General features: G+C 47.1%; 1 protein-coding gene across 1 annotated transcript; it reads left to right on the top strand.

The window, feature by feature from the left end:
• Window positions 1-22,215: 22,215 nt before the first annotated feature.
• On the top strand, window positions 22,216-97,401 carry LOC308624458 (uncharacterized protein). The gene is made up of 4 exons (XM_081247673.1): window positions 22,216-22,527; window positions 22,763-22,902; window positions 67,740-67,803; window positions 97,376-97,401. The coding sequence occupies exons 1-3, from the start codon at window positions 22,356-22,358 to the stop codon at window positions 67,776-67,778; spliced, it is 351 nt and encodes a 116-aa protein (XP_081103799.1). The 5' UTR covers window positions 22,216-22,355; the 3' UTR covers window positions 67,779-67,803; window positions 97,376-97,401.
• The last annotated feature ends 46,384 nt before the right edge of the window (window positions 97,402-143,785 follow it).

The following is a 143,785-nucleotide window of genomic DNA, read 5'->3' on the forward strand; positions in this document are numbered from 1 at the left end:
GCTATATGTTCAGCTTAAACTTGGTGTGTGTGTGAAAATTATATTTTTATAGAATTAGGGAAGGGCTGATATTAGGGGACAGTGAGAAGCCTTTGCCACAGTAAAGGAAGGGTGTGGAAAAAAGGCTGGGATTCAAACCTCAGGCAGGACCTACCTGAGGAAGATTCTTTTTTCTCACAAGAATGAAGAAAGCCTGGCTTTCCTCTCTTTATTTTGCACTGTTCAGTCATGAAAACTTAATAGGAGAAAGCTTTCAAAAACCTTAACAGAAGATTTGCCCAAACCCAAACCTCGAAAAAGTCAGTTATAATGAGAAAGAAGTAAACACAGTAAACACCCACGAGACACAAGGTATTTTCACATATGTGGTCTCATATAATCTTCACAATTATCCTATGAAGTAGGTATTATTATTCCCCCATTTTTCAGAAGAAAAACTGAGGATAAGACAAACAGGTTGACACTCAAGCTCTGTAACTCGGGTCAGGGCACGGGCACCGGCCAATCAGAGCTGCCATACAGGTTTGTCCCATCAGAGAAGTGAAGGACCTCGGCCAGGATTTGAAATGAGGCCCATGTGACTGCAAAGCTTACATGCTTTTCACTGCAGTCTGATTTCCTTACGCGCCAGCTGCTTCTGCAGAGACAGTGACACCAAATCTACTGGGTTGTTGAGACGGTAAACAAACCGTGATGGATGAATCTCCTCTCCTCATATGGATGCCTTATTGTTGTTATTCTTCATGCCCTGACAGAGCATTTACAGCCTCTCCTGTGGCTCTGCTTCTATCTGGTGGAGTAAGGAAGGTCAGAACTCCCAGACCTAGCAGAAAGTTACAGCTGGGATTTGAGTCAATGAAGACTCGAAGACTCAGCAAGTGGCCCTTGGCATTACTGTTAACCGGGTCAAGGCCATTAACGCTCCTGTCATTAATTGGCTAGTTCTGTGATATACTGTTGTCCCAGAAATACCCATATGGGTGTACCCCATATATAAGCCTACTCTATGAAAACTGAGACTCGAAAAGATAAATGGGAGATAATTATTTAACCACAAGAGACTTTGTTTTGCAGAATGGCATTTCGGTATAGCTCATCTCGAAATAACCCTGGAAATTTGATTCTGGAAGAAAGGGAGGGATAGATACAAAGATGTGTGGATTCCCTCCTCGTCCATTTGGGAATGTTCTGGAATAGATTAGATTTCAAGAACTCTGTAATGATGTGTCAGAGAGAACTTGTGAAATCTGAATTGGGTTGGGGTGGTTTGTGGTGGATCCATTTGGGGTGCCTGCCAAGCCCTGTCTCTCCTCTGAGAATCTAGTCACCCACAACCCCACGGGAAGAAAGAGGGGGGTCTAAGCAGCCATGCCTATGCCAAGGGACCCGCACACCACACCCCTTACCACTAACCAGATCAAAGGTAAGCTCCTGACCCAGGTATCAATCCATGAGCCAACCAGCCTCTGCCTTTCAGACAGGGCCTGGCTACCTTGATTTCCTATTGTTGGGTGTCCATGGGTTTGCCTGCTGCATCCTTAGAATAAGCATGGTCAAAGCTCCCACTCAGTGGGGATTCCAAACTGGTCCCAGCTTATCGAGCATGGTCAGGAGTGAGATCTTCTACCGTCTGCTCTCAGTGGGTCCAGTGGTCTCCATGGGCCCTTCTGTCCTGGGAGGCTTTTGTCCTGGCCATTGGATGGGGAAAGGGTGTTATCCATGGGACACATCACTGCAAACTGGATGACTGATGGGATTTGGTGGGCCTTGCCAGATAAGAGAGTAGCCTTGATGTCAACTCAAGGAACTCCCAGCTCCTTGGTGCAACGCTGGGGGAGGCTGTGATCTTTATCCTCCCACTGTGATGCCCTGAGTGTAAGCTGTCTTTGCTTTGTTTCCCCATGGAGTAACCTCACTTCTTGCTGAGTTACACTGGGGGTGGAGATGGGGAATGAAGTCCTCTGGATGCAGAAGAGAAATTTGATGAGTATGAAAGGGCTGGGTGAACCCACTGTTCATGCCTCACATGTTACCCCACCCCTCTAGCTTGGGTGAATTTCTATTCCTTGCAACCAAACGTGTCATGCAACATACCGACACCATAATCTGCCCCTTGCTTGTCCCTCCCTTCCCTTCTGAATTTCTACAGGAAGTAGAAACCCTATCTGGCTACCCAGGAGTCTTGGAAACGTCATATCCAGATTTACTGCATTGCCCAATCAAAATCCATCAGGCCTTGAAGTTTAGCAACTGTCCCTATATATTCAAAGGAAGGTCTTTATAGAAACAACAAACTTGCATTCCAATATCATGGGAGTTTCTTGTAAAGGAAGTGGGCCATCCCCTTGACCGCTTTGCCTGATCCTTTCCTCCTTTTTAATCCCATCTGGATGAACTGTGCCAGTTCTTTCTCCTTCCGTTAATTGTATGCATCGTGCGGGCTTTGTCTGTATTTTCTATATTCCAGTCACTGTGCTAAATGATTTACAGATGCCATGCTGCTTAACTGTCACAAGCCCAGTGCGGTAGCTACTAATGATTATCCCCATTTTATGGATGGGGAAATTGAGAGGCTAAGTTACCCATCTGACTCCATTGCCCTGGAGTTTTACCACCCTGCTTTACTATCCCTCCTGCTTCCCTGGAGTGACAGTAAAATTTCCTCCTGTAGTTTTCAGTGGCTGCAGGGGAGAAGGCCCAGGTGTCCTGCCTGGCGGCGAGGCCCCCGGAACTTGGCTTTCCTCCTTCCGCCTTCCCTGCCAGCCCAGCTGCCAACCTGGAACACAGCCCTTTCCAAGAAAGCCCAGGAGAGAAGCCAAATGTTGACTCACCTGCCAGACACAGGGATGCTGCAGCCAAGACGCCTCAGGGCCCGTGTGGGAGGAGTGGCACGCAGGCCCGTTGTGAGGCCCGGAGGCATGGCTCCGTGGGGCAGCTTCAAAGGGCTGGGCCTTCTTCCCTGAGTGCTCCAGGTCCAGAGGCTAAATAGATCCAGATGGGCTTCTCCCCTGCCCCTCCCACTCCATCCTTGAGCCCTGGAAGTTTCCGAAGGACACTGTTTCCGCCACACTTCCCCTTGGGTGGTGGGCAGGATTCTAAGAAAGCCCCCAGGATTTTCTGCCCCTTCCTGCTCCCCAGGGTGCACTCCCTGTACACTCCCCGAGACTGAGAATGCGATGGATTTTACTTCCATGAGTAGGTTATGTTACAAGATACCCTTGACCTTAAGAAAGGGAGATGATCCACCTGGGCCTGATCTAATCACAAGCACCCTTGAAAGGCAGAGTTTTCTCTGGCTGGTGGCAAGTGAGAGGTGCAAAGTGGGAGGATTTGACCCAGCCTTTGTGGCTTGAAGATGAAGGAAGCCCCACGGCAAGGAATATGGGCAGCTTCTAGAAGCTCAGAGTGGCCCTCAGCTGGCAGCCAGAAAGGAAACAGGGACCTCAGGCCTACAACTGTATGGAATTGAATCCCCCCAATGAGGAAGTGACCTTGGAATTCGATTCTTCCTTAGAGCCCCAGACAAGAACCCAGACCAGCAAGCACCTGGACCTCAGCTTCCTGGTACCCTGAGCAGACAACCCACTAGGCTTGCGACCTACAGAACTGGGCTCACGGGTGTTGCTTCAGGCTGCTTGGTTTGTGGAAATTTGTTACGTGGCAGTTGAAAACTACTACACCTTGGATACCTAGTGCATCTTTTTTTTTTTTTTTCTTTTGGCCGTGCTGTGTGGCACGTGGGATCTTAGTCCACAGAGCAGGGATCGAACCCGTGCCCCCTGCAGTGGAAGCACGGAGTCTTAACCTCTGGACCGCCAGGGAAGTCCCCTAATAGCATCTTAACCCTAACGTGTTCAGCTGTTCCCTCAAACGTATTCCTCGTACTCTACCCCATCTGGTTCATTACAAACTCGCTTCTTATTGGCTCGGGTCCAAAATGTTAAAGTCAGCCTTGACTCCTGTCTTTCTTGTGGACCCTCCATTGGATCCATCAGCACATTCTTTCCACTCTCCCTTCTTAATGTATCCAGATTTTGACCACGTTTCACCACCCGCATTGCCCTGTCCCTTCTCCTTTCATTAACTCCCTGACAGCTCTGTAGTTTATTACAGGGGCGCTGGGGTCCTTGTACTTCCCAGACAGGAGAGGGAGGGTGCTCCCGGGCTGTGATTGGCTGCCCTCTTCTTTGGCTTCTGTATGGACCTGTCGGGGTGGCTGATAACTTCAGATACAGACACAAAGCAGAGGATGGCAGAAGAGGGGCATCCACACAGAGACCTAACAGGGAGCCGACAACGTTCAAACTCTGGCCACCCTTGGCCTTGGGGTCTCTCAGAGCCGGCTGCCCTGCATGGGTGCACGTAGAACACAGTTGCCTTCTGAGAGGAGTTCCCAAGCCTGCTTCAGGACTGCTTATGCTCAGGAGTCACGCTGTGGAATACTTTTCGGAGATGGGGGTTTTATTTATTGTTCAAAGTTTCGAGCCAACAGTGAAAACTTATAGTTGATGATGACTGGGGAATTCCTGGGAGGCCCAGAAGAACTCACTGGCAACCAGTCTCCCGGTTGAGATTTAGAGCTTTCAAGTCAGCCAACGTGTGAGTCCAGTTCATCCTTCCTAACTGGGTTTCCTGGGGCCACCGTTTCCTCAGTGAAGATGAAATGAGATCAGTTTTCTTTCTGGTCAAACATTTAGCACAGCACCTGGCATCCAGTAAGTTCTCACTGCATGGTGGCGGTTATGCTATGTTGTCTGTAATTTACTTCTGAAGCTAAAGCATAGATAATATGCTGCGTGTGCCTATGTGTGTGTGTGCACGCGCGTGCGCCTGCGTGCTTTCATCCACATTGTAGGGGCAGTTATCTAACATTTGAAAGATCACGGCCCCACACTCCAGAGGAAGTTTCCCTGAGCGCTTCAATTATCTGGCTTAGCTCGGCGCCCACCGGTGTGTTAATTAGCATAATGGATTTCTAAAATGGTTTTTCATTGATGAAAATAATGGTGTTTGAGAAAGGTAGATGACTAGAGATATTTCATGATGCACCACCCTTGTCTGAACTCTGCAAATGAATTGAGTGAGACCAGTTGCTCATTCTCTTGGAAAGGCCCTGAGCTCTGAAGTCCAATCAGTCCTGAGTCTAGATATTAAAGGGTTGATTTTATCACCTACCTGACTGGGTTAGCTAAATTCTGCACTGACGGTATTGTCATCCGCCTCAAATGTACTTTTCATGAAAGAGGCTGTCCAAGTATCTAAAAGGGCAGATCGCTGAGGGGTCCCCAGGCTCACGGGACGGGTTGAGTGGCTGTGGATATGCCTTCTCGCTAATAACTGTTTCCTTGCTGGTGGAATTCAGGCTGAGATGGGCTCTCTCTGTATCATACCATCCGGTTTGGAGGTAGGGGAGGAAACCTGTAGCCTTCATAGCCTTCTAACTTTGGGGGGATGGGGAAGCTATAATCAAACACCTTATAATTTGAATAGTCAAATTGCTTAGGACAGTTTGCAACAATTGCTTTCAAATAAGTAAGAGAATTACAGTGGAATCAAGGAATAACTGGTTTCCTCTAGCTTAGGAAAGACATGTTATGACAGGAAGTCAGAAAGTTGTGAGAATAACACTCTGTATAGCATGTCCTGGGGTGGAGTTCTAGTGCTATTTTTTTAGACGCAGGTCAAACTTAGAAGGGGTGTGTGTGTGTGTGTGTGTGTGTGTGTGTGTGTGTGGTGTGTGTAGATGAACAGAGGAGCAGGTAGAAGGTAAGAGGTGAGGAAGGTGAGTGGAGAAGTCTGGTACCACTTTTCTCCCAGGAAAAGAAAGGAAATGTCATGGAACTTTCTAGAAGTGACATGGCTGAATGGGATGGCCTAGAGTTTGGCCCTCAGATCAGGATTTGAATGCAGGCTCTCTTTCTTCCTAAGTGATCTTGGGCAAATTTCTTAGTCTCTCTGAATCTGCTTCATCATCTACAAAATGGATATAAGAATACTTTCCTCCGAGTTGTAATTAAGGCAAAGGGACTTGAAACCACTTAGCAAAACGTCAGGCACAGAGTGGGCCTTCGGTAAAGAGTTGCCTCCCTGAATATTTACAGGGTATCGGGGGCTGTGCCGACGGTATCCAGGTTACAGCCACCAACAGGCATATAGGTTTCCCAGAGTTTACAACCCAGCAATGAGGATGAACTTCACGAAGTCATCTCGTGAGAATCCCCCAGCGTGACTGTTAAAAATGCAGGAAGGGGCTTCCCTGGTGGCGCAGTGGTTGAGAGTCCGCCTGCCAATGCAGGGGACACGGGTTCGTGCCCCTATCCCGGAAGATCCCACATGCCGCGGAGCGGCTGGGCCCGCGAGCCATGGCCGCGGAGCCTGTGTGTCCGGAGCCTGTGCTCCGCAACGGGAGAGGCCACAGCAGTGAGAGGCCCGTGTACAGCAAAAAAAAAAAAATGCAGGAAGGGCTTCCCTGGTGGCGCAGTGGTTGAGAGCCTGCCTGCCGATGCAGGGGACACGGGTTCGTGCCCCGGTCCGGGAAGATCCCACATGCCGCGGAGCGGCTGGGCCCGTGAGCCATGGCCGCTGAGCCTGCGCGTCCGGAGCCTGTGCTCCACAATGGGAGAGGCCACAACAGTGAGAGGCCCGCGTACCACAAAAAAAAAAAAAAAAAAAAAATGCAGGTGATGATGAGTGCTGTCCAGGCCTCCTGAACCAGAGGATCAGTGGGTGGGGCTGGGAACCCATTTTTAAGAAACTCCCCAGGTAATTCTGATGGGCTGCCAGGTTGGGGAACCGCTGAATTAAACACTCCAATTCTCTAGGGTAGCTTCCGGTTTGGCAAAGCTTCCATCTCCCTTCAAAGGCTCCCTGGCTGAGAGTCTGACCCGAGTGCACCCATATTTGTGGGAGGCACCATCCACTTCACAGCCTGAACCACTCCACGGCAATGGAGGCGGGAGCAAAACCCGTTGTTTTGCTTGTTTTGTGGACAGTACTCATATATCATCATCAGAAACATCAAAGGCTTGGCTGAGCATGGAATTGACAGGCTATAACTTGAGCTATGCAGCCTTCGGTGTCTAAACCCTGTTAACCTGAGGAAGGCCCTGCTTTTCAGATCGGTACCTAGAAACAATGAAAGTCTGGTCTCGATGCTGCTACTGTCTGCATGTGACTTTGGGATCTTTTTTTTTTTTTTTTCGGTATGCGGGCCTCTCACTGTTGTGGCCTCTCCCGTCGCGGAGCACAGGCTCCGGACGCGCAGGCCCAGCGGCCATGGCTCACGGGCCCAGCCGCTCCACGGCATGTGGGATCCTCCCGGACCGGGGCACGAACCCGTGTCCCCTGCATCGGCAGGCGGACTCCCAACCACTGCGCCACCAGAGAAGCCCTGGGATCATTTTTCCTACTCTCTCACCTCCTTAAAATCATGTGCTGTGCTTTAATTATAAAATTATTTTTTGCTAAAAAATAATTCATATTCACTGTAGAAAATGAAGGAGATATAGCATTGACACAGAAACCAGACTAAAAAAAATACTGGGGATCCAGCCCCCACAAGGTAACTGCCATGAATATCTTTGGTATATTTCCTTCTAGTCTTTTTACAATGTACATGAAAACAGGGTTTTTTTTCTCCACAAAAATCAAGATAGCACTGTTCGTGCTGTTTTTGACCTGCTCTTTTCATTTCAGAATGCATTTTAAAGTAAAAAGCTAATGATAATTTTTTATGCCATTAAATAATCTATAACAGTGGTTTTCACACTGGGTCCAACAAAAACCTCAAGGTTCTTAGGAAGTACCTAGTGGTTACCTAAGGTAGGGGAAGAGAATGGGGAGCTGGCGAGGGAGGCCCCAGCACCCTGTTTTAGTCACAGCAGCGCCACTTGCATCTGGTGGTAACTGGAGGAGCCAGGTAGGGATTCCATCACAAAAAGATTTGGAGGCTTAAAAAAAATAAAAAACTTTTGCCCTAAGTCATTATAAAATTTTTTTTAAACCCTAGTTTGTTTCTTTTCCTCTTTTAAAAAAATTTAAATGGAAATGACCCTTTAAAAATTATAAAACACATATCTGCTACTAGTTTTTAAAAACCCAGGTTTTTATTGTGTATTTAAAAAATAGACAAATGCTATATGTTTTTCGTAAAAAATCAAATACAGATTTGGGGAAAAACCCATCCTCATTCACTCCCACCCCCAAACACCCAAGGAGCCCAGGACTACCCACTGCCCTACTTCAGAGCGCTCTGTTCCCAAAGGATACCCAGTTAAGATGCATGTCTCATTCCAGACTCTTCTCTGCATATGCATTGCCTTGGATTGAGGACCACAGAAGCCAAGCCTGAGACTAGGATTTGAGCACAGGTGATTTATTTGAGGGGTAAGGTGATCAACTCTCCGGTTTTGTCTGGGGCTGGGAGGTTTCCCAGTGATGTCACCCTGTAATGGGAGGGATGCCAGGAAGCACTGATAGAGGGGTGAGGCCATGACACAGGAAGGGAGGGCAGCTGACAAGGAACAGGTTAGCCCTGGGGACAGCTGGGGCTCCGGAAGGTTTGGGACTTCTGGGCAGTGCTGTAGAACGCCCCTCATGTTGACCCCGCTTGCAGAGCTTTTATGCACCAACAGGGGTCCCTCACTGGTGGATACTGAGGGTACCGCCTCTCTGACTCCAGGCCTGACCACCTCCTGCAGCCCAGTAAAAGCCCAGGGCAGAGAGACACAGCAGCAGGAAGGCCAAGGAGCAGGGGCAGAGCGCCAGAGCATCGGCTCTGGGAATACTGCTGTACACACATTCTCTAAAGGTAAAAATAGGATCCATCCATTCTTGCTTTACCGGCACCTTGATTTATGTAAGGTGTCGAAAGGAAAGCCATTAGAAGGCCGCACCTCTAATACTGCAGGCACTTCAAGGAATCAGGGTTGGAACAGTCCTTCAGTTAAAGATATCACAGGGCTGGGCTTCCCTGGTGGCGCAGTGGTTGAGAGTCCGCCTGCCGATGCAGGGGACACGGGTTCGTGTCCCTGTCTGGGAAGATCCCACATGCCGCGGAGTGGCTGGGCCCGTGAGCCATGGCCGCTGAGCCTGCGCGTCCGGAGCCTGTGCTCCGCAACGGGAGAGGCCACGGCAGTGGGAGGTTCGCATACCGCAAAAAAATAAATAAATAAATAAATAAATAACCTTAAAAAAAGAAAAAGGTATCACAGGGCTTGTCATGTAAATGACCAGCAGTAGAACCAGATAAAATAATAAATAAATAAATCATAAATCAAAATACCTCAGATAAGTTCTCTGCTGGATTCAGCTCAAAACTGCTGCTGCTGAACCATTAGAAGAAAGTAACAAGGAACAAGGCGATTCCAATTTTTCCAGCGCTGAGGTCCGCCCAGTTCCGACAGCTGCTGCACCAGCCCTTGCTGGCCCTTCTGATGCGGCAGGGATGCTCCGGTGCACATCATGAGGTGTGTGCAGCCGCACGCAGCGTGTGCCTTCTCCCTCCGCGCTCAGCAGCTTTTTTTTTTTTTTTTTTTTTTTTGCTGTACGCGGGCCTCTCACTGCTGTGGCCTCTCCCGTTGCGGAGCACAGGCTCCGGACACACAGGCTCCGCGGCCATGGCTCGCGGGCCCAGCCGCTCCGCGGCATGTGGGATCTTCCGGGATAGGGGCACGAACCCGTGTCCCCTGCATCGGCAGGCGGACTCTCAACCACTGCGCCACCAGGGAAGCCCTCAGCAGCTTTTTGACTGCTCTTTCTAAACAACGGAGCAAGGAATAAGTTCCTTCTCTCACCGTGTCTCCATGGTTATTTGACACGTGGTTGTATTTTGGAGTTCTTGGCACCGCCAGCAGTGGGTCTGGCTATGACATTTCTGTCTGTGGAGGAAACAGAGGGATGGAATTATTCTCCTGGAGAGCCTCACACTGTTTCCTAAAACAATTTGCGAGGGGCAACCCCACTCCTGATGGATCATATTTTGGATGTTGCTAAAAATTTGAACGTTGGTTGGCTTTTTGATGATAAAGAATCATTGTTGGGTTTTTTGTTTTTTTTTTTTTAAGTTGTGATAACGGTAATGTGTTTTTTAAAAAAAGCGTTCCAAATCTTTAGAAGCACATGCTGATATTTACAAATGGAATATGATCCCTGAGATTTGCTTCAAAATACATGGGTAGGGATGGATGAAGCCGGATTGGCCATGAGTTGAGGATGGTGTATGCATGGGTGTTCTAAGTCCTGTTCCATCCACTTTTGTATATGTTTGAAATTGTTCACAGTTCAAAAATTTTTGTTTAAAAAAAAAAAAAAAGATGGCAGCTAAGAACCAAATCTGCTTTTCTTTATTTTCAAAGGTCATGATAAGGCTCCAAAGAATGGATGTGGCTGCAGGATAAACTGAGTTGTTGCAGGAAAGTTAGATGCCAGAGAATTCTAACCTGGAGAGAGGGATGCTGGATGGAGTGAGGGGTGTGTGTGTCGGGGGAAGAGCATTGCAGGGCAGCTCATAGGGTTTCAACCAGAACTGTCCACCTCTGACTGAGCAGGGTGGAATTTTGAAATACCACACCCAAACCCCAAACTCCCCAATTTGGGGGAAGCCAGATAATTTACCTATATTGCCTAAGGAAAGAAGGGATGCTACAGAATGCAGGGAATAATTTGCCAAGCTACTGTCCAAGCATTAAAAAAAAAAGACTTGATTAGTAAGAGTCATCGTTTTCCTCCCTACCCCCCCAAATAAGGACAGTTAACTTCAGTTAAGCATTTATGATGTGCCAGGCACTGTTCCCAAGTATTCTACAAGTATTCTTTCTCTTTTTAAAAATCCTGTATCGGGGCTTCCCTGGTGGTGCAATGGTTGAGAGTCTGCCTGCCGATGCAGGGGACATGGGTTCGTGCCCTGGTCCGGGAAGATCCCACATGCTGCGGAGCGGCTGGGCCCATAAGCCATGGCCGCTGAGCCTGCGCGTCCGGAGCCTGTGCTCCGCAACGGGGGAGGCCACAGCAGTGAGAGCCCCGTGTACTGCAAAAAAAAAAAAAAAAAATCCTGTATCAATCTTGTGAGACCATTGGTTTTACAGAAAAGGAAACTGAGGCACAAGCCAGTTAAGTAACTTTCCCAGAGTCACAAAACTAATCTGACTCCAGAGCTGGGTACCTAGCCATGCTATGGACAGATGAGGGGAGAGCCCAGGGTTCCTATGCCCAGCTTAGCGTGGGATCAATTGGCTGATGATGGTCAATCAGGCGTTTAGGTAGAAAGGGTCTGAGAAAGTCTCAGGGTGACAGGTGAAACACGAATAGGGTATGGAAGCCACAAGGAGACTGTGCCCACCTCTGCCTCTCACACCTTGGCACTCCTGAGGGCCCCAGAGCTTGGACTCAGCCTGGGAAAGAATCAGAGAAATTCCTACTTGAGAGTCATTTTGTTTCTGTCACTTCCAGGATCAGGGACCTGACAAAGAAATTAACTTTGGATGTCAAGAAAATGGAGAAATATTCCTCCATGGTTGAGCTTGCAGCCTGTAATTCTACATGCATTGCACTGTGGTCCGGTTCTGGCTATTGTGATTAAATGAGGCATTCTGAAGAAATCAGGGTCCCAGTTAAAATATTTGATTTTTAAGTCAACCCTAACCCTATCATTTAGTTGTTATGTGGCCTCAGTGTGAGCCTCAATTTCTTATCAGCAAAACACGCATAAGAATACGAACCATACGAACCATAGTAATCGTACTAACAGCACCCACCATGCAGGGTGTGTAAGGATGAGATGAGCCAAACATGCAAAATGCCTGGGCAGTGCCTGGCACAGGGTCGCTCCTCAGTCCATTGTAACCTATTTTTTCAAATGTCTCCATTCATAGGCGAGATAAATAAGAAATGGCTTTATTGTTTCTAATAACTGTCCCCAATCCAGCCATGTGACATTTTCCATCAGGAAACGCATCCTTAGAGGTCCAGCTGGATTCTACAATGTGCCAGTTCCCTTACTAAAGCCATCAGTTTTGCCTCTTTACGCTGTATCCTGTTCATTTTAAAACTTCAACCTGGTTTTGGATGGAAAGCCCGTTTCCTGCTCTTGCCCTGGGTCAGGCCTGAACTATGATTCTAAGGGTCTGGAGGGGGAAGGAGGATGTTCCCTCATACCCTTTGCTCTCCCGCCCCTCCTTGCCTTGGCTCTTGGCGGGGGAGGGGCAGCAGGAAGGAGAGGAGGCACCGCCAAGTCTCCTGCCTTTACTGATGAGCTCACAGACTTCTCTCCCATTGGCCAGCGCTGTTGGTGCCCCAGGGTTCTGTGGGCTGCCTGCCCCTGGCCTTACACGGGGCTTGTCTCCCAGCACCTCACTGAGTGCTGTGGCTTCCTTCCTGGATCTGGCCACAGCCCACTGCTGTCATCCTCTGCGTGTAGGGTCCTTGCTCATCCACCTTCTGTGGCCAACTTTAGGGCCCCTGGGCACATATGAAATCCAGCTCCTGTACCTCTCAAGAACTAGGGACTTAGAGTGGGATGCTCTGGGCCCTCTCTTACTCTTGGACTCCACCAGGCCATCCTACCCCAATTCTTTCATCCCCTTTCTGGTCACAAAAAGAAATGTCAGCAGGGCTTCCAATCAGCAAATGGAATTCCACTGTGTTATGCCTGCAGGTGCCCCCAGTCACAAGGGTGTAGACCCCCTGGACCTCCCTTTCCTGGCTTTGGATGTGGGAACACACTTCCTCACCAAGGGAGCAAAAGAAAAGAAAAGGGCCTCTCTTGAAAAATGCTGCACTGCCACTAAAGGTGACTTCCTCTCTCCACAGTCACGATGGTGGTGACGGTGATGGAAGTGATGGAGCAGACACAATGGTTTTGAGCTTTGTGTTCAAGTTTAACGCACTTTGTATCTCTTTTCCCCATTCCTAGGACTCATTTCTATGTATTCCCCTTTGAGCCTTCATTCTTCCTAATGACATCTGTGGGAAAACCCTTTCTTTTAAAGTTTAGACTCACCCAGTTCAGGATTCTTTTATTTCCTTTCCTCCTCTGTGTTGTTCAAAGACTGAGAGGTTTAAATACTATCCTGGCATTGATTAGGGACAAGTGGGAGCCAATCTCTGTCCTACGCCATCATCCTCTGAAACGTATAATCCTTCTGGATGGTTGCTTATGAATCACCAATGACTTCACGGATCACCAGTGATTTCCATTGGTTCTGTGAACCAGTGGTCATGTCTGTTCTTGTTTGACTTCATTTGACCCCATCCTTCCTTTAACAACTGTATTCTCCTGGCTTCTGTGATCCCAGAGACTCTCTGGGTTTTCCTTCCATCTCACTAGCTGTTCCTTCTTTGCCTGTGTGACTGAATCCCACCCTCCTCTCATCTCCAAATGTCGAGTGCCGTGAGGCTCAATCCAGAGCCCCCTTTTCTTATCCATTTAAACATTCTCTTTAGATCCGTGGCTTCAGATACCGTGCTTTTCCCAGGACTTCCAAAGGCCTCCTGGAGTGACCTCGCCTTAGAATGCCACACTCTTGTAGTCAACTGTCCATGTGACATTTCTACTTGCCATGGTTAAGAAAACTCTTGTTGTCTTTTCTCCAAACCTGCTCCTATACCCCAGTCTTCTCCATTCAGTGGACTGTGGACCATCAACTGAGTTCCCAAAGCCAAAGATCGAGCACTGATCCTCTGCAGTCCCAGTGCACTCCATCTAGCAACAGTTTTTGACTCTATCTCCAAAACACAGCATCAGTCAGTTCCCTGAATTTCCACTGCCCCCATCTTGGTCCAGTTTGCTATCATCTCTTCCCAGCCTTCCCACAGTGGCCACGTAACTGATACCTCCTTGCTTCTTCTCTTATTCTCCCCACCCCACTATTCATTCATCACACAACAGCCAGCATGAGCTTAAAAATATACATAAATCATCAGATCATGTCATGCCTCTTCTGTTGGTTTCTGATCACACTTTCAATGAAATCCCGACTGCTTACCTAGCTTACAGACCCTGCCTGATCTAGCCCTTGCTGGAGAATGACCTCCAGCTTTATTCTCTACCATCCCCTTTGCCCCACTTAACTGCAGTCACTTTGGCTGCTTTAATCATCTATTGCTGCAAATCCAACCACCCTGGAACTTAGTGTCTTGAAAACAGCAACCATGGGTTATTCTCACAATTCTGTGGATTAGCTGGGCTCGGCTGGGAGGCTCATCTCTGTTCGTCTGTGGTTTCAGCTGGGCTTACTCATGTGGCTGCATTTAGCTGGGATTCCTACTGGGGCTGGAACTCCACTCTCACATGACTGGCTCCTCAGCTAGGGGCCAGCCGAGCATCTGTTTTTCTCCACGTGGTCTCTCCAACAGTGTAGCTAGATCCCTATACATGTTGGCTCGGGGCTTCTTCAAGAGAGTGAAATAGGAAATTGCCAGAATCCTAGACCCAGAACCAAAACACAGCCACTTTGTTCACATTCTGCTGGTCAAAGCAAGTCACAAGATGCACCCAGATTGAAAGGGAGGGAAATTGACAAAGAATTTGTGGCCATCTTGAATCCACAGCCCTGACCCTCTTCCCGTTACTTGCACGTGACCAGCTCATTCATCCCTGGGGGCCTCTGTGCCTGCACTCCCCTCCATGTGGAGTGTCCTTCTCCCTGATCTCGGGACAGCTGGCACCTTCTTGTCATTCAAATCTCACCTCATGTGCCAGCTGTTAAAAGGTGACCATCCAGTGAAAGAAGCCACCAGTCACTATTACGTTACACTTTGAACATTCTCTGCAGAGAATTATCACTCCCTGACTTTGTCGGTTTGTTTAATGATTTACTTTCACTTGTGTCTTTGCACAGCAGTGAAAGCCCCGTGAGGGCAGGCTGATTGGTTCACTCTGTATCTTTAGTTGCTAGAACACAGAGGAGGCAAAAGCCCCCAGTCAATACATGTTGAATAAATGAATGCAAGTGGTCTCTCCACCCTTGGAGGAGAAGAATCCATCCTTTGGAATCACATGGGCCTGGATTTTGCCCCTTGCTCGCTGTGTGACCATCGGAGAAGTTACCTAACTTCTCTGTGCTTCAGTCTCTAAAATGGGATGAGAGTTAAGAGAACCCACCTCAGCTTCATGGCGAGTTGTAAAGACAGATGACAATGATCAGACTTATCAAGGGGCCTGGCACTCGGAAAGCCCTCGTTATTATTTTAATGTAAACTCTAATCCGCTCCCTCCTCCTTACTTCTTTTTCCTGAGCTTCAAAACCAGGAGAGAAAAATCCCATGTAACTGTAGAAGGTGGGAATCACATTTCATTGTGATCCTTAAAATGCTTTCACTTGGCTGCTCGCTGGCTCCAGCCAAGAGGAGGTTGTCATCCTGTGTCCGGTGGTGAAGGGCAGGCTGGTCAAGGTCAGGGAAGGGCTGGAAGGTCCACTCTCTGCTTTTTTTTTTTTTTTTTTTTTAATTTATTTATTTATTTTTGGCTGCGTTGGGTCTTTGTTGCTGCGCACAGCCTTTCTCTACTTGTGGCGAGTGGGGGCTACTCTTCGTTGCGGTGCGCAGGCTTCTCACTGCGGTGGCTTCTCTTGTTGCTGAGCACGGGCTCTAAGTGCGCCGGCTTCAGTAGTTGTGGCTCACGGGTTCCAGAGCGCAGGCTCAGTAGTTGTGGCACATAGGCTTAGTTGCTCTGCGGCACGTGGGATCTTCCCGGACCAGGGATCGAACCCATCTCCCTTGCATTGGCAGGCAGATTCTTAACCACTGTGCCACCAGGGAAGTCCCCGACTCTCTGATTTTTACTGGAACCTTGAGCTCCTGCTGCAAGGGCCACCAGACCTCTGAGGAGCTCCTTTCAGATCTGAACCCGCTGAAAGCTGCCCTGGACCCTGGCTTGCTAATTTTCATTTAACGGTTTGGTCCATCCCAATTAGAACCTTTTGAAACCACTGTACTCAATTTACTACCTAATTACTCTTACCTTGTTTGTTTAATGAAGCTTACATAATGATTCTGGTGATTTTTATGAAACCCTGGGTGGAGATTTTACTTTTCACTTTATAATTTGTGATTTTTATATTCATGTTTTATAACCTTGGGTTCTTAATCATAAAGTCATAAGGAGCTTAATTGATTTGAAACTAACCATGCCCTGAAGTGTGTACATGTCAAATTGATTCAAATCGATCCAGCGAGTTTAAATAAAGCTTAGGCCGAGAACATGATGGCACCTGATGGAAATTTTCCTAAAGCACTTGGGTGACTCAACTGTGCCGCCATCTCCGCACAGTAAATTATTGAATAAATACGTTTGGTTTTTTTGCATTTATCACAGTCTGAAAAGACAGGAGTTCTTTTTTTAAAAGCCTAGGAAAAGTTAGACAAGTGTAAAATGCTCTATTTTTGGTTCTTTCTGGGAAACTGGCGAGTTCACATTTTGAGGGCATGGTGGTTTGAAATATACAGATATTAACATGTTTTGTTTCAGAGCATGACAGTCAACATCACCCTCTCACGTTGAAAATGGTTGGAAATTCAGGACTGATGACAGAAGCAATGGAAAAACACAAGAGTCATTAAGATGAGTTTACTTTAAAAAAATTTTTTTTTCTTAAGGAATGATCCATACAGGCATCTTCCCATAGAGAACTTTCTCTGAGCAAATGAACTCACAGGAGAAATCCTCAGTTTTCTAGAACAGCGTGAGTTCCATGAGGCATTTCTGCCAAGTGACAGGTCAGTTTAGTTCTAATTGGCCCTAATTGGCACCTCTTCCCTCCCAGAGGCCACATTCTCTTACCTGCCACCCAGCAATCCTCACAAAGGTGTGAAATCCTTTGCTGGCTTTGAAAAATATGGGACATAATTTCCCACTGGGTCCCTGTAAACCCAATGAACCTGTTGGCTGGGCACAGGGAGATGAGCCTGGCTCCGGGAAAGATGCAATTCCCAGGGCTCCGCTTCCTGCGGTCACGGCAGTGAACAGTCACACCGAATTTTCCTGTCACTGATCTCTCTAAAAGCACTTTCCTCTGTAAGCAGTTCTGATGGCTCCTGACTTGCTTTCATATCTCTACTTCTTGTTTCTTGCAAGTCAGTCATTTTGCTTTACTCTCTCTTTTCAAGAATCTTTGGCAAAACGCTTCTTGGGCTCGGCTGTCTGCAGACAGTCTCTTATGCCGCGGGCTCCCTGCCACTACGGTGCTCAGCGGGGACATCGCATGGCTTCCTAATGGGCCTCCCTGCCCTGGTCTTGTGTTGCAGAACATGCTTCTTGCTGCATGCCCCTCGGGGCTAGCACCACTGTCTGCTTTAGTCGCCCCTCTGTGCCCAGGGCTGAGCGTTTGACAGAAAGCATTCCCTCAATAAGAGCTTCTTCATTTTTTCTACAAAATGCACAAAACCTACGTGATACCTCAAAAGATTTTTACCTGCTCAATCCCCACCCCCCCCATCAAGATACTGAACGTTTCCAGCCACCTCAGCAGGCTCCCTCATGCCCTCTGTCACACCCCTAGCCCTATTCATTCTGGCAGTAAACACACCATTGTGACTTTTATCACTGAACATTGATTTTTGCCTGCTCTTGACATTCATCTATGGAATTGTTCAATGTTGTGGTCATGAAAATACATCTCTCTGATCTCTGACTGTGGGGATTGACCTACAGCCGATTCTGCTGGGCTCTGAAATCCATCATCACCGCGTCCGTGGGAGGACACGCTTTCCACAGGCTGTTCCAGCCTTTAACTGGGTGTGGCAGGGACATGAGTGCAGGCCATTCCTGGAAGATAGGCAGCTCCACTGACCGGCAATTTTGGCTCAAGGACTCCCCATCAGTTGTGCTGAGCTTCTTTAGAACTGCATGGTGGTCTAAGATGTTTCCATCTAACCAGTATTCTTCCTTGAATCCCTTCCTTCATTCCCTCTCTCCTTCACAAGGGGCAGATCTGCATCATAGTCTGATGGTTCCCAGCCTCTCCAGGCTCCCTCCCCATTTTCCCAGAGGTGTTTCCCTTAATCATCTCTTGGACACTTAATCTTGGCACCTCCTTCTTGGATGACCCAGACACATGTCCACTCTTCTCTGTAGGCTTCTTTTCCTCATCACGAAGTCTGGATTTTCATCTATGTCGTTGCATGCAGCAGCAAGGTGTCCCTTTTCTTTATTGCTGTGTACTGTTCCATTGTATGAGGACACTCGCAAATTATTATGCTTTTCTAGACTTGATGGGCTTTTGGATTGCTACCTATTTTTGGCCATTATGAGTAAAACTGCTATGAGTATGCCTGGGCTTGTCTTTTGGAGGACACATGCAATTATTTCTCTCGGGTGTGTCACATGTCGTGAAATTGCTGGGTTTGTAGGGTAGCATATGTTTAGTCTTCGTAGACACTTCAAAACAGTTTTCCAAAGTGATTCTACAAGTTTACTTTCCCATGCTTATAAAGTATTTACTGAAGGAACGAACTCAGGCCAGAAGGGTCTTTTTAGAACTTAACTTTATCCCAGGCACTCCCCTGATTCAACACACACACACACACACACACACACACACACACACACACACACGGCTTTCCATGGTGTCCCCTTATTACAGATAATGTTCAAATCTAAAGTTACAAGCTGTGCAAGGCCCTGCGTGTTCTAGCCCTCGTGTGGTTCTCCAGTCTCATTGCTCACCACAGCCAGCAGCCAACACTCACCACCAGCATCAGCACCAGCAACATATACTTCATGTATACTGAATCTTTCATCTTCAGATTATGCTGCAGTCTTTCTCTCCTCCAGGTTTTTGCACATATTGGACCCTCTGTCTTGAACAGCTCATTTTTTCATAATTATTTTCCTGCTTTGCCTAGTGTATGCATTATAAGTGCTTTTGATTGCAAGCAATGAAAAAAAATGGATGCAGATGGGCTCAAATAGTGCCTCTTTTTTTTTTTCACATAACAAGAAATATGGAGGCGGGTAGCAGCTAGCATTGCTTCAGCAGCATGACAACAGGGCTGGTTCTGTGTTGCCTCATGGTCATAAGATGGATACCACAGCTCCAGGTGTTACATCCTTCCTTTTCCATAAGAAGAAAGGGAAAGGGCTAAACAAGCCATTTCTCTCTCTTTCATGAAGAAAGTACAACTTTTTCCCAGAAAAACCTCCAGCAGACTTATGTTGGTGTCACATTGGCCAAACTTGGTCTCATAGACCCCTCTAGCTTCAAGGGAGGCTGGGAAGCTTCTCATTCAAGCTTCCATAGTGGAGAACAATAAAAGGGAAAGGGTTTGGAAATGGCTATGGAGTGATCCAACCCTCAGTGTCCTTTTCATTAAGCCAAGTCTGACTCACCCTTCTGGCCTCAGTCCAGCAGTCGCTTCCTCTCAGAAGACTCCCTTGATGCCTCACCTTTTTAGGACTAATTAAATGTTTCACCATCGTATTGATCTTTTACATTTTCCCCAGTCTTGCATTTATTTGCTGAACCTCACCTTGAGGTATATATGAAATCAAGCTCTTCAAGAAAAAACATGAAATTATATACAAGCATGATAAAATACATATATATATGATCCCACCCAAAGCCTCCTCACCTCAGTCAGCGTTTTTCCTGTTTTATGATCAAGTTCATGTGCAACCACAAAGCCAACATGGCTTCCTGCGGGGGGAGCCCCCAACACTTCCTCCCGTTGAATAAACTCCCAGGAAAGTGTTAATAAACTTGTCTCAACATGTGTACCCACTAAATAGCTGCCAATCCTGGCTGGAGACTCTCAGCCTTTTGTTTCGTTGCTATTTGAAAGCTTTAAAATCCCCCCTTTTAGGGGTAATCTAGTTTAGCAGGGAAGACCTTGGACTCTGGACCCAGAACGTCAGGGCTCAAATCCTGACTCTGAACTTACCGAATACATATATGGTTTAGGGCAAGTCACTCAACTTCCCTGGGCCTCAGTTTCTTCATCTGTAAAATGGGAATAATAACAGCACATAGCTGCTAGGGTTGCTGTGAGGATGAAATGAATTAATCCTTGAAAACCCTGTCACACAACAGGCACTGAGGCCACAGTGGCTGCCCTTATTCCCTCTGAGCTGTGTTTCCATCTGCTGTCCCCACCGGCCCCCCTCCTCTCTCCTTTAAACTTAGCGAAATGCCTAATCCAATCACTGCCTAAATCAGTGACTATTACATTTCCTCAGAGCGTTTACAGTCAGGTGCAGGAGCTCAAACAAGCAGCCCAGGAACCAGAAGACAGCAGCCAAGGCGGAGGGCATGCTTGCTGTGTGCCTTGCGTGTATTAGCTGGCCTCTTGCTCACACTGGTCATCTCATTTTCCCCCTTCTGTAGATAAGGAATCTGAGTCTTGGAGTGGTTTGTAAATGTAGAGTGTCCCAGCAGGCGATTAAACGCAGGTGTGTCTCATTTAAAGCCAGGGCACAAATGGCTGGTTTTATGACGCAGGGTGGGCTGGGCAGCGCAGAGAGGCACCAGGTGCCCTGGAGTTCAGAGGTGGGAGAAGTCCCAACCAACCTGGGGGCTTCCAAAAAGCTTTGCTGGACACCTGAGACACACGTTGGAGGGTGGGGAAGATTCTTGTCAGGCAGCTGGGAGAAAGGTTAGGAGTAGCGAGAAAGCTTTTTAGATGAATGGCACAGCAAGAGCAAAGACACAAATTCCAGAAATGCAGGATATTTTGAGGGAAATAATGGTTGGGAGTACAGACTCTGGCGGTGGCAAAACCTTGGTTCAAATCCCAGCCCTGCTATTTCCTCACTGTTTGACCTTGGTTAAGTTGCTTAACCTCTCTGTACCTCAGTCACCTCATTTGTAAAATGAGAACAATAAGAGCACCTCCCCTGAAGTGGTTTGGGAGGATGAAATGAGAGGACGCTTGGGGTCTCCTACAGTGTAAACGTCCAGTCAGTGTTACCTGAGTTCAGTACCCCAGGCAGGCGGGTGGGCAGCAGTGTCACCTGCTCTCAGATTAGGGTGAGAAGAACAGAGGAAACGGCTTTTGAGGTTTCTCTGTGCTTCAGGTAAAAAGTTGGAAGCACTTGTTCCCCTTGATTTCCTCTCACAGCAAGTGACGGCGTCAATCATGCTGTGGATGTGGAGTCTCTTTCAGCAACTTGCCCGCATCAGCAAAATGCAGATAGAAACATGACCATGAAAGAAAGAAAGAGAGAGAGAGAGAGAGAAAGAAGGAAAGAAAGAAAGAAAAAAAGAAAGAAAGAAAGAAAGAAAGGAGCTCATCTAAGTACCTGATTGCAAATATTTAGCTTCAGCAGATATTTAAGGCCCTTTTCTCAGGGAGAAACTTGGAGGTTGCTTTCTGGGAGAAATTATACACACTTAATGTCCCAGTACCTTTTCTGAGTCACTAACAAGACCCCAAAGTCAGCCCCATAGAGGAGGGGAAATCAGAAGAAAAGAAACAGGGGTGATTGAAAAAAAAAACAAAAAAAAAAACCTTTCACATTTCCTTCTCTGATGAGTCAGCTGGCACGTGGTCAACAAACAGTTTTGAAGGACCTGAGACATCTCAGGCCATCCTTCATGGCCAGCTTTATGTTCGGAAAAGTCAGTGCTGAATTTCACCGCCTTCCCTGCCCTTCCCCTGCTCCCATTCCCATTTCCCCTTAAGAGATCTAAGGAGAATTTAATCCATATGGTTTTGATTCCCTCACTCATCAAAATGCAGTTTTCCAAGAGGCATTTGATCTCCAAGATATTATGTGACTATCTTTTTGTATTTTATTTTTTCCCTTAGAAAAAAAGAGCCGATGGTTTGCCAAGAGTAAATGAACTCCAAACCCTTGGGGTCTGAACTGGGTTCAAGAATAAGTTCCAGGGGAGCCAACGGGGATGTTGCTTCGTCAGAGACCTCAAATATTCTCTTCAGAAGCCAGGTGAATCCAAGCAAAGTGTGTGGGGGGGCTGTTTTTGCTTTTCTTTCTCCTGTGCTTGTGTGCTGCCCCCTATTCTATCCTAATCACTGAATACTAGTTGAGGTATTAAGTCGTTCCTGAGTGCCAGGCACTGTGCTGAGTGGTTTAGAACTCTCTTGAGAGTATATAATCATCCTTTGAGGGATGTGCTCCCCCCACTTCTTTCCTTCCTCCCTTCCTTCATTCTTTCAACCATCAAATATTTTTTGAGCGTTTATTATGTGTCAGGCACTCTTCTAGGGTCTGCAGACGCCAAATTACATCCTTACACTGGTGGAGCAGACATTCCAGTTTGGGTGCAATTAAGCAAACGAGTAAGACGGTTTCAAGCAGAGTCTGTGTGATGAAAAAAAATAAAACAGGCGGCAGAAGGACTCCTGTTGGACTTGCACGCGTGGTCGGGAAGGACTGAGCGGAGGTCGGAGGGACGGCAAGGATGCAGCTGCAAAGATCTGGGAAGCCCGGCTGCCCTGCAGAGGGCAGGACAAGGGCAAAGTCAAAGTCACAAAGTGGGAACGCGTTTGCACGTCCAGGATCACGTAGAAAGGCCGCACGCCGGAAGGCGGGCGGACTCGGCGGCGGGCGGACTAGGCGGTGGTGCGTGCGTGGTGCGTGATGCGTGGGGCGTGGCCGGGGTGGAACGTGCGTCAGGCGCGGAGGGATTCACGGGCCGTCGTGGAAGCTTCTGGAGTTCGGCCGGGGCAGGACGGAAACTGTTCTGCGTCTGCACCATTCCTCTGCGTGCTGGGTGGAGAAGGGATAGGAGGAGCGAAGACAGGGGAAAGGAAACGAGGAAGCTACGCTAACCAGGGGGTACAGGTGCCTCTCCCTTTCCAAACTCAGGAGCCGAGTGGACCAAACAGCTGTTTGCGATGGGGCACGCTGTGCTGGCTCCACCGCTCATTCAAGGCACCTCAGGAGCTGAAGAGCTCTGGACACCGAGGATGCTCGTCCCAGTCTACAGAGGCTCAGACCCACAGCAGGTAAGTGGGAGAGAGGCGGTTGGATTCCGGCACGTTTGTGCAGGTGAGCTCGATGGGGATGGCACATGCAGGACGAAGGGAGGGAGGTACCAACGCAGCCGGTTGAGGCTTGAACCACGCGGGCGGATCAGTGGGCAGTCATCTCTTCGTTTTACAGATGAGCAGACGAGGCCCAGAGCAGTTGAATCAGCCGCCTGAGATCCTCTAGTAAGGGGCAGAGTGAGAAGCAAGCCCAGGCCTTTCTGTCTCTCAGGTCGGATCTCTCAAGGGCGCTTTCACAACTCAACGGTTGGCCCTTAACCACCGGTTTGCACTCGTGGGGACAAACCGGGCACATTTCCCGGGATCTCACGGTGACTTCTTCGGCCCTTCTGGGTCTCCTTTCCCTACCTGATGGTGTAGCTCCCGCACGAGAATCCATAGACCAGGCACATTCTCTTTATTTCGGGTTTTTTCTATTTTAAAACAAGCAGAATAAGCATACCATTGCTTTTCCCTTTACCTATTTGATTTGATTTTTTGACAATTTGCTCATGCCTAGTCTATACTCAGTAGGAGTTTGCTAAACACTGCTTTTGGGGCATTTTTGGTATATGTTAATCCCAAACTCCTAATTTCTCTCCTCCACCCCTCTCCACTTTGGTAACCATAAATTTGTTTTCTATGTCTGTGGGTCTGTTTCTGTTTTGTATATAAACTCATTTGTATCAGGTTTTTTTTTTTTTTTTAGATTCCACATAGAAGCGATATCATATATTTGTCTTTGTCTGGCTTACTTCACTTAGTATAATGATCTCTAGGTCCATCCATGTTGCTGCAAATGGCATTATTTCATTCTTTACCAAGCACTGTTGATTGACTAAATGCCCAAATGAATGTTGCACGTTTTATCTGGTGGTCAAGAGCTGTAGAAAGCTTTCATTCACTCATTTATTCATTCATTCATTCACCCACCATTTCTGAACACCATTTCAGATGTTATGCTGCGTGTTAGGCGCTCAGAGTGAAGAAAAGCTGATCTCTGCTTTCCAACAGCTTCTAATCTGGTTAGGGGTGAGCGTGTGTGAGTGTAGAATAGGAGGGACTGGTGTGTAAATGAATCATTTTGATGCACGAAAAAAGAAGCACTCGAATGAAAATAATGCATGTACAAACTATTGTAAGTACCTGGAAGAGGGGAATGGTAGCTCTTGGGGAAGTTGGGGAGTCTTGTTAGCGATGGCTTCAGGGAGAAGGCAAGGTTCCAGCTCAGATCTGAGGGCCAGGGGGAGGAATTCTCCAGGAACTGAGTGGAAAGCTGAAGGTGGTTGTGTTGGGAGGCATGTATTCCACCTTGTGACCCCTTCCCCCAAGTTACGAAGAAGGCTGGGATGGGGGGACCACTGGGGGAAGGTGGGGAGAGGAGGCACCTTTCAGATGCATCCCTGAATCCCGCTGTGGCTTGGACATCTCTGGGACTTCCGCCGCCAGTTTCTGGGCTGCAGAAGTTCCCTGGTGCATCTTTCTCCTGATGGTATTGCTGACTGTGGTGGAGAGGGGTTGCTTTCCCCGCCCCTCATCCTTTCCCTTTTCTTTGATCAGCAGCCCTGATGCTTCTATGAGACCATCCTTTGCCTAGGCTCAGTCCACATGTTGTGGGAGAGGTCACCCCACCCTGGCTGATTGGAATACAACATTTCCTTGACCGTAGTGACCATAGGATCCATGCCATGCCAGTCGGGGCCAGAGAGACTCAGTTCTACTATTTTCATTTGAATTACTGAAGAAGTGGAATTTTGCTCTCCTGCTGGATTAGATGCTGGAAGAGGGTGGTCTGAGGAGCTGTTGGTAGCCACTTCGCAGCTCCGTGGAGCCAACACCAAGGAGCAGAATCAGACGCAGAGAAGGGAGCTAGTTCTTGGTGACATCCTTTGAGCCCTGAATCAGTCAATGCCTGAAGCCATGGTTATTCTAGGGCATGAGCCAATAGCTTTCCTTTTTAGCTTTAGCCAGTTTGAGCTGGATTTCCTGTCACTTGTACCCACAGAATCCCAAATAATACTATGGCCAATGACGCTATGATATGTCACGTCTCCAGAAAACCCTTTTCTTTCTTCCCAAGAAACTTTGGTCTTGGCATACAAAGGAGGAATAAAAGAAAGAATTTGGGGCATAATGGCCAGGAATGCACCTGGGAGGGGCAGAACAGGTTTGCCTCTGATTTTAGGTTGTCTGTGCTGTTTCCACTAATGTCACCCACTTTTGGGTCCCTGAATGGAAGGATTTACTGCAGTGGGTGTATTTCACTGGAAAGAGTTTTATAATTTCAGTACAAATTTTTGTTGGTTGTGGTGTGGACTTTTTGTGATCTTGTTTTTACAAATCACAAGCAGTGGTTTAAGTAGTTACAGAATTAGAGACAATTCTGATTTTAAAGGATTCTAGAAGTCACCTGGCTCAACATCCTTAAGTCTCTGCTTCTTCAACAGTAAAATAGAGGTAATCAGAGTGTGCATCTCACAGGGGCATGAGCTGTCGTGTCTGTTAAGCTCTGACATGGATGTGCATATATTTTAATAGGAATACTACCTTATTTTAAATAGCTTAAGTAACAAGAGTTCAACATCTCATCCTAGAGAATCCAAGTTGTACATCTTTACAAAATTAGTTGTTTCAGATGTGTACATGGTTTCTCTTTGGGCCTCAGTTTCCTCGTGTGTGTAAAGAAGGTAATAATAGTATTTACCTCATAGCATAGTTATTGAAGATTAAAAGAATAAGGCCCTGGGCCCCTCCAAGTTCACTCTTCACCCTCCTCTATGTCTAGAAGACTGACCTGAATGGCCTGTGGGCACAGGCTCCACTACTCTCTGGTTTCTGGAAGGTCCACCTCGTGGGAACCATGAGGTTGGAGTGGGAGGAGGGTAAGGTTCATGTTCACTCCTAGGGGGTCTGCGTGAGCTGGCCGTGACTCCTGCCGGGCAGCCCTGTCTACAGGATCTGGTAACCGCTCTGTGTGCTCAAGGCTACAGGCCCAGGGGGCTGGGGGAGGGGCTGACAGCCCACCCTTTACCCCCCTGGTGCTGCACTCTCCCTGCGGTTTCTCTATATCTTGCCCACATCTTTGGAAACGGTCTTTCTAATAAACTCTCCTCAAAGTTCCTAATTTGAGCATGCCATCTGCAGGCCCTGACTGATTGACTCTGAGGCCAGAGCCAGGACGGAGCCTGGCACACGGCAGATTCCCCTCATAGTGTGCTGCTGTTGTTGTTTTGCATCTGTGAAGCAAAGAATGAAACATAAGATGGATGTGTGGTCTGACCATGGATTTCATTGTTCGAGGTTTTCTTAATCAGATGATGTGGTTTTACTCTCATGAGTTAGGAGCAGCCTTGATGAATGACTGGTCCTCCCATCTAAGTGCTGCCAGGAAGCAAGGCATATGGACACAACCTCCAAACCCCAGTCATCACGTTGGACTTTCAGTCCTCCGGTATCCTGACCTCCCTTTATCGTAACCCTCACAATTCTCAAGTATAATCCAGGAGGTTTTCTATTTCTGCTAATCTAATTTAAGCAAACCAACTGTGTTTAAAACTTCCCGTAGGGTCTATGTATGTTATGGACTGATATGCAACAAATTCATATGCTGAAGCCCCAACCCCAGCCCTCCCCCCCGCCCACCCCGCCCCCCCGCCCTGTGTGATACTATTTGGAGGTAAGGCCTTTGGGAAATAATAAGTTTTAGATGAAGTCATGAGGGTGCGGGCCCATGATGAGATTAGTGCCCTTACAAGAAGAAAAGAGACCAGAGCTTTCCCTCTCTTGCTGTCATGTGAAGACACAGTGAGAAAGTGGCTGTAAGCCAGGAAGAGGACCCTCGAGGAATCAAATCAGCCAGCACCTTGATCTTGGACTTCCAGCCTCCAAAACTGTGAGAAATAAATTTCATTTATGTAAGGTTCCCAATCTGTGGTATTTTGCTCTAGTATCCTGAGCTAAGACAATGTAAATATTTCTATGAATAATGACAGTGTGAACTCTTCTGCCCTGAGAGCTCACTCACTGTGGGCCAGATACTGGGCTAAGCGTTCAGCGTGAATGACCTCATTCAATTTTCACAGTAACACTACGGCTACTTGTATTAGGAGTTGCCATGGGTGCCTTAAAGTAGACCAGAAATAATAGTGATTTTAAGAAATATTTAATTTTTCTCACACATAAAAGAAGCCTGAACCTTGTTGGCCATGGTCTTAATAGTAGCTCCTTGATCATCAGAATCTCAGGCTCCTTCTTTCTTAGTTCAAAATTCCATCTTCAAGGTTACCTCATGGCCCAATATGGCTGCTGTAGCTCCTGTCTTTATATCTACATCCCTGACAGTGAGGAAAAAGAGGAAAGCAAAAGATACTTTTTCAAGTTCCAGCTTGCTTTGTGAGCTTACTTTTCCAGAAATCCCACGCAACAACTGCCACTTACATCTCATGGGCCAGAGATTACTCCCATGGCCACACCTAGCTGCAGGGGAGGCTGGCCAAGGTAGTCTTTCAGCTGGGCTCACTGCACGCTTCAGCCATGCTATCCTCATTTTACTGGCAAGGTGAGGCTCTGAGAATCAGGGATCTTGCCTAAGACTTCACTGATGGTAAGACAGAGACAGCACTTGGGTGGAGGTCTGCCCAACTCCAATGCCCATGTTCTTTACCTCTTTACACTAATGATAGAGTTTGTCTAAGAAGCAAGGCAGGAGCCTGCACAGGCTGCTCCCTGTGTGCTCAAATGTCTCCACTGCTATTATATGGACACCTGCTGAATGGGTCCAGAGTTTTGAACAATTCTGGTTTTGTCCAAAACTGACTCACAGAAGGTTTTCCAAAGGGAGCCCTTACATAAATGGAGGACTGTCCTAACTTGTTTGCCCATCTCTCTTTCCTGGTAGACTGTAGGCTTCTGGGGGGCCGGTTCCCCAGCAGTATGCCCAGTGACCAAGACAGTGCCTTACCCACTGTAGGGGCTCAATAAGCATTTGTTGAATCAATGAAGAAGTGAGTAAGTGAACTAATGAATTCGTGCATAGCTAACAATCTTGAAAGGTAGTGAACTTCTTTTTCCTGGTTGGTATTTCCTACCAGCTGACCAACTGTGTTGAAACAACCCCTGTAAGAGTTAAAAGTCTCCCAGAGAAAACCACCCTTTGTCAACTGTGAGTCCCAGGAGTCTCCATCTGTGAAAATTAGCGTGTGTGGCCCCCATGAGACCTTTCTATCTGATAGGTTTCTGGGTATCCTTTTTTTTCCGATTGGCCTGTAAAGTGTACTAAGGAATTATGCTAATGCTGGTATCTCTCCAACCACATCCTATTGAGGATTGGATCTATTTTTCAAAGACAAAACTGAGTTTTAATTTAGTGTCCCCATGACATTTTCCCTTTCAAGCACATGAAGGATGCTTCTGCAAAGGAAGAGGTCTTGGGAAATCTTTCACGGATGGCTGCGCTTCACGCCTGGGTGGAGTAACCCTCAGCACGCCAGCTTTCAATTAGAAGTAAATAAATGGAGACAGCTTTGCAGTGTGCCCAGCAGTCTGAAAGATTAACCTGGGACCTTGGGCCTTGATTTCTCCCACTGCGGCTGAAACTTTTCATTTACATTTTTTTTGGCATTTTCTGAGCAGCTGTAACATACAAGGTTTAAACTTGAAGACCTTCTCTCCTTCTCTCTGCCACCTCTTTCCCCACCCCCAATCTTTAAGAATACCATGAGCCCGGAGGCATCTGTGGGGAACCCGGGAGGTGCCCTTTCTCTGCACATGTGGATTCTGAATGGAATTCTCTAGCTGGCCATTTGGTCCTCTTGGGGCTGAGTAAGAGAGTCTTTGTCCCCCTCTGTGATCGAAATTCTGTTTGAAGTTAGGGCAGAAAGGGACATGTCTGGCCTCTGCCCACCACATTCGGAAGCATAGGTGGATCGGGAAGGGCTTTGGTTAGGACTGGGGATAGGGTCTGCTCTGGGGTTGGACTCCTTGCTGTGCATTTCCTCGAATTTCGAGACCTGAGGGGAAGGTCATCGCATTATTTTGAGGTTCTGTCAGGGAACTATATCATTTAGTTGTTGCTGCATAACGAGCCACTCTGAAACTTAGTAGCTTAAGGTAACATCGTTTACTTCACTCATAATTTTGTAAATCAGCAATTTGGGCTGGTCTCAGCTGGGCAGTCCTTATGGTCTGGGCTGGAATTGGCTGATCTCAGATGGGCATGATCAGCTGGTGGCTTGGTTTATGATGTCTGGGGCCACTTGGGCTCTCATCATCCAGCAGGCTAGCCTAAACTTGCCTGCCTGGTGGCAGAAGGATTCCGAGAGCAAGCACAGAAGCTTCTTGAGGCCTAGACTCAGAATTGGCATGATGACACTTTCACGCCATTCTTTTGATCAAAGCAAGTCAGCACCCTAGCTCCAATGCTAGGAATGGAGGAGATGGACCCCACCTCTTGATGGGAAGGGCTACAAAGAATTTTGGCCATTTTTGTAATCTACAACAGGGAGTGATTTTCCAGATGTGCTTTTCAAGGCTAGTGCTTTCATGGGAGAGCCTCAGGGGCCACCATCGGCTCAAGGTTCGAGTTTGGGCTGCCCCCTCTCACCCTCAATCAGAGTAACTCACTTTTTAAATTTTAATTTTACTAGAGTATAGTTGATTTACAATGTTGTGTTAATTTCAGGTGTATAACAAAGTGATTCAGTTATACATATACATGCATTCGTTCTTTTTTAGATTCTTTTCTCATGTAAGTTATCACAGAATATTGAGTGGCGTTCCCTATGCTAGATCCTTGTTGGTTACCTGTCTTATATATATAGTAGTCTGTGTATGTTCATCCCAAGCTCCTGGTTTATCCCTCCCCGCCACATTTCCCCCCTTTGGTAACCATAAGTTTGTTTTCAATATCTGTAAGTCTGTTTCTGTTTTATAAATAAGCTCGTTTGTATCTTATTTATTTATTTATTTATTTTTGGCTGCGTTCGGTCTTCATTGCTGTGCGCAGGCTTTCTCTAGTTGCGGCGAGCGGGGACTACTCTTTGTTGCGGTGCGCGGGCTTCTCATTGCGGTGGCTTCTCTTGTGGAGCACGGGCTCTAGGCACGCGGGCTCAGTAGTTGTGGCATGCAGGCTCAGTAGTTGTGGCTCACGGGCTCTAGAGCACAGGCTCAGTAGTTGTGGTGCACGGGCTTAGTTGCTCCACGGCATGTGGAATCTTCCTGGACCCGGGATCCAACCCGTGTGCCCTGCATTGGCAGGCGGATTCTTAACCACTGCACCACCAGGGAAATCCCCATTTGTATCTTTTATTTTTTTAATTAGATTCCACATATGAGTGATATCATATGATATTTGTCTTTCTCTGTCTGACTTACTTCACTCAGTATGGTCATCTTTAGGTCCATCCATGTTACTGCAAATGGCATTATTTCATTCTTTTTTATGATGAGTAATATACCACTGTATACACGTACCACATCTTCTTTATCCATTCCTCTGTCGATAGACCTTTAGGTTGTTTCCATGTCTTGGCTATTGTAAATAGTGCTGCAATGAACATTGGGGTTTATCTGCAAGATATATTGGACTTCCAAGTAACTTCTCATTAGAACAGAAATTGTCTTTGTTAAAAGATATTTGAATACCAATTTGTTGGAAGTAATTGTCAGGATCTCTGCTGCCTCCTCTGTGACTCACAGAATTGCACTTCCTGCTTTCTGGTGAAAGAGAACTAATGCCAAGAAAGGAGGAAGATGCTGACCTTGGCCGTTCACTCATCATTCTCACCGCGCCCAGTAACCCATGCATTCTTGTTTTCCTAGTCTGTAAAAAGTAGGTGGAAGACACTCATGCAGTAGTAAAGTCCTGACCCTGAAGCCAGACTTTCAGGGTTCCAGCCCCAGATTCTTTAGCTGCACTGTAGCCTTAGGAGAACGACTTATCCTCTCCAAGCACAATTTCTTCATTTATAAAATGGGAATGAGAATAACACTGCCTACTTCATAAAGTTGTTGCATGGATCGAGTAAGATAAGATAATTTGTATAGCATAAGAATTACTCAATATATGTTTGCTATTATTATGATGTACTTTTCAAGTTCCCTTAAAATTTGAATAAATTATGCATCTCTGAAGTTCAGGTTGGCAGTGCTGTTTTTATATTCTGTTGAGAACCCAGTTCCTGGCTGCAAGGTGATCTGGTCTGGGATTTTTTTTCTAGGAAGGTATTAAACAGAGCAAAACAAACCTCTGCCTACTGGCCTGCCTCCAAATGGTAGAATTCAGCTGTTAGAGATTCATTCCTTTGGCTGAATACATTAAGGTGTCCTTATTCATTCATACTTTGTATGAATTGGTTGAGTAGATCCTTTTCTTCCATGAATATCAAGCTGAACCTTAAGCACTGAGAAAATGTGAACTTAGTTGGAAAGTTTTGAAGAGGAGGGAGTGATGATGCATATTATATGAAGAGGAGAGGGAGGATAGGTTTGGGCTGGCCACTGCAGGGAGAGGAAGGGGAGCAGGGAGCAAGGAGTTTACTGCCTAAATGAAGCAGGAGACCCTTACCCTTGGGGAGAAGAGTCAAGAGGCACTGGACCTGCTTTCCTGTGTGGAGCCAAGGGTCTTTGTACCTGGGGCACATTTCCATGTGCATGATAATGAGTCCTCTTGCTTCACTCATCATGATCCTTAAATGATTTGAGCTCCCCCGCCTCTCCACCAGGCTGTGCAATAATATTCAAAGCTTCTGTGGCCGCCATCCAACAGGAAGGAGCTCTTTGTATGCCCCTGGATGATGATGGAGCTGGGATTTCCCTCAGTTCCCCTGGGGCATGTAGCTTCAGTTTCTCAGGGAGAAGACTCTGCCCCCGCATTGACACCGAGCAGGTTGCCCGTCAGGTTGGTCCTGCCCAACAGGCTCTGCCCCCATTGCTCAGCCTGCAGCCTTCCACTCAGCCAGGCCTTGGCAAACAGGCCCCGACTTGACAGGCTGGACCCTGGACCATGGGCCTGATGGGAAAGTTAGGGCAATATGGCCCCAGACTCACTCTTCAGATACCATGCAGAGATGGGGTTCACTGGTGGTAGCTCATCATGGGATGACAACATTTGGCCAGGAGAGCTCCTTGGACCAGACGTGTGTGTCCCACAGAACCCAGCAAATCTCTGGCTGATTCAGGGAGCAGGTGGAGGTGGGCTCCAGCTCTGAGCCCACTGTCTGTGTGGAAGTACCCCTCTTCCCTTTAAAATTGTATTTTGGTACCAAAGATAAACTAGGGACTCATGCTGACCTTATTTGAGGGTGGGGGGCTTTGTTTTTCAGAAGGATTTGCCTTAGAATTTTTTTACCCACCAAATTTCCTATTATCTTTGGGAGTTGCACTTTTTCTTTCTTTCTTTTTTTGTTATTGGAACGTCTATCATTTTTTTTTTGGCCACACCTCGTGGCATATGGGATCTTAGTTCCCTGATCAGGGATCAAACCCGTGCCCTCTGCATTGGAAGCGCAAAGTCTTAACCACTGGACCACCAGGGAAGTCCCAGACTATCATTTTTATTAAACAAGTCATCTGTGTTCATTATGGAAAAATCTGAGAAAGAACAGATAAGTGAAAGTTTTGGTTGTTGTGAAAAGTTGCTTGCTTTGCTATTAAATTCTCTCCCTCCCTCCCTCTCTCTCTCTCCATAGCTCTCTGTTGAGAGCACAGCCCATGATTTATTGACATAATCTCGTATTGTCAGGCATTCAGGAGTGTTTTTCCAGGCTTCCAGCACCTGCAGAAATCCCTATGGGATGAAGCTTCAGTCACCTCCAGTGGTCGCTGACGGGTACCTTGCCCTTTATTAACTGCCTGCCCTCGCCCGTCTCACTTCTCCACTTCCCTACCTGTTTCTCTTTTGCCGCCGAAATAAACCACCTGCGCTTGAATCCTTGTCTGGGGCTGCTCCTCGGGGGCCCACACTAATGAAGTGATCACCAGCTTTGGGTTAGAAAGGCCTCCCTTTCCCAGTGATTGACTTGACACCACTTTTCAGGAGCTGAGTTTTCTTGCCTGATATCAGGTACCCAGAGGTCGGCTCTGCTGGCTCACTTAGGCCGCTTTGGCTGTGCCTTCTGGGTTTGGCATCTCAGTCTTTGGCCTCCAGGTTTCTCGTCCTTTTGCCACCAGGTTTATGCGAGCCTTTTGCCAAGGCCGGCTTGTCACTGATGGCTAGTCCTTGTTTTTCCTCTTGTCACTTTGTCCCTGAGTTAATCCACTCTCACAATTCAGCTGGCTCCTCTCTGGGCTTTCCTATCAATAAATCTTTACTCAGCCTCAGGCTGGAAGCAGGAGCCCCGGGCCACACTGTGAGGTAGGTGAAGGAATTCTCTTGACCCTGCTTTGAAAGCTCAGCTTTTTCTTGTAATCCTCTCTTTAAAGAATTTTTTGTTACTAGACTGTTACCTGAGGTGACATCTCATCCAAGTAGAGAAAGTTAAAAAAAAAAAAAATATATATATATATATATGTATTTGCAAACATGGCCCATATTCTTTAGTTTATACTTCCCCAGATTTGCCATTTTGAGGATCCAAAGTTTGAGAACCCTGCCAAAATACTCTAACATATACACTGATTTGATATAATACGTAAGTGCTTGCTAGGGTCATTTTTTTTTTTTTTTTTTTTGTGGTACGCGGGCCTCTCACTGTTGTAGCCTCTCCCGTTGCGGAGCACAGGCTCGGGATGCGCAGGCTCAGCAGCCATGGCTCACGGGCCCAGCCGCTCCGTGGCATGTGGGATCCTCCTGGACCGGGGCACGAACCCGTGTCCCCTGCATCGGCAGGCGGACTCTCAACCACTCTGCGCCACCAGGGAAGCCCCCTTGCTAGGGTCTTGAAGAAGAGTTCTTGCTGAAAGACATTTGTAATCTGGGGACCTTTATCCAAAGACGTGAATGTAAATTTGGGAATTTCAGGCACTGTGGTAGGAAGTTTTTAGTGACTCTCCAAATAGCATTCACATTTTGGCAGGGGGATACCTTGGCCTGGGGTAAAAAATTATAGTGCTTTTCCTTCCTCACTCCCTCCCTCCCTCCTTTCCTTCCTTCCTTCCTTCCTTCCTTCCTTCCTTCCTTCTTGTCAAGAAAGGTAGTACAATTGATTCTACCAGTTACTACCTTTGTGATTTTGGGCAAATTACTTATTCTTTCTGGGTTTGTTTTCCCGCCTGTAACATGGAGGTAATGACAGGATTACTGTTATCCTGCATTGTGGAGTTTTGAGGATGAAATGAGCTAATACCTGTAAAGCACTTAGGACAGTACCTGGCACAAATAACCCTTCACAACATATTTGCTCTTATTATCAATTCATTCGTAAAATCAATAAAGCACCTGTTTCATGGCGGGTCCTGAGGCAGCAAGGTGACTAAGTGAGCCCCGAAGCGTCTGGTGTAAGATAAGTTAGGGTATGGTTATTCAGACTGCCTCCAGGAAACCACCACTTTATGTTTTCTGTCTCTTCCCTGAATCAAAAGAATTCGGCCTATTTTAGGTAGGAGAGCGAGCTCTCCTCCAGGAAGCCGCTCAGGATTGAGTCCAGGCAAATATGTCATCTCAAGGCAAGGGTGGTTGACAGAAGGAAAGCATTGGCAGGTTTTCGATAACTAATGATTTGGGCATTGATTTTAATGGCTGCCAAGGCCTTTTGGGAAAGAAGAGAGAAGGATGAGCTTGTGGATAAAAGGTATGCTGAAATGGACCGGAGTGGGGTCTGGGGCCGTGGGATGGATGCGCGCTGGGCAGACACGAGAAGGAACCCTGGGAGGGGCGCTGGTCCCAGGCTCAGTGTTCTGTTGGCCTGCAGCCCTTGCCAGTGCTGCCTGGTTAAGAGCACGGACTCCGGAGCCTGACTGTGGATTCTGATCTCTGCTTTACCACTTACTGGCTGTGTCATGTTGTATCTTCCACAACGTGACTGGCATTCCTCCCACTGAGAGGGGGTTCTGCGCTCCCTCTCCTTGGATACAGAACAGGGCTTGTGACCCCCCCCCGACCAAGGAGTGGGCAGAGGGGATACTGTGTGACTTCTCAGGCTGAATCATAAAAAGGATCTAGTTCCCCCTCTGGCAGTCTCTCTCTCTAGGGACACTCTCCCTTGGAACCTACCCACCATGATATAAGGAAGGTCAGGCCACATGGGGAGACTGCATCTGGGCAGGCATTCCAGCTGACAGCCCTAGCTAGGCCCCCAGGCAACAGCATCAATCACCAGGCATGTGAGTGAAGGAGCCTTCAGATTATTCTGGGACCCAGCTTTTTAGGCTTCTCCATGGAGCAGAGATAAGCTATCCCTATTAGACCCTGTCTGAACTCCTGACCCACAGACACCCTGAGAGATAATATAAATTTTGTTGTTTTAAGCCACTAAGTCTGTTATGCAGCAGTAGCTAGCTAACATGCCAGCTATGCGACCTCAGACAGGTTACATAACTTCCCTTTGCTTTGTTTCCTCATTTACAAAATGGGGCTAATTACAATATCCAGTGTGCTGGTAAATCAGCTCTCCAAAAAAGAAAAAGAAAGAGAAAAAAAAGCCATGATTTTTTGCATTTGCTGATTTCTGTGGTGTAAATACTCCCGCAGTGGTCACTTTCAAGCAGGCAATGGTTTAAAAACCAGATGGTGAAATTCCTAAATATTTTAACAATTGGTTCTCAGGAACCCAGTACAAGCCACCTCCAACACACAACCAAACTATCTCCCTCTTAGCAGTAAATGCTTTAATATCCATAAATAATTTAGACACAGCTCAGAGTAAGTGCTCTGTGTTTGCTATTAAAATTACTGCTGCTGTTGTAGTTATTGTTGTCACAAGGACCCAGTTGATCTGCAGATGTCTGCAGTGCCGCTCCATCCACACAGGGCTTCCCAAGGGTTAGCTGGTCGCACTGGCAATTCCAACTCTGACAGAACCCGGAGAGCTCTACCCTATAATGCCCCAGGTACTTGTGAGCCGCAGGGGGGGCCGTGGACACACAGCGGGTGATGTAGGGCAAGGGGGCTGGTGTGCAAAGCCTTCCTGCCTGTACGTGTCAGGGGGAGCCCTCGGTAGGGCAGTGGTCAGTGCTTCCTCACCACACAGACAACACAGTACAGTTGGGCAGCTGCCCAGAGGGGCTAAGCTCGGGGTGCAGTGGGAACCCACAGAAGGGGCTTTTATCCAAGCTTTCGGGGGTCATTCAGAGAAGGCTGAATGAGAATTTCCCAGGGGAAAGAGGAAGGGAAGGGAGTTCGGTGGAGAGGCTGGCTCCAACAAAAGCCTGGTGGAGAGAAAACACTTCATCTCTGTGGATTTGTGCATCTGTGTGTGGTAAGAGTGTAGAGTGACAAGTTCAAGGGCATTCTGTAGCACTAATGGCCTGCCCTTTTCAAATTGTCAACATTATGAAACAGAAAGAAAGGCTTAAACACTGTCTCTGATTAAAAGAGACTATACAAACATGACAGCTAAATGCAATGCACAGCCCTGAAGTGGTCCTGACTGGGCAGAGCAGGAGCTCTACAAAAGCATTAATGAGGCTACTCGCAAAATTTGAATCAGGGGCTGTTATTAAATCATGGTTTTGTATTGATATTAAATAAAATCCCATTTTCTCTTACGTAAGTGGATGTCCTTGTTTTTAGGAAATTTAGGCTGACATGTTAGGGATAAAAGAGTATGGTGTTTACGATGAACTCTCAAATATTTCAGGGAAAATTTCTGTTTATTTAGACTGAGGGAGTGATTAAAACAGATAGGGTGAAATGTTAGCAATGGAAACATTGGGCAGAGAGGTTTAAGGGAGTTCCTTCTACTCTTCTTGCCATTCTTCTGTAAGATTCAAATGATTTTAAAATAAAAAGATTTTTTAAATGCTTGGAGGAAAAGAAAGTGTAGGTTAAGAGTCGGGGAGGGGAAAGAGAGAAGCCGGGAGTTTCAGCTGCCGGTTTATTGGAAAGGGCATTGAGGCGTGGAAAGGCTAAATGACAGGTCGAGGGTCACTGAGCAGTGAGCATGGACTTTGAGCCACTAACCCTTACTTCTGGACCCAAGTCGTGGCTCTTTCTAGTAAACTGCAGGGTCCCCAGAGGGAAGTGTGTGTTAATATATGGCCTCTGATGCGGAGAATACCTCAGGGGTGTAATTTCTCCTGGCCGCCCAGGAGTTCTCCACGGAGCCCCTATTGTTTCAGGTTATCATTACTGTGAGCTGTGCCCTGAATTCTCCATGCACTGCCCTGAAATTTGCCCCATATGTTTGCGAAGGTTGATTACATCTTTGGGACCTTTTTCTAATGTGAGCAGAAGCTGTAAAGTTTCAATTGTGGCAGCTCATTGGGATCAAGTGTCTGTTGGAGTGCGCTGTAAAAGGCCTCTGCGTCTGGTATCTGATGTCAGACAAACGTGTGCGAACAATCTGTTGATTTCAGATGACGTGTGATGCCTTCATCTCTTACATAGGAAATTGGGAGCAAATCTTTCTTTCTCCTTTTCAGAGGAGGATGACTCAGTGCAGGGTAATGGATCCTGGCTAACTTTGGGACAGGAATTAAAAAGGAAGCCTCACTTTCACATGCTTTTGGCGGAAGTATAAATTGGTACAACCGCTTAGGGAAGCTGACAGTAGCTAATAAAGCCTCCTACGCGCTGAATAAAAGCAATTTTGATGCTTGTGTGCTTATCTAAGAGAAATGAGTACATGTCCACCTAAACACATGTACAAAAGTATCCACAGCGGTTTAAACAATAGAAGCCAAAAAATAGAAACGACCCAAATGTCCATCAGTACTAGAACAGATCAATAAACTGTGGTACAGTCACACATGGAGTTCTACCGGGTAGTGTAAAAGAATGACATGGTGAAATACACAACAACATGGCTGGATCTCATGGCACATGGATGCAAGAGAAAACATTCTGTGTCATTCTATCTATTTGAAGTTTAAAGACAGGTAAAGTGAACGTATGATGGTAAAGGGCAGGATAGTGAATATTAGGCAGGGGTTGATTGGGAAGGGGCATAAGGGAGCCATCTCGGGTGCTGGAAATGTTTGATATCTTTATCCGGGTGATGGTTACACAAGTAAGATTTGGGCACTGAACTGCAAGTAAATTATACACTAGTAGAAGAGTACTTAAAAAGAAAAAAGGGAGTTCGTTTCTATTGGCAGGGCTGTCTGGAGGGACTGCAGAATGAGCCATCCCAAAGACCATGCCTGGGAGAAGCAGCTTGACAGGAGTAGCACTGTCTTCTCAGCCCCATTTGGAGATAGCCATCACATGTGCTCTTGTTGACACGTGCTGGGTAATGGGCGCCAGTCCCCCAAGCCTCAGTCAATGCTGGTGTGTTGAGCCAATGGCCTCAGGACTGCTTCTACCTGGAGAACAGAGGCTGAGACCACTCACACTCCACTGTGTGAGAGAATCACCTGGCCGTGTTCAAATGCAAATTCTGATCCAGTAGGTTGTATGTGGGGCCTGAGAGTCTGCATTTCCAATAAATTCCCAGGTGATGCTGATGCTGCTAGACCAATTTTGAGTGTCAAAGCTCTAGAGGGAGACAGGCCAGGGTGAGAATCTTGGTTCTGCCACTTACAAACTCTGTGATCTTTGCCACATTCCTCTGGCTCTCTGATGATCTCTCAACGTCTTCTGGGAACTGGGGACGGGGGAAAGGGAGGGCTAGACAGCCATCTCCCAGAATGGTGTGGATTCAGCGGGGTAACATACATACCTGGTCTAGAGTAAGCGCTCATTAATTGGTAGCTCTTGTGATATATGTGGGGTTTGTTTGTTTGGTTGGTTTTTTTTGGTACGCGGGCCTCTCACTGCTGTGGCCTCTCCTGTTGCGGAGCACAGGCTCCGGACGTGCAGGCTCAGCGGCCGTGGCTCACGGGCCCAGCCGCTCCGCGGCATGTGGGATCCTCCCAGACCAGGGCACGAACCCATGTCCCCTGCATTGGCAGGCGGACTCTCAACCACTGCGCCACCAGGGAAGCCCAATATTTGTTATTTTTAATGAAGAAGGTTTGGGTCATGATTTGGAGAAAGGTGAGTGAATGTAGTTTGTACAGGCAGGAACTAGCTGTACATTTATTTCTCTCGTACCTTGTTGAAGGAAGACGTTTTTTCTTTTCTTCATCCCATAATCCTCCCCTTGGTCTCCAGTATCAAGATAAATTTTCTATTCACTTTTCTTCCCACTCCAATCCACCCTAAATCTAGTGAAGACGGAAGAACTCAGGCAGAACTGAAGCTTGAAGCCGGGCAGGTTGTCAGATTGTCAGATTGTGCCCGGAGGTGATGTCTTTGTTAAAGAAACATCCTCTCTACTTGGCTGTTTCTAGAGGGGCGGGATTGGCCCCTGGGAGTCAAGGTCTGAGTCTGGGTCTCTGTGTGTGCCCACACTCAGCTGCCCTCCTCAGAATCCACCCGTGCCTCTCTGCGCGCATGGGCCCCTCTGGAGGAAGACATATGTTTCTCAATCTGTGGGGCTGTCAGCTGGTGTCTTTTTCAAGAACTGAATTAACTTATCGTCAAAGGGAAAAAAAGGAGAAATGCTTGGTTGCATGTTGTCTGGCCGGTGACTGGCCTGGAGTGGGTCTGGGTTTCAGGGTGACTGTCTTTAGTCTGGAGGTGAGGGAGCCATTTGGTTGGCGGCTTGAGTACATCTGGAGTGGCTGGCGGCGGGTTGGAGGGAGCCCTGAGTCGCAGCTTAGTTCAGTTCCACAAAGGGAAGTTGTGTTTAGCGAGGGCCAGGCACTAGACCAGGCACAGAAGGCTCAAAAATAACCAGCCAAGCGATGGCCCCCACAGTGGAACAGGGAAGGCAGAAAAAGAAGCAAGGGTAGTGCCCTGGGAGAAATACAGAGGTGGGGGTATTCCTGTTTCCTGTGGGAGCAGAGAAGGGGAGAGACAGGAAAGTGTGGCCTCTTAATGAGCTGCACCTCTTGGCATTGACGCCCTTGGGTACGCCCTCTCCATACTGAATCTGGGCTGACCTGTGAAACCAGCAGAAGTCAGTGGAAGTGGCCCCGCGTGACTTCTGAGGCTGGGTCGTACAAAACCTTGTAGCCTCTGCCTTGGTCTCTTGGAACACCTGCTCTGGGAGAAGCCAGCTGTCATGTAAAAAGTCTGACTATGCTGAGCCACCAGGCTGTGAGGAAGCCCAGCGTAGCCTTGGGAAGGCAGCACAAGGAGACAGACTGAAAGATACCCACCCAGCAGCCGGTCATTCCATCCATCTCAGCCAAGCACTGGAGGGCTGCGTGAAGGAGCTCTCTTGGGTGCTCAGCCCAGGGGAGCCTTCAGACGACCCCGGGCCCTGTCATCTGACTGCGACTGCGTGAGAGACCCCAAGCAAGAACCACTCAGCTGAGCTCCGGCAGCCCACAGCACCTTGAGTCACCGTGAACGATAAGAGTAACTGTTGCTTTGAGCTGCTGACTTCGGGGTGCTTTATCACACAGCAGTGGGTTACCGGGAGAGAGAAGGATCTGGTAGGAAGGCCCCCTGAGCTGGGAGTTGAAGAGCAGATGGCCAAATGGGGAGGGCATCCATGGAGAAGGGCATCTTGAAAAACCACGGAGAAGGAAAAACCAGAGTGGGCTATTGAGGAACGAGGAGCAGTTAAATACTAAGAGAGAGCAAACGGCCAGGTGGAGAGACCTGGGGGAGGAGCCGGGAGAGGTGAGCAGGGGCTGGGATCAGAGATTCAGTGCAAGGGGTTCGAACTGACGCACCACGTGGTTTGCGGGAGCTTTGTTTATTTACAATTTTGAGAGGTGGAGCTGTGAACATCCTCTAGAAATCTCTCCGTGGCTGCTGCTGTTAGTGTCCTTGGCAGCTGCGACAAGAACCACTCAAAGGCTTGGTAAAAGCAAGTGCTCAATGGCCTCACTGGCTCAAAGAAAGAGGGGAAAGGGTTAAGCACTGTTCATAGCTCTTCAGCTGCTCTTCCCAGGTCTGGGAAGTGTTACATGCCGGAGAAGTACTAGACTCCATTTCAGCAGCAGCCAGAGACACTTTCCTTGAATTGGTGATGTGTCCACAAAGCACCTGCCCGCCAGAGTTGGGAAGTGTGGGATTTAACATATACTGACAGCAAGCCGGGTTTTCCCCGTTGCCAGGGATGTCTCTCACTTCTACCTCCTACTCCACTGAGAGGACAAGAGCCAAAGGGAGGATGATCCCCACATGGCTGCGGCTTCCACTGTACCATCCTACCTACTTACCTTCTCAAGTCTCCATTTGCTCTACTGTAAAATGGGAGCAATAATGCCTACCTCACCACTGACTTGAGAGAATTAAATGAAATACTGTGAGTCAAGTAAGCAGCCCAGAACCCCTCCACAGGGCACACTCAGCTGGTGCAGGCTATCTTACTGTCATCCTTGTCTTAGCACCCTGGTCTTACTCCCACCCTGCCCCCCAAGCTTTCTCTTAGGGTAGCAGATATGGAAGCAATGAGCTGTTCACGGCCAACATCACTAATGGACTGAGCCCTGAGCCCCTCTTTGCCCCAACGTGCAGGTGGCCTCTCAGGCGCTGGCAGCCTCTAACATTAATTAATAGTGAACATTTCTTGAGCTCTCAGTGTGCTACAAATGAGTTTTCCCTTTAATCCTCATAAAAATCCTGCACACTGGGAACAGTTTACATTTGCAGTGAGGGCACCTTGCCCGAAGCTATGCAGCCAGGAAGGACCCCGGCTGGAAGCTGAACACTCCAGCACCTGCTGCCTGGCACTGCCCCGCACTGCCTCCCAAAAGAGTCCATTCTAGAAGGGGGCCCCGTGGGACAGAAATGCACACCACCTGTCATTGCTCTCAAGAGACCGAGATGAACTGTAGACCCTTCAGTTAGCACATCTAGTGACTTTTTGTTTTCGTCCTGAATCCAAATGTAAAAGAAACTGAAGGAAGGATCCTTTTAAACCCGATTCCCCATAATCACTAGTGGGAAAATTCCTCAGAAAACTCCATTCCTCATTCGGCGGTTTCGGGGAATGATCTGGAGCTTACGCTAGAAAAAGCCCAATAGGACAGAGACTGTTTTCCTCACTGCTGTATAATCTGTACTTAGAGCAGTGCCTGGCCCATAGTAGATACTCAATAAATATTCATTGAATGGCTATAGGACCGACCTCTCCATTAGGCCCAATAGACGTGGTCTCCATGGCCCAGATACTGTTAGGGGCCCGTAATAGTATGGTGACTTAAATGTCTTTTTAAAACAGAAGAGAATAATAGTACATATATAATAGTAAATATATAATAATTAATCCAGCCTAAATTACATTCATCTTGATACCAATATAGTCATAAAGTATAATTTTTAGTATTTTTTTTAATGGAGGAATGGCTCACAAGGGTTCTAATGCAGCCCTGAATGGCTGAGCATGATGTGTAAATGCCCAGAATCTGGTACAGAGTAGAGCTTAGACAAGGGTCATTTCCTTCCATCTGTGCTTTAGGAAAAAGTGCAGGGCAGGCATTTGTGACACCACACATACCCAGTGGCTCAATCCTTTTGTGGCCACAGTCTCCTCTCCCCTCCCCACCCTGCTAAGGGGCATGGCAATAACAGGTATCATAGACCTCCTGTCCTGTGTGCCATGGCTGGCTGGACCAGAGTGCACCCTTGACCAGGAACAGCCAGTAGGAGCTGCTCAGAGTCTGGAAATGCTGTCCAAGAGATGCTACCATGAGCAGTGGCCAGTCCGAAGGATCTGAAGAAAAAATAGGAGGAAAGAATCAGTAGATAGTGAGAGGAGAAACCAGAGACACCACAGAAAAGTGGAGATGGAGTAACAGTTGTATGAATGGTGGAATGGAGTGAGGCTCCATCGACTCTCACTGTGGGTAGGGCCAGGTGATCTGGTTCTCGGATGGACTTCAAATGCTAGACCCACCTCCATTTACTGAGTGCCTTCTGTTTTCTGGGTACTGGGCTGATTGGCTTCTGTACATCATCTCGTTTAGCCTCTGAACAACCTAACAGAGTTGGTTTGATGTTTATCCTATCTCCTAAATGTGGAAAGGAAGCTGAATTCATTTGCTGAAGCTCGCACAACTAGTAGGTGGAAGAATAGGTCTCAAGCCTAGCCTGTCGGCCTCCAAAATCCACAATTTAACCAACAAACCATCATTTTTTGCCAAATCCCAAAGTTCATTTGAGTCTCCATGAGGCTCCACAGCTTACCTTTCTTGGGTTCCCTTAAGATTTCTGTCTCCCAATGTGCTATATATGTCTTTGCAATTCACTCCCCACCCCCCCATGACTTGACATAGTCAAGTTCTTTGTCTTCAAAAGACCAAAAGTCCAGGAGAAGTTGCAAGGAGAGAGGATGTGGGTCAAACAACAGGTAATAGACACAGAAGAGAAGCCAGTGAGGAGTTGTGTATTGGTGAAGAGAAGTAGCCCCATTCACCAGGTCGTGGTGAGAATAGCTTCAGATGGTTTGGAAAAATCTAGATCAAGGAGAGCCCACAGGGCAGGCAAAATCAAGGAGGCGGTTCTCTTCCTCATAGACGTAGCTTAAATGGGAAGAAATACATGCGAAGTGATGTTTAGGAAGCTTCGTCTGGTGGCTTAACCAGGATGAATTTGCCAGAGAGGGGGATGAGGCAAGAGGCTATGTTTACAACAGTAGGAGAAAGATCACCGAGTTGTAACTTGGATGGTAGCATAGGGGATGGGGAGTAAGGGTCACTGAAAAGAAAGACTGCCCAGGAGTTATTAGATAAAGGTGCAGTGAGAAGCAGCCCGAGGAGCCTTCTGCATAATTTCCTGAAAAATGCTCTGAAAACTCGGAAGCACTAGATAACAGTGGCAAAGATTCCTAGTTGTCCATAGCATCCTTTTGCCCTTTCTTCGTTCGTGTATGAAAGCTCAGAATCTTAAGAGGTCCCTTGTAGTTTGGTGTGGCGATGGGCTCGTCTCCCACAGTAATGGGCCTGGACTAGTTTCCCAACCATGCTGGCCGTTGGCTGGGAGGAGCCTCGGGAAGAGTGGTCTTGGTCACAGAATGGTGGCAGATTCAGAGAGCAATAGCTGGGCCATCAGTCAATTGCCCTCCTCGCAGCAGGAGATCTGAGGGAAGCATTTTTTTAGCTGCCACATGCTCTCCCTCTGTATTTTTGTTTCTTTTTTTTTTTTTTTGAATTTTATTTATTTATTTATTTTTGCAATGTCCCATGTCACTACATAAACAAATGGGAAAGAGCATCTGCTTATTTCCCAGCAGCCCTAGCAAAAACCTCGTTGTGTCTCATTGATTCTCACTGTGTCACGTGCCCACTTGTAACCCAGTCACTGTGAGGAGGGAAATATGGCTTGCTGATTGGCTGAGACCAAGGCCACAAGCTCTGTTCAAGGGGAGATGACACCATAGCCAGACTCCATGTTCAGAGAGAAGGGGAGGTTGAATCCCCAATCAAAAATGGAAGAGTGGGAAACGGTTGCTGGGGAGACAGCAACAAAATGTCCTTGATAATAGCATTCAGTGTCCTCACACTTAGTTCATCCAAGGACCCTGTTTTCAGATAGCAATTTGCTGTGTTACTTCTACAGAGTACACAGTGAGAAATGGAGCATCTTAGAAATATAAGTGTATTATATCTGCATAATTGCACCTTCTGGTTGTTCTTTGGGAATGGGTCGTTAGAGTTAGACATGTTAGCAAAGGGAAAAAAATACCAAAAATTAAAAAAATTTTAAATCCAAATTAAATGGGGTCACATGGTTGGTTGAAACCTGCAGTTGCCCTTTCTTAATCTATTCTGTTCTCTTAGAAATCTTATTTCAAAATGGATGTTGAATTTGCCAGGTTTATGTGTCTTTAAGAGAAAAGGTAATGAGACCCCACACATTTCCCCACAGTGTCCTTAATCACTTTTTCATTGCATCCCGAGGGCTCCCGTAGCCTCCCAGACAGGAATCAGTTAGGGGTCTTCATTCTCTCCTATCACAGATGACACCTATGGGAAAAGGGCCCTGCCCTGCCCTTCCCACCTTGCTCCAGGGATTAATACCCAGATGAGGCTCTTAACAGAAGGAAGCAATTTGGATCCAGCAGGTGTGAGCCAGTGGGGCTAGGTGGCCAGCATTTAAAAATACTATGTGCTAGGCATGAATGAACTTATATCTTCATTGTCTCTGAAGAGTTATACAGGAGCAAAAGCATGTTCAAAAAAACTCATCACAGAGAACTGTACTTAGCAGACTCTAAAGTTTACAGAAAACATGTAATACCATTCTTAATGTTCTGTAATTTCTCTGTGGTGAAATAATAAGATTGTCAATAATAAGAAAAACAGCAACAGCTATCTTTTATGGAGTCTTTTCTATGTGTCAGGCACTCTCCTAAGTACTTTATATGCATTATCTTGTTTAATACTCACAGTCATTTCCATTTTAAAGATGAGGAAGTTGAGGCTCAGTGCAATTAAGGGGCAAATTCAAGACCACATGACTGAGAAGTAATAGAGTCAGAATTTGAACTCGGGTCTGTCTAATTTCAATATATGTGTTCTTAAAATTAATGTGTCACCCTGCCACTTAATGATGAGACCTTGTCTCAGCCTGGTATGGCTGTCTCATAGGGATGCTGGGAGAATGCATGAAGATGTTACATACTGCCCTACCTGCAGGGATTGGCCCATTGGAAGCTGTGGGTTTTATTTGGACTAGACTCTTTTTCCTTATTATCATCATCTTTAATTTATGTAGAATGGCATCGCTAAAGAGCTACCAGGCCAGCACCAGTGACTTGTACCTGGGTTTTACCAGCTCTGGACCCCACTTACAAGTTAGGACCCTGACTTCTTATTAGAATCTTTTCCTAATAAGTATTCATAGAAGTCACCATGTGCTCATGAATATAACCAATGAGTAACTCATGGCATAAGCCGTTTTATGTCCCTTCTTTTGCTCTGGGCCCATTTTCCTGGACATGCGCAGTGTACGAGGTACCATCTCTGCTTCCCCTTGGTGAGTTGTGCATGATGGAGGGCACTCTCATTCCCCATCTCTGGTCTCCTGACCCCTTTATCAACCTGCTGCATTTTCAGGAGTCCTCAAATGGCCAGATGGGAATGGGGAGTGCAGTAACCTGTTAGAGAGTGTGAAGAAACTGGGTAAAATTGGCGGGGGGGCATTAGTAAAGTGTAGCATGCATAGAGAAAAGTACACAAATCATGAGTGTTCAGCTCCGTGAGTTTTTCATAGAATGAACCCACCGTGTAACCAACACTGAGACCAAGAAACAGAAGCTTCCCGGCACCATAGAATCTTCCTTTTGTCCCCTTCCAGTAGTTAATAAGGATACCCTCCCCCTAAGGGTAATCACTATCCTGACTTCTAATGCTGTAGTTTCATGTTGCCTGTTTTTGAACTTGATGTAAATAGGAACCATAGACTTTTGAAGCTCTGCTTTCTTTTGCTCAATATTATGTTTGTGATATATATTTATATTAATGAGTATAGCTGTAGTTTATCAGTTTATTCTCCTTTCTGCATAGTATGCCATTGTATGAATGTAACACAATTTAGTTATCCATTCTACTGTAGATGGATATTTGGATGTTTCCAATTTTGGACTATTATGAATGGTATTGCTGTGATGTACATGTCTTTTGGTGAACATATATACGCAAACGTATGCATTTCTGTTAGATGTGTGTGTTTGAATAAGTGGAATTTCTGGGTCACGAGCTATGCATGTATTCAGTTTTAGTATCTAAACTTGGTATCTACTAAGTTTGGCAAGTCTTCCAAAGTTTTTATATGAGTTTACACTCCCCTCGGTGGTACAGGAATTCAGAAAAATTTGTATAGTATTAGGGTACTTTTTGTTTTTGTCCGAAGGGGCCCAGAATATCTAAATTTTGCCTTAGACTAAAGTGTCCCTCTCCATCAGTCTCTCGTGTATATTGGTTAGAGTTTTTGGTTGCAAGCAACAGAAATCAACTCTAGCTGACGTACAGGAGGTGCTCACAGAATGATGGAACGTAATTCTCCAAAGGGAAGTCTGGATGTTGTTAGAATAGAAAATGGATTCTGGGCCAGAGGATAAGACTTGGACATGGGCTGGAACCAAGGCAACTTAAGAGACTGGCGGCCTGAATGACAGCAGCAGTCTCCGGGCAGGAGTTGTGTTAGCACGCCGCTCTGCACTTAATGGCCTTGCTCTTGATCCCTCCTTCTGCAGTGGCTCAGGAAAGGAAAGCCACTTGACTGAGCTTACACAGTGGGCCTGTTCTCTGGCTACATTAGGGGAGGGAGAGGGGGCGCCTGTCCCTTTGAGTTCTGTAGTGAGAGGTGGTCACCAGGCATTTCCCTGCATCAAGGAAAATATAATTCGCCCCAAAGAAATATGGGTGTGGCTAGGATGGAAAATGGATTCTGAGCAGCCAAAAAATGATGACCGTACACCGGTCTAAGAGAGATACGTGCATGTGGAATAATGGCTGATAGGAAGCAAAGTCACACTTTTTGGTAGCTGGGCCCCAAACTGCAACACAGACAAGTCTAGTAGCTTAACTGGACCACATGGAACACCTTATTTCTTTCTAAACTGGTGCATTCGTTTCCTAGGGCTACCATAGAAAGATGACCACAGACTGGGTGGCTTAAAACAGTAGAACTTGTTCTCTCATCGTTCTAAAGGCAGAAGTCCGACATCAGGGCATGAGCAGAGCCCCGCTCCCTCTGAAGGCTCTAGGGGCGGGTCCTTCCTCGCCTTCTCACCTCCTCCCGGCTTGGCTTCTGAAGTGGTCAGCAATCCTTAGCATTCCTGGGCCGGGGGCTGCGTCGCTTCAGTCTCCGCTTCCGTCCTCACGAGGGCTTCTCCCTTTGTGTACCTCTGAGTGTCCTCTTCTCTTACAAGGCCACCGGTTATTTTGTTTAGGGCCCACCCTAATCCACTATGACCCCATGTTAACCAATTCCATCTGCAAAGACCCTACCTCCAAATAAGTTCATATTCTTAGGTTCAAGGTGGATGCAAATTAGGGGGGGGACACTATTTAGGTTTCAGATGTTTAGGTCTTAAACCAGAGCAACTGATGAGGTCTGCTCCCTTGAATTTCCCCCACTAGCAGATACCCAGGTCTGATATTTTTTTATATCCTGGCTACATGGAAGGAAAGGAAGATCGGAGCTACAATCATGTCTTGATCTTTTAATGCGTTATAACCCCACTCTACTGCAGACCCGATCCAAGCCGGTTCTCGAACAGAGCGGGATGGCTCAGTGGTTAAGAGCCAGAGGCTGTCATCAGGCTGCCCAGGTTCAACCCTGGTTTGCCCTTGTTACCTGCTGTCTGGGTGACACTCTCTGTGCCTCGGTTTCTTCCTCCACAACGTGTAGTTGACGAAAAAAGTACTATTTTGGAAGGTCGTAGTGGTAAAATAAATGCAAAAGTGGAACCAGATTCTGAGCTCAGCCTGGCACAGAGTCAGCCCTGACTGAAAGCTGTTGTTATTAATTTGTGTCGTCCTGAGGGAAGTAGGTATGAGAAAGGAGGCTTAAAAACAGTTCCCCCTCAGAGAAGCCTTATGGAGTTTTCATAAAATCTCTCTTCTCCCCCTGCGGTCTTCGCCCCTCCTCCCTTCTAATCTAGCACTGACACAAGTCCCTGGGACTCCAGGCTGGAATATGAAACATAAGAACAGACCCCAGGGTCTACACGCCCTCCTTAACAATCGAAGCTCTGTTATGGGGCCAAACTTAAGGGTCCAGCTCTGTGGTCCCTTAGGGCAGGTCCCAGCCCACGTGCAGATGGACTGCCAGAGGCCCAGCCCGTTCATTTAGCAAGCTCAAGCCCGGGTCACGGCTACGCCCACTGACAGCCAAAGCCAGGGCTGGGTTGTCCCTTGGGCTGGAGACGCGGCCTTGCTGGGGCACCTGGGGCCAGAGCAGGTCCCTGAGGTGGGAAATCAGGCTGTGCCAGGGTCACCCGGGAAGAGGATTTGGGCTTCCTGCTGTCTGAAGGCTCTGGCGCCCTGACTTCATCTGGTGGACGGCATATAAGACTAGCCTGTCCAGTGTGACGTGAGGCTGGCCGGGGGCCAAACTGCTATTGATTTTTCTTGCTAGGATCTGAGGCCGAGACAAGAGGCTGCTTTCTGCATCTGCTGTATGAGCCAGCTCACAGAGGATGGCTGGGGGAGGGGGTGTGGGGGGGCGGGGAAGGGGGTGGTTGAAGGCGATGGAGGAGCCGGGCGCGTGTCAGAAGCAGGTTCATGACTGTTCGCAGCCGTCGTGTGTGCCTCGTGCAGTGAGGAATGCCTGCGAAGAACCGGCCCGGTCGCCCCAGCAAAGGATCCAGTGGATTTTCGTTGGTTTTTATAGTTTTCAAAAGTCTCCAGTTTCCGGCCTTACAATGGGACAGGGTTTCACACTTCCAGCTGCCCTGCCTTCTCCTGCCAGGATGAAGGCAGCAGAGCAGGGCAGAACGGCCAGCTCTGCGTTCAGGCTGGGCCCCTAACCCTGTGGAGCCAGGAGCACGAGTACAGACGGGGGGTCCACGTATGCTCCGTCCAAGTGTTTCAAGTGTTATGTAAAATATGTTCTTCCCTCCATCCTTGACAGATACACCTTCCTAATGCCCTGCAGGGACAGGACTGAATGTAGATTCCGCAGGATCCTCAGTGTTCCATGCCCCGGGCCTCTACCCACTAGTCTCCTGTTGCAGCCTTGGCCCCGTCGTTCATCATGAAGAGCCCCGCTGGCTCTCTCACGTGTGGCCACTGCGGCCTGTGTCTCCATGCTGTGTCCCCACCTCCCTGCAAACAGTCGCCTCTCAGGCTTGGGGTGTGCACGCTGGTGGGGAGGTTGGGTCTCCCAGGGACGAAAGAAGGGAAGGAGTGCACTCGCGTCCTGGAGACAGGATCCGGGCCACTTGGGTAGGAAACCACGGCGTCTCAGGAGCCCACAGGGGCATCTAGAAGGAGCAGGGCCTGAGGCAAACATGGGCACAGCCCCTTGGTCCCACAGGCTCTACGTGGGGAGGCATGAGGCCAAAGGAGAGCCGGAGGGGCCCTTTAAATCAAGGGGCCAGGCAAGACCCTCCCTCTTGCCTGATTCTAAAGGCTCTTCTGTCCCGCTAACAACCCTGAAATTCTGATCTCCTGCCAATCTGGAGACCAGGCTCATATGGCAGGAAGCGTGATTGCTGAAGTCTGGGGGAGATGAATCCTTGGCTTTCCTGCGTCCCAAGGAAAAGGCTCACCAGCGTAGGAAATGCCTCAGAACCAGGGAGATCAGCGGAGAAACCAGGGTTGACAGCCCCCTTACAATGGCCGGGGTCTTCCTTTTGGCCTTCTCTGGACCCAGAGGTCTTCCTTCCACAATCCATGTGTTTTCTGTTGTCTGTTAATCCTCCATTTGCCCGGCCCCCGAGTGCTGCCTCCATATTTTTGTCTGCTCTTTTGTGTGATGAGTTTCTTCCTACACGCCTGAGCTGCCGGCAGCGGGCCCGCAAAGTGAAGCTTCGCAAAAAGATGCCTCATGGTCTTTGAATAAGCCTTTCCGGCCTTCTCTGCTCTTCCTCTTGCCCGCCATCTCCTTTTCTTTGGGTCCCATTATATATGTTTTTTTTAGCAGCCTTGGTGTTCCCACATTTTTTTCACCACGAAGTTGACTGTTACGTAACGGTCTCATAGACCTGCCTCCCAGAAGCCGAAGTGTCTGTTGCTATAACTACAATGCTCATAAATGCAGCCTCACTTAAAATTATGCCTTTTCCAAACTCCCCAAGTGAAGACTTAGAAGGGTTGGGCTAGCTGGATTTTTAACCGTAAAGTTCACGTCTAGACCCCCAAATCTGTCCTGTTTCTATTTAGAAAGTTTATAAGGGGACCAGGGTTTCTCTTCATTTCTACAGACACTTTAAAGGGTAAGTTTTATTTCTGCATCCGGGGTCACAGACATTCTCCACTCCCCAGGAAATAGATTTCCCTTTGCTACCAGATTCCACAAGTAGCAAGGTCAGTAGGATGGAAGGAGAGGAAATGTGTGATTGTGAACTAGCCAATGGCTTTTGTGTCCTGTCTGTCTTCCTCCTACGCCTGTGCTTCTGATCTGAGCTTCTGTTTAGGAACTTTGTGTGGGAACCAGGTCATGGATAAGGGGGCCAAGGGGACCTTGCAAATCGCTAATAGGTGATTGTTACTGAGTGAAAGGAAGCTACTTCTAAAAGAAAGAAGGAACCAGGAATCCAATCACTACCCGTCATTCCTGCTGCCATGGCCCTAATCCAGGATGCCAGCCTCTCCCCCTAGGAATAAATACCTCCATAATAGCTTCTGTGAATAACTGCTACTGTCCCAATAATATATTCTCCTTTTTTTTTTTTTTTTTTTTTTTTTTGGTACGCCGGCCTCTCACTGTTGTGGCCTCTCCCGTTGCGGAGCACAGGCTCCGGATGCGCAGGCTCAGTGGCCATGGCTCACGGGCCCAGCCGCTCGGCGGCATGTGGGATCTTCCCGGACCGGGGCACGAACCCGTGTCCCCTGCATCGGCAGGCGGACTCTCAACCACTGCGCCACCAGGGAAGCCCTTCTCCTCTTTTTAAAATACGGAATCGCAGTCTAGTTGGTGATGGCAACATGCCAAGCTAAAAACTATCTTACCAGCCTCCCTCAGGGATTAGGCGATGTATTCATTGTCTACTGCTGCATAACAAATTACCACCACCTTGATGGCTTCCTCCTCATAGAGCTTCTCTAGAGAGAAAGCCCAGCTGGTGTTGCTCCCCATAGAGAGGGAAAGCTCTGTGAGGAAAGGCTAGCTGGGTGCTTTGCTACATGGTCATCCTGGGGAACCAGACTGCCATCAGGATGTCATGCAAGGCTGGGGTCTCAACTGAAGGCTTGACTGGGGAAGGATCTACTTCCAAGCTCACATTTTTGTTGGCCGAATTCAGTCCCTTGAAGTGCTGTTTAATTGAGGGTGTCAGTTTCTAGGTGACTCTTGGCCTGAGGCCACCCTCCCTTTCTTGCCGGGTGAAAAAAGCAATGTCCTCTCCAATATGGCACCTGGCATCATCAAAGTATGCAAGCAGAGAAGGCAGTAGAGTCTGCTAGCAAGACAGAGGGGACAGGCTCTTGTAACCTCATCGTGGAAGTGACATTTTATGACCTTTCCCGTGTTTCGTTGATTGGAAGCCGGTCACTTCTGGCCACCGACATGACGTCAAGAGTCTGAGCTTCTGGGATCGGCTACACTTTACATGCCCCAATCCCTGGGCTTTTCAGTTACAAGAGACAATAATCCTTTCCCTCTTTTTTAGCTTAAGCCCACTTGAGCTCACTTGCCACCAAAGGAGAATATTCTAATACGGTAAGCTTTAATAAATATTTGATGAGTGAATTTAAAGGAAGTACTGAAGAATTGATAAGTAATTTTATAACTCTGAAGGCTGGAAATCCCAGAAGTAACACCCAGGGGTTGGCAAACTTTTTCTGCAAAAAGCCAGCTAGGAAATATTTTAGGCTTTGTGGACCATCCAGCCTCTGTTATGACCACTCAACCCTGTCATGGCAGCGTGAAAGCTGCCGTAGATGATACACAGGTGAGCGTGGCTGGCTTCCAGTAAAGCTTTATTTACAAAATCAGGCAGTGGGTGAGATATGTCCCATGGGCTAGAGTTTGCTGACTCTTGCCTTAGGGCACTGACACACGTGGAAAGATGGTTGTTTCATATTTTTTAAAATACCTGAGCAGGTTGGTGACCTTGGAGGATGCGGCTGCAAGGTTAGGTCATGTTTTCTTCAGTCTCCTCCTGTCCATCAATCCTCTCCTCCTTTCCTGGCCCTTCCAGTTCCTGAAGTGCTTTGGCACGAGGGAGGGGGCGGCCAGGCCTTTTGTGGTTGCATGGTCAGCCCCCCCTCCATCGCTTGGTTGGCCAGAGCGCTGTCAGCCTGGACCTTTCTCTGTTCCCCTCCCCTCTTCTCACCCGCAACTGTTTGTCTTCTTTTCTTCTTCCGTCTTTTAATCCTTCTCCTCTTCTCCCCGCTGCTTCCATCCAGAGAGGGAAGAGCGGGGAGCAGACGCTGAAGAGAAAAAGGAATGCAAGCAGACTGGCTCCTTACCCGGGGCTGGATCGAACCTTACCTGCTTCCCCAAAATGCTATGGGAGAGAAGAGGCATCTGAGCTGTTCTCAGGGGAGAGCAGGAGAGAGAACCCCTACAGTGAGGGAAGCATGTGGGAAGGTGGGGTTCCTGACAGTGGGGACTTTCTCCTGGAACATAATCCCCAGCAGGGCAGGTACCCTGTCCCCAGTCTGTTCCAGTGCCCAGAGCAGTGCTTGCACTTGGTCCGCGCGCAGCAAATAGTTAACTGAACAAATCAATGAATGGAGCCCTCAGCTGGTATTCTGAGTGATTTCTCAAATGAAGGCTCACTTTATTTTCAGGCTGCTAAAGACTCTGCTTCCTTGCTTAGCTCCAGGCCAGCTGCAAAGACTTCCTAAACTGGAGGCGGGAGGGGCGATCCTGTCCTCTGTAATCTTTTTAAGTGACTTCTTTAGAAAAGGCTTTGCATGCATTAAACACCGGGTTGGCAGAGTCTTAAACATCTTTCAGAGGTGGTGTCAGGCAGCTGCTGCAAATAGGGACCACAGGAGGCTGGGTAAAAAGATGGATGAGGGATTATCTCCTCTCTGCGGGGGCCGAGGAGGGGCCGAGCCAAGAGCTGCTCAGAGCGCTGTCCACAGTGACCAAGCCCCCCCATGGCTTCCAGAAAGCACCACGTGCTCCTCTTTCTTCTGCATCAGGCACAGCGTGGCCCTGCGATCAAGAACACAGGCTTGGTACCTGTGTGGTCTCACTTTACAATCCTGCCACCTCCCTGATGAGGCTGTGTGACCCCAAGCAGGTTATATGCCCTCTCTGTGCCACAGCCTCAAAATACTGACTGTGCTACAGACTTACATTTTAACACGGGGTTAGGTTCTAAAGTCAGCTGGATATCATGTAGAGTCCAAAATACCCTTGAAAAATGCCTTAAATCACCATAAAATTCAGTCTGTGCGATTTTGTGTATCTCCAGTGCTGCACAGAATTTTCCAGGCACACAAAAGGACCAATGGAAAGTCTGAGTGCAAGTGCTTGGGAAGTGAAATCATTCTGTCTTCCAGATAATTATCAAAACCCTGGCAGTGAAGGAAGGTCTGGAAGACGGGGTGGGGTGAAGATTTCTTCAAGTGCTCTGGCTTGCCTGAGACTTTTCTGCATTCCGGTTTCATAGTTCGCGTCTGCAGTCTCCATACATGTTAATAGTTTTGCTTATAACAGGAAAGATCAAAGCAATAGTGGCAGTGTGTGGGCTGTGGGTGGGGTGGACATTAGGAAAGCTGAAAAGTCCTCAGAGAGTCGTCCCTTCAGTGGAATGAGCAACTGTGCAGTCACTGTGCAGGGCAGTGCTTGGCACAGAGTAAGTGCTCCATAGAGGAGAGGTTTAGTCTAACGATGGTGATGGTGATGATGGTGACGACGTCTTAAGAACCTCAGTTCAGTGTGGTCTATAATTAGTTAGTGTAGTGGATGCTGTCAGCACTCCACTCTTACCCCCTGGATCTCTTTGCAATACTCCTGCACCACATCTCCCCAGCCTGCACCTAAGCCCTCACCAACTCACTCATGGGCTGTCCTTAGGCTGCTGGAGCCCCTTAGTCCATGCCAAGGTAGAGCTGGAAGTCCCTGGGAATGTATGGCCCACCTGGCTCCCCTGCCCCGGCGGTCCTGGTCCAGGGACAGCTCTGCGGTGTGACGCACACTGGCTCTACACTCGCCTGCAGGATGGAGCCCCTCCATCCCAGTCCTGTTTCCCACTCCCCCCACTTCCTAAGTCACTTTCACCTGAATCCTCATTTAGGGGTCTGTTTCTGAGACCCCAGTCTAAGACAGAGAGGTATGGGGAGTTTCCAGGCTACAGGGATGGACACCAGTGTGAAGAGAAGTGGGGGAGGAGCACAGAGGAAAGAAGGAAGTGCTGGGAAAGACAGGGGAACAGAAGTGTTTGTGGGGTACCAGTGCACACGAGCCGGACTTGACCAGTGGAGAAACTGAGGCCCAAGAGGGCAAGGGACTTGCCTGAGGGTGGACACGATCATTAGGGCAGAACTCGGCACGGTGTCTGGTTCATAAATGTGCCCCCAAGTGCTTGTGGAATAAATGAATGAGAGGGTGAGTGGCCAGGACTGCACCCTGCCCCCTGCCCCCGAGGGGGCAACAGGCTCAGATGCGGCTCCAGAGAACATTCTGGCCTGAAGCACTTAAGTGCCAGGTGCCTCTGGGGCTCTGTTCCTAGGGGCCCCTGGTTCTGGGAAGCACGCCCCAGCAAGGGCCTAGCGTAGGCACGTCTGTATTCCCTTGTCATCAGCCCAAACACGCAGGGAGGTCATCTCTTCTTCCTCTTTCTTTGCCACAAGGGCATTTCACAGAGGTCAGAGATGTCTACCCTGAGCTCCTCAACTGTGATCTGTACCTGTACCTCCTGGTTGTTCAAATGCACATTCTGATCCAGTGAGTCTGGGGTGGGCCTGAGAGTGTGATTTTCGAACAAGCGCCCTGCTTGCCTGTGAGCCATACTTGGCCTAGCAAGGTCCTAAGAATATAGGCATATTCTTGTTTGCATGGTCCCCTCCTCCCCGGAAGACCCTTTCTCCTCACCCAGCCTTTAAGGCTCCGCTCGAATGTCGCTCCTGATCCCCTTGAGTCTTCCTTGTTCTCTAAATGGGAAGAAGTCTCTTGCCACGCCAGTTTTTCTCTGCCTCTTATAACATTAGTGCCTTCTTCGTTACGGCATAGTTATTTGTGTCCTAGACTGTGGGTTCCTTAAGGGGCTCTGTGATTTCATCTTGAAACCCTTCTAGCACCTCTTCGGCTCCCTGGCACACTGCAGCAATTGCTTACTTTTGCATGCCAGGCACTGGGCTCAGGCCCCAGTGGGCCTTATCTCAGTAATCCTCAAGTAGTCTTGTGAGGTAGGTGTTAGCATGCAGAGGGTCAGAAGGGTAAGGTGAGTTGCCTGAAGTCATGGCTAGTCAGTGGCCAAACCCAGTGAACCCATCTGTCAGCTGTCAAAGCCCACACTCTTCTGCATTTCATACTTGTTGAAGGAATGAATAAGTGAATTAATGAATGGATGGATGAATGAATGAATGGGATTTCAGATGAAAGAGCTGATTCTGTGCAAACTGCTTCACGTGAAGCTAGGAAATTCACATGCTTTGACTTGGGGCGGGGCTGAGCCTCCCCAGTCCCTCTTCCTTTCCATCCTGAGAGTTCCATGAAATTCTTATTCATAATTGAGACCCTGTCCACAAAGAAGAGGAAACTGACATATTTAGCCCCAGCTCTTGCGCTTTCTGACGCCCTCGGCCTTAGTCCTCAACATCTCATCTGTCACCAAGTAGGATCTCCCTCCCCTAAAGCGCGGGGAGAGAGCTCCCTGCCTCCTGGGGGTGGGGTGGTGTGTGGCGGGGGAGGGTGGGTGGCGCCTTTTAGAAAAGTGCAGTGGCTGACGTGGAAGCAGGCAGCTGTTGGCCTTTATTTCGCTGGAGCAGCTTATCTCAGATCATCTCCATCACAGGCCCTTAAGCAGCTTCTGACAATCAATTCATATCCCTGATGCTGCTGCTACTGCTGGGGGTGGAGGGGTGGGGGGAAGAATTACCATATTTATCTGTGTATAAGCTGCATCCATCCCAGGGCCACTGGCTCTCTGAGGTGAGCCAGCCCATCGCCCCTGCAGGTTTACGGGGAAGCCAGATTATTCTTCTTAGTCCTCTTAGATGCTTCTGTCTTCTGACGATGGGCATGGAGCAGACGCTTCTGTCAAAACAGGAGCAGGGACGGGGTGGTGAGCAGAGCTGAGGGAGCCTGGGCCGGGATTGCGGCTCTGCTGCTCACAAGCTGGATGACTGTTCTCTCTGGGCTGTGGTTTCTGCACAGCCTCACCTCGCAGGGTGGAGGCGAGGCCTGAGTGAGATCATGCACGGAAGGGGTCAGTGCGGGCCACACACGCACAGGGGAAAGCGCTCGGTAAATGGGAGGTGTGCTCCAGCTGACTTCCAGAGCTCTGGAATCCGTGGGATCACAGTGTAGCAGGGTGGCTTCCTTAAGTTCATCCCCGTGCCCCAGACCTCAGAGCCTCCTACTCATCCTCCAGGAATCTTCCTCTGGGGAGCTCCTCAGGCTGCAGTGAAGTGCTCCCCAAGGCTGAGCTGCTCTCTGTACAGCTCACAGCATCTCTCTGTCCTGTTTTTCTTTCTCCTACTCCAGGCCGGTGCCTGACACGTCCTGGGCCCTCTGTAAAGATCTGGGTGAAGACTGTCAGATGAAGGAAACCACCAGGGCAAGGGCAAGAGGCATGAAGTGGCACGCCCCTATGGAAAGGCCAGAAGTTTGAGTGGGGATGGCTGGGAAGATGAGGCTGAAGAGGGCTTTGCGACCAGATTCCCAGGGGCAGGCTGAGGCCTGCTAGGGATTTAGGACTTGACACATTGGAGAACGATAAGCAGGCCAGTGGGTAGCTCAGATTGGGGTTTAGGAAGCTCTTTGGCGGCTCTTTGAAGAGTGGACTGTGGGGTTGAGGGACAGAGTGGCCTGAAGGAGAACAGATAGGAAGCTGTTGCTAGAACCAGGGTGATATTTGAAATATTTAACTACTGGCCCCTGAGCAATGGGACACCTGGTAGGTCCTGAGATCAACCAGTCAGAAGGGGCTGGAGCAGCATCTTGGTGCCCCTGCTGTGCTCAGCGTTAACTCTTTAGTCGCTAGACCCTGGCAATCTGGGAGTACCAGGAGAGGGGGCTGGGTGGCCTGGGTGGGCCAGGGAGCTGGGGACTCGAGCTAGTGGATACTTAACAGCAGACATGGCAGTAGTGCAGTATTTTCACGATGCTAACGGCTGTAAGAGCACATACAGCCACATCAGCCCTGGCTGGTGCCTGGGCCTTGGAGAGACTGAGGCAGATTTCAGGAAGATTGCTCAGGTGAAATGACGGTGGCGTTTGGTGACAGCTTTGGTTCTCACTGTGTCATAAGGAAACTGCCTTGTTCCGAGCCCTCCGAGGAAGGCAGAAGGGGGGTGGTGTCACCCCATGGCCACGTTGGTGGTTTACTTCTGCTTCCTGATGTCCATGTCTCCTCCTCCTGATACCAGCATCGCATTTCCCTTTGGGGAAACGTCCTCCTCCCAGTCCTAGTCCGTTTGGTACCAGGGTGCCCATGTTACTCTGGTCTGGCCAATCAGCATTTCCATCCACTGGACCGAGTGAAGGGTTCAGCAGTGAGGTTGTGATCCTGGTTGGCTCAGTGGAAGTCAACCCTAGGAATTTGATTGGAACTTCTGGCAGAAAGAAGCCCTCTTTCTACTCAGACTGCTAAACTGGAGGATCTAAACCTAGAGGGAATTTGCCTGAGAATGAAACTGATGCACAGCAAAATAGTGCTGAGAGTTGGACTTCCCAATGAAAGAGCTTGAGTCCCTGGATCCAGCTATGCCTGCAGCCCTACACTTTACCTTTAAGGTACTTGAGCCCATAAATTTGCTTTTTTCCTGAAGCTAGTTTGAGTTGGGTCCTCTATTGCTTACCAACCAGGTGTCGTCTGAGAATTAGGAATTGAAGACTGAAGTTCACTTATACTGGCTTAAACTAAGAGGCCACATAATATGCACAGGTTGGAGTGGCCACATGCTCACTTAGGCAGAAATACCAGAGGAGAGGTAGCGGAAAGGAACGAGAGTGAGAGATGAAACAGATGAACAGAGAGGGAAAGGTAAGAGTCAGTGTGACCTCAGGAAAAAACAATGAGATAAGGCCTTTTCTTTACTCCTGGGGTCTTCATGGTCCCTGCCTCTGTACCCGCAGGGAGCCTGGCTGCCTTTCCTGCTCTCGGTTCCTTCCCCAGCCCTTGTATCCTTCCAGTAAATTGGCCTCCTGGACTTGTGTTAGTCTGAATGGATTTCTTTTCCTGGCCCCCAAAGAATTCACAACCAACACAGCAGCTAACAGGCCAGGGGAGGCAAGGAAAATAAATGAACTGGGGATGAGGTCAGAGATGGTATCACGGGGAGAGAAGAGGGTAGGAGGCACAAGCTAGGGCTGGGGTTGAGCCAGAATTAAAGCTGGGTTCTGAATAGCCAGCAAGGCATCTTCCTGGGTCCATAGCCTAAACTTCTACAAATAATGCAGATTGCTGTTTCCTGGAAACCAAAAGTCCAAGAAGCTCAAACAGCCGGATCCCACAGCCCTGCCCTGTGTGGACACTCACAGGGCTTTTGTTTGGCACCTGCCTTCGTTTGTGCTGATCTCCCCCTAGGGTTCCAGCTTCGCTTCTGATTGGCCATGCCCTCCCCTCTTGGGCTTCTCTCCTTGCCGCCTCATTCCCATCCCCACCATCCATCACACCACGCTCACCAGCCTGTCCCAGGAGTGACTGGCCTCAGTCTTTCATCCCCTCAATCAGTGGGTAAAGACCTAGTCGCCGCAGAGTATGTATCCTCTTGGCTCTCACCGTCCCCGGGTACACGGCTGCCTTCCTACTGCAAGTGCCTGGGACTCTGCCAGGGAGCTTTGTTTGGCCGGCAGCATTCTTGGGGGCGGGAGGTAGGCAGGTTAGAATGCTGGGGGGGTCAACCCCTCCCAGGAGCATCCCTGGACCAGTGCCAGAGAGGAGTTGGTGGGCAGATGCCCCAGCTTCCTTAGGCGGGGTAACTCTGATGTCTGTCCTATGCTGTCTCTCAAGGTGTGCTCCTGGGGGCAGTAAACTAAGTCAGGCTGGTACATCCATAGTTCAGGCCACTGGCATTTCTCACCTGGATTCCTTCTGGCTGCCTTCCATCCACTCTATAGCTGAAGGAGCTTTCTAAGGTGCAAACGTAATGATTTCCCTCCTCTGGTCACCAGTGCTCCTGGGCACAGTTCAAACCCCTTATGTGGATGACAGCCCCTGCCTGTCCCCATCTTCACTCTGGGCCTTGAACTGTGCTGTTCACATCTCCTGGAATCTCCTCCTCCTTTTCCGCTTCCAGTACCTGGGCCCAGCGCATGGTGATTCATGGCTTTAGGCCTCAGCACCACTAGAAAGCCTTCCAGCCCCCCAGTGAGAGCTGTAGGCGCAGCACCTTGCTCTTGCCCTCCTCACCCTGGGGTTAGCTGTGCCGCCTGCCCTTCCCCCCAGAGAACCGTGTTCGCCGCTGTGATGGTGCATTAGAAACAACTGGGGGCCTTTAGGATGCAGACCTGCCCACCCCCAACTCCACAGCAAGTTAAAGCAGAATCTCTGGAGCTGGGACCCAGCATCAGCGTTTCATAAAAGCTCACCAGGTGCTTCTGAAGTGCCGGCCGGCTAGGTGGAAAACCACATTTGGATTGCATGATCTCCACGAAGGTAGGGCCTGGGTCTTATTTATTTCATCTCCACTCCCTGGCGCATAGTAGGAGGCCTCTGGTAAATGTTGGCTGTGAATATGAACGGCAGCTGCAAACGGGCTGTTCTTAAGTGCCAGGCACTGTTCTAGGAGGCTGAATGAATAAATGAGTGAATGAATGAATGAATGAATAAAAGGCCCACCCACATGCATCTGGGAACTGGAGGCTCCAAAGACATGTCTGTCACTAAGAGGTCTAATTGTCTAGCGGGCAGCAAATAGCTTCTTGCCAGAGCAGAGATTTAGTCATCAGCCCTGGGGCACGACCGACCCCGGTGGTCACTTCTGAGCTGCCAAGTCGCCAGCAGGTCTCCTCGGGGAGCAGCCACAGAGCTGGGAACCTGGGGGAGTGACGAAGTGGGGCTGTGGAGTGGGGGAGAAGGGACCACTCATTTCGAAGTGATTTTTGGCCTTCGGGGTCTTTAAAATGCATTGTTTCTGGGGCTGCATCGGAGAGTTGGACGCAGCCCCAGCCAGTGGGATGAGAGTGGAGTAGTTAGGGCTTGCAGGGCTGGATGTGCAGCTCTGAGTCCCATGCAGCTGCACTGGGGAGTACACCAGAGAGGATGAAAATCCTCTCCCAGCTTTGCCGGCAGAATGAAAATATATGGTTTAATAAAGACAGCTGATTCCATTTCAAACAAGTCCCTCATACCCAGCTCTAAGTAGCTGCTGTTAAAAATTCAGGCTCTGGCCCTGTTTTAAATGAAGGCTGAGGTCGAAAAAAAAAAAAAGAAAAGAGAAGAAAAAAAGGCCTATTTGGGTTGGCGGGGAGGTCATGGAGCTTGGGTGAAGCCTGTTTCAGTCTGTCTGGAAAATGGAGTCAAAGCAAGGGCTTCGTGTTGCTTGATGATTTTTTCCCCTGCACAAAGCAGACTGTAAATGGCATTAGCTGTAATGAGGCGGCCCCTGCGCCGCGCGGGTGGAGGGCCTGGTGGGGAAGTGATTACGGAGCAGGGGTCCCTGCAGGACTGGCCGCAGCCCTGGGAGCCGGCTTCTCGGGCTCTGGAGTGCTTTGTGGGCCCCCGCCTCCCTTTGTTCTGTCTCCATGGCCAGAAGGAGCCCGAGGCGGAGCAGGGTGGCATTCTGAGCACCCCCACCCCCAGCCCCAGCTGCCAGTTCCCTGGTTATCTGAATTGAAGAGGTCAGAGGTTAAGTGAGAGATCAGAGTTCTCGGGTCAGGGAAAGAAAAACAAATCCCCAGGGCCTTTGGCTGCGCTCTTGAAGCGTGTAGGCCGTGCCCTCTGGTACAGATAGGGGAATATTTTAAACATGACCCTGTCCTTTCCTGTTACCATGTAAATTGATTGATTTTTTTCTTTAATCGAGTTAGGGGAATTTCATGGAGGGGAAAAAAGGATTGGTTGGGCATTTGGATTTCGGTGGAGGCCCAGGAGTAGCAACTCCAGCTCTGGCCTCTGCTTCACAAGAGGATGCCGGCAAGGACCACGTGCCTCGGTTTCCCTGTCTTCACACATCAAGGCCTCGGAGGGGATGCAGTGACAGGGGATCTGAGATGCGCAGGAGCTTATTCGGAAACGGTGACAAGAAACCTGCTCTTAGGAAGGAAGGAGGCACATTTAAGAGCTTGTTATTCTGTGGTTTTAACAAGCTTCTTGTTGTTAAGGCTCATCAATCAGGAAGCCGTTGTGGAATCTCCTCTGGGTTCTTAGCCTGTGCGAAGAGCAGTAAGGGTTACTGAAGGATAAGACAAGATAATGCCTCTCGAGGGGCATTTTAGGTTGTTTCAGAGCCAGAAAGACTCTTGGTGCTGATAGTTCTGGTCCTGTAACCTCGGACTGGCTTCTCCAAACCTCAATTTCCTTATCTGTAATATGGGAGCAATGGGTCCCATGCCCTTACCGCTTCAGGTCACCCCAGTGCCTGTGTTCCTTCACGTAGGGACTTTAGCTACTCATGACCATTTTATTTGCCCTCGAAGGGGCCAGAAGTGCCCAGGAATTAATGCCGCCCCCCCCCCGCCCACACAGCTCTCAACCCATGTCTGATGGAATTGGTGAATAAATACCCCAACTCCCTCCCCGTTGGGTACGATGACTCTGAGGTGTGTGCATTCTACACCGTTTCCCAGAAATTCCCCAGGGGATCCAGCTCCATTTTCCCACAGGGCTAACTTGCTCGCTCCCAGGCCTTTTACCGACTTCCTTCCCCACCTCCCTGCCCATATTCCTTTCAGTTCCCACATGAACGACTTGTACTGGAGTCCCCACTCAGGGTCGGCTTCTGGTGGAGCTGAGACAGTGGGCGTTGAGAAGATGAGAAGATGCAGGGTTTTCATGAGGTTATTGCAATGACTGAGCAGTGCTAAGCATACGGAGAACCTGGCACAGAATGAGCCCTCAGAGAAGTGATGACTAGCATCAGCAAGACTCTTAACATTTATCTGAGAGAGATAGATGGTGCTTTACAATAAGAAAGCAAGCCTGCGTTGTGACTGAGCAGTTTAGATGCTCAGAGGAGGGGTGGGCAGCCCCAAAGGCAGGGATGATCAGATACGGCCCCCAGGAAGAGAGTGGGATATGAGCATGGTGGGGGGGATTGATATAAGTGGCCATATCCATGGCCTTCGAAGAGCGCCTGGCTCCTGGAGGGTCCCCGGTATTTCTTCGTCAGTGTCTCTCAAACTCTCAGCACACCTTGAGGCTCTGTCTTAGCACTAGACAGATTTTTGGCAAATACTTGAATAATGTTCATGTTTCTGGTCAGAGTATAAGGCTCCAAAGGGGTGGATGGGCCATGTCCGCTCAGCGCTGTGTCCCCAGCGCCTGGTACACAACCTTGCATCTTAGGTCTCTAGTAAGTGAGCCAGCAAAGAAGTGAATGAATGATGAACGAAGGGGTGAACATAGTCGGCTAACCCTAGCTAGTCTGGAAGAGGTTGGAGCAGACCAGGTTAAGGTCCTAGCAAAGGGACCAGGCTGGCAGGAGTAGAAAAGGAAATATTACAGAAAAGCAGGCTCGGGGCAGATGGTGGAGGGCCTTGGATGCTGACTTAGGAGACTGGGCTTTTATCCTGACTAAATGGGAGTTATCAAAGGTCTTTGAGCTAGGAGGTGACACAGCAGAAACAGTTTTTTTAGGAAGACTCTTCTGCCACTTTCCTCGGCTGTTAAAATGGAGTTTTAATACACTTACACCTTTGGGCTTCTGTGAACTTCAATGAGATTGTACAGTGGCCATGCTTAGCACAGTGCCTACCGTGCAGTCTTAGTAAGCACCCTATGAATGTTAGGTACTCTTCTTGGCTCTTCTTCCTGCTAGTGTTTTACTAAAAGGAGATTGTAAATAGAGAAGAGCAGAAGGCCATAGCCTGAGGCCGTGGTTAAGGTGTCAACTGTGCCTGGGAAGGAGCAGCTGGAGGGAAGGTAGGTCTAGTGCATGCTGTCATGTGCTGCCCAGATCCGCCTGTAGGGAAGGGACTGATTCCCTGGCTGCTGGGAGTGCTGTTTAATGGCCTCTGGCTGAAGAACACCGCTTCACCCAAGCCTCCCCTCCTTCCCGGGGCAGCCCTCATCCCGTGGCTGCTCTGCGGGACCCTAAGGATCTGGCCCTTCTGCTCCGACTCAGAGCTCAGAATGGCTGTGCCAGTTCCACAGCTCCCAGGCGGGCTGGCTGAGGACTTTGCTAAGACTGAACCACAGCTCAGCTTCCCCCTCATCCTGCTACCCGCCTCCACAGGTGAGGTAGAGAGCACCCCCAGTCATCTGCATCTCGGGGTCGGCTTTGTAGGGAAGTCAGCTTGCAGCCGTGGGAGAAGTGGGGAGGAGAATAGCGTTCTGCAGGCCCTAGAAAGAGAAAGATCCAGAAGGAGGAGGCGGGCAGCAAGACCCAGTGCTTCCATGAGAGCAGGAGCATGAATCTGAGAAAGGCTATTGGATGTAGCAGCTAGGAAGCCAGCAAGGATCCCAGAGCCAGTGATTCCAGTGAATGGGAGAGGCTGAGAAATCAAGGATGGAGTGAAATAAAACTGCAGGCACAGAAGAACCTAGAAGGAAGCCCAGGAAAGAAGGTGGGCCATGAGAAGCTAGCCTCTTTCTTTGGCTCATTTTGTGTAATATCCAATCAAGGATTCCCATCAGAAAACCCTCTGGCCATAGGCTCGAGAGACATCAAATATCTTTTTAACTGTGAGATTTAAAAACAGCGATTTGGGGACTTCCCTGGCGGCGCAGTGGTTAAGAATCCGCCTGCCAATGCAGGGGACAGGGGTTTGAGCCCTGGTCCGGGAAGATCCCACATGCCTGCGGAGCAATTAAGCCTGTGCGCCACAACTACTGAGCCCACGAGCCACAACTACTGAAATCTGCATTCCTAGAGCCCGTGCTCCGCAGCAAGAGAAGCCACCGCAGTGAGAAGCCTGCGCACCGCAACAAAGAGTAGCCCCCGCTTGCGGCAACTAGAGAAAGCCCGCATGCAGCCAAAAATGAATGAATGAATGAATGAATGAAAAGAGCGATTTGTTTTTTCGGGATTGAGAATGCCATCCTTAAGGACCTCATTTCCCCAGTAATGAAAAGGCTCTGTAATCCCGATTGTAGGCATTTTGTAAAATGAGAGTCTTGTGTCAGTGCAGCCTTGGCTCTCCCGCTCTCCCCCGCCCTCCATGAGCTCCTTAGTCTCCCTCTTTGGAACCTGAGCCCTGCGCCTCTTCCCTTTTGGCCTCCCTTGACACTTGTTTATTAATTAAGTATTTATTGACACCAACAAAACTGCATCAAGTCAAAGCAGCTCATCGGAATTCTTTCCCCCTCCTCTCCCACACCCACTCCCAGGCGGGGACAAAGAGAGCGGGGAATAGATGCAGAGCCCATTAGCTCTCCCGTCAGACTAGCCCTCCCCACTTCCTTGTGGACCACTGCTGGTTCCCGAGTAACCGTTCTGTCCCCGACTTCCACCCATGTCTCTTCTTAAAGATGTTTATGTAAAGGACAGCCCTTCTGCAGACTTCTATCTGGGTTTAAAACAAAGTCCAGATGCTCACATACTGCTGATGGGCATGTAAAATGGTACAACCACTTTAAAAAGCAGTTTGGCAGCAGCTTAAAAAGTTAAACATAACCATATGATCCAGCCATTCCACTTCTATATACAGATATCCCTCTGAATCCACAGGAGACTGGTTCCAGGACCCCCCTGAGGTTTACTAAAATCCATGGACGTTCAAGTCCCTTATATAAAATGGCATAGTATTTGCATGTAACCTACATACATCCTCCTGTATACTTTAAATCACCTCTAGATTACTTATAATACCTAATACAGTGTAAATGCTCTGTAAGCAGTTGTAAATACAATGTAAATGCTATGTGAATAGTTGCCATGTTGTAGTAAATTCAAGTTTTGCTTTTTAGTACTTTCTGGAATTTTTTTCCGAATATTTTCAATTTGCGGTCGGTTGAATCTGGGGATGTGGAACCCGTGGACATGGAGGGCCTACTGTATTCACCTACGAGAAACCAAAGCCTGTGTCCCAACAAAGATCAGTGCACAGATGTTCATAGCAGCTTTATTTCTAACAGCCCCAGCCTGGAAACAATCCAAAACTCCATTCACTGGTGAATCCAGAAGCAAAATGTGCTACATCCATACAATGGAATACTACTCCTCAGTCAAAAGGAATGAATTACTGACACTGGCAACAATATAAAATTCCAGAATATGCCAACTAATCTACCGTGACAGAAAGCAGATCTGTGATTGCTTGAAGGGGACGTTGGGATGGGCTGAAGAGAATACAAGGGCACAAGGTAGCTTTTGGAGGGAACGGGTATGTTTATTATCCTGATTGTGGTTTTAGTTCCATGGGTGGATGAATATATCAAAACTCATCACTGTGCAGTTTATTGTATGGCAGTTTTACCTCAATAAAGCTGTTCAAAAATATCTTCTTAAACCGAAGTCCAGGAGAAGGAGGGCATCACAGTTTAGTTAAACACTAAAATCTCTCTTAGGAAAGCATATTGTTCCTGGGTTGACACAAGCTGACATGTCACCCTCTTCTTCTTGGAGACATGACCAGGAGGGTTAGCCTTGGAATCACCCCTACCATTTTGGAACTGAGTGGATTTGCTTTCCACTTGATACTTCTGAAATAGCTAGGAAAGAATATTTAGCAAATACTAGGTTTGATGAACTGAATAAACAGCGGAAATGTGGGTGAAAAGAGTATCCATCCCTCTTGGTTAAATTCCTAGAGTTTGCTATGTGGTCAACTAAATTGGGCTTATTTGTACCTATAAATCTTTTCTTAAATGTTTAGAAGAATTCATTTACTGCCTTTGCAATAAATGCGTATTTACATTGCTTTAAATGCATGCATGGCATTCGTTGTATTGACAAACCGTGATTTATTTAGCATGGTTTATTAACCTTCCTGTCGGATGTTTAGGTTATTTCCAGCATTTTACTGTTACACATCAGAGCAGACAATTTGGTCAAGACCAGTTAGGCCAGAAGCAAATTGATTAAGCTGTCGGTGTGGTGAGGATGTTGAATTCATTGAAAATGAAGATGTTTAGTTCTTAGGTTTATCGAAAGAGGAGTTTTTTGTGTGCGAAGGGGAAATTTTCCTTGGAATGACTTTGCAACTTGTTATGTATCTTTCACCAATATCATCTAGTTTTTTAATGTAAGATTTTTGTTTTTTACTTTTCTACTTTTAAATGTCTTCATATTTGCCATCAATGACACTCTGTTTGGGATTGCATTAAGAAGGAAACACCCTATGCGACCATCACCTAAAAAGATGGAAATGGCCTTAGTTAGTCATTTCCTGTCTTGTACAGGACACTCAAAATTTATGACGTGTGCGCCAGTGATTGAAAAATTAATCTTGGTTCAGTTTGCTGAATAAAAACTTTCAAGGGGGCATCCCTAGTGGCGTAGTGGTTAAGAATCTGCCTGCCAATGCAGGGGACACAGGTTCGAGCCCGGATCCGGGAAGACTCCACATGCCACGGAGCAACTAAGCCCCGTGCACCACAGCTGCTGAGCCTGCGCTCTAGAGCCTGTGCTCTGCAACAAGAGAAGCCACCACAGTGAGAAACCCGTGCACCGCAACAAAGAGTAGCCCCTGCTTGCCGCAACTAGAGAAAGCCCGCGCGCAGCAACAAAGACTCAACACGGCCCAAAATAAATAAAATGAATAAATTAAAAAAAAAGTAATTATTAAAAAAACAAAACAACTCGGCAGCCCCCACAAGTCATATGAACCAATTTCTTAAAAATCTCTCTCTCTCTCTCTCTTTCTCTTTCTCTCTCTCTCTCTCTCTTTCTCTCTCTCTCTCTTTCTCTCTCTCTCTCTCTCTCTCTCTCTCTCTCTCCAGAGACATACCTATCTCGGCAGTGAGAGCGTGGAGTCCTAACCACTGGACCACCAGGGAATTCCCAGTAAGTATCCATTTTATGCTTCTTTTGCCACCCAACCAACTCCCTTTTGCTAGACATAAAACTTATTTTCTGCTTCTTATTACTAGCAACCCCAAAGCATGCTTAATTGACTGAAAAGGAATTTGAAATTTAAAAACCAGAAAAAAATCCCCAAAATTTCTAACAAATATTTAAATATTTTGTGTCTAAAGATACAAAAAGGTCATAAAGCTACCCCACCATGGATCACAATTACCCATACCCATGACTGATATTTTTTTCAACCATATTCTCATAGAGACCAAACTGCTATTGCAACCAGTGGATTTTCAACCAAATCAAATGAAGTCACTGTAAACAAAGCTATGATAGGACATTCTTGTAATTAAATTTTTGCACACATCCTGAAAATATATCCTTCAGCTAAATACTCACAAGTGGAATTGCTGAGTCAAGCAATGTGCACTTTCAAAGCTTCATCTCTGTATTTCTCCCCTTGGGATTTATTCCAAATTATGTGTTTACAAAACAAAGTTTTTGATTACTTCCTATATGCCAGTGTCTATTAGGCCTGGGATGCAGAGACACATAAGCTACATCCTTGGCTTCAAGGGGCTTCTGGGTGAGGCTCACTTGCCTTTGTGCCTATCGCAGTGACCCTACAGGAAGCACTGAACAAATATTTGTTAAATGGACAAATGGATGGATGAGTGTGTGTCAGTAGCCTTTGCTATGTAGCAAACCACCTTACTGGCTTAGAACGACAAACTCAGTCCTCATAACTCTGTGGATCATTTGGGTGGTTCTTCTCCTCTGGACTGGCTCGACTGGTATCTGTGGTCTGTTGGAGGCTCAGCTGGGGCTGCATGATGGCCTCACTCACTTACCTGGCAGTACGCAGGCTGGTTGGTCCTGAAGGGACTTAGCTGGGATGGTTCATCTCTGCTCCGCGTGGCCTTTCCTCCTTCAGTAGGTGAGCCCAAGCTTGTTCCCATGGAAGACTCAGGGTTCCAAAGAGCAGCAGGGGAGGGCAAGCACCAGGGCACAAGCACTTTTGAAATCAAATCTCACAGCCAAGCCCAGAGTTAGTATAGAAGGGTGTGAATACAGGTTGTGGATGTAGGAATGGGAATATGGCGGCACTTCCTTTCCAGAAAAACAGTGCTTCTGATTCTAAGCTCTCAGTCTGTGTCCATTTACCTAAATGCCTGAGTTGGAAACTCGGTTCATAGTTTCTGAAATTATACTTTGAGGCTTGAACTTTGCCACTAACATGTGTTTAGTGCTGCCTTCAAAGAAATAACCCAGTGTGTCTGATTCTGGAGGCCTCAGCTAAGAAAACCGTTTCTGGGGAGACTGAATGTGGGCTTTGAATGCATGATCACCACCCTGTGTTCTGACATTTTTCTGAACAAGTGTAGAGAATGATAACTCACTGTTGCTGGGGCCACCGGTGACTTATTTGATCTCCTCTCACGAACACAGATAAAGTTCAGCCATTACCTTAGTCCCCTACACACAGCCTCTTGCCTCTGCGGACATCATTTTTCCACTTGCTCAGCACTTGGAAGGTGATTTCAAGTGAAATTCCTTAGCATCAATTAAGCACTGGCCTCAGGATGGCAACGTGAGAGACCGTTTGGGGAGCAAAGGGGTGCCTCTCGTTAAAAAAAAAAAAAAACCTTTGGGCAGATTTTCAAAGAACAGTTGCCAGAACGATCCCTTCCCAACCACTTCTCGCCAGGAAATCGCTGCCCTCTCTTAAACACATGTGGCATGTTGGGAACAGGAGAAGAGAGTTGGTGGAAATCTCTTGCATTCTTTACTGGAGAGGGCACAGAGGTTAATTTGGGAAATAGCTCTCTAATGGAAGCCAGATTGGGGGAAAGTGAGGAAACAAATTTAAAAATTGTGTTTCCAGTGTGGGTGAGAGGGACACATCTCAATGGTGCGGTCCCCGTGACACGGGGCTGTCTGGGTCAGTTAGGCGAACAGGACGATCTTAATAGCTGCAATTTATTCTTCCTTTTGGGGCTCAGGGTTCAGGAGTCTCTTTGATGAGCTGTTTATTGTCTGGATTGTGTGATTCTGAGAAAGTTTTTTGATGACATCTTATGCAAAAGTATTCCCTGAAAATGCCAATTCAACCAGGTTTATCTTCTAATTCTTCCTTTTCCTGTGCCCCCCACCAACCCCGCAGCACACGCACACACATGCGCGCGCACACACACACACTAACGCGCACACACACACACACACACCACTTTTGTCACCCCAGGAAGGGTGTAGAACAGTGCTTCTCAAATGATCCGGGGGTAAAAGACCAGTTTTTTAGATTTTGAATCCCCTACAGACCAATACTTGCATAAAATACCATAAAAATACATTAATAGAAAAAATGCATATATAAAACAGAGACATACAAAATATAAGGCCAGCATTTTTATTAATAGGTTGTGCAGACAAGAAAGTTCTCAGGTAAATTGTTTTAAAGGTTTCCAAACACTCTCAATTTCTACACTTAATTGGTAACCAGCTGGTCACCAGTGTAGGGCCCACACCCTGCCCAGCACTGGTGAAGAACTCCATTTCAGTGGTGGACCGAACAAAGGTCCATTCATTTACTCGCCTGTGTATCCTGCATGCATTGATGGAGCCTGCGTTCCCCCCAGGAGCTCTGTGGGACATGCCAGGAAAGCTAGGACACGGCTCTGCCGGGGCGCATGGTGGGCATGGAGGCAGGTGTGCCCTGCTGGCGAGGTGGGGCCGTGATGGGGGAGCAGACGTGCGTGGGAGGAGCAGCTCACCCCAGTGTCAAGGCTCAGGGATGCCCAGCCGGAGGAGTGGCCTCCAGGCAAGCCAGAAAGAGGAGGAAATACTGATTCAGTGAGAAGAAGGTGTGGGAGAGCGGAAGGGACTGGAAGAAGTCCTCTCCAGGCAGAGGGAAGGGCATGGGCGGACGTCTCGTGTGCTCCCGACAGAGCAGGCAGCGGGTGTGCCTGGGTGTCCAGGGGGAGGAAGGGGGGGACGAGGCTGGGAGGTGGAGCATCTTGGGCGCGTCGAGGCTGTGCCAGGGAGCGAGGGCTTCATCCGGAGGAGCACAGAGAGCGCTGGAGCCTGCCAGGAGCAGATGTGCATTGCAGGAGGCTCCCCGAGACTGCTGTGAGGAGGGTTGGAAGGGGGTAAGGCTGAGGCCAAGGCCTGAGGCCCAGCAAAGGGGCTGTGCTGACATCTGGCTGGAGGTGATGGGTCTTGGGCCAGCTTCATCAGGGGTGGCCTGGAGAGGAGATGCATGCACGGCCTGGACAGACAGATGCCGGGCCCATGGCAATAGAGACAGATCGTTCGCAAAGAGAGAAAGGAGAAACTTTGAGGAGGGCTTTGAGCCCAGAACAAAGTTGGGCTGGGCTGCCCAGAGCTGGCCCCCGACTGCTGCCTGTCCCACCACCACCAGCCCGGCACCATTCAGAAACCAGCACGCAGTGGCTTTCCTCAGGCGGTTTGTTAAAAAGTGCTGGTTTGCCGCCTCATCCAAATTACAGGAAAGCAATAAAAGCTTGACCAGAAGAAAAGGATCCATTCCACACCATGCTGGGAAAAAAACAACTTAGAACAGTAGGGCTGCAATCCTCTAAGCTGTACCTCCAGCCTCTTTTTTTTTTTTTTCCTAAAACAGCTGCAACTCCCCAAATCCCAGGGTTTGATGTCTGTAGCTCGTGCCACACTCTTATCTCTCTGTCTTTGTGTTTGTCTCCTGACGGATGGACGGACGATATTACGGAAGAGGGATGTGTTTGATGCTGAAATCACACAGCGTTCTGCCAGCATCAGTTAAATGACGAATCTTGTACGAATAACTCCTCTGGTGTTTAGAAGGGAATGGAACCAGGTTTGGTTGATGTCTCTACTTTCACGTGATCGGGGGCACCGTTTGGTCTCTGGGCAGGAGTGGAGGACGAGTGACGTCTCTAAGTGGACCCTGAGTCCCCTTCTCTCCCTGTGGGGCATCAGGGTTCTTACAGGGGCCACACTACCGAGAAGAGCCGGGTACCAAGAACAGAGGCAGAGTGCACCCTTCTGCTGCAGCTGTTACGGGAGCAAATTCAGTTCATAGAGGAACATTCCGCCGGGTCAGTTCACAGGCAGGGTTAGTGCTCTGGGCACAGCAGGGTAGAGGGAGGGGAGGAGGGAGCCTTCTCTAACTGCATGCAAATGATGCAGCCATTCAGTGTCTCTGCAGCTGGATTTCAATGCCTCAGCACCCATTTGCAGCAGTAGGAATTTGATTAGATTTTTTCTTAAAAAAAAAAAATCCATGAGTTGTCAGAGGACCTACAGTTCTTGTTTGATCTATGTATCCCCATGTCAAGAATTATGACCAGCACAAGGTATGTGCTTAGTGAAAGCTGGAGGATTAGCTGAATGGATGATTGGAATTCTCCCAATTCTTGTCAATTTCTGAATCCTGGCTTTTACTTGTTTCCCCTACTTATTTTCATTCCCCTGTGGGAGCAGGGATTGTGTCTCTCTTAATGCTTCTAAATAATTCCCCAGCACCTAGCACGGAGCCTGGCCCTGGTGGACAGGAGGTAGAAATTGGTTGGATGAGTGAATGGATGGGTGATGGGGGAGGGGAAGCCAGGCTCACCATGGCCAGTACCCATCCCACTGCCAAGCCCTGGCGGGGGGGCCTTCCTCTGGCTGCCCCTGCCTCCCCAGCCTGTGCTGCCCTGGTGTAGAAATGCGCCGCCTCTCTTCTGGGATGTTCTACACAACTCCAGAGCTTCCCGGTGGGACGAGGCTCCCTTCACTGTGGGAGGCGGCTGGCTAGGAAAGGTTCTCTGTTGACATCCTCCCTTCATCTTACTTCCCCACCGGTGTTCCCCAGGAGCAACCCCCTAAATAAAGGACTTGCGCTTGAACCTTTATCTCAGGGTCTGCTTCTGGGGAAACCCAAACTAAGACAGATGGACAATGTCTTGCCTCCCCAGGATGATAACCGCAGTGGTAGAGATAGTGTGCTTCCCCTCCCAATGTTTTATTTAGAAGAATTTCAAACCAAAGGAAAATTGAAAGAATATATACCCTTTCCACTAGTTTCATCAATCGATAACATGTTGCCACAATTGCTTTCTCTCTTCTTCTCCCTCTTTCTCAATACGTATATTCGTATTTTTATCTACGTATACATGTTATATAATTATACTTTTATTTTATTATATTTTATAATATACTCAGGAAAGATATTTATATATTTAGACCCTTCAGTGGGAAACACTGATAAGACAAACATGCCTTTCTCTTACAAAATTGCTAATACATTTTATGTAAATATGTATGTATGTTTGTTTGTTCATATTTATTTATTTATTTTCTGAACCATCTGAAAGTAAGTTGCAGACTTGATGCAGTTTCACCTGTAAATCCTTCAGCACGTGTCTACCCAGAACAAGGGGCGTTCTCCCACACAACCAGAAATTCCATGGTCACACCCAAGAAACTTAACCCTGATACAACAATGCTATGTAATATACAGCCCACACTCAATTTCCCCAGTTGTCTCAGTCACCTCCTTTATAGCTGTGGGACAGTGTCTCTGTACACCGGACCACTCACCCCTGCCCACAGCGCTCTATGGAGACAGTGAAGAGCCATTAAATTCAGGCCGAATGAACAGAACGGAAGAGACTCTCTAAGACCCAGAGGTGGAGAAGTTTCAGTTAAGTGCATCGGGATGAGCATTGCCACCAGAGTGTGGGGCATCGCAGGCCCCCGGATTTTCAGGCGAAATAGCTGACGGTGCACAGCTGCATTGCCCTACGCCCGCACCCTCATCCTTCAAGCTCCTTTCCCTGACAGCCCTGTAACAGGACAGGGAGGGCGAGTCCTCCCTCTGGGCCCACCATGTATGCTGCTGTAGTCCAGTTCCTAATTTGATGGTCCAGAATTTTGCTTTAATTGGGAGGAAAAGGAAGTGTAACCCAAAATCAAGGTCTGGGAAATCCAGTGACTCTCTGCGGTGTTCAGGACCAGCCGTATAGTTTGTGGGGCGCAGTACAAGAGGAACACGTAGGCCCCTTGTTCCAAAATTGCGGTGCATTTCAAACAGCGACAACGGAGTGTGAAACCAAGCACACGGCCCTTCTAAAAGCGGAGCCCTGTGTGGCCATGCGGAATACATGCCCATGAAGGCACGTCTGTTGCCTTTTGGGTGTTGCCTGGATTCACGGACAGCTTTTTCGAGCTCGAAGGTTTACACCAAAAGCAGTGAATACTGACCGAAGGCTTGACTGTTTCATGGGATTAATCCCAAATGGCTTAATTCAGCGCCCAGCTGGTGAGCCATGATTAGACCCTAGAGCATCTGCAGTTCTTATAAATGCATCTGCAGTTATCACACACTTGCTCTGTTACCTTGTAGCACATGTCAGGTCTGAGAGGTGTTTCCCTCCATAACCCTGCTTGTTTTCATACCTATCAGACAAACGCTCTCCTAGATACTGTAACCTTCCATTAGCGCTGGTTTGATGTGAGGCCATTCCTCTTCCATGATCCTTAGGGCAGGCTGCATCCTGTTCCATGCCACAACGTGCCGCTCTTCAGCTCCAGGTTGCATGGAACACTGCATAAGCAGCATCAGTAGTATCAGGGGAGCATGAGGTTCTCTGTCCCCCCAGATCCTTTTCTACAGGTACAGTTCCCAGAAAAGGAGACTACAGAGTCTCTTTTTGCACAGTAACGCACCGCAGTCTTGTCAAAGAAAGGAGCGTTTCTCTCATTTAGCTGTTTTCCTCTGAGGACTCCGAAGGACATAACTGCTGCCACTGTGTCGTTATGGAGCCAGGACCCTGGGAGGAGAACGAACAGCAAGGGGGAGCAAGGTGCGGGGACCTCGGCAGGACCGGGAGCAGAGGGCAGTGGGAGGTGGGGACCCAGGGAGAGCAGAGTGTTAAGAGGTTCCCAGAGCCCACTGTTCTGCACCAAGGGATGACTTGCTGGGGAAAATAAATGGTTTACCCTTCCTGTGGCTGTACATGTGCACATCTAAGTATGACTTCCTGTCTGGTTACAGCCTTTATGTAAATGCCCTCCCAGACTTAATGGGCATAAGTAGGAGGATAAAGCAAAGACCCTTGGTGGTAGCCACGCTCGGAACCTGACAGCACACCTGCGAAGGGCTGGAGGCCGGGTACCTCACGGAGGCGCGTGGCCAAAAAATAACTGTGAGTTCACACTGCAAGTCCCTGTCCTCCGCAAGGAGAGACCCAGAGCAGAGATTTCAACCGAAGCCGGGAAAAAGTAAACATGGCCAATGGGAGAAACTCGAAAATTCTTGTCAACAGGAAACATTTCCTTTTTGGTCTGTAGGACCCAGAAGCAGTCAGAAGCAGTGAGTGGCGCACTGAGTTTTCTCTTCCTGCGATGTAATAAAAACAGCCCTTCTTCGGTGTAAAGAAATTAGTCCTTCTCCCTGCCTTAGCACCACTGTCTGGAGCAGCAGTCAGGACTGAGATAGGGTTTTGCAGGACGTGTTGTGGTTGGTGCCTCTTACAGGGAGATTTTCAGTGTGTCGTCGTCCTTCTCCCTGACAGGAGGGACTTGTGTCTGGAACAGAAGAGAAGGGCTTTGCAGAAGAAAGAGGCCTGGGGACAAACAAATGTTATCACTGGATCCCCAGGAAGACCTTACCAGGCCTGTAAACTCTTCCTTTGGAGCCTCTGTCTTACCAGTGTTGTTTTCTGGCCACTGGTGGATGTCTACTACCTGTGGGAGTCATCTGTCTCTGAAAGCCAGGTCACCTTAGGAAGGTGGGTCATTAAGCCCAGAGGAATGAGAAAGCAGATGAGTTCACAGCTCATGGGTGAGTGAGAGCCAGGGTTACGACAGACAAGCTCAGAGAGCCACAACAGAAAGAGAATTCCATCCCGTGGAGAGAGAGGCATACTGACCACCTGAACTCTGACACTGAGAAACCATACAGCTCTCAGAAGACCCAGAGGGTACAAGGGACCAGGGTGTGAGCAGAGAGGACGTGAGTGGAAGCGTAGGAGGCCAGGATGTTACTAAAAGATCACGTGCCCAGGCATTAGCTCAAGGATTCCCACATGCATCATCACCACGTTAAACAGAGTCAATGTGTTTCTCAAGCACAGGGTTCCCAGAGATGCTTAAAATAGCATCATTATTAACCAGAGTGTGACCTTCTGGTCATGTGACCTTAGGCCAGTCACATTATCTTTGTCTAAGATCTAGCTAAGGATCTCCTGAGCCTTCGTATTAGGTCCTTGCTTTATCGTAACCCATTTTCCTTGACTGAATAATAGAATTCCAAGGCCAGGGCTGGAAAGAAAGGAGGTTTGATGAAGCTGCTGGCTTTACCCCTGCCACGTGAGGATACCAAGGCCCAGGACTTGTTCTGTCTGGAATCACACGGCTCACGGCTCGCAGAGCCGGGTGAGCGCCGAGTTTCTGAATTCCTTGTCCGGAAACGCTTCACCATGATAAAAACAACAGCTTCTGTGCTTTGGCACCTCCTCGGATGCCAGACACCAGACTCGAGGTTTATCCAGAGGAGCATCCCATTTATTCTGCGAAACAGTCTTCCATTTCAAAGGTCAGGAACTGAAGCTCTCAGAACTAACCAACCCCCAGGGCCACAGAGCCACAGGCAAGCGGGCAGAAGCCATCTGGGGTGTGTTTTGTTGACCGCACCATTACCAGAGTTCTCCTCCTTCCACTCCACACCCCCCAGAAGAGGTCCTGCAGGAGAGGCAGGTATGTGTGTGGGCACTTCTGGTATCGAATGTCCTGTTTCTTGATCTGGATGGTAGTTACAGGGGTATTTATTTTGTTATTGCTCTTTAAATGGTAAAATGTATTTTCACACACATGTACACACACACACATGCATTGTATACATCAAACGTTGCACACCCATAACTTGAAAACAAATAGAAAAGAAGAGGAATCTCGTGGTGGTTGAAGACTATCCTGGGGTGGTCTTAAGGCAAGATGAGGGGGGCTTGGGCTTGACATAAATGCAGAGTAAAAATGATCCAGGGTTCAGCTTAGGAGCCATGCCCCGTGGTTAACATCTTGATTCAGGACCAGGTAACTAGTGCCTGGCAGGGCCTGAGGGGGCAGGGCGGGCGGGACATGACATTTACTAATGTTTCAAGAACCAGGCCATGAGGAATACGATTAGTCTTTTGCTTTGCTAGTCCCAGGGTAGCACAGGTGGGTTAACTTCTCTTTTAGTGGTTTCTCAAAACAACAGGAGAAAGTATCTATGACTGTATTAACAGCAGGGTCATTGATGAGGATGGAAATTCAGAAACCCCCCAAAAGTCCATCCATGCGGGCAGTTTACTAACGAACGTTGTCTCCGTAAGGGGGATGGCCACTACACACCGCTGAAAAACCGGGACATGGTGATCATAGCAAAGACACAAGCTCCAGCTCTGGTCCTGCATTGAGGGTGTTCTCTGTGCTGGGTACAGGCATCCATTCTGGTAATTCGTACTCGCAGCACATTCCCATTCTACAGATGAAGAATTGGGGGTTTAGAGAGGTGGGGTAGTTTGGTCAGCATCCCACAGCTGTGACGTGGATAGACGTTCATGACATCTTAAGTTTAAAAATGAGTTTAGGGCTTCCCTGGTGGCGCAGTGGTTGAGAGTCCGCCTGCCGATGCAGGGGACACGGGTTCGTGCCCCGGTCTGGGAGGATCCCACATGCCGCGGAGCGGCTGGGCCCGTGAGCCATGGCTGCTGGGCCTGCGCGTCTGGAGCCTGTGCTCTGCAGGGGGAGAGGCCACAACAGTGAGAGGCCCGCCTACCGCAAAAAAAAAAAAAAAAAAAAAAAAAAAAAAAAAAAGAGTTTAATGCAGGATGTGCAGTGTAATTTCAGTTCTACACACAAGGTCCAGTAATGGGGGATTGGTGATATAAATTACTTCACGTGTGAGCCCAACTGATGGACAGGTCTGCAGACATTGCAAATAATACAGTAGATTTTTTTTTTTTTTTTTTTTTGCGGTACGCGGGCCTCTCACCGCTGCGGCCTCTCCCGTTGCGGAGCACAGGCTCCGGACGCGCAGGCCCAGCGGCCATGGCCCACGGGACCAGCCGCTCCGCGGCATGTGGGATCCTCCCGGACCGGGGCACAAACCCGCGTCCCCTGCACCGGCAGGCGGTCTCCCAACCACTGCGCCACCAGGGAAGCCCAATACAGTAGATTTTTAATAGTTGACCTAGAACGTGTTCATAGCAGAGTAAACTGTAAAAACAGAAAACGATAAGACTGTATTTGCAATATGATTCCATTATGTAAATGTGTGTGTGTGATCAGTGATTTTAAACGGAGGGTGATTTTGCCCCTCAGGATGTTTGGCAGTGCAAACAAACATTGGGTTATCACAGATGTAGAGGCCAGGGATGCTGCTCAACATCTCATAATGGACAGCGCCACGACAAAGAATTATCCTACCCGAAGTGTCAGTAGTTTAATAGATACAGTTGACCCTTGAACAACACATGTTTGAACTTCAAAAAGCCCACTTACACCAGGGTTCGTCTCTACACGGATTTCCTCAATAAATACAGTATCTGTATTTTCATTTTAGAGATGTTTAAATTAACTAAATGTGAGGAGAAGTTTGTGTTTGATTAGAGATCACTACATGTGGAATCAAAAGAACTAGGGTTTGAGTCCTGATTCCATCCAAACTGTTTCAGCTTCCTGCCCTTGCGTGAGTCATTTATAACATTCGTTTGTTTTTGAGGCAGAGACAGCGGTACGAGGATTTTCAACTGCACAGGAAAGGAGGTCAGCGTCCCTCACCTTGTGTTGTTCAAGGATCAACTGTATGCACACACACACAGACATACTTACAAATACATACATGCAGAGAGAGAAAAAGCATCTAGATGAAATATTTCAGGATGTTAACAGTCATTACCTTTGGGTATGGGTGAATTTTTTCCATATCTCTTTTTTCTAACTTTTTTTTAGAGCATGATTAAGTTATAAACTGTATAGTTATAATTGTCTTAGAAATAGTTCAGTTGGGGACTTCCCTGGCGGTCCAGTGGTTAAGACTCAGAGCTTCCACTACAGGGAGTGCGGGTTTGATCCCTGGTCAGGGAACTAAGATCCCACGTGCTGTGCAGCCCAGACAAAATATTAAAGAAAATTTTTTAAGGAAAAGAAGAAAAAAGGGAAATAGTTCAGTCAATGATAAGCAGCAGAGGGGCGGAAGGTTTTGTGGGGGGAGGTCTTCCAGGGGTTCAAGCCATTGCCATGTCAGGTCGTTCTCTTGGGGAACGGTTTCCCTGATTTTGAAGCTTGGGTAAAAACCCAGCACATGAAAACAATCCCTGATTTTGAAGCTTGGGTAAAAACCCAGCACACGAAAACAACAAAAACCTGTGGGCAAATGTGTCCAAGGCCAGAGTGTGTGCCAAGAAGCCACGCCCACCTAGAGGGCGGTCAGATCCCGGAGGGCTGGAGGTGAACTTGCAGGAGGTTTTGCCACGGTGTTAATGCTGGGGTCCAGCACCATCACCTGCTCGCTCCTCGCGCTGTGTGCTGGCTCTGTGTGCTCTTTGACCTTTTACGGACCAATAACATTGCAGACTCAGGTGGCAGTTTTGTAACCACCTGGGTCACGGCTCCTTATGGAGATAAAGAGAGACAATAGTGTCCCAGCTTAAACCAGAAAGGCTCCAGCAGCTGCTTAGCAACTCCCGGGCCAGGCCGAAGAGCAGACATAAACCATCCCATAAAAAGAGGGCAGGGGCCTCCCTGGTGGCGCAGTGGTTGAGAGTCCGCCTGCCGATGCAGGGGATACGGGTTCGTGCCCCGGTCTGGGAGGATCCCATATGCCGCGGAGCGGCTGGGCCCGTGAGCCATGGCCGCTGGGCCTGCGCATCCGGAGCCTGTGCTCCGCAACGGGAGAGGCCACAACAGTGAGAGGCCCGCATACCGCAAAAAGAAAAAAAAAAAAAAAAAAGAGGGCAGGAGGGGCCCAGACAATGGCTGGAAACTCACAGGGGCTCCGGGCAAGTTTCCTGACAGCACGGGTGAAGAAGCAGACAGCGCTAGACCAACGGCCGCCTCCGGGCCCACCTCATAAACCCTGCCCCTCCTGGAGGGGGAGCGTCGCCTCTGTGCTGGGTGTTCCAGCGATTGACTCAGACCACAGGTTCCCAGGGCTAAGTGCTGGTCAAGTGCCCCTGCTGCCCACCAAGGTCCCACCCCCCTCCCACCCATCATCCCCATTCAACTGTACAGCACATAATAGCTCTGCTCGTTCTCCATGCACACTGGAGAAGTCGCCTTCTTGCCAGGCTTTTCTGATCCAGGCAGATTCCTGGACCTGTGGCTTTGGATCGAGGATGGCCAAGAGGCTTCAAGTCTTGTGGCAACTCTGAGTGAGTGGAGGTAGCTGGCTGAAGCGCTGGGTTGGGAAGCTTCCCGGGACTCTGTCCAGGAGCGTGGGAAACAGGTTGTGATTGCGTTGTCTGTCAGGGGTGTATACATAGGGAGTTGGGCCCAAGCACTCCTCCGTTCCTCTTTAGCCTTTGACCTATCTATCCACGTGGTTATTCCCAATTGTACTGGAATTTCTTTTTTTTTTTTTGGAGTGACATGAATAGTTTAATTCAAGGGCATATCCATCTGCTAGTTCCTATCATTAAGAACATTGGATTTTCCACTAAAAAGCTGTCGTCTTAGCTTTTTGGTTTTTTTTGGGGGGGGTTGTTTGTTTGTTTTACTGAGAATGTTCAGAAAAAATAGCAGGAGGTTACTTTTCCTAGAAATGGAGCAACCTTTCTCTGCTAAAGGGAATTTCTTTTTTTTTCTTTTTTTTTAATGTTATTTAATTTATTTTTTTATACAGCCGGTTCTTATTAGTCATCCATTTTATACACATCAGTGTATACATGTCAATCCCAATCTCCCAATTAATCACGCCACCCCCACCACCCCCCACCGCTGCTTTCCCCCCTTGGTGTCCGTACGTTTGTCCTCTACATCCGTGTCTCTATTTCTGCCCTGCAGACCGGTTCATCTGTACCATTTTTCTAGGTTCCACATATATGCATTAATATACAATATTTGTTTTTCTATTTCTGACTTACTTCACTGTGTATGACATTCTCTGGGTCCATCCACATGTCTACAAATGACCCAATTTTGTTCCCTTATATGGCTGAGTAATATTCCATTGTATATATGGACCACATCTTCTTTAACCATTCATCTGTCGATGGGCATTTAGGTTGCTTCCATGTCCTGGCTATTGTAAATAGTGCTGCAGTGAACATTGGGGTGCATGTGTCTTTTTGAATTACAGTTTTCTCTGGGTATATGCCCAGTAGTGGGATTGCTGGGTCATATGGTAATTATATTTTTAGTTTTTTAAGGAACCTCCATACTGTTCTCCATAGTGGCTGTATCAATTTACATTCCCAGCAACAGTGCAAGAGGGTTCCCTTTTCTCCACACCCTCTCCAGCATTTGTTGTTTGTAGATTTTCTGATGATGCCCGTTCTAACTGGTGTGAGGTGATACCTCATTGTAGTTTTGATTTACATTTCTCTCCTAATTAGTGATGTTGAGTAGTTTTTCATGTGCTTCTTGGCCATCTGTATGTCCTCTTTGGGGAAATGTCTATTTAGGCCTTCTGCCCATTTTTTGATTGGGTTGTTTGTTTTTTTAATATTCAGCTGCATGAGCTGTTTATATATTTTGTAGATTAATCCTTTGTCCGTTGATTCGTTTGCACATATTTTTTCCCATTCTGAAGGTTGTCTGTCTTGTTTGTAGTTTCCTTTGCTTTGCAAAAGCTTTAAAGTTTCATTAAGTCCCATTTGTTTATTTTTGTTTCTATTTCCATTACTCTAGGAGGTGGATCAAAAAAGATCTTGCTGTGATTTTTGTCAAAGAGTGTTCTTCCTATGTTTTCCTCTAAGAGTTTTATAGTGTCGGGTCTTACATTTATGTCTCTAATGCATTTTGAGTTTATTTTTGAGTATGGTGTTAGGGAGTGTTCTAATTTCATGCTTTTACAAGTAGCTGTCCAGTTTTCCCAGCACAACTTATTGAAGAGACTGTCTTTTCTCCATTGTATATACTTGCCTCCCTTGTCATAGATTAGTTGTCCATAGGTGCATGGGTTTATCTCTGGGCTTTCTATCCTGTTCCATTGATCTATATTTCTGTTTTTGTGCCGGTACCATATTGTCTTGATTACTGTAGCTTTGTAGTATAGTCTGAAGTCAGGGAGTCTGATTCCTCCAGCTCCGTTTTTTTCCCTCAGTACTGCTTTGGCTATTTGGCGTCTTTTGTGTCTCCATACAAATTTTAAGATTTTTTGTTCTAGTTCTGTAAAAAATGCCATTGGTAATTTGACAGGGATTGCATTGAATCTGTAGATTGCTTTGGGTAGTATAGTCATTTTCACAATATTGATTCTTCCAATCCAAGAACATGGTCTACCTCTCCATCTCTTGGTATCATCTTTAATTTCTTTCATTAGTGTCTTATAGTTTTCTGCATACAGGTCTTTTGTCTCCCTAGGTAGGTTTATTCCTAGGTATTTTACTCTTGTTGTTGCAGTGGTAAATGGGAGTGTTTCCTTAATTTCTCTTTCAGATTCTTCATCATTAGTGTATAGGAATGCAAGAGATTTCTGTGCATTTATTTTGTATCCTGCAACTTTACCAAATTCATTGATTAGGTCTAGTAGTTTTCTGGTGGCATCTTTAGGATTCTCTATGTATGGTATCATGTCATCTGCCCACAGTGGGAGATTTACTTCTTCTTTTCCAATTTGTATTCCTTTTATTTCTTTTTCTTCTCCGATTGCTGTGGCTAGGACTTCCAAAACTATGTTGAATAATAGTGGCAAGAGTGGGCATCCTTGTCTCATTCCTGATCTTAGAGGAAATGCTTTCAGTTTTTCACCATTGAGAATGATGTTTGCTGTGGGTTTGTCGTATATGGCCTTTATTATGTTGAGGTAGGTTCCCTCTATGCCCACTTTCTGGAGAGTTTTTAGAATAAATCGGTGTTGAATTTTGTCGAAAGCTTTTTCTGCATCTTTTGAGATGATCATGTGGTTTTTATTCTTCAGTTTGTTAATATGGTGTATCACATTGATTGATGTATGTATATTGAAGAATCCTTGCAGCCCTGGGATAAATCCCAGTTGATCATGGTGTATGATCCTTTTAATGTGTTGTTGGACTCTGTTTGCTAGTATTTTATTGAGGATTTTTGCATCTGTATTCATCAGTGATATTGGTCTGTAATTTTCTTTTTTTTGTAGTATCTTTGTCTGGTTTTGGTATCAGGGTGGTGATGGCCTCTTAGAATGAGTTTGGGAGTGTTCCTTCCTCTGCAATTTTTTTTTTTTTTTTTGCGGTATGCAGGCCTCTCACTGTTGTGGCCTCTCCTGTTGCAGAGCACAGGCTCCGGATGCGCAGCCTTAGCGGCCATGGCTCACCGGCCTAGCCACTCCGTGGCATGTGGGATCTTCCTGGACGGGGGCATGAACCCGTGTCCCCTGCATCAGCAGGTGGACTCTCAACCACTGCGCCACCAGGGAAGCCCCCTCTGCAATTTTTTGGAAGAGTTTGAGAAGGATAGGTGTTAGCTCTTCTCTAAATGTTTGATAGAATTCACCTGTGAAGCCATCTGGTCCTGGACTTTTGTTTGTTGGAAGATGTTTAATCACAGTTTCAATTTCAGTGCTTGTGATTGGTCTGTTCATATTTTCTATTTCTTCCTGGTTCAGTCTTGGAAGGTTATACCTTTCTAAGAATTTGTCCATTTCTTCCAGGTTGTCCATTTTATTGGCATAGAGTTGCTTGTAGTAGTCTCTTAGGATACTTTGTATTTCTGCAGTGTCTGTTGTAACTTCTCCTTTTTCATTTCTAATTTTATTGATTTGAGTCCTCTCCCTCTTTTTCTTGATGAGTCTGGCTAATGGTTTATCCATTTTTTTAATCTTCTCAAAGAACCAGCTTTTAGTTTTATTGATCTTTACTATTCTTTTCTTTGTTTCTATTTCATTTATTTCTGCTCTGATCTTTATGATTTCTTTCCTTCTGCTAACTTTGGGTTTTGTTTGTTCTTCTTTCTCTAGTTCCTTTAGGTGTAAGGTTAGATTGTTTATTTGAGATTTTTCTTGTTTCTTGAGGTAGGCTTGTATAGCTATAAACTTCCCTCTTAGAACTGCTTTTGCTGCATCCCATAGGTTTTGGATCATCGTGTTTTCATTGTCATTTGTCTCTAGGTATTTTTTAATTTCCTCTTTGATTTCTTCAGTGATCTCTTGGTTATTTAGTAACGTATTGTTTAGCCTCCATGTGTTTGTGGTTTTTACATTTTTTTCCCTGTAATTGATTTCTAATCTCATAGCATTGTGGTCAGAAAAGATGCTTGATATGATATCAGTTTTCTTAAATTTACTGAAGCTTGATTTGTGGCCCAAGGTGTGATCTATCCTGGAGAATATTCCATGTGCACTTGAGGAGAAAGTGTAATCTGCTGGTTTTGGATGGAATGTCCTATAAATATCAATTAAATCCATCGGGTCTATTGTGTCATTTAAAGCTTGTGTTTCCTTGCTAATTTTCTGTTTGGATGATCTGTCCATTGGTGTAAGTGAGGTGTTAACATCCCCCAGTATTATTGTGTTACTGTCGATTTCCTCTTTTAGAGCTGTTAGCAGTTGTCTTATGTATTGAGGTGCTCCTGTGTTGGGTGCATATATATTTATAATTGTTACATCTTCTTCTTGGATTGATCCCTTGCTCATTATATAGTGTCCTTCCTTGTCTCTTGTAACATTCTTTGTTTTAAAGTCTATTTTATCTGATATAAGTATTGCTACTGTAGCTTTCTTTTGATTTCCAGTTGCATGGAATATCTTTTTCCATCCCCTCACTTTCAGTCTGAATGTGTCCCTAGGTCCAAAGTGGGTCTCTTGTAGTCAGTATATATATGGGTGTTGCTTTTGTATCCATTCAGCCAGTCTGTGTTTTTTTGGTTAGAGCATTTAATCCATTCACATTTAAGGTAATTATCAATATGTATGTTCCTATTACCATTTTCTTAATTGTTTGCAGTTTTGGGTTTTTTTGTTTTTGTTTTTTTTGCAGTGCGCGGGCCTCTCACTGTTGTGGCCTCTCCCGTTGTGGAGCACAGGCTCCGGATGCACAGGCTCAGTGGCCATGGCTCACGGGCCCAGCCGCTCCACGGCATATGGGATCCTCCCGGACCGGGGCACGAACCCGTATCCCCTGCATCGGCAGGCGGACTCTCAACCACTGCGCCACCAGGGAGGCCCTGCAGTTTGTTTTTGTAGGTCCTTTTCTTCTCTTGTGTTTCCCACTTAGAGAAGTTCCTTTAGCATTTGTTGTAGAGCTGGTTTGGCGGTGCTGAATTCTCTTAGCTTTTGCTTGTCTGTAAAGCTTTTGATTTCTCCATCGAATCTGAATGAGATCCTTGCCAGGTAGAGTAATCTTGGTTGTAGGTTCTTCCCTTTCATCACTTTAAGTATATCTTGTCACTCCCTTCTGGCTTGTAGAGTTTCTGCTGAGAAATCAGCTGTTAACCTTATGGGAGTTCCCTTGTATGTTATTTGTCATTTTCCCTTGCTGCTTTCAGTAATTTTTCTTTGTCTTTAATTTTTGTCAATTTGATTACTATGTGTCTTGGCATGTTTCTTCTTGGGTTTATCCTGTATGGACTCTCTGCACTTCTTGGACTTGGGTGGCTATTTCCTTTCCCATGTTAGGGCAGTTTTCAACTATAATCTCTTCAAATATTTTCTCGGGTCCTTTCTCTCTCTCGTCTCCTTCTGGGACCCCTATAATGCGAATGTTGTTGCATTTAATGTTGTCCCAGAGGTCTCTTAGGCTGTCTTCATTTCTTTTCATTCTTTTTTCTTTATTCTGTTCTGCAGCAGTGAATTCCACCATTCTGTCTTCCAGGTCACTTATCCGTTCTTCTTTCTCAGTTATTCTGCTATTGATTCCTTCTAGTGTATTTTTCGTTTCACTTATTGTGTTGTTCATCTCTGTTTGTTTGTTCTTTAATTCTTCTAGATCTTTGTTAAACATTTCTTGCATCTTCTTGATCTTTGCCTCCATTGTTTTTCCGAGGTCCTGGATCATCTTCACTATCATTATTCTGAATTCTTTTTCTGGAAGGTTGCCTATCTCCACTTCATTTAGTTGTTTTTCTGGGGTTTTATCTTGTTCCTTCTTCTGGTACGTAGCCCTCTGCCTTTTCGTCTTGTCTATCTTTCTGTGAATGTGGTTTTCGTTCCACAGGCTGCAGGACTGTAGTTCTTGCTTCTGCTGTCTGCCCTCTGTGTCTTCTTAGCATGCTACCATCCTGTTCTGATCCACTCCCACTTCTTGCCTGGATTATGCAGCAGGCTTCTCACTGACCTCCTGCCTCCAGCCTGGAGATCTGTTTTTCCTGTCCTGGAATTTTTTTTTTTTAAATAAATTTATTTATTTTATATTTTATTTTTGGCTGTGTTGGGTCTTCGTTTCTGTGCAACAGCTTTCTCCAGTTGCGGTGAGCTGGGGCCACTCTTCATTGCGGTGCGCGGGCGTCTCACTGTTGCGGCCTCTCCCGTTGCGGAGCACAGGCCCCAGATGCGCAGGCTCAGTAGTTGTGGCTCACGGGCTTAGTTGCTCCACGGCATGTGGGATCTTCCCAGACCAGGGCTCGAACCCGTGTCCCCTGCATTGGCAGGCAGATTCTTAACCAGTGCGCCACCAGGGAAGCCCTGTCCTGGAATTTTTGACACTGTCGTTCCAGCGGCCAATTATTGCCAATTCCAATGGCATTATTTTTACAGATTACCAGCGTAAGAATAACTTTGGGGGGCTTTTCAGATGCAGATTCCTGGACCCCAATAACCTGCATTAGAATACTCTAAGGGACTTATCCAAAAATGCCAATTTCTGGGCCCCAGCTCCCAATGTAGACTATCGTGGAGGTGGGTATGGGGATCTTTACTCTTAACAAACACCCCCAGATGGCTCATATTCACACCCAAATCTGAGAACCATTAACCTAGAGATACTGTTCCTACCTAGACTGTCCCACCTAAGAACATTGCTAAAATCACTATTCTGGGTTTGGTTATAGTAGTTTAAAAATATGTCTAATATTCTTTAATATTTCTTCCTTCAAAAGATGGAGCCTAATTCTCCTCTCCTAAGTGTGAGCTGGACTTTGAGACTCACTTATAATGAATAGCATGTGGCAGGTGTGACAGTGGGTGACATACAAGATTAGGCATGGGGGGCAGCGTGGCCTCTTCCTTGCTCTCAGATCACCTGCTCTGAGAGAGGCCAGCTGCCATGTTGTGAGACACTCAGGCAGCCCCGTGGAGAGGCCCAGGCGGTGAGAAACCGAGGCCTCCTGTCAACGGCCACGTGCGTGAGCCATCAAGAGGTCCTGTCAAGCCTGCAGCCCAGCTAACATCTTGACTGCCATCTTATAAGAGACCCGAGCCAGAAGCCGTCAACCAAGCAGCTCCCAAGTTCCTAAGTCACAGGAACTGTGAGATAATAAGTGTTTGTTGTTGGAAGCTTCTGAATTTGGGGATTATTTGTTATGTAACTAATGTCTGAGTAAAAAGACTGTTTTCAGTGATTTCTCACAGGGCTACACCATTAACCCAGTAAGCCACTCCTGGATGAGTGAGCTTAACTTCTCCAAGAAAAAGCATTTATTTCCCTCCGGCCGATCCTCTGGGCAGAGTCAGATGTGCCCTGCGAGCAGGTTGTCCCCAAACCATCTGAGACCAAGCCAGGCTCTGGTCCCTCCAGGAGGCCCAGAGCTGTGTTTGCCCAGGGGAGCCTGACATACAACCTGTATATACATACTCTTTGCCCTGCCTCCCAGTGTGGGTGCCCTTATCAAAGCTCACAGAGCCCGAACCTTCTCCCCACCCTTCTTCGCACTCTCACCTCCCAGCATTTCACCTGTCTCCACACGTGGGATGTTTCTGAGTCCCTCCAGCACCCGAAGCATCCGTGTCTGCATGCCTCTGCTCACGCTCTCCCCTCCGCCTAGGATGCCCTCCTCCTATCACCCCTTCTAGAGCCTCCTCTGCCTCCCTGAGTCCCTTCCACGCAGTCCTGGGGCTTATCCTCTGCTTTACCGGCACTTTGTATACCCCAGGAATGATGCCTTCCTTCATCTTCAGAGGGCTTCACTCCAACCTCTAGTTCCATAGTCACGTCTCCTTTCTCTGACTTTGACTCACTTGCTTCCCTATTTTAAGGCCCTTGTGATTACGTAGGACCCACCCAGAAAATCGAAGATAATCTCTCCATCTCTAGATCCGTAACTCAGCCATATCTTCAAAGTTCCTTTTGCTGTGTAACGTAACATAGCCTTGGGTTCTGATGATGAGGATGCAGACATCTTTTTTTTTTTGGTGGGGGAGGTGTTTTTTTTGGCAGAAAATAATATAATCAACATAAAAGCGTGTCACATAGTGTTCGGTACATAGTAAGCATTCAGTAAATGCATTTATTATCATTTAAGCACCACCTCCTATGTGCCCAGCATGTGCTAGACATGGAGCTGCCACATTGATCAAAACAGATGTGGGACCTGCCTTTGTGGGGCTTATCCAGTCTCATCAGTGTAACATTTGAACTCTCAGATTCTTATACTCAGTGTGCTTAAATCTACTTCACATATGCTCAGTGACTGTATCAGTTGGCTTTTTCTATATAACAAACAATCCCAAAGCTTTCTAACTCAAAACAACTATTTATTTAGGTCTCAATTTTTTTTTTTTTTTTTTTTTGGCCGTGCCCCTGGCACGTGGGATCTTAGTTCCTCAACCAGGGATCGAACCCACGCCCCCTGCAGTGGAAGCACGGTGTCCTAACCACTGGAGTGCCAGGAAATTCCCCTAGTTCTCAATTTTATGTCATCATTTTCAGTTCTCCCGACTGGGCTGGACTCAGCTGATTTAAACTGGTCTCACCATGATCTGCTGGGGTTGCTGGTTTACAATGGTCTTGGCTGGAATGTATGGGGTCTTTCTCCATGTGGTTTTTCATCACCCAACTGGCTAGCCCAGGCTTGTTTGCATGTTGACGGAAGGGAACAAGAGGAGATGTTGCAAGGCGTCCTAAGTCCTAGGCTCAGCATTGACCCACTGTCACACCTGCCACTTCCACTGATCAAAGCAAATCACAAACTGTGATTCCAGGGGTAAGGAAATAGACTTTATCTCTTGGTGGGAGAAGTAATAAACTGTTGTGGCCATTTTTGCCCTCTACCGTAGTGACACTGCAGGAAAGAGAAAGAAAGAATGGAGGTCGTGTCCCTGTGGAATCATTACCAGAGGAGCATTTTTCCCTGGAAAGTTCCCCAGGAAAGGAGGCAGCAAGGCCACAACCTGTTCAGGAGTGGCCTTGGGGTGGCTAATTATTCCTGTACTCTCTGTGAAGCACAGCGTGTTAAGCATATTTCTTTCTCCCTGTGCTAAAATGCCACGCTCCAAGATTTCAATTATAAATGACACAATTAAGTCCTTGGCAAGAAGAAGTCAAGTTCTCTTTTTCAGGAAGCTAGTGAGGAGACAGGCAGAGTGACTACACAAAGTGTACACAAGTGACAAAAGACATATGCATTTTGAGAAATTGAGAGGTCCTCGGGACACTAAATTCCTTTAAAACAAAGGGTTCTATTTGTCATTGGCAAATGTGAGTGAAAAAAGCAGGATATGAAACAGTTGATCCAGCCTTACCCCAAATTTTCAAACAGAAAAATGTTTACTTATATATAGGCCTAGAAAAATGACTGAAAAGGTACAGTGTAAATATACACCACAGTATTAACAGTGGCTGGCCATCTGTCGTGGAATTAGAGGTGATTTTTGGTTTTTCTGTTCCTGCTTCTCTGAATTTTCCCAATTTTCTGTAATAAACCTGAGTTACTTTAATAATCAGGAAAAAATGTAAATAAAAGAAACCCCACAATGGATTCTAATTACTTCAACATTTAAAACTGAAGCTCTAAGTTACTTGATTGTGCCATTAATGGTATTTGCTGGAATGTGGGCTTTTGTTGTTTTCTCCTTTAAAATTATCCTGAGGCGGTAACTTGCACACTAAGGTCATGAACTCTTAATTTCAAGTTTATAAAATAAAATGTATTAATCAGTGCAAGTTTCTTCCATTTGTATCCAGCCCCTCTCTTCTCTAGATGCCAGGAGCTCAGAGCTCTTTAGCAAATGAGAGACCCAGAGGCCATTATACGGACTTCCTCACACAAATGACTCTGCAGAGCTGTGATTTAATTTCTTACTCTCAGCTCTTATTAGGGGTCAATACACAGAACAGGCCTGCAAAGAACATTTCTGCATCTTTTACAAAACTACTATCTGTCTTTGGTTCGTGGTCCTTTCCACAGAGATTCCCTCGATAGAATCCCCTTGTATGCCTGATGAGGAAGTTTGGTTTCCATGCTGCACGGCTTTGCTTCCTATTAGGAGCCCATGAGATGATGTCATTTATCTTGGTTTCTCTTTGCCTTTGCTGCTGGGAAGCTTAGAATCAAATTTTGTGCTCAGTTAAGGGGACTTCCTTTAGTCAAGATTTTCTGTCTTGTTGAATAGTACCACCATCTATCTATCTGGCTGAAGCCAGAAATCCCAGACAACATTCTAGAATTTTCTGTCTCCTTGTGGCAAGGACCCATCCTGGAAACCTTTCTTTTGAAATCTTTCTCTGTCTCTAATCTGTCCATCCCTTGTTTCATTCTTGGGTTGCTCAAGCAGCCTGACTGGACTTCCTGAATCTCATCTTACCCTACTCCATTGTACCCCCAACCAAAAAAGGTCCATCTTCCACGCTAATAGGGCAAGTGGTCTTTCTAAATGCCAGTCGGATCTTGCCGCCTGCTAGTTACCCATCTTTCCACGTGAAGTCTCCTCTCCCCAGCTTCTCTTGCATGATGTCCATGTGCCCCCTCAACTCCCGTCTTCCTTCCCTCCAGCCATACTGAGTCCACAAGTCTCACCCTCTGTTGTGGCTGGGATTCTGCACATACCGTTCCCCTGCCTCTAATGCTCTTCTCTCTTCTCTGCCCCTCCGTGGAGTGGTTATAGCGCCATGAATCTTGCTTCAGAGTTTATTCCCTGAAGGCATCCCTGGTTTGTTCTCCCACCAGACTGGCCAGGCACCCCTCCTGTGCGTTCCCACAGATGTCCACGGTTCCCGTGACAGAGCTCTGATCATAGTGAATGGAAGGGTGGCCTCCCTGATCTGTCTCCTGCTCTAAAATGCAAGCCCCAGTGGCACTGGTTCCAGGTCTGTCTCCCATATCATCCCCAGACCAGCAGAGTGCCTGGCCTCAGGAGATGCTCACTGAACATGTGTTCAAAGGATAAAGAGGCTGGTTTTCTGCATAGAAATCTATCTCTTCTGCCCAGTCCCTCTTCCTAACCCTCATTATTTGTCTACTGCTTGGCCTATTGCTTTATATTGTGCATCTCTGTTACCCTAAGCCAACCTGTAGTAGATTGTTTCTCAAAAATGACCACAATGTCCCTTTCCTTGCCCCAAATCCTATCAGGGGGTGGGGTCCATTTCCTTACCCCTTGAATCTGTGCTGGCCCCCCGACTAATAATATGCAGCCGATTGAATGTGGCTGGCTTTCCGTCAACTCAGGCAGCCTGGCATGCTTTGGCTGCTCTCTTGGAATTGGGCTGCCGCCCCGTGGACAAGCTGGAGCTAGCCTGCTGGATGATGAGCGACACAGCGGCCCAGCCCCTCCATCGCCCTGTCCAACAGCCTGCCAGACATGTGAGTGAGACCATTGTAGACCAGTCAGCCCCAGGCACCCCACCTCGGACTGTGGCCACCTGGGTGAGGCCAGTGGAGATCAGCTGAGCTAGGCCCAGATCAGTGGACACGCCTAGTTTGACAAACAGCCTGGAGAGCAGTAACAAAGGCTTATTGTTTCAAACACCTGTGTTAAGGTGGTTTCTTACAGTACATCTTGGAATTTTTCCTAGTAGCTGACCTCAAGTGACACCATCTCCATGCAATGGACAGGTTAATACTTCAAAGTCTCCAGAGGGGGAAGGTCAGTCTGGTCTTCTTTTTCTCTAGCAGCTTAGGGTACAGACCCCAAATTTGTTTTCAAGCACAGAATTATAAAGTGTACCCAAATTCTTAGGTGACCCCAAATTTGTTTTCAAGGACAGAATTATAAAGTGTACCCAAATTCTTAAGTGACCAGTTCTCCTTACATCCTTCTCGTCTCCACTCTACTACTTCCAGCTTTTTTTCTCCTAAAAATAAAACTGAAGTTAATTCTTCTTCCCTAGACTGTACTGAAAGTGTCCACATTTTTCATACACTGAGGTCCTTTGAACCAGCCCAGTGACTGGCTCCGAAGTCTGTGTGACCTGGTGCTAGTAACTGGCTCTTGCCTGACCTCCCGCAACTCACTTCATCTCTCTGAGTTTCAATTTTCTTGTCTGTAAAATGCGCACTATAATTCTGTCTACCTCCGGAAGTCTTGGAAATTCATTCATTCATTCCGTGAATATTTACCGAGGGCCTCCGTGTTGCAGGCATTATTCTGGGCACTGGGGATGTTTCCATGAGCAAATGGAGGGGGAAAGTTCTCTGTTCTACTACGAAGTTTATATTCTACCAGAGGGAGACAGACAATAAAGAATGAGGATAATAAAGAGGAAGAGTATGTGGTGTGATAGAAGGTAAGCTCAGCTGCAAAAAAACTGGAACAGGATAAGGGGGTGGGGAGGGGGCTGGCAGCATGGATCTGGGTTGCAAGTTTAAATGGAATTGCTACCATAGGTCTTAAAGAGAAGATGATGTTTGAGGCAGGTCTTGACGGAGTTGGGAGTTAGCCTTGCAGGTATCTGGGGAAGAGGCTCCCAGACAGGGGAACAGGCAGGGCAAAGACCCTGAGATCAGAATATGCCTTGTGTGTCAGAGGAGCCTCTGTATCTGGCATGGAGGGGACAGGGGCGGGGTGGGGAGGGTGAAGAGCCCCAGGAGAGGCAGGCAGAGAGGAAGGGGCCGCAGCAGGGCAGATTGCTTGGGGACCCCGCAGGCCTTGGGTTTCACTTGGAGTGAAATGGCCATCTGGGGAGGCTGTGGGCAGAGAGAGAAAGGCTGCAGTTTGACCAGCCCGGTGCTGGTGCTGAAGAAGTGCTCCGTGGTTAGTTTTGGAGCAGGCAGCGATATTTCAAGTTGCCAGCACTGCATCGGTCTAGAAGGAAACTGCAAGGGCCCTCTGAGGAACGGAAGCTGGGGCCCCCTTGGCCCTGCATCTGTCTGTCCCCATCCATGCTTCCTGGCATACTCAGCTCCGGGGCAGGTAGGCAAATTTGCATGAGGGCCGTGCAGCCTCTTGGGAGAACCAGGGAACCCTCTGGAGGCTGAGCAGTAGTAATCACTGTGTTGATGGCGGTGGTGTCACCTGAGGTCAGCTACCAGGACAGACACCAAAGACCCCCCCACCAGGGGATCTCACCCTGGGGTAAGAGCTCCCCCTTGTCAGCTACTGTGAGTTTAAGGTTCAGCTCTGTAAACACAGAACCCCCGCTTGGGGTGCTCTGGCCAAGGGTGCCTGCATAGGGACTGTGAGATTTCCTCTCAGAATCTGGGAGGCGGGACCAGGCACCTGGATTGTCAAGGGCTCTATGTGGCAGCAGCCAAAGATGCAACACACTGGGCAGGACCAACCTCCTACATCAGTCCACGGGAGGAAACAGCCCCAAACTGGGCTCCGCGTAGACCCGTCCACTTCTCCACCCTTGGACACAGTCTTGATCCCTTTGGAGAGGGGAGGACCTGGGGTTTTTGTAAAACAGGGGTATAGGTAGGGCAAAGGAGAGAGAGAGGCAGTGGGCGTGCTGCTAATCTGACAAGTGGGAGCTTGCGACCAATCATGGGAATATTAAGAATGGATGTGACCTTATTTGTGCCCTAAGCTGCCAAGGCTGGTCAAGCCCATTAAATTGATCACTGTTGCTTTTAGTCTCATGTGCCTTGTGGAGAGTATATGAGGCGGCCTTTTTATCCCTTCATTACACCTAGGCCCCCTTCCAACCTACATTATGGTATCTCCAGGCGTTAGCTCTCACGGTTAGCGAGGACATCACCATGGGGACCTACTGAGGTGACACAAGGCTGGGAGGCCCTTGCTGGGGCTCTCACCAGCAAATTGCTATTGGCCAAGTCATTTAGAAGCAGTCAGCTTCTTGAACTTGACTGTGCAGGTGAATCCCCAGGGGACCTTGGGCAAATGCAGGTTCTGATTCAGTCAGTAGGTCTCAGTTGGGACCAGTGCGTCCTCAGTGGAACAAGCTCCCAGGAGATGCTGCTGTGGGATGAGAGCATCCGTGGCTGGTCGCAGCTCTGGCTGCATGTTAGAATCACCTGAGGGGCTCCAATCAAATGCAGTATCTTGTCCCACCCCAGCAAATATTCTGATCTCATTGGTTTGGGCAGGGTTTGAGTTTTGGAGGCTTAAATAATCTCCCTCAGTGATTATGCTGTGCAACCAAGATTGAAAAGCGGTGGTTTGGTCCACAAGCCTCACCTTTTAGGGCTTTCGAACTATATAATTTACCATCCAAGCTGGAACACATTTTTAGAGTGAAAGGGGTCACGGATGATAATTACACAGGTTTAACAGGCATAAACCAGGCGTCCTGGGCGAATCCAATGTGTAGTCAATTTAACTGTAGCCTGGTGGGGCCCCAGCCCTACCCAAGCTCATAAAGGTGGCTAGTGGTAGAATCTGGGCTTGGAACCCATCCTCCTGACTCTTAATTGAGTTCTCACTTCACTACCTCATAACCTCAATTATTCAGTCCATGAAATAGGGATAAGAATGCCTACCTTGAGGACTTCCCTGGTGGTGCAGTGGTTAAGAATCCACCTGCCAATGCAGGGGACATGGGTTCGAGCCCTGGTCCAGGAAGATCCCATATGCTGCAGAGCAACTAAGCCCATGCACTACAACTACTGAGCCTGCGCTCTAGAGCCCGCATGCCACAACTACTGAGCCCACGTGCCACAACTATTGAAGCCTGTGCGCCTAGAGCCCGTGCTCTGCAACAAGAGAAGCCACTGCACTGAGAAGCCCGTGCACCACAAGGAAGAGTAGCCCCAGCTCGCCGCAACTAGAGAAAGCCCGTGCACAGCTACAAAGACCCAATGCAGCCATAAATAAATAAATGAATGAATGAATGCCTATCTTGGTACTTCCCTGGTGGTCCAGAGGTTGAGAATCTGTCTTGCAGTGCAGGGGACGCTAGTTCAATCCCTGATTGGGGAACTAAGATCCCAACTGCTGCGGGGCAACTAAGCCTGCACGCCACAACTAAAAAGCCCGAGTGCCACAACTACAGAGCCCACACGCTCCTGAGCCCACGCGCCACAACTAGAGAGAAGCCTGTGCGTTGCAACGAAGAGCCCATGTGCTGCAGCTAAGACCCGACGCAGCCAAAAGAAAAAAAAAAAGAATACCTATCTTGTCAACCCTAATCTAGGGTGACTGTGAATTTAAAAGGAGGCCAAAATCCACGGAAATGTGCTTTAAAATGTTGAGCCACTTTGTGGAACTGGAAAGCACTTTTATTACCATGAGTCTGTGGTTACCTGAGCCAGTCTCGATCTACCCATCTTGAGTAAGAGTGACCACAGCTATTTGAATAGTAAATAATACATGGGACTTATTAGCTAAAATAACCTTGACAAGGTGGAAAAGTAAGGAGACGGGAATCAGAAAGTGTTATTCCCTGGATCAAGGCTGAGCCGTCACAGGCTCTTAGGGCGAGGAAAGATAAGAATCTCAGAGTGGCCCACAAGCTAAATGGGAATCAATAATGTTGTCTCTGGAAACAGTGAAGTGAGTGTGATCCATAAATAGAAGCATGGTTTGTCTGAAGCATGAGATCATTGTGCTGGACCTCTTGGATCTGAGGAGGGTGTCAGCATGAAGAAGGGTAGAGATGACCCTGGAATTGACATTGTCAAGGTGCCGGGGGTGGGAGGTGGGGGACTGTAGATGAAATCCCTTCTAACCTGCACATTTTCCAGATGAAAACACTGAGGCCCAGCCATGCTGAGTGAGTTACCCAGCAACCAGTGATGTCCTGGTGGAGCCCACGTGGGGCCCAAGGTCTTGGGTTACTTCCAAGTCTGTTCCTTGTGTGTTTAGGTCAAAAGAAATGCTAGTGGGGATTTAAATGATAATAAAGACCACCATGCCATTATAATACCCCCAAACTAACAATAATCCTCTGTTACCATTTAATGCCCAGACCCTCTGTCTTTACGGTTGGATTATTCCAGGCAAGGACTAAACTTCTCTCCCGAGCCCCACGTTGCATTTGGTTGATCGGTCTCTTTAGTCTGTTTTCATCTATAACAGTTTTCCTTCCCTTTTTTATGCTATTCATTAGTTTAAAACAAGAAAACCTGGGTTATCTGGCCTGTTGAGTTTGCCACCTTATAGTTTTAACTGATTGTTTCCAGGTGGTGATTTTGAACACGCCCTGCCCCCCACCATTGCCTGTCATCCCTGTAAACTCCAGAGCTTGATTCAATTCGGGCTCAGCATTTGTAGCAGCACTCCTTTATAGGTGGTGGCCTGTGCTTTTTCCACCGCACCCCATCAGGAGGCTCGTAATGTCATGGCAGGGGGTATCTGTCAGAATTACACACCGTGGCATTTAAAAGGGGAACAGTTACATGTCATTGTACATTTGTCCAAACCCATAGAGTGTACAACACCAAGACTGAACCCTAAGGTGAACTGTGGACTCTGGGTGATAAAGATGTGTCGGTGTAGATTCATCGCTCGCTGTACAAATGTACCACTCGGGTCAGGGGTGTTAATGTGGGGAGGCAGTGTGTACAAGGGCCAGGGGTTATAGGGAAGTCTCTGGATTTTCCCCTCAGTTTTGGTGTGAACCTGAAAGTGCTCTAAGAAACAAAGTGTACTTAAGAAAGAAGAAAAGAAAAAGTGAAACAATTGCTTTATAATACTCCAAGATTGGGGCACTGGAGGTGATGAGGAAGGGAGAGTGATGAAATAAGAATGGCAGATAATGGCTGTTGCAGCTGGGCAATGCGTACATGCAGTTCATTGCACTAGTCTCTTGACTTGTGTATTTGAGAATCGTTAACAAACATTCCATTACCGCTGAGATGCCCCTAAGAAGATGTGGCAGACGTAGTTGGTTGGTTCTAACCCACTGTTCATCCCCTGCTGCCCCTTCTTTCTCTTTCCTCGGAGCATCTCAATTCTGTTAAGTAAAGCTCCCTCGGCTCCCTGGCCAGGTGTGGCAGCGGCTTCAGCCCCAGGAGCGAGGCCCTTCGTTCTCTGCCACAGCTGCCACTTGCAGCGCTGACTGCTTCGGGGGACGGCCCAGCTCGAGCATTCAACAGAGGAAATGCTCGAAAAATCTCTTATGTTTACTCCTGTCTTTAATCTTCACAACAAACCAATGAGAATATTACCATCCCTACTTTACAGATGATCGTGAGGCTTAGAGAAGTCACAGAGCCCAGGGTCACAAGCCAGAAGGCTGAGGTCTGCACAGTAGCACCAGAGCCCGTGTTCTTAGCCACGCTAATGCTGCACTCCCAGGTCTGGCACTGCACGATTTCACTGAATTTTCTCTTTAGGTGGGTTGAATTTCAGAAGAATTTGTGATTAGGGGACAGACTTTTAGGGAACAAGAAATAGAATTTTGACATTGGAAAGACACTCTACCCTGTGGTGATATTTTCCACATTTTTCTGACTGTAAGATCTTCTAGAATGTTAAAATGCAGATTCTAGAGAAGGCCCCTGATAATCTACTTTTTTAACAAAACATCTTCCTCCCCGACGTGAGTCTCAGAGTCAAGCAAGTTAGAAAAGCTCTATACCTCCCGGCATTGACTGTAGGCCCAGACAGAGCAGATTTCCAGACAGAGTGGATTTATTAAATCTAAGCAAGAGAAAGGGATCTTGAAGTTCAGCTGATGCCCCATTACCCACAGACACGGGGCAGCCAGTCCTGATGACACATACACCGTGTCATCATTAGAGGCGGGTCCATCCAGGGCACTACAGCCTCTCACAGGGGCCGGGCCATCCTGCCTGCACCTGGTAACTAACCACCTGGTAATGAACCTTGCCCCTCAGCCCACAGCTGATTGGACACCTAACTAGGCTGCCCCAGTCAAATCCTTTCTCCCAAGGATTTTTAATTAAATTCTGGTTGCTGGGCACCAGCTCTATAAATTCACACGAGATTACAGTCAGTAAAGAGAGAGAAAGAGGAAGGAGATGGAGAGGAAGAGGGAGGGAGGGAAGGAGGGGAAGGGGAGGCTAAAGGAGGGGGAGGGAAAAGGGGGCGGAAACAAAAAACGGGCAAGTGGAGAGAAAAGGGAGAAAGAGTTTAGTGGGTTAAATAGTGTCCCTCAAAAGATGTATATTCACCCAGAACCTCAAAACGGGACCTTGCTTGGAAAAGCGTTTTTGCCGATGTAATTAAGTTAAAAGATCTAAAGATGAGATGACCCTGGGACTAGGGTGGGCCCTAAATCCAGTGACTGGGGTCTGTATCTGTGAACGGGGAGCGAGCTTTGACACACAGAGGGGAAGGCCATATGAAGACAGGGCAGGGATTGGGGTGATGTGTTTAGAAGCCCAGGAATGCTGGGAGAAAAGCAAGGAACCAATGATCTTTCAGAACCTTCGGAAGGAACCACCCCATGGGCACCTTGATCTTAGACTTCCAGCCTCCAGAACTGGGAGAGCATCAGTTGCTATTGTTTTTAGCCATCAAGTTTGTAGTGACTTGTCATGACAGCCCTGGGAAACCGAATGGTCTTTGGAGATGCAGAGGAGGGGGAAAGGGCTGGGACGGAGAGGGAGGGGAGGGCAAGGGAGGCAGGCACGGGGGAGGGGAGGGGAGAAAGAGGAGCGAGAACCAAGCAGGAGTGCAGGGAGCAGAGGGAGAGAGGCTATGCCGCCCCCTCGGCCCCTTCCCAGTGTCCGTGCCTTTCGATGTCCTGGGTCACTTGAGGATTCAGCCTGAGGTTCCCAAGGTGTCCTCTGCATCCTGACATGACACCCTCACCCCACCCCAGGTGTCTTTGAGAGGGCGTCTGTTCCCCACACCCTGGCCCCGTGGCGAGGGGTGCACAGCTGCACCTGAGCCCTCACCTGGGCACCCAGGCTGGCCCTGGGAGCGTGAACAGGGAGGCTGACAGCGGCCAGGTGCCCAGGATGGGGTCGCTGCAGCGAGCTGTGCATGTGGGATGTGTGGGGGACCGGCCGCTCTTCGCTGGATGATGCAGCCCCACGAAGTACCCCCATCCCTCCCTGACACTCCTCCCTGGCACTCCAGTGGCCTCCTGGCCAGGTGGCTTTCTGGGACTGCTTCGATGATGATGAGCCCCCTGCCTCCTGCTGGTCAGCCCCACCGAGTGCTCGGTGGCCCCCTCTGCAGCTGGTGCCGTCAGGGTCAGGGTCCTCAGGAGGGTGGCAGGTGGGAATTTCTTCCACGCCTGCTGGAACGCTCCAGAACAAAGGCATTGGGGCACACGCTTGAGGGGTTTTCAGAGCCCAAGGTCCCCTTTCACTCTCTCATGCAGTGTAATTTTTTATTGATGATAAAAAATAAAAATTCTAAAATAATAAGAAATGATGATTAAAAAAAAATAATGAAACCCTTCCTGAGTGCCAGGTACCACTCTAAGTGCTTTACAGCCAGCTCCGTGGATTCTCCCAACAGCTCCAGGAATAGGGGTTGCTGTGACCCCCCCTATTGAAGGGAGAAACTGAGGCAGATCAGGGTGACAAAGACCCTGCCCAGGGTCCCCAGCAGGAGGACAGATGGGATTGGAACCACGGGCTGCCTGCTGTTTACCTGCTATGCTCCTTGCAGGTACCCTGAATGAGGAGAATCCCCAGAGCGTTTTCACACTCTCCTTTGTTAGTGAAACCACGGCAGATTTTTCTCCGTGTTTTCCTTAGGAGAACGAGGGCCTGAATGGTTCTGAGCTGGGTTCCTCAGCCCCAGCCGCCTCCGCTCTGTGCCTGCTGGCCGAGGGCGGGGAGGGTCCGAGGACAACCAGAGGGGGAAGAGGGGAGCTAGAGTTCTGCTTCACTCCGACCTGGAAGTCTGGAAGACAAAGCCCAGACGTGAGGTGGTTTCTCCCCTTCCCTCTGCTCCTCACAGGCTTCCTGGGGTCCAGGTTGGATCCCACCCCAGTCGCCCCGAGCCCTCCTGCCAGCCTGTAACTCTCCCACGCCCCCATCCCAGCCTTGCTGGGGCCATGGCCGTGTCACCCATGGTTTCCCACACGGAGTTTGGAGGCGGCTGGGGGGTGTGGTGGGGCGTGGGAGCCAGGCTGGGGGTCCGGAGGCAAAGCTGCTCTGGGTGTTGAGGTCGGGGGGTGGGTCCTGGAAGAGCCCACCTCACTCTTTGGGCCTCCCTGTCCTCGTGTGACAAATTGAGATAATGTCCACCTCCAAATCTGCACTGTAATTACGTGCTGTTTGTTGTACGTCAGTTATACTTTAACAATGAGATTTTCAAAAGCACAATACTCTATTATTGGGGGAAGCACACTTAGGTACCTGCAAAGTAGCAAGCAAGTGCTTACCCGAGGGAGAGGGGGAAGCTTGCGGCAGGATGGGTCCTGGAGGCTCTGGAGTGGAAACTCACCTTACTCACCTTGCTGGTGGTTCAGTAGCTGTTTGTGGGTCATGCTTTGTGAAGCCTTGTGTTTATGCTTTTGGTGTTTGTCGGTTCAAATGCTGTATTTTACAACTTTAAAAGGGTTACAGGGCTCCCCTGGTGGCGCAGTGATTGAGAGTCCACCTACTGATGCAGGGGACACGGGTTCGTGCCCCGGTCCGGGAAGATCCCACATGCCGCAGAGCGGCTGGGCCCGTGAGCCATGGCCGCTGGGCCTGCGCGTCCGGAGCCTGTGCTCCGCAACGGGAGAGGCCACAACAGTGAGAGGCCCGCGTACCGCAAAAAAAAAAAAAAAAAAAAAAAAAAAGTTACAAAATAATGCAATTGGCCTCCCGGGATGGTGGGAGCATTCTTTGAGATGTGCATTTGGCATCCTGGCACGTAGTAGGTGCCCAGTGAGCAGGGCATGAGACCAGTGACCTGCCCTTCCTGGGTCCTCATTCAGCCCAGGGACAGCTCAGCAGGTGGTCAGGCTCAGAACCCCGAGGAGCCCACCAAAGAGAAGAGGGGGTAGGAAGAGAGGAGTTACTGACAAATTCGTGGGACGGTGAGAAATGTATTAAGAGTTGTCTGCATCCCAGCGCAAAGTAGTTTCAGAAAGGAGCTGTGCTGATGGCTTTTGCATTCCTTGTTTATTCATTCCTTCCACAAATATTTACCGATCACCTGCCATGTGACGGGCAAGGTGACAGCTGAAGGGGATACTGTGGTGGGCAAGACAGAGCCCCTCCTCTCGGTGCTTCCAGGCTAGTAGAGCAGCGGACGTTTCAACGGACAGATTCCACCCGTGGCGGTCGTGAAGGAGAGAGGAAGTGCAGGGCGCTGGCTGAGCAGGTAGAACGGCCACCTCGCCTGGTCTTTCATTTTCATTTTGGGGACACGGTGGTGGCAGAAAAGTCTTCCTGAAAGAGGTGACATATATACTGAGCCCTAGAGTTACCTGGTCTAGCACGTTCTAGACAGGAAAAAAGAATGTGCAAAAGCCCAGAGGTGGGAAGGAGAGGGTGGAGACTTGACTGTAAAAATATTTAGGTGGCTGGAGTACCTGGGAGGGGGCAGGGGTGGTGTCGCTGTGGGGAGGAGACCAGAAAGGGAAGTCAGGGTTCGTTCATGAAGGGCTTTCCCTGCCTGGTAAGGAGTCCGGAGGGTGTAGGGTCGGGGCGTTTCGTCGTCAGGTTTGCATTTTGGAAGAAGCGTGGCAGCTGCCATCTCTGTGAGAAGTGGACGGCTGCTCTGGGCAAGCAAAGCCAGCCTCCCACTCTGGAACAGGAGCCGACCTTCTCAGGAGAGTTGCCCTCACCCTCCTCCCAAGGCCGCTTTTTTGTCAAAGGACCAGGGAAGCCCATTTCTGCCCAACTCTGAGAGAACTCCCACTGTCAGGGCATCGTGGATGACAAGTCTTGGAGGATTGGGGGCTCTCGGTGTTGGTGCAAGGAACTCGCCTGCAGCGCCTGGCTCGGTGCTCTTCATGAAGCAGGAACTCAATGCTTGCTGATGAGCTACTGAGGCTGCCTCCGCCTTGCTTTAGTTTTCCTTAATTTCTAGGACTGTGGTGGACTGAGGAAGTAAGACTCCTAGGTACGCTGCGCTACTGAAACCTAAAACTCTAAATGTCCATTTGTTTTGTGGCCAACATTTAACTGTCTAGCTGATGGAAGGCTCATTTCTCAAAGAGGATTCTTTGCTCAGATGTTATTAGTGAGAATGAGGCTCACACATGGAGCATGTTAAAATGCAGATTCCTAGGATCCACCATTTCCTCTGGGAAGTGTGATTCAGTAGATATATCAGTCATCTTTGGCTTGGTTATGCTGCAGTAACAAATAGCTCCTCACATCTCAGTGGCTTGTAACAAGAAAAGGTTTTGTTTCTTACTCACAGTACATGTTGACCGTAATGTGAAACAGTAACATTTTTATTTCATCAGTTAGTATGCCATACTTTCTTCACTTAAGGTCACGGACGGAAGAAACAGCCCCTATAGGGGACACACCACTCTTGTATCAAAGGTGAATGATCATCTTAGAGGAAAGAAGGAGCGAATGATTTGGGAAGAGTAGTACTTTCTGGACAGGTGGTCTGGGGTGGGGCCTGGGACTATGCATTTTTAGTAGTATTTGCAGGTGAATCTGTTTCAGGAGCTCTGATGGCCACACTTTGAGGACCTCTGGGCGATCACATGTTAGGATAACAAAAGACATTGGTCTGGACTAGTTTCTCAAAGTGCAGAGTTGGGCAGTTTCCTGTCTCTCTGCCTGACACTTTAATCTTTCACTGCTCCCTTTCTCCTTTTACTGTTTTATCTTAGAAGCCTTCTAGGCTCTGAGTGGTCCACATTTAAGCCTTTCGTCTTAGATCTTTCTGTCATACCTCCAGCTTTGTTTTCTGCTAAACAACACAATAAATCTGGTTTCAAAAAGTAATGCACGTGAATGGGCATGCATGAGTTTACAGTGTTCTCCCTGCCTGAGTAGGTATTTGCATTTTAACCAGGTTATTTTCATGACACAGAGCTCCTGAAATGATGAGAATTTCATGAATGATGAGAATTTCAGGAACCTTAACCAGTCGTAATGGGTGGTGCTATTAGGATCCTGTTCTCCAGCCTCCCCCCCCCCATGGATGGCGCATCTCTCTGCTCTCTTGTGATTATCTCTGGCGCTGCGTCTGCCACCTGGTGTTATAATAATCTATTCAGGTCTGTCTCCCTTGCTAGATGATGAGGTCCTTGAGGGCAGAAGCTTTGAGTTCTTCTATCCCCTGCATGCAAAAATGTTTAATGAATGAATGCATGTTTGTTTCTTGCATATCATTGCAACCCACTCTTGGAGCACTTTTAAAATAGGCTTTTTTTTTTTTTTTTTTGGCTCAGGTCCTTGCATCTCTTTCCGATTCCTTAGAACTGCACTTTCCAATATGGTAGCCGTCAGACACATGCTACTGAGCTGTTGAACTGTGACTACTCTGAACTTACATGTAAAACACTAGACTTAAAGCACTGGATTTCAGAGACTTAGCGCAATAAAAATGTAAAATATCTCATTGTACTTAAATATCTAATCAATATCCCATTCATAGTTTTATATTGATTATAGGTTTTAACATTATTTAGGTTATATTTAATTAAAATAAAATTATTATTTAATATTTAATTATTAAAATGGTTAAAACTTATTTTCTCTTTCTTTGTTTCATGCAGCTACCAGAAAATTTTAAATTGCATAATGTGGCTTGTGTTATATTTCTATTGAACAGTGCTGCCTTAGAGAATTCTGAGTTTCCCAGTTACATCTGCAAGTTTTCTTTACTGCCCTGGGAAGTAATTCACCTAAGTCCAGAAGCAGGAACTTATTTCAAGGAGCAAAGGAGCACCTGACAGTAGCTTTTCCTCTCTTAGCCTTCAGTTCCCTTGAACATGGGTTTTTTCTTCCAATTCTCCTGTGGAGAGGATGCCATCAACCTGCAAATTCCAGCAGCTCAATCCTGCTTGAGCCAGAGCATTGTTTCTGTCAGCATCAGGTCTGTAGCAGAGGTTCTTTTCAGTCCTGGTTGGCTGAGCAGGTCTTTTTCCTAAGCCCGAAAATCCCTATTATGGGATGACTTCATAAGTAGGGCCGACAGGCATGAAGAAGTTAGAGGAGGCAAGTGCAGTTCTGCCAGGAGCACCTTTAGGGGGTGGGGCTCGCACTGACCACCTGGAAGCTGGAGGGGGCTTCCAGGGCGGGAGTGTGCTGATTCTTGATCTGAGTGCTGGTTCAGTGAGTATGAAAAGTCACAACTTTATGAAAAGTCATCAAATGGTATATACATTTATGATTTGTTCTCTTTTCTGTAGATATATTTGTACTTCATTAAAAATTTTACATAGACAAATAGAATGTGAGTAAAAGTCTCAAAAGATACAAAAAGGAGAGAGAATTAAAGCCCTGTGAAAATAAGTCTCTAGGACAGACTATGAAAAAATCTTCCATTGTTTCATTTTTAAAATGTGCCACATATAATAAATAACATTAAATACAGCATTTGTAACAGATGCTTAAGATGGCCCTGTGATCCACCTGTGATTATGTCCTTGTGATGCTCTCCCTTGAGTGTGGGCAGGGCTTGTGACTTGCTTCTAACCAGTAGAACACAGCGTGATGACGGAACGTACACGATTGCAGTACATAGATGTTGCTGCAGTCTCTGCATCCCTTGTTGGCTTGAAGGAAGCAAGAATCCAGGTTGGGGATTCTTGTAGGCATGAAACTCCATGTGGTCCTCTAGGAGTTGAGGATGGCCTCTGGCCAACAGTTAGCAAGAAACTGAAACCTTCAGCCTTAAACCACAAGGAGCTGATTTCTGCCAACAACCTGAAAGAACTTGAAAGCAGATCCTTCCCCAGTCGAGCCTCTAATGAGACCTGAGCCCTGGCTGACATGTTGATTGCACCCTGGTGAGACCCTAGACAGAGGACCCATCTAAGCCAGGCCAGGACTCCAGACACATAAAAACTGCGAGCAAATAAACAGGCATTGTTTTAAGCTGTGAAGTTTGTCTTAATGATGTTACGCAATAATAGAAAACAATGATGGCACTAAAGAAAAAAAAACAGCCCAGCACCAGACGTGCAGTGGGTTATCAGTTGAAGTTTGTTGAAAGAATCCTAAGATATGAGGTCTCTCTCCTTCTCTCTCTCTGTCTCTATTTCTCTCCCTCTCTCTCTCTCTCACATACACACACACACACACACAACACACTCACACACAAATTGGCCTCATGCATGACCCCTATGGATGATTTCATGTGGAAGGGGAAAATCTTTTTGAGAATAACTTTTCAAAAATGAAATTAATATATATTCATTGTAGAAAATTTAAAAAGTACAGATTAGGAAAAAGAATATAAAACCGCCAATTTCTTCATTGAACATGTACTAATTTTGTAATATCCATAAGTTATCATTATTGACATATAGAAAGATGACATTGATTTTATGCATTTATAAAAATAGTAGTTGTTCATTGTAACAAAGTCTGGAAAACATAAAAAAATAAAATGAAGAAACTCAAGTCATCAGTATTCCTCCTCACAGAGATCATCCCTGTTAACGTAGTTTTATGTCATCTATGTACATGTGCGTATTAGTCTGCTAGGGCTCTCGTAACAAGATACCATAGACTGGGTGGCTAAAACAACAGAAATGTATTTTCTCACAGTTCTGGAGGCTGGAAGTCTGAGATCAGGGTGGTTGGGCTCTGGCGAGAGCCCTCTTCTGTGTTTGTAGACGGACAGCTGCCTTCTCACTGTGTGCTCCCATGGTGGAGAGGGAGAGTGAGCTTTCCGGTTTCTCTTCTTAGGAGGAACTAATCCTGTTGTATCAGGGCCCCAGTCCTATGATCTCACTTAACCCTAATTACCTCCTTTAGGCCCTGTCTCCCAATACAGTCACATGGGGTTAGGCCTTCAACATATAAATTTTGGACAGAGAATTTGGTCTATAGCAGCGTGTGTACAATTTTTAAAAATCAAAAGTTGGATTTAACTCTATTTCCACTTAGCAGTATATCCTCTTTTCTCCCATGATTCTATACTCTTCTCCACTGTTTTTATTGGTTGCATAGTATTCCTGCGTAATAGCTGCATAATGGCTATATGCATGTACCATTAGTTGTTTAACCAATCTTGTATGGATATTTAGATGGTTTCTAACTCTTGTCCGTCGCAAATGACATAGGAGTTGATACGCTTTTAGTTTAACATGCTTTGTGTATATATGTGATTAATTCCTTCCAGATAGACAGAAGGCATCACCTTGAAGAATTTATCAAAAAGGAGCCCCCATATCTTTGCCTTTGTTCTAAGCTATGTGCTGGCAGAAAGGCAGATACTATTTGGAGTTTGGATCTTGGGTTTTTCCTGTTGTTTTAGAAGCCTTGGGGCTCAAGGAAGTGGTGTTATCAAGGAGCTACTGAGCTACCCAGGCAGCTCTGCATGAGGAGGAGCTCCCAGAAGACCCTTGGCGTGCAGGTGCTCTGTGCCCTGAGGCCATGTGGCGGGGTATGTCATGGAGGCTGAGTGTTACCTTACAAATTAGAGAAGGAACTGGCGAGGGTATGTTAGACCCTTACCCTGTGTTCTAGATTACGGGGAGAAGGGAAGACAGAAGGGAAACAAACCATGCCAGCAAGCATGTGGCCGGGCACAGGTAGCTGGTGATGTTGGGTGGTATTAAGGAGATGCTCTTTGCCCTTGGGAAGGGCAAAGGTGGAGAGAATGAAACTAAGGAATATGTTGTAGTCAGAGTTTGCTAGGTTTTCCTTCCCAGCATTCATTCCCCATTCTTGCGATAACAGGATCCTGACTCTCCTTTGGGGACTAGACCTCGCCCACTCTCTGACCAGGGGTTGGCACAAAACCAGGCCTGACCAGTCCATCAGCGGATGCAGTGACAGGCTTGTGACTAGACCTGGCCAGAGGAGGCCTCCCAGGACGCCTGCCTGATGTGAGAAATGAAGGGCTCCATTTATCTCCTCTGGTAGAACATAAGCCTGGAGTTGCTAATGGTGGTGCTCATTACTAAGGATGAAGGGAGGTAGAGGTGAGAAATGCAGAAACAGTGAGTCTTGATGGGATTGTTGGAGTTCCTGGTTGCAGCCATGCCTGAAGCATCCTAAGCAAATGCACCTTCCTCCCCTCCTTAACCCCTCCCCATGTGCCCCCTGCCAGCCCTTTGTTCTTTAAGCCACTTTGAATTGGATTTCTATTTTACTGGCAGGCAAAAGGGCCCTGAGTAAAATACCTTTCTATCTAAGTAGAGCTCCCACTGCATCTCAGTGCAGAGCTCTGGTGAACTCTGCTGTAGAAACTTATTACCCAAGTTCATGGGACACCTAGGACCAAAGCAGCCCACACATGAATCTCCAATCCTGCCGCTGCAATGAGAGGGAGGGGCAGACCCACTCTTGAGTGAGAGGAGAGAGAGGGAGGGAGAGAACATTGGTCCAAAGGTGGAGTAAGGGTGGGAGAAGGACAAACGTGTGAAGAGACAGAACTGGATGGAGTTGTCCTGGCTCTTTGTGCTTAGCCACATGGAAGGAGACAAGGGGAGACCACACCCCTGTGTGCATGCCTTTTGGAAGTCACTGTATGCCCCATTATGCCTTTGGGGATGGTGGCTCAATACAATCTTTTTTGTGTGTGTGATACGCGAGCCTCTCACTGTTGTGGCCTCTCCCATTGCGGAGCACAGGCTCCGGACGCACAGGCTCAGCAGCCATGGCTCGCGGGACCAGCCGCTCCGTGGCATGTGGGATGTTCCCGGACCGGGGCACGAACCCGCGTCCCCTGCATCGGCAGGCGGACTCTCAACCACTGCGCCACCGGGGAAGCCCTCAATACGATCTTTGAATTAGACCCAAACCGGCATCCCTGCTCCATGGGATGGGGTGGGAGGAGGTCATTAGCTCCGCTCAGCTAACAAGCTTTATGGGCAAGAGGCCGGTAGAGAATATGGCTTAGGAGATGTCATCAGTTCTAGTGACTAGATCTTGTCATCCCCTCAGAAAGGGCTGCCTACTCCAGAGACTCTGTCCTACTGGTGACTCAGTTTCTCAGTCCCTCCTACTCTTTTTGTCTCACCCCATGACCTTTGCTTCTTTGCCCCTTACCCTGTGTGCCCGCAGCGAGTAACCTCTAACCCAGACAGTGAGCCACTGTCCACCATGGAGCTTCTCTACTGGTCAGAGTTCTTGCACTGGGCCTCCTCATTCCCTGGGTTCCCTTATGCCTACAGATGCCATATTGGAGCCTGTAGGTCTGATCAGACTGCAGGCAGGCGGCAGTGGTAGGAGGTGCTCACATGATGCCCTTACGGCTTCAAGTGGGATAGAGTGGCTTTTTCCCTCAAAGCAGAAAATCTCAAGAAGATTCTAGACTCCTTCCCGTGGTTCATCTCTCCCAACGCAGGTTGAAAGAACATATATATAATTTTGTCTCTGTGTGTGAGAGAGGGAACCTGTATGAGCATGCAGACATTCAGAACGTTTGACATCAGGCTCCTCTCCCCTTACACATTTCCCTTTCCTCACGCCCCCACCCCTTTTTCAAGTAGCCTCTAATCGTGGGAGCTGGACTACGTTGCCTAGGCTACAGGCACTTTCTATCAGTCTCAGCCTCCCTTCAACCATCAAAGGGCCCCTTCCCGGAAGGTCGGCCACTAGCCAGCAGTTTTAGGCACACATGCTAGAGGATGCTCCTGACCAAAGGTGGCCTCGACCCCAGGCCCTCCCTCCTGTCGTGGCAGGGCACTTAAGAGTCCCCACGTGGCCACTTCACCCCGAGCTGGAAAGATGGAAGAGAACTCACCTTTTTGAGTCACCGTCTTTTACTTTGCTTGCAGGGTCGGTTCCCAGAGCATGGTCCTTGGATCAGCCGCACCAGGAAAGGCAACCTGTCAGAAAGGCACGTTCTCAGCTTCCACCCCAGACCTAGTAGGTCAGAAGCTCTGGAGGTGAGGCCCAGTGATCTGTTTTAAACAAGTCTTGCAGGTGATTCTGATGCTGGCTAGACTCTGAGAACCGGTGGTTGACAGCATGGTTTCAGAGGGTTTGGGTTTGTGTAGTAAAAATGTTCACAGCTGCTGCTGTTAACTGAGGCTGACTGTTACCTGTGCCCGGCTCTTAGGTAAGCACTTTATATGTGTCATCTAGCGTAAGGTTCTCATCTTGACTGAACAGTAGAATCAGTGAGAATCTTTTGAAAAATACTGTTGCTTGGGCCCATCTCTAGATAAACAGAATCAAATCAGCTCTAGTTACACAGAATTAGAGTGCCTGGTGGAGATCCAGACCCAGTGAGCGTTCTTTAAGCACTCCGAGGTGATTCTGATTCACAGGGAGGGTTGAAAAGCATACTTCTGGCCATCTCTCTGACACCTTGTAGCTGTGTGACTTTCGGAAAATTCCAATGCTCACCCCCCTGCTTACGGCCTTGATTTTTGCATCTGTAAAATGGGGGTGATGATTCCTACCCTATTGCCACCCAAGACTGTTAATGTGGAACAAATGAAATAAAAGGTACGAAATCTTCTTGTAACTGCTCTTAAAATTGTAAACAAGACGAGTTTGAAGCCCCACTCAAGTGCAGTGGGAAACCCAGCATTTCTCTCAGCAGATTGGTGGGGAACAGTGTTGGAGGTGGGGACTCCCTTCCCCTAACTCCCTTTGGCTCTGACTTTCAGTTTAGATTTACTTCATCTTTGCCTACGGCACATCCCTACCCCACCCCAGTCCTCCTCTCCCCACACTTGTAACAACTCAAGCTCAAGGCTATGTGTAGGACAGACTGTGCTGAAGGGTCCGGACAACATCAAGGGCTTATAGGAGGCCAGAGCAAACATCTTTAAACTGTTAGTCTTTATATCATTCCCACCTCCAGGGGCTGGTTGCTGTTTCTCTTCTCCATTTGGGCTCCAGCCACCCACCATCTTGGTACCCCTCCCCTCCCCCCCTCCCCTCCCTAGCTTCCAACCTCCAGACTCACTTGCTCATTTTGCCTGCTGTGTTCTTTAACTATTTCTTTGTCACATTTCTATCCCAACCCTGCCTCACCCAGAGGGACAGCGTTCTGTGACCACTTGTTTCAGGAAGGCATTTTTTTGTTTGTTTGTTTGTTTTGGGTGGTGTTGGGTTTTTTTTTTACATTTTTTTAGTTGGAATATAGTTGATTTACAGCGTTGTGTTACTTTCTGCTGTACAGCAAAGTGAATCAGTTACACATATACATGTATCCACTCTTTTTTAGATTCTTTTCCCATGTAGGTCATTACAATGTATTGAGTAGAGTTCCCTGTGCTTTACAGTAGGTCCTTATTAGATCTCTATTTTAAATATAGTCATCAAGGCGTTTTGCTGAACAAAAACACTTGTTTCCTGGAACAGTTTTTCTCCTCTTTTCCCCACTACATAAGCAGAACTGTTAAGAGCAACAGCTTTAGAAGCAGATGTTCAGAGTTCATATCTTAGATTTTCGCCTTGCTGGTAGTTGACCTTAGAGGGGTACCTCTTGCTACTCCAAATGTGGTCCATGAACTAGCACCATCACCATCAGCTGGGAGTTTGTACAAGAGGCAGAGGCTCAGGCCAGCCCAGGACATCCTGAATAAGGATCTGCATTTTAACAAGAGCTCCAGATGAATCATTTGCACATTAACGTCTTGGAAGCCGAATTCTAACCTCTGTGAGCCTCAGCTCCCTGGCCTGTAAAGTAGAGATAATACCTGGGGTGGGGGTGGGGGTGGGGGTGGAGGTGAGGGCTGTGAAAATGACAGGAGATAATATATGCAAACATAAGCACGTCTTGGAGAGCCTTCAGTAAATGGTAGCTTTTATTATTATTAGCTGTTAAGCTGTAACAGCTCTATTCCTGCATGCAGGATTGTTATTCTAACCCAAAATAGAACCTCTCAGGATGCCAGGACCCTCAGGGTACAGCGATCGCTCTGTTCTGGGGCTGGTGGAGGGGAGTTGGGAGGATGTAAGCCCTGAGGTTTCAGACTTCATTGTGGGGGAAGGGAGAGATCAGCCTGGCCAGCTGCTAAGCAAACAACCGTGGTTCATGTATTTTGGCCCTGCAAACTCACGTCTGCGCGGTTGGGTGTGCTGGGGGTGATGCACAGCCATGGGAATCAATGCACTGGATCTTCTTGGTGTGACATGTTTACTCATGGCAAGTAATTGAAAACATCATTTGCATGTTAAAAACGGATCTGGAGAGAGGACATACAGCATGGTTCTATTTATGGCAAGTTTTACAACAGACAAAACTAAAGAAAGGTGAGAAAAATCAGAATATCGCTTGCTTGTTGGAGGGCAGGGGGATTGACTGGAAGGGGGCTTGAGGGAACTTTCCAGGGGATTGGAAACATTCTAGATTTTGATTGGTGTGGTGGTGATATTTGTCAAAATGCATCAAACTGTACCTTGAAAATTTAATTCATTTAAAACAGAAATGGGGAACAGGAAGGAGAGATCACAGGACGCCCCATTTTCTCTGTCTGGGAATTAACCAGACCCTCAACACCGAAGGCCCTCTGCCCTAAGCCCAACCTTAGCCAATCACCTACAGGCTGGGGCCAGTGTAGACAATGCCCAGGGCCAGTGTAGATGGATTGGGTGAAATTGTCAATCACACTTGCCCAGGGGCCTCGGGGTTGTATTCCCAGCAGGCCTGGACTCTGGTTCCTGCATCTCAGTGAGAAGGAGTCTGAGAGGAATTCCGTGGCAGTCCAGTGGTTCCCTAGCCGCTGCTAAGCAAAGGGGACTCTGCGCTTCCACTGCCGGGGACCCGAGAATGATCCCTGGTTGGGGAACTAAGATCCCATATGTGGCACGGTGCAGGCAAAGAGAAAGAAAAAATGAGGGGGTGGGGGAGGAAGGAAGGAAAGAAAGAAAGGGAGAGAGAGACAGGAAGGAGGGAGGGAAGGAACGAAGGAAGGAAGGAAGGAAGGGGGAGGGAGGGGGGATGGAGGGGGAAGGAGGGAGGGAAGGAGTCTAAGAGGACAGACTCTGTCCCAGCCTGCACAGCCTGTGACTTCTGTTTGTTCCCAATTTATGATGGCACAGCCCACTCTGGGTTTCCCTGTGGATTGGGAACATTTCCCAGGGTGCTGCTTTGCCCCTCCTTGGGCACAAGTCCCCCATGTTTTCCTCTCCAGGCTGCTGGCCTTGCCCTGTCACTCCATAAACGTGGCATGAGGCAGTCACCGCCAGGCAGGGCTGTCTTCCAATTGTCACCTTCTTCAGTGTCTGCACCTTGGTGTACAAAGGAGCCCTGAATTCCCTGCCCTCCCTCCCTTTGTGTCCTAGTCCGTCTCCCAGCTCTGGCGAACACCCCGGAGACCATACTTTATCCTAACATGGGCCTTTCTTCACCTCAGAGTCTTGGGCCTATAAAGAGGGTATTTTCTTTTCCTTAAGTCTTGATTTCCAGTCTCAGGATTAACCTCTTCCTGGGAGAATTAGCAGTGGGATGTCTACTCTTTACGGGAAAACTCCACTTCCGCCCTCAGTGGGAAAAACCCCAGAGGGTGGGCGGATTATTCGCACTACACACACACACACACACACACACACACACACACATGCACGCACGCATGCACAGAAAGAGGAAATGACTTCTTTTTTTTTTCTTTTTTTTGATTATTTTATTTTTTTATACAGCAGGTTCTTATTAGTCATCCATTTTATACACATCAGTGTATACATGTCAATCCCAATCTCCCGATTCATCACACGAGGAAATGACTTCTACTCAGTGGTTAATGACAGAATACAGGTCTCCTGACTTCCAGGCCAATTCTAGTTCCTTTGATTGGGGCTGAAATTCAGGCTCCACAAGGGAACTTAGTCTGCTTGGGACGCCACTGCACAATCCTGACAAGCCACTTAATGTCTCTGCAACTCGGCTTCTTGACAGTAATTGGGGACCATAATAGTTACCTACTTCATAGGGATATTTAGCGGCTCAATTAGTAACAGCTTCTGAAGTGCCTGAGTCCTGTTATTAGTTGAAATGGAGTGTGGCTGCCGGTGTTTGCAGAGCTGTTGGCTCTTAGTGGGAAGTGCTCTTTCCAAGGAAGAATCAAGATGCAAACTCCAGGGACTGGGCAAAAGAGGAATAGAGCCCAGTGCGCTTAGGTGTTTCCAAATCCTCCTTGTCATTTGACTTTGAAGGGAAGATGTTGGAGTGAGGTGCTCAACTGAGAAATTTCTGCCTGACAAAATGATTCTTGAGTTTATAGCCACGGACAGACATGTCTTCAAAGTGACTGCATTGTGTGGATTCACAGGCATCAAATGGGGACAAGAAAGTGATGGGGAGGGGCTGCCCCAGGTTCTTGGAAATAAAATTGTGCTTAGAGTTGCCCAAGTAAAATTCAAACCCAGTGGTTAGTGGTAGCTATCTATATTAGTTAAGAAACAGGGTAAGCAGCTGAACGAAGGGATTCCAAACTGCGGTGGCTTATACAAGGTACAAGTCATTTCTCTCTCCTGTCACAGTCCAGAGGTGGCAATTCTGGACTGGTTGGATCACTCTGTTCTCACCACATGGCTTTCACTTGTGAGTCTGTCTCTCACCTTCTCAACCAGCAGGAAAGGGGAAAGGGACCAAGAAGACGCCTCCATTTTTTCTGAAGACAAGATCCAGAATGGGTACCAGCATTACTCTTTCCAGCTAGAACTTAATCTAATAGCCACACAGAACTACAAGGGAGGTTGGCAAGTGTAGTGTTCCCCTGGGAAGTCTTTTTACACTGAAAGGAGGAAAGGCTAGATTAGGGGGGACAACGAGCAGCCTGCCACCCCATCCTTAAGAGAGACCACGAGACCGTCGGCAACTGTGAAATTGAAGAGGGCCAGAGCGTCCAAAACGCCAACCGACCGACTCATTGGGAATAATCACAGGAATGGGTCTGGAATGTGATTGTAATTTACCGAGTAGGAATCAAAAGAAGTGGTCAGGTTTCCAGAAAGGAAATGTGAAGATAGAAACTAGTCCCATGCCACGGAGAACTTTTAACCCCTTTGAAAGACCCATCCTTAGAAAACAGTGCTCACCTGTGCCCAGGAGTTTGATGCCAATGTGAGATGCCTCCTTCCAGCTGGAGGTTTGAGCTTCTAACTCTTGTTCCTGACTCATCAAGGGAGGTGAAGGGGGAGGAGGTCAAAAAGAGAGGTCCCAGGGGTAGCTTCAGTTACTCATTCATTGATAGAGAAGTTTCTCTCCCTTTTGCAAGAGGAGGAGGAGACAGGGGAGGGGAGGAAAAGGCAAGAGGGAGAGAGCTGCTTCCCCCTGCCCCTCAAAACCCCTCTAGCTGACCTTTAAATTTTCATAATAATGCAGTTTGCACATTACTTGAATGACAGTCTGGTTAGTGGATTAGAATACCCTGGAAAGGAGAAAACCTCAGCAGATAGTAAAGCTTTGTAAGACCCGTTGACATTTGGGGAAAACTTGCTGCTAAGATTTCTAATGAAACAGCCTTGGGATATTTTCAAAGACTGGTTTTCCCCTCAGAACATTCATGCCTAAGCCCCTCTCACTTGTCAAAATTAGACCAGAAAACTGCTGACATGGAGACTTTATTTTAAAAGAGCATAGGATGGAGCTGGGGAAGACAGAGACTGAATCAGAGAGATGAACATTTTTATTATGAAAAATTGAACACGTAAACAATAGACCCAGCTACAGCAATCACCAAGTCCTGGCCAATCTTACCTGCACCCCTCACCCACTTCCTGACTTACCCCTGGATTATTTTGAGTAAATCCTGGCACTATATCATTTCATCTATAAATTTCAGTATGTTTCTCTAAAAGATAAGAACTTTTTTACAAAAGACATAATCAGAATACATAATCACAGTTTAAAAATCAATAGGCAGGCCCCAGTAGGGACTTCCCTGGTGGCCCAGTGGTTGAGAATCCACCTCCCAATGCAGGGGACACGGGTTTGAGCCCTGGTCCGGGAAGATCCCACATGCCACAGAGCAACTAAACCCGTGCGCCACTACTGAGCCTGTGCTCTAGGGCCCGCGAGCCACAACTACTGAAGCCCATGTGCCTAGAACCCATGCACCGCAACAAGAGAAGCCACTGCAACGAGAAGCCCACGCACCACAACAAAGAGTAGCCTCTGCTCTCACTGCAACTAGAGAAAGCCCGTGCGCAGCAAAGAAGACCCAACACAGCCATCAATCAATCAATCAATCAATAGTAATTCTTTAATATAACCAAATATGCCATCAGTGTTTAACTTTCTCCAGTTCCCCTCCCCCACCCTTTTACAACTGATTTGTTGACATCAGGATCCAAACAAGGGCTGCTTGCTGTATTTGCTCACTATGTCACATGCCTCTGTTTCTTTTTTTTTTTTTATTGAAGTGTAGGTTTACAATATTGTGTCTAAGTTTCTTTTAATCTACAGGTTCCCACTTCCTCTATTTTTTCCCCCATTTATATCATAAAGTTCCCCAAGGTCTGGATTTACTGGCTTCATCCCACTGGTGTCATTTAATATGTTCCTCGTCCCCTGCATTTCCTGACGATTGATTGCTAGATCTTGAGGCTTTTGGTCTCATTCAGGTTAGATCTGGCTTCACTGGTGCACGTTCCTACAGCAGTAGGCCCATCCTGCCTGACTGTCTGTGACATTAGCAGATGTTGATGATCATTTGCTCGATCCATTGTTTCAGTAGGTGTTTGCAAAATGTGATATTCGAATTCTTTTATTCCTTCTTTATTTGCTAGCTGGAGTCCTTCTGTAGATGTCATGTTCCCTCCTCAGCTATTTATGGTTACCGTGAGGAACAGTTCCTACAGGGAGGACAGGATAAATGCTTGATTGTTTCCCCTTTACTTACCAGTTTTCAGAATAATGAATTGTTTCCTTACCATCTTCCCAAAGGACGGAGAGTTTTGGTTTGTTTTTATTTTGTTGTTTATGAACTCATGAGTTTTTACATATGCAATGTGATTCAGTCCTTTGTGGTTCTTCTTACTGATGCTTAAACCATCCTACTGTTGGCCAGTGGAAGCTTCTGTAAGTTGGCCCCTGAGTCCTGTTGACATGACCCCAGTAGTCTCTGATAGCTTCCTTGCTTTCTGATACGACTAGATGACCAGGCTTATCTACATTTCTTGCCCTAGACCTGGAATCAGTCATTTCTCTACAGAGCCTGGTTTCTCTTACTGGTAAATGGTATTTAGAAAGCACCATCTGGGCAGTTCAAACAGTTTTTAAGAAAACGTTTCTTTTTTAATTTAGAAATAAAGTATAAGCATTGCAAACACAAATTTAATTCAAGGACTAAATGAGAAAGTTGAACGAGAATGTTCCAGAATAGCATTGTCCAGTAGAACTTTCTGTGATGATGGACATATCCTTTATCTGAGCTTTTCAATATGGTGGCCACTAACTACTAGAATTTGGCATGTGGGCAGTACAATGGAAGACCTGATTATTACATTTATTTTTAAATTAATTTCAAGTTTAAATAGTCACTTGTGACTAGTGAATGCCTTATCAGACAGTGCAGGAAATCTAGAATCTAGTGATTAAATTCCACAACTATGCTTTTTTCAAGCACCACCCATGTGCAAGGCATGGGAAAGGCACTGCAAGAGAACTGAGTAGTACACTGTCATCCCTTGTAAGAACCTTCCAAAATATTATAGTAAAGGAAATAAGGTGAATCCCTTAATAATTTTTTTTTTTTTTTTTGCGGTACGCGGGCCTCTCACTGTTGTGGCCTCTCCAGCTGTGGAGCACAGGCCCCGGACACGCAGGCTCAGCGGCCATGGCTCACAGACCCAGCCGCTCCGCAGCACGTGGGATCCTCCCGGACCGGGGCACGAACCCATGACCCCTGCTTCGGCAGGCGGACTCTCAACCACTGCGCCACCAAGGAAGCCCCCTTAATAATTTTAATGTGACCAAAGTGGTAATTAGACAAGTTGCACTGCAGTGAGAATTCCAAAAAAGGAAATATGTTTTAATAATCTGGTTCGGGTGGTTAGAAGTGGATTCATGGAGAAGATGACAGAAGAAAGACACTTTTAAGAAATTATTATATGGTTACTTTATTTTATTTTTAATTTTATTTTGGAGTCTTTTTCAAATAAACTTTATTTTTTGGAGCAGTTTTAAGTTCACACCAAAACTGGGTGGGAACTTAGAGTTCTCACATAACCACCGCCCCACACACACGCACAGCCTTCCCCAGTATTAGCATTCCCCCCTCCCTGAGTGGTACATTTGTTACAATTGATATTGACACATCATAATCACCCAAAGTCCATAGTTTACATTAGGGCTCACTCTTGGTCTTCTGCTTTCTATGGGTTTGGACAAAAGAATAAGGACATGTGTCCATCACTAGAGTATCATACAGAGTATTTTCACTGCCCTAAAAATCTTCTGTGTTCTACCTGTGATCTCCCTACCCTCACCCTCCGGCAACCACCGATGTTTTTACTGTCTCCATAGTTTTGCTTTTTCCAGAATGTCAGATAGTTGGAATCCTATGATATGTAACCTTTTCAGATCGGCTCCTTTCCCTGAGTAGTACACATTTGAGGTTCCTCCATGTCTTTTCGTTGCTTGTAGTTCATTTCTTTTTAGTGTTGAGTAATAGTCCATTTTCTGGATGTACCACAGTTTATTTATCCATTTGTTTCTGGAACGACATCTTGGTTGCTTCCAAATCTTGGCAGTTATAAATAAAGCTGCTGTAAACATCCATGTGCAGGTTTTCCTGTAGACCTAAGTTTTCAACTCATTTGAGGAAATAACCAAGGAGCATGATAGCTGGATTGTATGGTAAGAGTGTGTTTAGTTTTGAAGAAACTTTTAAAATTTGCTTCATCATCATCATCATCACAATAATACCTTTCATTTATTGAGTGCTCACTTTAGCCCCACATTTTCACATGTAATAACTTATTTACCTCAATCCTAATAACCCTGTAAGGCAAAGGCTTTTAACCTCCACTTTACAGGTGAGTAAATGGAGGCTTCAAGAGAATAGTGACTTGCTCAGGGCCCCACGGCCCCCCCGTAGAACTGGATTTCAAACCCACGTCTGTCTCACTTCAACGCCCCATCCTTTACTGCTGTGTATCAAGCTCTCAGGGCCCAAAGGTTTCACCAGAACTTTTAAAATGTGTCTCATTGTCTTGGCTCCTTGGACTGCTCCTCAATAAAGATCGCTTTCCTTCTGCACTTCTGAAAGCCTACTTCCAAAGGAGGCTGGCGTTTAGGATACCTTCCCGAGAGAGGAAGGGAAGAGCGGAGGTGACCATGTTGGGGAGACCCCTGTGGTGGTCAGCGGCAGAGCCCGTAGATGGCAGGGGACTCAGCATCCCCCCTGACTCTCCTCGGCCCCAGCTGAGCTGTGCCCCCTCAGAACACCTCACTGTGAGCTCTCAGCACTTCTTTCCCAGCCTGTCTTTCCATCTCCTCAGCTTCCTCTGTGGTGGGGTCTCTAGGACCTTTCCAAAGCCTTGTACCCAGTTTTACTTCCCTTCCCAGCCCTGTGAGCTGGCTTTGGTGATGCTGTTGGCCTGGGTCACCCAGTACTCCTTCTGGACACTGTCCTTTCCCATCGCCCTTGCTGTCAACTTTGTCCCCAACCCTGGGCCTCACGAAGGTTCCTTGGAGCCTGGTCTCAGTGGAAAGCCCCAGGCCTGTGCTTCTCCAAAGGGCCAGTTTAGAGAAACCATATCTTCATTTATTGCTAGAATTTTTTCTGTTGGGCATTGAATTCCAAAAAAAAACCATTTAGTGGTTGTTGAAAGTCAGATTGCTCCCTTGGCTTCATATCTCTGCACCACTGCTCACTAGCAGTGTGTCCCTGGACGAATAATTTAACCTGTCTAAGCCGCAGTGTCCTCATCTGTAAAATTAGAATATTAATAGTACTTGCTCATAGATTTCTTGATAGACTGAAAGGACATAATGCACAGCACCTGGTGTGTAGTAAGCACTGGATATATATTAGCCATTGGTAATAGTGATTATCCAAATAATGATAGATGGCCCTTGGTTTGGGGGAAAGCTGAAACAAATAACTTTGTAACTGGTTTAGTGTAATTGGGTTCTATGAGTGCTAGGAGCTCTGAAATAACTGATGAGCAGCTGGGTTCAAGGTCAGAGTCTTCTTTTTACGTGATGGGTGGCCTTGGGCGATGACTTACTTTTCTGGAGCCTCACTGTTACCATGTGTAGAGTGGAAATCATAATCGGCTGCTGCCTCTGGGCCTTTGCATGGCCATTCCCTGTGCCTGGATTCTCCTGCCAGAGCTCTGCATGGCTCACTCCATTCATGTCCCTGCTCAATTGCCACCTCCTCAAAGAGTGTCCCTGACACCCTTGCTGTCCCCTCCTCTAATTCTTTTACAGAGCTTATTGTGACCTCATTTATCACACACGTACCATGGGCCGTCTCCCCTGTCCCCTCCCAAGAGTTCAAGCTCAAGAAGGCAGGGGTAAATCTAGTCTGTTCACTGCTGGGATCCCATCTCCAAAGATCGCACCTGGGACATAGTAAACTGTCAAGGAAGGAAATTGTTGAAAGGAAAATGCTAAGAAAGTCTTTTCAAAGTATACAGAGCTCTAGAGCCATAAGGGTGTGCAGGCAGTTTCTGGGCCTTCTGGGAAACAACAGGAAAAGCCTGCAGGTTGAATTCATCACGTTGATGCACCTAAAATGTTTAGCTTTGCTGGCAAAGCATCTTTTTAGACCCGTACCTAACCCTGTTGCTTTGTGATGAGCTTTAAGGAACCCGCCAGCCCCAGATGGAGACAAGCCAGTCCTGGTGGATGTACTCTAGCCAGTTCTGGTCATGTGTTCCCTCCGACCTGGGCTCCTCCCACACCTGAGCAGAAGTCTTCTCTCCACTCCTTCCTTCCATATAAAGGGCACGTAGAAATGTCTAGGGATGTCACATCCTCACACCTCCGTGTGACTGTAAAGCCCAGCATCCTTCCCTGGAATTTTGCTTTCTAGGCTAATCCCTGATTTGTAATGAGAAGTCTTATCTATTGTTACCTGTCATTTATGAATCACTCTTCTAATTATTAACTTAGTGAATTATCCCAATAGTTCTTCAGTTAAATGTATGCCACCTACTTTACCAGTGGAGAAACTGAGGCTCTCAAAGCTTTGTCAGTTGCTGAGGGCCACACACTTGGCGGTGACCTCAAAGCCAGGCTCCTTCCTTGGCCTGTGGTTCCTCCTGCGGACTACACAGTTGAAGCAGAGGCTTAGAAGGAAGAGGACTAGGAACAAACACACAGTCCTTCTCTCTGGCCTCTCTTACACACAGTAAGGGGATATGTTTCCAAAGGCTACTGGCAAATAATTTCGAGGGTTTGGCCAGCCTGAAATAACCAGTCTATTTAGAGGTTTCAAGACCAGGCAGCAGAGGCTAAATAAGGTAACGTGTCTGTCAAGACGGGGGAGGCCCAGAGAAGAGAATAGAATATTAAAAAACTCATGGTTCATATCCTGTTTTTCTTACCTAAGACTCCTTGAAAAGTGTGCTACAAATAAAAACTATTGCTGTCCTCACCTTAGGATACAGAAATATAAATATATATAGTGTATATATATTTTTGGTTTACAACATGCAACTACACAACTTTGGAAAAAGTAAGTTTATTATACGTGATTTGGGGGGAAATGGAGAGTTCTCAGCCAAAGCTTGATGTCAAGATTAAATGTATGGGGATTTAGGGGTTTCCCCTTTGGAATGTTAAATTTTTAGTAATGAAAGTAGCTTCCACTTACATAGCACTTATGATGTGCCAGGAACTAGGCTAGTCCCTTCCCATACTTTTTGACACTTAATCATCACCATTCTATTTCCATTTTTCCATCTTATTAATGAAGACTTAGAGATTCAGAGAGATTAAGCAACTCACCCAAGCTCACACAGCTAGTAAGCAGCAGAGCCAGCTTTTGGACTAACATCATAGACTCTACGATTCACAAAGGGAAGGGAACTTGTGCTTGCCAGTATGTTACTTGGGGCCCAGAATAGACCCAGGCATTGTAAATGTTCAATAAATACTGGAATGAAGAATGAATGAATGGGGCTTCCCTGGTGGCGCAGTGGTTGAGAGTCCGCCTGCCGATGCAGGGGACACGGATTTGTGCCCCGGTCCGGGAAGATCCCACATGCTGCGGAGCGGCTGGGCCCGTGAGCCGTGGCCGCTGAGCCTGCGCGTCCGGAGCCTGTGCTTCACAGTGGGAGAGGCCACAACAGTGAGAGGCCCGCGTACCGGGGGGGAAAAAAAAAGGAATGAATGAATGAATGAGAGGGTCCGACTCCTCTAATCTCAGTAGCCCTGCTGGATCTCCTCCTCACTTTGCTCTGCAGGCTGTCAGCCTCATCTCTGTAGCTGAATAACACGATGCATTGGGATTGAGCATTCTCTATCTATAGCAGAATAAATTAGACCTAGGTGTGTTCACACTTTTCTTTTATCGATTTTTGGTGAGAAGTAGAGGGTGTGAAGGAATGGCTGTGTGTTTACATCTTTTTATAAGCCGGTCAGGGTGGAGAGTGTGGACATACAGGGCAGGTCCCCTCTGGGTGTGTCTGCTGGCAGGCTCTCCGACTTGTCCCCATTGCTGCTCTCGTTGAGGGAACCGAGCTCTGGAACCACGATGTCTGCTAGCCCTCAAGGGAGGGAAAGAGGAAATGATGGGGCAGCTTCCACTGCGAGAAAGGAAAGCAGAAATTCGGTAAGAAACAGTTCTCTGGCAGTTCCTCAAACCTAAACTGAAATCTAGTGGCCTGTCATAAAAGTCTCAACGGAACTGGAAATCAGGAGATCGGGGTCTAATCCCTGCTTGGCCGCTGACTTGGATAAGTCATTTTTGTGCTTTAGGCTTCACTTTTCTTATTGATAAAATAAACAATTTAGGCTAAAACCCTGCCTTCAGGCATTTAGAACTATGGGTGTGTTGAGGTGGGTGCAGGATGGGGTATTTTGGGTGGTCGCACTGATTAATTACTGGCATTTGTGTATGCTGTGTTGGGGGACAGAGTGGGGATGCTCAGTGTATTCAATGCTCAGGGCCACACAAAGAGAAATTGTACCACTTAGAATCTGGAATGGTAATTAAGAACCGCTTCATTGCTAAAATACTGTGATTCTATTCTAGCCACATTCATTTGAATCATCCAAGTCACATGATGAAAAGAAATCAGACTCTGAGTGAAAGAAATCAAGAGTAATGTGTATAATATATTTTTAAATGCCTCCCAATGTACCTGACTTTTGTGAATGTCAGGACAGTTTCTTGACCTGTAACCCATCTCCCACGATGGTCCCAGAAAACAGCAGGGAGCTGGCCTGGAGAGGAAATGTCACAGGCAGTTGCTATCAGACAGGAAGGTTAGAAGCCCTCTTTGGCAGAGCAGAGACACAGCCCCTCCCCTAAAAGACTCTGACTGGGGTGGGTACCAAGTTAGTGGAGTTGAAAGGCTGAGAGAGGTGTCCAGGGCTGTGGGCTTGCAATCAGGCCCCTTTTCTTAAGGCCTTGGGGTTTCCCAGCTGGAGGGGAGAAGGGGCTGAAATACACAGAGAACAGTGAGCCAGATAGAGGCCTGGGGTTGAAATGAGGAGCTCATAATAGGAGGCTAAGGCAGAGGAGACTTGAGCAGTGGGTCTCCTAAAAGAGGTGGAACCGAACACCCCTCCACAGATACCTGTGAAGGACATTCCCTGACCAGAGGGAAAAGACCCCCTTCAGGAAGCCAGTGAGTTTCCACAGGTGAGCTGGTCCTTCCCCACCACCCAAAGCTAGTTAAGCTTTTGCCCATATGCAGATGCCGTCTGTGCTGTTGTTGTTTTATTGAGATATAGCATACACACAGAGAAGGATACAGAGTATATAGCTTGATGGATACACACACGCATGTACCCAAGACCCACAGTAGGATACAGACCATGTCTGCACCCTCTGTGGTGCTTCTGTGCTTTCTCCCAGTCAACATCTGCCACCAAAGATAACCACTTTTTAGCTTGATCACCATAGGGTAGTTTTTGAACATCACATAAGTAGAATCATACAGTTTATAGTTTTTGTGGTCTGGCTTTCTTCATTCAATATTATGCCTCTGAAGTTCATCCATCCTGTTGCAAGTAACAGTTCACCTTTTCCCCGTTGCTGAGTAGGATTACATCACAATTTATTTATCCATTCTACTGTTGAAGGAGACTTGGACGGTTCATAGATGCCATCTGGAGAAAGAGTACAAAGGATGGAAACCTCTTAAGATGAAAGAAATACTTCCCTTAGGGAATTTGAACCTGAAAGAGACCATTTTAAGCTAGAAAAGCAGAATGACCTCCAATTATCAAGTTTACATTTTCTCTGTCTGCAGAAATGGGGACTCTAGAGCTAAATGAGGTCAGTTAATGGAAGATTTTTTTAAAAATCATATTTTGTGCACATCTGAGTTGAAGAGTGTAAATTTTGGCCCTGCTAGTGTGACTTTCTAATAAGAGCAACAGTGTTCAGGCCTGGCTTTAGGCTTATTCAACGGGTAGACCAGTTGCCTTACTATTAAAATGTTAACAACTTGAAAGAGTTAGAGTCAAAAGGTGGTACATCAAAAACAGGATGAGTTGTAGGGGAAACTATTCAGAAGGTGTGGAAAATCTGAGTGAACATTTCTAATGGGGGAGCGGTGCTGGGCTCCTTGGAACCTCAGACAGAACTTGAGTCGGCAGCACGACAGTTGTCAAAGAAAACACCAGGCTAATTCAGAAAGGTGCACAATTAGTCACCCTGCAGTGGTCAAAGGCTGTTCTAACTACTCTGACTAATTTCAACTTGTTTATCTTAAGAGAAATGGGAGGCAGCTTGAGAAGTTCTCAAATAAAATAGTCTCAGTGACTTAAGAGATGAAAAATGAGTCCAGGGTGAACAAGTTAGTAGAGTTAGGGCTGTCTTTTGGCTTTACCAGAAAACTCAACTACCCTTAGAATGGGTATTTTAGTCCAGGAAGAAAGTGATGGTCTACTTTCGAGGTGACGGTAGGAGTAGGTGTCTCTGAATGCCTTTATATACACGATTGGAATGGTAAGAGGACATAGATGACAGCTGTGTATTGTTGCCTCTGTGGCACTTGTGAGGGTGTCCACAAACACTTTAGCTCACTTTCCTCTGGGCACACAGTAGGACTGCACTTCCCCGCCCACTTGAAGATACCTACAGCTGCGTGACTTGCTTTGGCCAATGACATGTGAGCAGAAATGACACTTCAAAGCAGAAGCTTTAAGAGCCAGTGTGGTTTCTCTCCAAAGATTTATTTCCCCCTCTACCATGATTCCAGGTCGTGGCTGCTTCAGCAGCCTGGCTTCCAGAGGGAGCAAGACCCCAAGCCAACCCTTGATGGTTATGTTTGTGAACAAGAAATAACCCGTTATTGCTTCAAGCCACTGAGATTGCGGGATTGTTACCTCAGCATAGCCTATCCTATCCTGCGTGATTGAGGTGCTCACCAGGGTCTCTGAGAATGGTCACTGGATGTGCTCTGTGACCTTCGCCCCTTACCCCAGCTCTAAGGCAAAGGTGGTCATGTCACCTCTGATAAAAGACCAGCCCAATAATTCTTTCCCAAGAATTTGAACACTTCAGGGATACAGAGACAATTGGCACTCCGTGGGAGAAGCTATAGCTAAGAGGATCTAAGGGACGATTGGAACTGTGGGTCAGATGGGGCGAAGAACAAGGAGAATACAAAACAGACACCTGGTATAAGGCAGTGGCCAGTCGGACTCAGGAGAGAGAAGGAGGCTGAGAGAGGAGGTGCAGCCCCCAGCTAACCCTGACTTTCCGCTTCATCCCTAACGGGCTGGTGGGCTTGGTTTCCAGCTTCTACAAGATCCCTGTAGACTAACGCTAACTCCCCAGCACACAACACCTTTTACTTGAATGAGTCCAGGCTGCTTCTGTACTTTCCAACAAGAACCCTAACGAGAACAAAATATACACAGGAGCAAGAAGTTAATAGTACTGTTAACACTGGCTAATACTTGCCGGGTGCCAGGCACTGTCCTAGGCACATTATGCATCGTAACTCGGCTCATTCTCCCAGCAACATTAGGAGGTACATACTTCTAACATCCTCACCTTTACAGATAAGGAAACTGCGGCACAGAGAGGGCGAGTGCCTCTCCCCACACCACATCGCTGCCAAGTGGTGTCTGGTTTTAGACTTTGAACCACTATGTTATCATGAACTTCTGAATGTCACTGATGATGCCTTGTTGCTTAAAGGAGTTTTTGAAATTCTGCTTTAGCATGTTGAAAGCTAAAATTATTGTCACTTATTTTAGATGTGATAATGGTATTTTTAAATGAAGTATTATCTTTTAGAAATGCATTCTAAAATATTTATGGATAAGATATGATGTCTAGGATGTGCTTGAAATAATGCAGGGGAGCACAGAGGCGGTGAGTGACACTATAGATAACGTATGATTAGACACGAGTTGATCATCGTTGAAGCTTGAGTGATGGATACATGGGGATTATTAGGCTTTTCTCTCTGCTTTTGTGTATATCCGAAACCCATAGTAAAATGTAATAAACAAATAAGCACTGAGAAAAGGCATGGAAAAGACTGGAATTGATGCAAAATTTGAAAGGGGACTTTTTATCTCATCTATGCTATTTTTAGAGGGAAGTTGGCAAACTATGATCAGTGGTACAAATGTTTTCGTACAGCTTTCAAGCTGTGAATGGGTTTTTACTAATGATTAAAAATGTCCATGTTGGAGAAATGCAAATTTTAGTGTTGATAAAGTTTTATTGGTACAGAGTCACACCCATGTGTTTCTGTCTTGCTTGTGGCAGCTTTCATGCTCTAAAGACAGAGTTAACTAGTAGTAACAGAGACTATGGACCACAAAACCTAATATATTTACTATGTGCCCCTTAACAGAAAAGTTTGCTGACCTCTATTTTATTTTTTTAAGATGTTTTTCATGTGGATCATTTTTAAAGTCTTTATTGAATTTGTTACAATATTGCTTCTGTTTTATGTTTTGGTTTTTGACCACGAGGCATGTGGGATCTTAGCTCCCAGACCAGGGATCAAACCCACACCCCCTGCATTGGAAGGCGAAGTCTTAACCACTGGACAGCCGGGGAAGTCCCAGACCTCTATTTTAGAAAGAGATTTCTTCATGCACAACTTTGTTTTTAAAACCAGTTTAAAATATATATATATATATATATAGAGAGAGAGAGAGAGAGAGAGAGAGAGAGTTTTCTTTTTTAATTAGGAAAGTAATATAAGACCCTTTTAGACAACGTAGTCTGTACCAAAGAGTATAAAAAAGAAAATGAATATCATCCACCTGGTACCCATTTCTAAAATCTTCCTTCTTATCTCTTATCAACCAGCTGTTGAGAAAATGAAACCTGCTCCATTTTCAGGTAAAAGTGAGGATTGTCTTTCTGGGGCCGATTAGACAAGAAGTGCAAGCAGACATTGGCTGTGACAGGGAGACGGAGTAAAAGGATTTGAAAGAGGCCACCTGGGATCTTATTGGGTTTAAATTGTAGAATAAACCTGACACAGTGTATCTAAGCTCAGGTATAATAAATCCTAGTAGGAGGGCGTTGTAATAACCATTTAATACAGATACAAGAACTGATATTCAAGGTACAACCTAGTTAACAAGTTTCTGGGGAAAAAATAACCTTAAACACTGACAACCAATGATTATACCAGCATTATTTATTTATTTTATTTATTTTTATTGTTTTGGCTGCGTTGGGTCTTAGTTGCGGCATGCAGGATCTTTCGTTGTGGTGTGTGGGTTTTCTCTCTCTAGTTGTGGTGTGCAGGTTTTCTCTCTCTAGCTGTGGCTCACGGGCTGCAGGGTGTGTGGCCTTCAGGCCACACAGGCTCTGTAGTTTGCAGCACACGGACTCTCTCGTTGAGGCACGTGAGCTCACTAGTTGTGGCGCATGAGATTAGTTGCTCCATGGCATGTGGGATCTTAGTTCCCTGACCAGGAATCAGACCTGCATCCCCTGCATTGTAAGGCGGATTCTCTACCACCAGACCACAAGGGAAGTCCCTATACCAGCATTATTTACAGTAACAAAAATGTAAAAGCAACACCTGCAGTGTCCATCAGCAGATGAATGGATAAACAAAATGTGGCATATACATACAACGGAGTGTTATTTAGCTTTAAAACCGAAAGAGGGACTTCCCTGGTGGCACAGTGGTTAAGAATCCTCCTGCCAATGCAGGGGACACGGGTTTGAGCCCTGGTCCGGGAAGATCCCACATGCCACGGAGCAGCTAAGCCCGTGCGTCACAACTATTGAGCCTGTGAGCCACAACTGCTGAGCCCGCGTGCCACAACTACTGAAGCCCGTGTGCCTAGAGCCCATGCTCTGCAACAAGAGAAGCCACCGCAATGAGAATCCCATGCACTACAACAAAGAGAGTAGCCCCCACTCGCCGCAACTAGAGAAAGCCCACGCACAGCAATGAAGACCCAAAGCAGCCAAAATTAATTAAAAGAAAACAAACAAAAACAAAGGAAATTCTGACATAAGCTACACCATGGGTGAGCCTAGAGGACAGTGGTTACATGAAATAAGCCAGTCAAAAAAGGGCAAATAGTATATGATTCTATTTATGTGAGGTCCCTAGAATATTCAAATTCATAGAGAGAGAAAGTAGAATGGTCATTGCCAGGGGATGGAGGGAGGGAGCGGTGTGGAGTTATCGTTTAATGGGTGGAGAGTTTCAGTTTGAGAAGAGGAAAAAAGTTCTAGAGATGGATGGTGATGGTTTACACAACAATGTGATGTACTTAATGCCACCAAACTGTACATTTAAATAGTGTTTAAATGGTAAAATCTTGTGCTATGTATATGTGACCGTAATTTTTTAAAACTGACCAATTTCAAGTGGATGAAATTTGGTCATGATAAGGGTATATCTTAAGCAAAGAAGTTAAAATGGATTTCGGGAAAGCAGGAGAAAGTTCAAGAAACTGAAAGAAGTCTTTAGGCTGCGTGATGCATAATGCTTAAAGGTGGTTACTGATAAAGGGGTGATGTGGGGAGTCTGGGCTGCCACTGAGAGTTTGCTTTCTGTGTTTGGAGGTTCAGGCATAGGTCCGCTTGGGAAGTCAGAGACTTGATACTTCCAGTTCAGTGATTTTTATAAGAATGCCAAGAAAAGGCTCTAAAGGAGATGTTGGAGCTGTCATTAGTGGTATTACCAGTGATCTGACTTTTCGTTCCTGGCATGCTGCCCTTACAACCTTGATTTCAGTAAAATCCACTAGGTTTCCAATAACCCGCCAGGACTGTGGCCATTGCCCACAGAATTTAAGGACTGAGTCTTGGCCCAAGCTGGTGGGCAGGTCTCAGCTCCTCCAAGCCACCGAGCTTGTGCACCATCCTCTGTGAATGACTAGAGGGTCAGATTAGCAGTGCAGGCACGTTGGAAAGGCCGAGGGTCTGGTTTACTGTGGGAAAGCCTGGGGGGATGGGCTGGATGGCTGTCATCCATGGCATCACAAATGCCAAGTTGTACATCGGTTGTGAATTGGAGTGGAAAAGATCTTCCTGGATGGGGATGAAGCATAGCCACGGCCACTTCTGATGTGAAGCTGTGTGACCAGACACTGATGGTGGATTTGCCCACAAGTGACTTCTGGCTAGACCTGCCTCCCACTAGTGCCTCCTAGGATAGCTGGACATGCTATTTAAGGCCAGCATCCTTTTAAACTGATGCAGTTGATTATTCTGATTGGATAATATCCAGCTGAGCCAGTTAAATATTTTTAAAAGTCACCCCAGCCAGGGATCTCCTTCAAATCATTGTTTGCCGTCAGCCTCCAGTGTCAGTGACGCTATGCTAGTGTTAAATTTTCTGATAACTTTGCTTTAAAAAAAAAGTGGTGAAGCCCTTAACCATCCCCTAATTACCTTACATTTTGGGGCTTTTGAAATGAGTTTGCACTGGATTTTGTTTAAGATATCAAAAGGAGAAGATTACTAGGAATGGATAACCAGGGCCACAAAAATAGTAAAAGCTACTATTTACTGAATCTAGCATCTGTTGACCACTTTAGGTATATTATGTCTAATCGTTGCATGAAGTGTTAGGTCTCTTTCTTATTTTACTCATGAGGGAAGCCAAGGGTGAGAGAAGCCAAGTGACTTGCAAAAAGTCATTCGGCTAATAAGTGGCAAATCCCATATTCAAATATAGCACCATAGTATTTGGTCTTTACGTTTGGGAAATCCACATGTAAGCTTAGCTGGTGGAGTGGACCTCAGTGGGTTTTGCCACTCAAGCCATCCATTCCAGTCACCTTTCTTCTGTTAACAATACCCTGATTTTCCTCTGTGGTACCATCTTTTCCCCAGCTCTCATTCCAGATGTTTGGGGGTGTGTGTCATGTGACTTGAGCCTGGCCAATCAGCACATGATATTTCCCTGGCTGCAGCAACTCACTCGACAAATTTTTTTTTTAACTTTTTATTGTATATTGGAGTATAGCTGATTAACAATGTGGTGATAGTTTCAGGTACACAGCAAAGGAACTCAGCCATACATATACATGTATCCATTCTCCCCCAGACTCCCCTCCCATCCAGGCTGCCACATAACATTGAGCAGAGTTCCCTGTGCTCTACAATAGGACCTCACTCAACAAATATTCATTGAGAGAAGCTGGGGTATTCAGCAGGGTCAAGACAGATGAGGATGCTGCTCTGGTAGAGCTTATTTTCTAGTGTAGGCAGACAGGTAATAAACAAGTTACAGATACTCAGCATAATTTCAGTTGGTAATAAGTATTTAAAAACAAAATAAAACAGGGTAATGAATTGTAAGAGTAACACAAGGGGCAAGGTGGGGGGCTCTTATATGGAGGGTGGCCAGAGCCAAAGAGAGACAATGGGACTTCCATTAGGTCTCTGCCTGCCTTGAACTTGGAAGAGCTTGGGACCCCACAACTGCTGGTGCCATCTTGCCCATCCCAAGAGTCTGAGGATGAAGCCAACATGGGGGAAGAAGGGAGGAGGGAGAGAGAGAAAGAGGGTCCTGATGATGTCTTTGAGCCCCTGAATCAGGCTATAATGGAAATTAAACCTGCCCCTAAATTTCTGTACAAAGGGAGCCTACAAATTTTCTTTTCCTTAAGATGGTTCCATCATCTGGAAAGAATCCTATCATGTACAGCTGAGTTTAGTCTAATCACTGCCTGGCATGTGAGCCTCCTTCACTGCTGGCAGGTCTGAGTAAATTTTAGATACATAAGCAGACGACCGAATAGATAGGTGATAGCTAGATAGCTCCATAGATTGATGGATATAGAACAGATAAAAGTTAGTGTTTGTCCATGCATGGAGAGCAAGATCAGAAAGATACACACCCAACTCTTCACACAGTTCACACTCTGGGATGAGAAGAAAGGGGTGTCACTTTTTAATGATCAGCTTCTGGAATGTTCGCATTTAAAGACAAGCATGCGTGACCTTTTAATATTGAAAAAACTACAGATTTGGAAAGGTGTGGACAGAAAGGCCTGTGGAATGGTCCTGGGCTGGGTCCTCAACCTCATGCCCATAGCACACACACCAAGGCCTCGGAAGGCCATTACTCAAAGCAACTGCCAAGAAAATGACATGAAGGAGGACCCCACCGCCACCCCTGCTGTCTTTCCTGCAGAACTTCCCTACCTGTCTCATGTGAGGACAGCTGGAAGATGGTAATATCTGTATGGCGCACTGAAGGATCAAGGCCACATGAAGCCAGAATGTATTTCCTGGGCACTCTTGTCAGCCCTAGAACCTGCCCAGTTGTCCCAAAAGCTGAGGGGATCAGTTTCTTTACCTGGAACCCATTCACTCAGCAACAGCTCAGTTGATTATAGGACAGAGGCCCTTTCTATTGAAAATGCACAGTTTGTAAGTTCTTCTCCTTCATGCCAGGGGAAGTGTATCTCACTCGAAGTTCTGAAACTTGGCTAGCATTATTACAGGTGTTTATTTTGGTTTTAAAATATTCATGGAACTCATAGTAAATACTCTCATTGTGCTTGGATTTTGCTTGCACTCTAGTAGAAGCCTTTGTAGAAGACAACTGTGGCAATCGTTCTGGAACTGCCTTTCTCTTGGATACTTCCATTAGACCGTGGATTGTTCCTGAAGCATGATCCCAGGTTAATGCTGTTTCGTACAGTCCAAGGTCCCATTGCGGATTCCAGCTTTCCTGTTGTTTAAAGCAAGGAACAAAACTTTATCACTCTTATCAGAAAACTCTTAAGGATTCTATGATAGAATCAGTCTTCATCACTTCTCCTTCTGACTTAGAAGTAAAAATCACTTCTATGCAGTAGATTACATTTGGACCCAAATAAATTGTGTGCTAAAGCCTTCTAAAGCTATAGCTACTGCAGTCCTCCTCTTGTAATCTGGCTTTTTTTTTTTTTTTTTTTTTTTTTTTTGCGTTACGCGGGCCTCTCACCGTTGTGGCCTCTCCCGTCGCGGAGCACAGGCTCCGGATGCGCAGGCTCAGTGGCCATGGCTCACGGACCCAGCCGCTCCACGGCATGTGGGATCCTCCCGGACCGGGGCACGAACCCGTGTCCCCTACATCGGCAGGCAGACCCCCAACCACTGCACCACCAGGGAAGCCCTGGCTTTTTAAAATATAATCACTGTACCCAGATAAAATGAAAAGGCAAACTCCAACCTAGGGAAGGTTGAATAATCATAAACTCCAACTTTAAGGAATCTGAATTAATGAGATTTCCTTGGATTTTTCCAGCCAAGAAAGAACTACCGCCTTCCTCCCAGGGGACCGTGACGCTTATAACTTTATTCACAGACATACAACATCACTCCCTAGAGAAAGAATTATGGTCAGACTTTAATTTGGATCAACAGATAAAATTAGAAAATCTCTTGCGGGAAATGTCATTCATTATTTACAAATGTACATAATTAAAGAAAGGAGGTATATACAGAATAAAGATGTTATTGTCTGTAAAGCAAAGAGTTAAATATAAGTAGAATTCCCTGGGATCTCACCAGGTGCATGCCCCAAACACATATTTAAAGTCTACAATGCAGAAAAATAGCTTGAGGGATATACATCACACTGTCATCTAGGCTTTTCTCTGCGGACTGGGGAGAGACGTGGTTATTGAGGGATAAATTTAACTTGATATAAAAGATTGCTGTGATGTTTGGCTCTTTAAATAATAAGTACGGTGGAAACTGGTTAGGCTCCTTGGCCACCTAGCAACTAGAATAGCTTGCCTGTATTTGTAGAATTTCCCGTCTTATGCATCTGAATATGTCTAAGCCAGAAACTCACTTTCTGAGCCTCCCTTGTAACTCAGAAGGCCGATACACCTTGTAGGTGTATTAATCAGAATTCTCCAGAGAAACAGAACCAACAGAATAGAAGGGGGAGGCGAGGGCGGGGGGATTGATTTCTTTTAAGGAATTGAGTCATGCAATTATGGAGACCCGGGGAGGAGCTGATGTTGTGGTTCAAGTCCAAAGACAATCTGCTGACTGAAATCCTTCATGCTTGGGGGAGGTCAGTCTTTGTTCTATTAAGGCCTTCAACTGATTGGATGAGGCCCACCCACATTTTGGAAGACAGTTGGCTTTCATCAGACGTCACTGATTTGATGTTAATCTCATCCAAAAACATAGTCACAGAAACGTCTCAAATAATGGTTGACCAAATATCTGGGCACTATGACCCAGCCAAGTTGACACATAAAATTAACCATCGCAACAGGGCCTGCTGGACATATGACCTAATCTTTACACAAGGCTTTGATTTGGAAGTAAGTACCATGTGGAATCCATTCTTCCAGAGGGGTGGTGGTGGAGACATCCGGCTCACAGAGGCAAAGTAGCAGCGGTCCTAGTGGCAGCATCCTGTTGATGGAGTGTACAGGGTTTGTGCCAGCAACAGCGGCAGAAGGATCCCCACCAGAGGCGTCTTGTGTTTGTCGCTCCAGGCCTCATCCTTGAGTTCAGGAATTTAGTGAACTACCCAGTTCCTTTAATACATTCCTTCTCTGTTTAAACTAACTAGGGTAGATACTGTTGTTTGCACCCAAGAACCCTGAAATTCAATAAATGGTTAGATTATCTATTGCTGCATAACAAATGACCCAAAATTTAGTAGTTTAAAACGATAATAAACATTTTATTATTTCTCACGTTTTCTATAGGTCAAAAATTGGGGAGTAGCTTAGCGGGGTGCTTCTGGCTCAGGGTCTCTCATGAGATTGCATTCAAGTTGTTGGCCAAGGGGCTGGGGCCGGGGAACCCACTTTCAAGATGGCTTCTTCATATCGTTGGCCAGTTGTGCTGGCTGTTGGCCAGAGGCCTCAGTTCTTCTCATGTGGGTCTCTCCATAGGGCTACTTGAGTGTCCTCACAACATGGAGGTTGCCTTCCCCAGAGGCAGTGATCTGAGAGAGAAAGGTGGATGCCACAGTGCTTTTTATGACCTTGTCTATGTGAAGTCACACCATCACTTCCACCCTATTCTGTTTGTTACAAGAAAGTTGCTAAGTCTAGCTCTTACTCCAGAGGAAGAAAATGAGTTTCCACCTTTTGAAGAGAAGAATGTCAAAAAATTTATGGATATATTTTACAACTTCCTGTGGTAGCCAGCCTCAAGATGGCCACCCAATGATCCTTACCTCCTGATATTCACACCTTTGTATATTTCCCTCCTATACTGTATCACATTTGTTCTGCCTGACCAGTGGCTTATGGAGAAGTGATGGTATGTCACTTCTGAAGTTAGGCTATAAAAATCTCCTTTAGTCTCTCCTGCTCTCTCTCTACCCACCCCCACCCCCCTTTCTCTCTCTCTCTGTCTCTCTATCTCTGTCTCTGTCTCTCCTCCCAACCTCCATGTCCCTTGCTCCGCTCCGGGGAAGCAAGCAGCCATGTGTGAACAGCCTTATGGAGAAGTCCACGTAGCAGGGAACTAGAGCCTCCAGCTACAGCCAGCAAGGAACTGAGGCCAGCCAGCAACCATATGAGTGAGTTTGAAGCAGATTCTCCAGCCCTAGTTGAGCCTTCACAAGACTGCATCCTCAGCTGGCCATTTGCTCCCTCACAGGACCTCACAAGAACTTGAGTCAGAACCATCCAGGTAAGCTGCTCTTGGATTCCTGACCTTCAGAACTTGTGTGAGATAATGCATGTTTTTGCTTTAAGTTGCTAAATTGTGGAGTAATTTGTTACACAAGAATAGATAACAAATACACCACCATACATGTATTACTTTTTTTCTCCAGAAGAAATAAAGGCGCATGTGTGTGCGTGTGTGCGTGTGTGTCTGTGTTTCTGTGTGTGTGTGTGTGAGAGAGAGAGAGACTGGAAAAGAGAGTGAGCAAATAAGATAGAGATCTACCTAAGTCACCAAAGACAGACATGACCACCTCATGTTCTCAAAGAGCATCCATTTCCAGCTTTTTGAGATTTTACTAAACTCCTAGAAATCCTTAACCAAATCTGAAGTTGAAGTTGATCTTTTTTAAGGCTGGAGGCTGCTGCCTACCAAGCTATAAGCCGCTGCCACCTAGACTATGTCAGGCAAGCCTGGGGACACCCTTCCCTCAAGATGGCAGGTTGGGGTCAGGCTGGGCTCTTGTGTGTGTTAATGGATCCTGTGCTTCAAAACTAGCCATGATTGTTGTTTCGAATTTTTGTGAGCCTTTTTACTTTAGGAAGTCTCTAGTTGCAGACCATAGAAAGTGCTTTGTGGGTTATTCAATCATGTTTATAGATTCAATAGCAAAAATAATTGTACAGTCTATATCTTATTGGCTACTCAGGGTAGCACAACATCCATTTATTCAATAAATATTTGCTGAACACCTGCTGGGTGCCAGCACTGGCCTAGGCACTGGAACACTGGATTGAAATGTCCTCAGCACTGTGGGAAGAGAGCAGATGCCATTGTTGCAGTAGAAACGCAATTACAGGAAAGCTAAAACCCCCCTCTTCCACTTGGGAAAAAAGCCAGCAGTCTGTCTCCAAGGAGCCCCACGGGGTGACTTGTGAATTCGCCCAGGCCCAGGCTCTGTCCATGAGCTTTTCAGGCAGCACACCAGGAGTGGGTCTGGGCCCCAGGGAAAACCTGTAAACCACGCTCATATGACTCTTCTATAAAACCAGAGGGTCAGTTTATGAATTTACAACGAAAATTCTGACTATCCCAGGGACCAGCACACTCAGGTTTGCGTGTCTCACCCCAATCTCCCTCCCTCCTCCCGTGCTCCATTCTCCTAGCCTCTCCTCTTCCCTTCCATTTCTGCTGTGACACATACTTCATGAGCATGTCCTAGGAGCCAGCCATGGGGCCGAGAGCCAGAGGAACCATGGCGTATGAAGCCAACAGAGTTCCTGTCCTCAGTCGGGGCGGGGTGGGGGGGCCGGAAACCCTAATCGAAACATTCACACAGATAAACACCAAGGCCCTTTTTTGTTTCATGGAGGCCTTTGAGACTCTGATGACCACGAAGATCCCTGTCCTCAGAACGATGTGCATCCTCTCTCACACACACAGCATCTTACACACAGTTTCAGGGGAGTCTCGGTCACCCTGAAACCCATCTGGGGACCTGGGGTGCAGAATCTCCCCCTCTGTAGACAGAACTGCACAAGAAGCAGCCAAGTCATACCCAGAAGGTTGCTTCTAAATCAGAGTTGCAGCACGGGTTTTTTGGCCACACCATGCAGCTTGTGGGATCTTAGTTCCCTGACCAGGGATGGAACCCGTGCCCCCTGAAGTGGAAGTCTTAACCACTGGACCTCCAGCGAAGTCCTTGACTCTCTTTAGAGAGGCCAGTACCTCGATCCACTGAGAGCCATACTGATCTGGCCTTGGAAATACAGCTGACTTAGCATATCTTAGCTCTGAACCATTGTAAACAGATTTGAAGTTTAACTTCAGCAGAGAGTGGCATCTTCCTCACTTGCAAGTTCTTAGTAGGTGTCCTGGTCTGGGCCTCAGCAGCTCTCAGCTGGCTTTTCCAAGCGTATCCAGAAAACAATGAAAGACAAACGCCTGGCTCATCAAAAATCTCTCCAGCCTACCTTTCCCCTCTGCACAACCTAGAGGACCAGTTGGCAAACTTTTTCTCTAATGGGCTGCATAGTAAATATTTTAGGTCTTTCGCAACAGCTCAATTCTGCTCTTACGATCCAAAAAGCAGCCCCAGGTAATACATATATGAATGAGCATAGCTGTGCTCATTTAAAACCTTGTTTACAAAAAACAGTGAAGTGGCCGGATCTGGCCTGTGGGCTGTAGCGTGCTGACCCCTGGTCTAGGAGAGGCTTATCCTCCACATGGCTTCTCCCCAGCCCCCTCTGCTCTCTCTCCCTCACTGACCTTTTTGAAGGATTCATTACCATTGCATTTCTGAGGATTTAGACAGAGGGTCAAAATCTGTGGAAACAGCAAATGGAAGAAAGCTTTCAACTAGAAAAGGTGTCCTTAGTGCTCAGTCCTTCTTCCTGGTTTGTACATTGTGGAGAAATGAATAGGAAAGAGACATTATGTGAACATGGGAAAACGTTAGGAACGTTTAATCCAGAAAATGGAAGATTGCAGCAAGGGGCGCAGAGTGGTTAAGAGTGCTTAGGCTTAAGTCAGATAATGACAATAATAATAACAACACAACACAGGTAACACTTACTGTACACTTACCATGTGCCAAATGCTCTTTGAAGTATTTTTCTAAATATCCTGTTTAGGGACTTCCCTGGTGGTCCAGTGGTTAAGACTTCGCCATCCAATGCAGGGGGTGCAGGTACCATCCCTGGTCGGGGAGCCAAGATCCCACATGCCTCGTGCCAGAAAGCCAAAAACATAAAACAGAAACAATATTGTAACAAATTCAGTAAAGACTTTAAAAATGGTCCACATCGAAAAAAAAAATCTTAAAAAAAAAATCATCTTTAAGGCTGGGTTTGCTTTCCAACTCTGCCAGTGTCGTGCTGTGTGACATCACTTAACCCCTCTGAGCCTCCGTTTCTTCATCCATTAAACCAGGGGTGTGGGGTCACCTGGGAAATGTACTCAGCACAGTGCCTGGTTACACCTTCATACTCAGTAGGGGTTAGATCTGATTATTCCAATCTGTGGAGAGGCCAGGCTTGGTCTTTGTACCTCAGGTCTTACCAGTGAAGCCAGTAGGTAGAACCTTCAGGAAGAGAGATTCTAACCTCAGGAAAAACTTGGTGACTCAGCACTTCTACGATATACAAGGTTCTGGGGACGTCGGTAGGAGATTCTTGTTCTGTAGTCAAATAAATCTCAGTTAAGCAAAGTTAAAGAAGTTTCTCAGTGGCTGTATTTCTTAGAGCCCGGAATATACTATTGTGGTTTAAATATCTAAGCAAATATTATCACAAGCAGCTTTTTCCAACATATTTATCCACCAATCATTTTTAGCCCCCAGGGTAGCCTTTGGGGATTAGTTTGTCACAGAAAACCCTTTAGGAAAATACAGTAGGAGTTGTCGGAAATAGATTGGGGGTAGTGAGCTCCTCTTTGAGGGAAATGTGTGAGCAGAGGCCGGATGCCCACAGCGCAGGGATGTGGACAGGATCGCACAGTGGATGACAAGGGGACTGAGTGAAGGGAAAAGCTCCTGGCAGTTCTGGCAGCCAGGCTTGTCCTGGTAGGCTCTAGGAGCTCTGCGGGTTTTCTATTCCAGCCCTGGAATTTTGGACTTGACTTTGAATGACACCAAGAAAGAAGGGTGATGCTGGGTGTCTCTGGAGGCCCCCAGTTAGGAGGCCCTGAGAAGCCAGGCCAATATCCCTGCACGTGGGGTCCCTTCAGGTTTGGTCACGGTGTGTATGGGTCATCAAGGGCAATGAAGTCGCATTGTCTGACACGTCATGGGCCCTCGGGAAATGTTCCTCTTTGAGATACGTCCTGAGCATTCTGAAATGTTAACGGTTGAGGGCTGGCAGCCCTGACCTGGATTCCTGCTCTGGGTTTGCTACTTTCCAGCTGGGAGACCCTGGGCAGATCCAGTCCCTTATGCATAAAATGGGACTAACAGTCGATTCCTCCTCATCCCATGGTGAGGACCTGTAGCGGACGCCCTGGCGTCCCTGGCCTGTCTTAGGTGGGACACTGTGCAGACAGGTGTAGGCACTCCTTGGGGCACGAAGCACAGGACCTTCTGTGATGCTCTGAGCGCCTGTCCTGGGGAGGAACCTCCAACCAAAGCCAGCAGGAACAGGGTGATAAACACCCCAGCAGCCTTGGTCCTTGGGGTGGACAGTTCAAGGAGGCATCTGCATCTTCCCGGGAGGGATTGGAGGAATCCAGCTGTCCATTGCTTGCAGAGGTGGAGTGACCTCCATAACTCTCCTTACACTGATGTGTCTCCCTTTACCTGTCTTGTTCTCCCCACTCCCTCCCTCTTGCTTCCTGAGATCACCTCCCAAAGAAACTTCCAGTACCTCAGTCCTTTTCTCAGGCTCTACTTTGGGGGAACCGAAACTAAGACAAGATTCCATAAGACAATAAGACACTGCCTGTGGAATATCTGGCCATGATCAGTGCTTAATAATTAATAGCTCTAAGTAAGTCAGAGAAAGACAAATCATATGATATGGTTTATATGTGGAATCTAAAAAAAAGTAGAAGAGAACTTATCCACAAAACAGAAATAGAGTTACAGATATAGAAAACGAACTTATGGTTACCAGGGGGTAAGCGGGGGGAGGGATAAATTGGGAGATTGAGATTGACATATCCACACTATTATATATAAAATAGATTAACTAGTAAGGACCTACTGTATAGCACAGGGAACTCTATTCAATACTCTAATGAACTATGTGGGAAAAGAATCTAAAAAACAGTGGATATATGTATATGTGTAACTGATTCACTTTGCTGTGCAGCAGAAACTAACACAACACTGTAAATCAACTATACCCCCAATAAAAATTTTAAAAATAATAATAATTAATAGCTCTGACTACTACTGAAAAACATCAAGTCTGGCCTACCCTCTGGTCTCCATCACATTACCACCCAAGTGTATGTACACACCCACGCATGTGCACACCCACACATACACACACCTGTGCACACACCCACACATGCACACCCACATGCTTATACCAATAATTCTGAGGCTACTTGAGGTCTTATCCTCCCACTCCTGGTTCAGATGTGATAAGATTTCCCATGTCCATTCAGAGCTGCAGGAGCAATCTGGTTAATGAAACTCTTTAAATCCCCCCTTTTTCCCAGCTCAGCTGTGGACACACTAAAGGATGTTATGGTCTAAAACTAGGGCTGTTCTCTTTCTCCTTCCAGAACAGGGGCCAGTCCGATCCCGCCACCACTCTTTCCTCCTTGCTTGGGTTTTGTCACTTGTTACCACAAAAGACCATTCTGAGGCTGACTTTGTTGACAGAGTCAGGAGGTCCTGACTGGGGGCCTGGAACACTGAACGCAGCAGGGGCACCGTTCAAGACTGGAGATGGTGTGGGTTGAATAGATGTTCAGGAATAATGGGGTGGGGTCAGGGGGACTTGGATGCTTGTTTAGTGAGCTGCTGTTTCAAGCATCAGGCAGGACGTCCCTTCTGTTCCTGACATCTCCTGTGATGGTAGTAAGTTCTGTATCTTCAGCACGATTAGTAGACATTTTCTCCTCATCACACTTAAGTGCTCCCAGCCCTTTTAATCATCTGTCAGGTTTGGGGAGTGTCTTCGTTAAAAACCCACCATTCATTATCACACTTCTCCATTTCCTGGACCACTGGGGCACTTTATGGGAACCTAAGAACATTATGACTCTGTTGGAGAGCCCCCATGTCCCTCCGTGTCCTATCTCCCCACACAATCGTGCTCTGAAGTGAAGCTGTTGGCAGTACCTCCTCAGTGACTCCCATGCCCTCTCCCGTGCCTTGTGGAGCAGTTACTGGTTAATGAGAAGAACTTTCCAGTAATAGACGGTGACCTACAAATGAATAAAAGTTATCTCTTGCTCTAGTTCAGAAGATAACGATGACAAAGAATTGCCATTTAAAGTAAAGCAAAGCAAATGGTTTTGTGATTATAAGGATGTACTGAGGCACAGTGGCAGGAGCCTGGGCCTCAGAGGTAGGTGGACCTGGTATTGAGTCTGGCTGTGACAGTTACCTGCTGTGTGTATCTTGGGTAAGTTGCTTAACTTCTCTGGGTCTCAATGTGTTTATCATTATAAATGGGGCAAATTATACTATGCAGACATTTTTTATTCTTTTCCTTTCTCTTTTTGACTGCCCAGAAAAATTCCATCTTCTGGTAATAGCATCTCCTGTTCTTTGTGGTTCTAGAGGAGGTGCCAGTCATAGTAACAGCACTTACCCACCACCCCCCATTCCCTCAACAGGGCCCAGGCCTGGCCAATAAAGAATGGGCGTGAGGAATAGGCAAGATCCTTTCTTAAGATTTTATATATAAATGCTGGAAGAGACTCTCTCTTCCCTTTGCTGAACTAAAATGACGGAAGTCTGGAGGTCTGGGTAGCAATGCCTCGGAATCCTTCTTCCATCCGCCCTCCATCCCCCTCTCCCTCCATCCTTTCTCCTGCTGCAGAGAGAAAATAAAGCTAATGCACAAAGAGAGGCAGATCTGTACACAGAGGGGGAGGGAGTCTCAACAGCATTGTTTCAGTTTCTTTTGAATTCTCCTTTGTAACTATTACTGCTTCTTTATTTTGATTTGGGTTTTGTGACTGTTGGAGAACAAGAGGGGGCTTTAAAGGTCGAGAGCCAACCTTTATTGTTTGCTAGATGAATAAAATGGAGTCGAGAGGCAGTGCCTTCTCTCCAGCCAGCCAGCTTCTCAGTTGGGACTGGCACCCAGGCTTCAGCATTCAAGTCCACGTGCATTCATTCTTCCAGGCTAGTCAGGTAACTCACAGGCTCATTGAGTGTATAATTCCTGAGTCACTGGATGATGTGTCCCCAACCTCACTGCCCCTACTTTCTTCTTATCTTGCCCCCTACCCCTCATCAAGCCAACACTGTCTGAAATATCACCATTGTATTCATTCCTTTCCATTCTCTTTGTGCTTCTTCTGGGAGTGGTAATACAGACAACTAATGTAAACTATTGGATGAATTGCTTTTAAGACCCTCTTTCATCACAGATGAAAGGGCTTTAGTATCTTAGGAGGATGGGTTAAAAAAGGGGGTGACATGTGGCAATGGTTCCAAAAGAAGGAAAATAGTATAGAAAAGGAAGTTCATTGCTCCTGAAAGCAGACTGCTGCAATTTTAGAATCTTCCTCCTCTTTCTCTGTCACCATAGTCCCCTTCTCAGTGTTCCTAGATAGAATCAGTGCTGCTGACCCTACAGCCATTCCCTCCCTTTTCTCTCTGGCTGCAGATTCCACCTCCCACTTTAGAGACTGAAAATGCAACTCACTTTCCCAGCTTGCCTTGCAGCTAGAGTATGTGACCTATTCCTGGCCACTTAGACATGAAGGGAAGTCTGGTGGAGTTGCTTTGGGGAAAGGTTTTTCTCCTTGATCAAAGAGATGCACATGAGAAAGCCTCCTTTATTTCTGCTTTTGAATATGGTAATATAAAGATATGATGGCTGGAGCTGCTGCAGCCATCTTGCGGTCACAAGGGGACAAGTCTAAAACAAAAGCCAGCACACCAAGGTTTGTGGCGTGGAAAGATGCAAAGAGGCAGGGTCCTAGATGACACTGTTTCACTACAGAAATAACCCTGGGACAGCCCAGCCATTGGATTTCTTGATAAGTAAGATAGTAAATGGTCTTTATCATCTAAACCACGTTTAGTTGGGTACTTTATTTCTTGCAGCCCCAAATCACCCCATTACTATGTCTTAGACTTGTTTCCAAGAAGTTTCCTTGATGGAATATACATTTGTGTCTAAAAGTTTTTTTTCTTTGATGTTGCTCAGTACTTTTCTTAAATTTTTATTTATTTATTTTTGGCTGCATTGGGTCTTCGTTGCTGCGCCCAGGCTTTCTCTAGTTGCGTCGAGTGGGGACCACCCCCTGTTGTGGTGCGTGGGCTTCTCATTGTGGTGGCTTCTCCTGCTCTGGAGCACAGGCTCTAGGCACATGGGCCTCAGTAGTTGTGCCTCGCGGGCTCTAGAGCGCAGGCTCAGTAGTTGTGGCACACGGGCCTAGTTCCTCTGCGACACATGGGATCCTCCCCGACCAGGGCCCGAACCCGTGTTCCATGCATTGACAGGCGGATTCTCCACCACTGCACCACCAGGGAAGTCCCAACTCGGTATTTTTTATTACTAGAATTTCGGTTTGATTCCTTTTCAAATCTACTGGGTGACTTGAGAGTTTCCTGGTCCATGTAGATATCCTCCACCTTGTCTTTTATTTTCATAAACATGTTAAGCATGGCTGTGTATAATCTGTGTTTGATAATTCCAATATCTGAAGTCTTAGCAGGACTATTGCTGCTGCTCTTGTTTCTGCTTGTTCTTATTCATGGTGCCTTATTTCTTTTTATTCATGGTTATCTTTGATTGTATGCTGCTTATTGTACCTGAAAAACAATTTGTAGGAGTAACTTCACTTGTTTCCCCTCTGACTTCTCCTGGTTGCCTGTGCCAACTGACTTGGGTACCACGGGGTTCCAGCTACTTACCTAGCTCTTGAACCTCCAGCTGAGTTTTGATCCAGGACTGTATGATCCTTGCCAACTTTGTCCTCTCCTGTGCCTCCTCTCTATAAGCCTCCTGGCTACCCATCTGGCCTTGACTTTTCTGACTAATTCTCCTTCCCTTTCCAGAGCCACTTACTGCCTTGGCCTCACCTACCCAATTCATGGCACCATCTTGGACTTCCCTTGATTGAGTGTTTTATGTAGATGCATTTGAGTCTGAGTCTCTTTAATTACCTTTGCCTAACAAAGGATCACACTGTGGGGACCTCATGAGTGTTTTATAATGATGAGTAACTCTTAAATTGGAATCATTCTTTAAAATGTAGAAGACCATGGGAATTCCCTGGCAGTCCAGTGGTTAGGTCTTGGCGCTTTCACTGCCTGGGGGCCTGGGTTCGATCCCTGCTCGGGGAAGTAAGATCCCACAAGCCATGAGGCAAGGCCAAAAAAAAAAAAAAAAAGTAGAAGATCAAAGTTTATGATAAAAAGGAAACTGACAATGGCAATAAAGCCAGTCCTAGTCTTAAGACTTTTATTTGTTTTTTGAGTGTCTATTTGGCCACCTGCGAGAAATAATGAGTTTAGTATAGTGGTAGAGAGCACGGGTATATAAATCCAGTGGACCCATGTTTAATCCCATTTTCACCCCTTATTAGTTATTTGAATTTGCACAATTCATCCTATTCTCCTTACTCTCTATTTCCTCATCCATAAACTGGTGCTAACATTACCTTCTTCATGAGATTGTTATGGGGAGAAAGAGATAAAAGGCACATTTAGCACCTTAACCGCAAACAGTAAGCACTCAGTTTAAAGGCATTATCTTTATCATGATCAATAAGATTAAGGTCCACCTTCCCTCCAAATATTTTACCACCTGGGTTGTCGGGTGGCTGCT

The sequence above is a fragment of the Mesoplodon bidens genome (genome assembly GCF_964165515.1).
Source record: "Mesoplodon bidens genome assembly, chromosome: 10".
Lineage (NCBI taxonomy): Eukaryota > Metazoa > Chordata > Mammalia > Artiodactyla > Ziphiidae > Mesoplodon > Mesoplodon bidens.

Excerpts from the sequence above, each read along its gene's own strand:
- LOC308624458 (XM_081247673.1), top strand. The coding sequence starts at position 22,356 with ATGCAGCTGCAAAGATCTGGGAAGCCCGGCTGCCCTGCAGAGGGCAGG. Across the intron at positions 22,528-22,762 it reads TAGGCGGTGGTGCGTGCGTG|GAGCCGAGTGGACCAAACAG; the intron begins GTGCGTGATGCG and ends TTCCAAACTCAG. Across the intron at positions 22,903-67,739 it reads GAGGCTCAGACCCACAGCAG|AGACATACCTATCTCGGCAG; the intron begins GTAAGTGGGAGA and ends CTCTCTCTCCAG.